The sequence below is a fragment of the Ictidomys tridecemlineatus genome, chromosome 6 (assembly GCF_052094955.1).
Source record: "Ictidomys tridecemlineatus isolate mIctTri1 chromosome 6, mIctTri1.hap1, whole genome shotgun sequence".
Taxonomy (NCBI): domain Eukaryota; kingdom Metazoa; phylum Chordata; class Mammalia; order Rodentia; family Sciuridae; genus Ictidomys; species Ictidomys tridecemlineatus.
In genome coordinates this window covers 39,514,648-39,658,826 of record NC_135482.1, presented here as the reverse complement: position 1 = coordinate 39,658,826, position 144,179 = coordinate 39,514,648, and the positions used below count along the sequence as shown (strand labels likewise).

The window sequence follows — 144,179 nt, the reverse complement described above, 5'->3', positions numbered from 1 at the left end:
CTAACTCAGGGAGGAATAGGGAAAAATAGAAGTACTTTGGATTAGACAAAGGAGAATGAAGGGAAGGGAGGAGGAATGGGAATAGGAAAAATAGTAGAATGAATTGGACATTACTATCCTATGTACATATATGATTATACAACCAACGTAATTCTACACTATGTACAACCAGAAGAGTGAGAACTTATACTCCACATATGTATAATATGTCAAAATACATTCTACTATCGTGTATAACTAATAAGAACAAATAAAAATATATTAAAAATCAATGGACTATGAATCAAAAGGGATAAAGAACAACAATATAATCAATGGAAATAATTCTGACATCCAGAGGCAAATGGTATCAAAATGTTTTCAAGAGTATAACAAAAGAAGTAACTCAAAAAGAGGAAGAAACAAGGCTCTTGGATTGTTTGACAGTTCATCTAGTAAAGATGAGTAGATCACATGACAAAGATTTGAATTTCTCAGCAATTTGACATATGTGTGGTTGATAATGTACTGCCTTTTTTTATAACTGCATTTTGAAAAATGGATCAGAGCCCTGCAAATGATTTTCCTTGCCAATTGGTACTGAAACTTCATGATGAGAAGGTGCTGGGAAGACATTGCAGGGGGAAAAGAGGAGCTCACTGGCTCTGATGTGCTGAGACAGTTGCTGTAGCACAGAGGACTTCCACATGCAGCATCTCCAGATCAGATTCCTGCAGATATAAGGTTTCCTGGGCGTGGTTCCTGCAGTGCCAGCAGCTTCTCCAGTGCCTGGCATTTGCAATGCACAACAGCCTGCAGCTCCCTCTGGTAAGCTCCTAGGACCACTCTGCAAAGGAGTGTCTTGAATGAGACACTTCCCCAGACCAGCTTTCACCAACACTGAACAGGGCAAAGTTCCAGCAAGGACTACCAGTGAGCAGCCCAGCAACTTCCCTGCCATTCAGCACTCAAAGTCACACCCTCCAACAATATCTGTATCTCAGTCTTGGTTGTGCAAATCTCAGCTCCGAGATAATGTAGTTTTTTTGTTTTGTTTTGCTTGTTTTGATTAAGCTTTGCCTATTGAATTATTGTGTGGTTTTAGCTCCTCATTGTACCCAGACTGATAACAATATGAAATGCCAATACCTATAAAAATAACACAAAAATTATTATTTAAAAGTTGTTCTACACAACTACAACGAGAACATCAATTACTAACTGGTTACTTTAAGTTAGTCTCTGTTCTAGAAAACTTAAATGCCCTGAGAAGCTTATAGCACAGATGTGAAAGAAACTCAAGAGGTTTTTCCAAATTTGACAATAATCTTAAAAATTGACATGACTTTACTAATAATAATTATAAAACTGAAAGAAGCTTTTCTAAGCCAATAAAACACTTAGCTCAACTATGCTGGAGGAAAGATCAAATTATTTTTTGATTATCTTCAATTAGAAAATAATTACAAAATTATAGTGAAGAGGTAATTAAAGAGTACAGCCAAAAAAGGTAGGAAAAATGAACAGAGGTGTGTCAAGCAATTGATTCATAATAATATTCTGATAATTTTTGAACTTTATAATATTTGTGGTATTCATGAGCTTTTAAAAAATTTGTGATTTCCTTTCTCATCTAATGTTTTATTCATCATTATGTATCCTCTTTTTAAAGAGATCCATCAATTGTATAAGTTCCTGCACAATCCTGGATCTGGCCCAAGTAGCTCTTTTGACCTGTGTTTGTACTCAGGAAGTTTGTTTGGATCACAGTTTCCACCAGGAGATGCTTGTCCCCCTCCCTTGAGAGAGAAAGAGATTTTTCTGAAAAGGCAATTTGTGCCTGTGAATGGTATAGACCAGGAGAAAAAATGTTAACCAGGAGTTTTGATGAATTTCAGTCTCCAAATACTAAGATTCCAATAACTTATTCTCTGCAAATATATCCTCACAAATATGCAGGAGAGGGGAAAAGTAGCCCCCCAACCCCAAGATGTTGGGGCAATTCAGCTTCTGCCACAGTGTTCAGTATACAGAAAGCAGGGCTGTGGGCTGGGGTTGTGGCTCAGTGGTAGAGAGTTTGCTTAGCATATGTGAAGCCCTGGGTTCAATCCTCAGCACCACATAAAAAATAAATAAGATAAAGGTATTGTGTCCAACTACAATTAAAAAATAAATATTAAAAAATTAAAAAAAAAAAGAAAGCGAGGCTGTGCTGGGCTATGTGTGCCATGTGAGATCATGTTGGGATAGCCTACCCCCACCCAGAGATCAGAGCCACATTAATGGGTCTCACTACACACAAAGCCTTTTCTGGTACCTCATTATCAGAGAGACAAAGCCTTTATTTTCTCAATGAATAATAAAGCTGAAGATACAGATATACCCAGAAAGTATAATTTATTAATTGAAGTTCACTCCAAAATGATTGCAATTACATCCTTTCCAGGTCAGTTTCAACTGAGGAAAGGGAAAGGAGACAAAGACTGGAGAGCAACTTTAGAGAGAGTAGACTCCCTTTCCATGTAAGGAGAAACTGGAAAGGAATCATTTCTACATCCAAATGCTGCCTGAAGCCTGGTTGGAGAAGCTGGCTATAAGACAGGAAAAAATTTTTAATAAGAAAAATATACATGAATGTACTCATAGTGGATAGAAATAGCCTTAAAATATGCAAAGAAAGAAGGAAACCCATCAGGAAACACTTACTGCCAGCCCTCCCAGAAACATGAGATGGAAAATTACAACAAGCTGACCACAAAGCTTCCCAGACTCCAAGACGTGACTTTTTTGAGTTCTTTCATATTTAACAGTACGTCTGCTAATGTTCCAGGAGATCTCAATATAATCTTTAGTCCTATTTTTACTCATTGGGAGGTAAGTTTGGATGCAATTTCTTTTTGGGAATGCACTTTTTTTTCATTTTTGAGAAAAGACATATTTTAACACTGCTTACATATATGACAAATATTTTTATATAGCTGATAGATCTCTCTGGGAAAATATCTCATGCTAAAATATCAAATAAATATCTTTCATTTTTGTAATTATAGAAAGATTTTAGGTCATGTGTTTCTTCTAGCAATATTATTTTTTGAGAGAAAGTTGTATATGTGTGATAAAGACAGAAGGGCCATTACATTTATAATAAATTTTGTCTACTTGTGAATATCATTTAACAGGGAGAAAGCATTGTAGTAATCATTCAGTTTAAGCTTAAGGAAATTAAGGCCCACAAAAGTTAAAATATTTAGCAGTTGGTAACAAGGATGAAACCAGAATGTAAATTAATTGATTCCTAGTCCAAGGATTTTTTTCAGCACACAAGTTGCATCTTATAACATAACTCTATGAGAACACTCAGCAAATACTTCTTGAATGAATGGCCAATGAGTAAACATTAAAAGTGGGTGGCTAGGCAGTTTTTATCATCTTGACAATGCTCATCTCCCTATTTTATAATCACCAGGGAACAGCTTAAAAAATACAGATTCCTGTGCCTGGAGGAGAGGATCTAAGAACCTGTATTTTAAAAAAAGATTCTCGTGATCACTTCGGCAGCACAAATACTAAAATTGGAACGAAACAGAGAAGATTAGCATGGCCCCTGCACAAGGATGACATGCAAATTCGTGAAGCGTTCCATATTTTTTTAAAAGGAAAAACAAACAAAAAAAAAGCTTCTCAGGGGATTCTAATACACAGCTGTGTATAAAATGCTGAGTTCCAAGAGGTTATCTTACAGAGGAAGCTGACATGGGCAGCATTTTTCACATCAAAGGGCATCTCTTAACTTAAGATGCTCTTCCTGGCAGGGCTGGCAAAGTTGGCTCCTTGCAACTTCTTACTTCATTCCTTACTCCTTTCAAGACGTTCAGATTCCCTCTAAAATTTTTCTAGATAGCAATGAGGTGGCAGGCTGTCATCATTTTAGGTCTCTAATAAAATAAGTGGGATAAATTCCTTACTGGGGCTGGAGAGCAGGAGAGTTGGAGGGTATTCAAGGAATGTTATTTATGCTTACAGAGAGTAGTCATAGGAATTGAAGGATAGCAACAGTTTAAATTTAAAAAAAAAACAGAATTTCAACAATTCAGCTACAACTTATAAAAATGTTTGGAAAGACTGTTGGGCTAGAAGGAGCATCTGTGTTTAGGATGAGTCATTATATGGAACTCACACTACTATTGACCATGAACATGGAAATAGCCTTGTTATTTATCAGAATGTTTTGCTAGAGTCACATTTTATTAGTTCTGAAAATACATTGTAGAAACTGACATAATTTTCTCTGTAGGTTTTCTATAAAATTAATTGCAAAAAAAACAGTTTGGAAGGATAAACTAACATATTTTATAATATATAAGGATGAATATTCAGAAATGTATTGAAAAACACAAACCTTTAACAAGCAGTTCACAAAAGATAACTATAAAAAGAACAATATTTCTGCTGATGCCTAGAATGTTTCTTAACTGACATTGGGCATATTAATAGATTTTGAGAAAGGCCAAGTCCATTCCAGTTGACCATGGCCCATATAGATTAGCATATATCCCCCTGCCTGGGAATACAGTGATCCACTTGTCTTGCTGCCACCAAAGACATGCTGCTGTTCATAAGTCCCTGACAAATTGCATTTTGTACAATCCTTGATCTGTCTGTCTCTTTCTTTGGTCCCACAGCACTTTCCATCTTTGATGACTTGTACTCAGACACTAGGACTGGGTTTTTCTGGAACCATCAGTATTATATCCATAGTATTCAATTTTTGATTAACTTGGAAAGGGTTGAGTTTTGTGGAGTTCTTCTTCTTGAATATGTTCAGTAATGATTTGACTGGCTACAGTAAATGGTTATGGGTGAAGTTCAAGGGCTTTATTCCCCATATGCTTTCAAGCCCTGGTGGGTGAATGTATAGGTTGTGCCTTGCATAAGTACACCGGGCCTAATATGATGTACGTGGAGGCTGGCATTGAGCGTGTGCTCTGGTCATCAAGCTCTATGCCCTGAAAAGGGTTGAAATGGTTGAGGGAAAGGGAAGCAATGCCTCTTTGTAGTCCTGTATTTGTTTTCAGTTTAGTGCAGCAAGATTCTTTTAGTCTCTTGTGTAGAATTAACTAGTTTAAGGACCAGATCACCACAGTGAAAAAACAAGACATCGAAGGAACTGAGAAACAGTTTCTGCTGGCAAACATAATACCCACCCCAAAATACCTCTTGTCATTTTTATTCTTTACTGATTCAAATTAGACATCAAAGCATTCTTATTGGGCAAAACCTAAATTCACATAATGAGGTGGAAAAATAATCAAAAGCCAGGTTTTAAGAAATCATACAGGAGTAAAATGTTATGAAGGTGATGAGTATGGAAAAACCTTCTCTTCTATTTTTTATGTGACACTAGAGTGTTCATGCTGGAAAGAAGAGAGGAGCCTGCCCTAGATGTGGTTAAGCCCTTCAGTTGCTAGCCAAATATCTTTGATCACCAGAGAATTCATGCTCAGTTAAACATGCAGCCCTGCAATAAATATGAAATATGATAATTCAGTGGAATAGAAGATTTTCATATGGGTTCAAGATTCTTTGGTAAATTTTCAATTAAGAGCAAAACTCATCTTTTTCTAATTATATTTTGATTTTACTCAGCAAAGTGCCACTCAGTAATGGTTTTTGCTCTAAGTGTTGAAGACAGATGGAAACCACTTGCCAACTCAGAGATTTTTGGTTTTTTCGAAGTATCTGCTCCCCAAAGAACAACCCTTTACCTTTCCTTATGCTGTTTTTTATGCCTAAAAATCTTTCTTCATCTCAAGTTAACATCTTAAATGTCAATTCCATTGTCCATCTGTCTTTGACTTTTCTAAGAAAAGTTAGTCACTCTCTCTGGTTCCACCTTCATGCTTTATTCATAAATGTACTCCAAGTCTTGGCACGATAAAGGTTTGTTTATGACTTGTAAGGCCACTGGATTATGAATTTTTGTTGTTTTAGTGTTGTCGTATGAATGGATTTTTTGGCAATGCTAAAAGCAAATGAGGTTTTTATGTGGTTTGATATTTTCAAAAATATTTGTGGCTAAAATTTTTAAAAAAAGAATTTAAAGTAGTATTTTTTTATTGTGCTCATGCAATATATAAAACACCACCACGAAAGAATGCGCTGTGGTTTCTTTCCCTAAAAATAGTAAGGGAGATAAATTATATACATAAGTAACCACAAGGTAAGGCAGGATGTGTTTTAAGTCCACCAAGAGAAATGCAGGTAAAGTGCTAGGGAAGGACAAAAGGAAAGAAACCGCTTCCTGCTTTGGGGTGGAGTCAGAGCATCCAAGAGAGGATCTTGGCTTATTGTTAAATATATCCATTTTTCAGCTTTTTATTATAATTAGGGGAATATAAAGTTAAATGTATGTTGCAACAGGAAAGTATTTTGGAGAAGATAAAGAGATATTCCTGGAAATTGAAGTTAAAAAAAAATCTAATGAGTTTTCTAGAAAGATATCATCATTACTACCTTGTTAGCACCTAATCATCTTCATTAATATGTATATCACTGCAAGTGAAATGGCATTTGTGTGTGTGTGTGTGTGTGTGTGTGTGTGTGTGTATGTATCAGTCCAAATTGGGGTATAAACTTTTTTTTTTTTTTTAAGAGAGAGAGAGAATTTTAATATTTATTTTTTAGTTTTTCGGCGGACACAACATCTTTGTTTGTATGTGCTGCTGAGGATTGAACCCGGGCCGCACGCAGGTGAAGCGAGCGCGCTACTGCTTGAGCCACATCCCCAGCCCCTCTATTAGAGTGACCTCAGACTTAAGTTGAAGGGCCAGATTTACTTGTGGTTAAATCCAGCATAAGAATATGCAATTGGTTCTTTTTTTCCCCCCAGCTGGAATTATATTTTCCCATTTTTTTAATTAGCACATTATAGTTGTACATACTGATGGGATTTGTTGTTACATATTTTTACATGCACAATATACAATGTAACAATATAATTTGTCCAATATCACTCCCCAACACTTTTCCTCTCTCTATACACCTCTCACCCTTTGATTTTTTTTTCCTCTACTGGTCTCCCTTTGATTTTTCATGAGATCTGCCATTTTTCTTTCACTTTTCCTCTCTAGCTTCCACATATGGGAGAAAGCTGTCCCTTTACCTTCTGAGTTTGACATATTCCACTTAACATAATGGTCTCTAGTTCAATTTACCTTCCTGCAAATGCCATTAACACGGTTTTCTTTATGGATGAATAAAACTACATTTGTACATATATATTTTCTTTATCCATTTATCCATGGATACCTAGGCTGGACATCTAGGCTGGCTCCATAGTTTGGCTGTTGTGCTAATATAAATATGTGTATGCATGTAAAATTGTAGTGTGATGACTTTAATTCTCTAGGATAAATACTGAGGAGTGGCATAGCTGGGTTATATGGTGGCTCCTTGCCCAGCCATCCTGATTCTCACAGTGGTTGTACTAATTTACCGTCCCACCAACAGTGTAGACGTGTTCCTTTTTCTCCACATCATCTCCAGCATTTATTATTAGAACAACGGCAATACTTGGAAATAGGGCATAAGATTTTAGGCATGAGTAAACTAGATAAGCGTAACAAGATGGTAAACGTTTTGTCAGTTAAGGTTTAAGTGAGGTTTTAAAAACATAAAAGCTTTACAAATTTCTGTAAGTTATCATTCCCTATTAGATTTAAAAATAAAAGTGATGGAAAAAAATTATGGACAATATTGTCAAAGAAGACTTACTTACTCTAATTTTCAAAAGATGAACATAAAATATCTTCTTTATCAGCAAACTAAATGTGAAAGTCTATTTGATCTACATATAAATTTTACATAGAAAAGAAAGTAATGTCAACCTCAAATTAAAGTTCCAGTTTCCTTTTGAGAATGACATTGTGGGAAATGTCATGGATGAAATCAATCGTGGCAGAGACAAAATGACTGGGCATTTAGATGGACATTTTCAAGCTTCCCTTGCAATTAAATATGCTGAATGACTGAATTCTAGTCAAATGAGGTGATGTATGCCACTTCTAGAACTGATCCATGAAAATTTTCCTATGCACTTACCCTTTCTCTGGTTGAATGTAAGTAAACACAACAGCATTCAAAATCATGTGTTAAAGATGGAAGAACCACAAGACAGGCTGGGTCCATCTTAAAGGAGAGCCAGTTGCCATTAGGAACACTCATTGTGAACTGCATGTGTGCAAGAAATAAAATTTTCTGTTATTGTACATTTGGGTGTTAGTTATAGCAGCTTATGTTGCCTTAACTAATATAACAAGGATATGCAAATCATTTATTGGTAATAGTGACACACTTCAAATGAAGTTAACTTCAATACTTCTCCCCCAAACCACTGCCATGTCCCACGTTTATCCAAATGTACAATATAACCCATTCCCAAGAGTAATATATGTTTTGGCTGAGAATCATATTTTATAGCGTAAAGTCTTGAATCTGTTTAGCCTGGGGTTAAATCAAAGCTCTTCAATAACCAATTGTATGGTCTTGGGCACTCTATTTAATTTCTTTATGTCTAAACTTTCTTATCCATTAAATTAGGATAATAACTTTAATTCACAATTTGTTGTAAAGATTAAAAGAAGAGATCTATGAAAAATTTCCTGAACAATATCCCCACAGAATATTTAATAATTCAGTATTTAATAACTTATTAAGATTTTGTAAAAAAAAAAAAAAGCAAAAGTGTCCTAGCATTTATGCATTTTCCCCTCTGGGTGCTCTTTTTCTCTGTATTTCTCTTTTAGAATTCTGCCCTGTTTAGATTACATTGTACAGTCCAATAATTGCCTTAGAACTCCATGTGGCTAGTGCCATAAATTAGGCTCAAGGGAGCCCACCTTTTCCTAGTGGTCTATGGGAAACAAGACATCCCTCCAGCTTCCTCCAATCCAGGCAAAGGGAAGAATCTTGATTCCTCCCAAGTGCCAAGAACCAGTGGAGCTTAGATACACATTCTAGAGAGGAATAATGAATTGCTGTTGTCTTTGAGTAAGTACCTTTCTGGTTCAGGATTCTAAACTTTAGGTATCTTGCTGTTGTTTTCTACTTAGGAGACATGACTACTGGTCAAAAATAAGTCAGTTTAGCATGCCTATAATCCCAGTGGTTCTGGAGGCTGAGACAGTAGGATCGCAAGTTCAAAGCCTGTCTCTACAAAGTTGAGGCACTAAGCAACTCAGTGAGACCCTGTCTTTAAATAAAATACAAAAAGGGCTGAGGATGTGCCTCAGTATTTGAGTGCCCTAAATTTAATCCCCAGTACCAAAAATAAATAAATAAATAAGCCAGTTTCAGTCTTGATGATCTCAAGGGAGTTAGACAGAATATACTACTTTAATTTAAAAAACAGTACACCAATTGAATACTGTGTGTCAGATACTGCTCAAAGAACTTTGATTATTGTTTATTGGTTGAGGTAAATGCAAATATTTTCTCCCACTAATCCATAGCTTTTCTACTATTCTTTGTATATGTCACTACTATTGATCCAGGTATTCAAAGTCCTGGAGCTATCCTAGATTCTTTCTGTTTATCCAATTCATCAGCAAAAACTTTAGGTTCTAGTATGAAACATAATTCCATGTTTTCTTACTATTGTTATGGTCACCACTTTCATTTAAGGTTCCATGGTTCTTGCGTAAGCCTTGAACCTTCTCTGCTTTTCTGTTAGCCCACTAGAGCAGTTTTTTTTTTTTTTAACCTAGCAGGAAGAATGATCATGCTAAAATGTAAAACAAATCATATGCTATCACTCCCTTCCTCTTTTCCCTTTCAGTGACTTGCTGTGAGAGACATGGTGAATTGACATCAGGCATCCATTCTACTCTTCTAATGTGCTTTCTAATCTCGCAGGGAATAGAAAAATTTAAATTGGGAATTTAAAGAGTCTGAAAATTTAACCAATACCACTTGGCATGGGTCTTATGTTTTACCAATTTGATGTTCATAGGACAGATTAGAAAGGTAGAAGTAGGTTGGAGACTGTATTCTGGCTGCCTTGACTAACACTGCAGGTAAGTGTGGTTGCCGAGACATTGAATTGGTGCAGATGTTGAGACAGTTGTGGTACCAATGAGAGCTTCCTCTTCCCTGGGTCATGGCCATGGCATCTGTTCTTTAAATCACCAGTTTATTTGTAACCTCTTTATTGCCCATCTTCCTGATTGTGGCAGAGATAGAGCATTTTTGGTAGCCTACTTGGATGGTAGTGTTCTGGTCTCATTCCTGGAGGCCTGGTTTAAAGCTTGCTCTTACAGCACTTTCAATGATTTTATAAGCACCCAAATTGTGTGTATCAAATCTCTTTCTCATTAAATAACAAGAGGATTTTTTTTCTGCTTTCTCTGATAGAACGTTACCTGATATACTCCTAATGACACTTAGAATTAATCTAAAGTCCTTACTAAGGTCCATAAGCCCAGTATATTCTTACCATTGGCCACTCTATTAATTCTCTCTGACTCTGCTTAAGTCAAACTACACTTTTGCATTTTTCTTCTCTCTTGAACACACTAAACTTGACTCTATTAGGGTTTTGGTATCAGTTATTCTTATTCCCCTGGATCTATGTTATGACTCATTTACTTTTTTTCATATCTTTGCTCCAATATCACTTCTTCAAGAGGTTCTGCTCTGACCACCTATCTAGCTTATGACTCTCTGCATTCTTGTCCTTTTGCCTTCCTTTATCCTTCTTCATCACACTTTATCATAGTAGATACCATGTTTGGAATGCAAGCTCTGTTTGGTTAATTGTTCTATCCTTGGAGGGTCAAACAATTTTGTGACACACATATGTGCTCTTTAAAAATTTTTTATTTTTAAATACACATGACAGTAGAGACATATATATATATATATATATATATAAATATGTCAATATTTTGACATATTATATATACATGGAGTATAACTTATTCTAATTAGGATCCTATTTATAGCAAGTGCTTTATAATTTTTTAAATGAATTTCTATTTTAGAGATGGGAAGCCTGATGCAAAAAATAATTAAATGTCTCTTTTAGTCTGTACAGTGGTGGTAGAGCTGGACTAGGAACCCAAGCAGTCTGACCGGGGGCCATTTGCTCTTACATAGGACACAATTCTGCCTCCCCAGCCTAGCCAATATCCAATCAAGTGCTCATGATTTCTGTCAGCAGGAATAATGGAGGTGGGTAAACAGTTGATACAGCATGAAGATTGAAAAAGAAAAGAAATAAAAATGCTTAAGCCTTTGCCTGTCCAAGAGAGGGCTGTCCTGACCCATAAACACAACTGTCTGCCTGTGAAGCAGGCACATCCCTGTGGTGAAGACAGGTGGCAGAACAGAAAGAGAGATGGCTCAGTGCCCCCAACCGTGACAACATCCTAGTGGCTCCCTTGTTCTGACTGATTTTGCAACCATCCATCCTTCTGCTTTCCAATCTCCAAATATGCATACTGCAATCCCTTCAAAATCACCCTCTCCCTGCCTAGAACCTTCTCTATGTTGTTGTGGGTTTTCTTTTAATTTCATGGAGCTGGTTTTTACTATTCCCCCATTATCCTTATTTGTTTTTCCTTTTTCTTCCTTCTTTCTTTTTCCTTTCCATTCTCTTCTAGTTGTTTAATAAGACTATTCCAATGCTAATTTTCCACATTTAAACATATTAATTTAAATTCAGAAATAACAAAAAGTGTTGATTGATTAATATTTCCACTTTAGGTAACCAGAGAGGGAGGTTGATGAATTTATATCACTGGCCTCTTTTGTCACCAGGTTAGGGCAGTCATCATTTTCTCTTAAGCCTTTTATTCCCTGGGATTCCCTGTAGCCTAGTGGAACGAGCAGACCTGTGGAGTTAACCAAATCTTGGCTCAAATGCTGCTCTATCTCTTCTTATTAGGGTACCTTTGGCCAAGTTTTTTTTTTTTTTTCCCTCTCTCTGTTTCTTTATTTGTAAAATTGGAACAATTAAAATCTTCCCTGCAGAGTTTTGTGAGGGTTAGGGATAATGTAATAGAGAATCTGGCACAAGTAATAGAACATTATAGAACTATAAAAGGAACGTAGCATTTTCTCCTACATTAAAGCATAACAACATTAAGTGATTAGTCTCTGATTACACATGGAGTTAATTTGTACAATTTATTTTCTAAACATACTTGCTTTCTACTGGAGGTTGTATATACTATTAAGAAAAAATTTGTTCCAGTGCCTATGGCAAGATATTTTCCTTAAAATATAATGTAAATTATATTTCTATTTTAAAATTCTATTTTATCCAATTTTTGATTTTTTTAAAAGCTAAGACATTCATAAAGATAAGATAAACTGTCTGAATTTAAATTTAATCATAGAATGCTGTGCTAGTATAGTTCATTTATGTGTAGTCTGATGACTTCACTGTTGTCTTCTCCCATGATGCAGGCAGATTTGTCAAAACACATTATATTAGGATCTATTCTGTTCTGGTTTCAAAGACTTCAGTGTCTTCTACAAATAATTTATAATTGATAATATTCAATACTTATTAGGGTGCAAGGAAATAGACACTATTAGATATTTTGCTTGAAGTATCACCAATTGTCCTGAGAGCTTCTTGTCTTAAGGAAGTTCCATAAAAGTTCATACCCTTATTTTCAATAATTCCACTTATAGGAACCTCTTATAAGAAAATATTTAACGTGTGATCAAGTACTTTTGAACAAGGGCATTTATTAAGCATCATTTTAAATTAGAAAAAAAATTAAAACATCCTGAATGTTTAACAAAAATTAAATAAAATAAATATTAAAAATCCATTAAAATAGTTTTGCAAAAAATCATTTGATGGCATTGGAACATGTGATAAAATTATAACTTAAAAAAGCAGAATAACATAAACTAATATATATATAACACAACATTATAAAATTCTGTATGAAATATGTACTAAAATATCATATTTATTTATTTATTTAAATATTTAGGTACTAAGCATTGAACCCAGGGGTGCTTTACCACTGAGCTACATTCCCAACCCTTTTTATTTTTTGAGACAGGGTCTCCCTTAAGTTGCTTGGAGCCTTACTAAATTGCTGAAGCTGGCCTCAAACTGGTGATCCTCTGGCCTCAGTCTCCTGAGTCACTAGGATTACAGGTGTGTACACTATAGCCAGAACAATCCTAATTTTATAAATAAAACACCACAAATATAATACATAAACAAAGAATGGGAGGAAATATAGGAAAATGTTAATGGTACTTATATCTGAATGGGAAGAGTTTTATTTTCTTCTCTGTAGTTTTATGTATTTTATAACTTATAACTTCCCTATAACAAAGATGTGTGTGTGTGTGTGTGTGTGTGTGTGTTTTAACCAGGGATTCAACCCAGGGGCACTTAACCATGGAACCACATACTCAGTCTTTTTTTATATTTTATTAGAGACAAGGTCTTGCTGAGTTACTTAGGGCCTCACTAAGTTGCTGAGGCTGGGTTTGAATTTGTGAATCCTCCTGTCTCAGCCTTCTGAGTCTCTGGGATTACAGGTGTGAGCCACTGTACCCAGCAAATATGTTATTCTGACAATAGGAAAACCTTTTTAAAACAGAATAAAATAAATTGAAGAAATTTAATTTCACTCTGAATTATAGACTTTAAAGCGTCCAGAAGAAGGTTAGTACAGCTTACAAGCAATTGGTAAGCTATGTATAATTCCTGTGCTCACTATAGTTGCTTCTCATCGATCTTTCTGTGGCTGTGGGAAAGTAGTTGGGTCTTACTTAATGTTATCAAGTCCAAGGCCAGGTGAGCCGGGTGTGGCAGAGCACACCATAATGAATCCCAGGGACTCTGGAGGCTGAGGCAGCAGGATCATAAGTTCCAGGTCAGTCTTAGTAACTGAGTGAGACTCTGTTTGAAAATAAAAAGTAAAAAGGGCCAGGCACAGGAGGATTGCGAGGTCGAAGCCAACCTCAGCAAAGAGGAGGCACTAAGCAACTCGGTTGAGACTCTGTCTCTAAATAAAATACAAAATAAGGCTGGGGATATGGCTCAGCGGTTTAGTGCCTCTGAGTTCAATCCCCGTTACCCCCCCCCCCAAAAAAAAAGTAAAAAGGGCTGGGAATGAAGCTCACTGTTAGAGCAGCCCCTGGGTTCAATACCCAGTATTAAAAAAAAAAAACAAAAAAAAAGTCTGAGGTCAGGTGAAAAAGTCAAGAGTACCTGTGGAGTGAGTCCCAAGAGAACCTCTCCTAACCCTGCACACCCAATTGAACCATCTGCATTCATATCTTCCCCACTCCTCCCTTATGTTCTCAATTTCCCTGAAATCCACTGTTGTTAGGTGACTGTACCAGGCACTGAAAACAGGAAGACATGGTTATTGCCCTTCTAGGGCTCTGGTGGGAGAAATTTTGAGATGAACTCAAAGTTAAAAGTAGAGCTCAGTTGCTAGTTTTTCCCAGCTTTTCTGACTCTTAAATGATTCATGGTTTTTAATAATGATAACACTATTATTAAGCCTGAGGCCATCATATGTCAACTATATCAACTTTTCCCCAAACCCACTACTTTTCTTTATCTATGCCTTCCTTCCCTCTTCCTTCCTATACTCCAATTTCAGAGGAGTTCACTCACATTTATAAGTACTGTAGGTGAGCTCTGGAGGAACTTCTTGGCTTGGCCTCCTAGCCTTTCTGTAGACTTGCTTTTTTTTTTTTTTTTTTAAATAATTCTGATCTATAGATACTGTTTCAGGCTGCCATTCTCTCTTACCTGGACATGGCCTGCTAACTGCTCTCATCACTTTTGCCCTTGCCCCCTACCATCTATTCTCAACACAGGAGCCAGAATAATTTTTATAAAACATAAGTCAAATCCTGCAACTCCTTTACTTGAAATCCTTCTCTTTTAGATTCCTTTTGTGATCTGCTCCTGACCTCCCACCAGAACCTGGGCCTCAGCTTCCACTTTCTGTTCCCTTTTTACTTCAGATGAGGAGTTCAATTTGGGGGCATGCTGAGTTTGTTATGCCATTTGAATTTCCAACTTTCTCCTTGTTCTTTGTTGGACAGATGCATGCTCTTACCTAGAGGTTTTGTACTCCTGATCTCAACCAGGAAACTCATCATCCAGATATCAGCAAGGCTTGCTCTCTGACTTCTTTGGGGCTTTTGTTCAAATGACACCTCAGTGAAGCCTTCCTTGACTACCTTATGAAAAATTACAGCTGCACCTCCCTACAGGATTCTTGACTTTTAATTTCTCCATAGTACTTGCCATCACCTGACATTCTCTGTATTTACTTTTATTGTGTGCTTCCCCATGAAAGCCTATCTAAGCCACGGGTTAGATACCACATTATTCTTCTTTTTCTTCTTCTTCTTCTTTTCTTCCTCCTCCTCCTCCTCCTCCTTCTTCTTCTTTTTAAAGAGAGAGAAAGGAGAGAGTGAGAGAATTTTTTAATATTTATTCTTCAGTCTTCGGTGGACACAACATCTTTATTTTATTTTTATGTGGTGCTAAGGATTGAACCCAGCGCCCCACGCATGCCAGGTGAGCACGTTACCGCTTGAGCCACATCCCCAGCCCAACACATTCTTCTTGTTTAAAGAAAGCATAATGACATGTGTAGTCAGCTTTGTGCTCCTATAGTGAAATACCAGCTAACTTTATAAAGAGAAAAGGTTTATTTAGCTCACGGTTTTAGAGGTTAAAAGTCACGGTGCCTGTTTTAGTCAGCTTTTCACTGCTGTGACTATAAGATCTGACCAGAACAATAGCAGAGGAGGAAAAGTTTATTTGAGGGCTTACGGTTTCAGAGGTCTTAGTCCATAGAAGCCAGCTTCATTCCTCTCAGCTCAATGTTAGGCAGCATCATGGCAGCAGAGTGTGTCATAAGGAACCAGCTAACATAATGATCAGAATGCAGAGAGAGAGAGAGATCTCCACTTGCCAGTTACAAATGTATACCCCAAAGCCACGCCCCTAATTCCCACCTCCTCCATCATAAAGGTGGGAATTATGCTAACACTTCAATTACCACTCAGTTAATCCCTATCAGGGGATTAATTCACTGATTGGGTTAAGACTCACAACCCAATCATTTCTCCTCTGAACTTCCTTTCACCTCACATTCAACTGAAACAGTTCCCAAGAGCACTTCACGGTGAATAGTGGCTTGTAATGATGCGAGCTCATGTTAGAGCAAGTGGTCCCACTGAAGTAGGATAGAAGAAATAAGAGTAGGTAGAACAAAGACAAACAAGGAAGGAAAGAGGGACTGGAACTTTAAATCTAAAAACTCCATGAACACTCTCACTTTTACTCCCTGGGCCTATTTTTTCTCCAGGCCTAAATTCTTAGGATGACCAATAAATCTTAGAGTACTGTTAAGTTCAGTTAATTAGTGGCTTACATGGCTATCTTACCGAATGTATTTTTAGGCTAATTAAAAGCACAGAGGAAGATATTGTTTAAAACTCATGCTACATGTATAGTCCAAGTGCTATTAACTAGATAATGTCAACTTGAAGATTCTGAGAACCCAACCACTGTGATCCACTTGTGCTCCATGATCAAAAGAATCAAGCTCAATAAGCTCACACCACCCTACACACCTCTCACATTCACCATTTACAAATTTTCCTTTAAAAACGGATGCCTGAGATTCCCAAAGTGCCTTTCATTCTCAAACACCAGCAGTTCCTCTCCCTGTGAGTGTGTATCTTGCTCTATTGCTTGTTTTCCTGAATAAATATCTACTGTGTCTCTTTTGGTGCACCTGAAATTTCTTCTTCTTCTTCCTCCTCTTCCGTTTCCTCTTCCTCTTCCTCCTCTTCCTCCTCCTCCTCTTCCCTTTTCTCCTCTTCCCCCTTCCTCCCCTTCCACCCTTCCCCCTTCTCTTCCTCCTCCTCCTCCTCCTCCTCCTCCTCCTCCTTCTTCTTCTTCTTTTTTTTTTGGTGGTACTGGGGATCCCTAGCCCCTTTTGTTTTATTTTGAGATAGGGTTGACCAGGCTGACCTTGAACTTGTGATCCTCCTGCCTCAGCCCCCAAGTTGATTACAGTTGTGAGCCACTGCCCCAGTATAGTGTTAGCTATTCTTGTATGTTGTGTGTCCTGTGGTCTCCTTTCAAGACATCCTAATCAAGCATATGCACTCATCTCCCAATGCTGAAAATATCAGCTGCTATTTGCATCTCACACTGGGGATGACCAGAGAACTGCTTGCCTAAGCTCCAACCCCTCTCAGGTAGAGGCCAATGTAAATGACTGGCTGACACAAAGGTCCTGTCCACTGCCTCAGTGTAGGTCAACTCTGAAGGGTCAAAGCTCCACAGCCCTTTTTAGAATCAGCCAAGTTTTTAGGGGTGACTGCATTACAGTTGAGTTTCTCCCTTCGCCCTGTTCTGCCTTCCTTACAGATGAATCCTGTAAGACCAAACAACTTCCTGCATGCAATTCTCTGTCTCAGTCTGTTTCCAGGCATTCCAATTCAAAGCATTGCATAAATCGCTCAACAATCTTTATAGGGGAAACATCTAAATCTTTAGGATAGTTTATGAGGCTCTTTGGGATTGAAGCCATTCTCCTCCTCTCCACCCTCACCTCTCATAATGCTATCTTGCATGTTTTCTTCTAAGACACCCTCAGTGGCATTCCCCACCTTGCTCAAGTTTTTTCTGTGTTCTACTTATAATGCAATTGTAGTTTATTCCTGGAGAATTCCTCCTCATTTCTGAAGAGTTAGTCTTGTCTTCCAGAAAGCCTAAATCCATGCTTAATCTAGTGCTAAGTCCCTCCTCTATGCTTGTATAGCATTTTGTTTATAGAGATGCCCCTTGACTAAGGATAGGATGGCATTCCAAGAAATTCATCATTAAAGTTGAAAATATCATAAGCCAAAAATGAATTTAATATACCTAACCTAGAACACATCCTAGCTTAACCAAATAGTATACTGTGGTGTATCAGTTGTTTATCCTTATGACTGGCAGTTTGGTGCTGCTGCCCAGCATTGAGATTTGTACTGCATATCATTAGCCCAGAAAAAAAATAAAGATCCAAACTTTAAAGTATGGTTCCTACTAAATGTTCATAAAAATTTGTAGTCCAACCATCATAAGTCTGGGAACATCTGTACTTTCACCAAATCACTTATTATATTATATTCACAAGTCTGGGAACATCTGTACTTTCACCAAATCACTTATATATTATATTAAAATTATACAGAATATTAGTAGAATGACAATTATTTAGTTATTATAAAGAGAATTACTAACTCAGCACATGGAGAATTTATTTTTTATTTAAAAAATTTTTAGTTATAGATGGACACAATACCTTTATTTTGTTTATTTAGCTTTTTTTATGTGGTGCTGGTGATTAAACCCAGTGCCTCATGCATGCTAGGCAAGTGCTCTACCACTGAGCCACAACCCTAGCACTGGAGAATTTTTTTAAATTTAGTTTTATAGGGAGGAAGAAAGAAGAAGAAATTGTAAATTTGTTTATGATCTACAAGTCTTTCTGCTTTTTAGTTAAAACTCCAAAGCACAGGAATGCTTTGGTTCTTAGTATTACCAAACACTGTTTCCAAAACAAAAGGAAACACGTCCCAATAAGCAGATCTTAGAAGTAAATCTGGTCTTTGCTCCTGGTGATTGTTGGTTGGGTGGGGAGGGTGTTGGATGATCAGGAGCAGAGAGACCCCTGCTTTCCATGACAGGAATAAGGTGAGTAAATGAGTATAGAGTCCTGATCACTGGAGGAAATGGGGAACTTGTGGTGGATGTGCCACATTCTTTCTTTTCTGCTGATGTCCTAAAAGAATCCCACCTCTGTGTCCTGTACCCCATACCCTTCTTTGGTGTAGTTCAAGGAAGAGGAATCTGAAATTATTTCCAATACCAGATCATTCATCATGACAAAATATGGACAAGTGATACTTTACTGCCTTGGTTCCAGGGGCTAGGGGCTAGGACAGGTTCCAAAGTGGCAATTCTTTTCCTTTTCCTTACTCCTTCCCCCACTCTTCTTTTTTATTTTTTAAAAAATGTTTGGTATTAATTTGGTAATTATGGTAGAAAAGGCAGAATTGGCTTTAAAAGCCTCACTCACACTTGATCCTCCTGCTCGGAGGTACTATAGAATATTAAGCAAAAATTTGGCCTTCTTTGATTCTTACTGTCAGTGGCAGACCTATCTAACAGCCACTCCTACATTGTATACATTTATAATCCGACCACTAAATAACTCTTTGTCCCCAGTGCATTGGCCCATTGGCCCAAAATGAGCCAGATCTCCACCTGTGGTCCAGGTAACTATAGCAGGACACTGACTCATGGCATGTTTAAGGAGTGCCTCCCACAATCATAATATGGATAAAGTTGGCTTAGCGGATTCCTGAAATAAAGGGAGGAATGACAGGTGTCTACTGCCTCATTACTAGTGTTCTTGCAAAAAATAAAGTTTAAGATTATTCCCCAATGTTTACTAAATCTGAGTTAAAATTAGAAGCTGTATCCCTAACAGATATAGACATGGCATTGCTCAGTTTCCTTGAAGAGGCTCTGTATCTGGAATATTCAAAATCTTGCCCAATCCCAATGTCTTCCCTACCTTAAAACACCTGCCTTTCCTTATACCTCTTAAAGTAAATTCTAACTTCTTGAATATTTTGCATGGTACATCTTACCACCTGAGAAGCAATACACAAGTTGGTGAGTTGATGGGGATTTTTTGTTTTTGTTTCTTTATTCTATAATTAGAATAGGAGAAAACTAGAACTACATCAGGAATTGTGCAGTTTGGGAGCTGGTATTTCTTTTTCTATCTGCTGATTAATAAAATTTCAATGATTGGATTTTTGGTAAATATAAATTAAAATTTACTAATATCTTCATGAACACATATGCTTAAATCAGCCTGGCAAGTAGTATAAGAGAATCACAACCACAAACAAAAGCAGCCAGATTGTTCTCTCCCCTGCTAAGAATCTTATAGTTCAAAGAACAAAAATAATTTATTTCATCTTGCTCAGCATGAGCTTGTACATTCTACCAGAGAGAGCCAAACTAAGAGTTGTTTTGTGTTCTACTAGCTATTAGCTATGACCCTAGACAAGTCACAATTGCTTTGAATTCAGTTTTCATATTTGTAAAATAAACTGGTTAAAATAGATAGCTTAAGGTCCTATAACTTCAAAAATCTCATTTTGTGGGCTGGGCCTATAGTTCAGTGACAGAGTGCTTGCCTAGCATTTATGAGGCACTGGGTTCAATCCTTAGTACCACATATAAATGAACAAATAAATGAACAAAAAGGCATTTTGTCCATCTACAACTAAAAAACATTTTTTTTTAAAAAATAAAATCTCATTTTTCTAAATATGAGTTTAATAGCTAGAGGCTAAATAGTTATTTATGGGACAAATGCTCATTATAAGAGCAGGTAAGAAAAATATAGTAAAGAATATTTAACTCCTCCAAATATAGGCAAATGTAGAGCAAAATTTAGCTTATTAGATGTCACTGCAGTCAGGATGAACAGAATCTTGACAGAATAAAGAGGGAGGGGCCAGATAATTTTTGTATGAGATTTGGGAGCTTTGTGTGCAAGGGGTTAAAAGCAGGTGTTTTAAGGTGGGGAAGAGATTGGGATTGGGCAAGATTTTGAATTAATTGTTTGGGGTTGATTGGCATACTGAGGAAAGAGTCTTAAAGTAAGTCCTGATAAGTACACCATGGTTTGATAAGGAAACTTTATACAAGTAAGAAGACTGTTGTCTCAGATAATCTGATTTGCAGGGATTTCCTGAAACAAATAGAGAAGTTATTTATGGCTTATGGTCTTATCATTCCGGGCAAATTTTCCTGGAATAGATAACTAAGTCATATTGACACAGGTGGTCTCGGTTCTTATATGACTACATGCAGGTGGTTGTGGTTCATTCTCATCAGCTCTGAGTTAATGCAGAACAAAGTAGGCTGCAGCGGAGAAAGCTCCTTTCCTGGCTTGCCTTGAGTTTCATACTCAAAATACTCTTCTTCCTACTTGACTTCTCCTCTTGAATATATTATATACTTTCCGGATTCCAAGTAGAACAAATAGATTCCAAAGAGAACTTCCCTTTATATTCTCCATTCCAGTAAATGGTAGTACCACCCATATGCCCAGTTATTTAAGTAAAAAAACTTACGAGTCTCTCTTTCCTTATACCTCTACATGCACTGATAAGTTCAGCTGGTTGGAACTCCAAAATATATACCTAAATTCAACGACTTAACATCTTCATTGGTAAAACTCTAGCTCAAGTCATTCTTTTATCTTGCTTTGGGCACAAAATCACTATGTGATAAGATGCCACACTGGCCTTTTATCTTTTTCTAGAATATGAATGTTTATTTCCATATCATATTTCTTCTACTTATCTGCCTTGCTAAACCAGCTTTCCCTGTGGCTCCTTCTCATTGTTGAAATCTCATCACTGATATCCTTTATTTCCTCAGAGAGGACTTTCCTGAATCACCCTAAATTGGCCTCTCTCCCCCATCACTGTATATATCATCTGCTATATTTATCAGAGTTAGCAATTTCTGAGGCTATACTATTCTATACTTTGTTTCATATCTATCTGTGCCAAGTGAATAAAAACCTTATCAAAATAGAGATCTCATCTACTACATACCAAGCCCTATATTACCACTGCCTTGACCAGAACTTGGCATATAGCAGATTCTCAAGAAATAATTGTGAAATGTTTCATAAAGAAATTTGGCAAAGGATAACTGGGTGAATGGAAGTATGGATTAATAATATATAATCTCTGTATCCTCATTTATGGCTTAACATGTGTCTCATCATTTAGACTATGTTAAATGCCACCTTTCACACAAGTCCCAATATTAAGAAATAAGATTCTTTTTACAATAAATCGAGTACTATCAAATTTGTAGTAGGTATTTTTATTGAACCACTTAAAGAGGCATGAACAGAAGGATAGTTAGTCACATCCCCAGCCCCAGCCAGGCAATGAGAATAGAAAAGATTAAAAGTAAAAGACATAGCCTTTGCCCTACTGGTTGATATTTAGTGACCACACCATCTGAGCCCTAAACAGGGTCCAAATATTTCAGGATCTCACATCCTAACATTTGGGGGTTGAACTTTATTCTGAAAGCCATGAGAAGCTGATGAAGGATTGAAACAGCAAGCAGACTGGCATGATTTCATTTTCATTTTACAAAGAACAGTTGGTCTGTTGGAATTTTACAGCATGACAGAGATGGGAGGTTGGTAATGGAGGTTAGAGGCAAAGAAACTGAGAAGTCATTTATGAGATGCTGGCCATAAACCTAAGCCAGAGATGATGGTGACTAAAGAGAGCTGCAAGACATAGAGCGTGCTGATGGAACTACTAAGGACACACAATTGGCAGGACCCAGTGAATGAATGACAAAAAATAATGTATGACTTTATCTTTCTTACTGACAGGTATAGAAAATACTATTCTTGTGTTAAATACTTTCACATCAGGACATATTTAACACAAAATAAACCAATGGTTACATCTCTTACATTTTGAGCAGAGTTTTACAATGGTTTGAAAGCAGGAATCCATAATCAGGAAATAGGTGGAGTGAGATTGAAAACTGATTTGGCAGAGAGAAAATGAAAGTTCAACAAAAGGATTTTGGCTTTTATTTATTATTTTTTTCCTGTAGTTTTTGGATGTCCAAACAAGCATTTAAAAGAAATCTTTAATTTCTTCAAAAAAAAATTTGCTGCTGTAAATTACAATTTTGTGTGTAGATGACTTTTAATTAATTTATTTCATCATTTCATTGGTGATTTATAATTATACATAATAATGGGGTTCATGGTTTCATACATAAATTACATTTGTGATTAGAAATCAGCAAATTATAAGAGGGGAAATGTTGATTACAAATTTCCTTGTTCTTAGGATCTTAAAGTAAGTTAATATATCTAACAAAAAAGACTGGTAAAAATACCTGCTCTGTTCTTTATATGTGTAAACAAAGGAAACTCCATGGGGATGGCAATGGTACTGCTCTCACATTAAAAGAATGCCTTGAGTATGCATTCATGACTGATGATAAGAACACTCACATTTTTTTTTTTTTTGTTGTTGTTGTTCCAGGGATTGAACCCAGGAGTTTTCTAACCTCTGAGCCACATCCCCAGCCCTTTTTATTTTTTATTTAGAGACAGGGTCTCACTAAGTTGCTTAGGGCCTTGCTAAATTGCTGAGGTTGGCTTTGAACTCCTGATTCCCCTGCCTAAGTCTCCCTAGCCACTGGGATTACAGGCATGTTGCCATCACACCTGGCCCACATCAGTTTTATACAAACTCTAAAATATCCATATCAGAAATATTCTAGCCACAATTCTTTCTCATATTCTATTAAAAAGTACCCCTCAAGGGGCTGGGATTTGGCTCAAGTGATAACGCGATCACCTGGCATGCGTGGGGGCACTGGGTTCGATCCTCAGCACCACATAAAGTAAAATAAAGATGTTGTGTCCGCTGAAAACTGAAAAATAAATATTAAAAAATTCTCTCTCCTCTCACTCTCTCTCTCTCTAAAAAAGTACCCCTCCATTAGACAAATAATTACATTCAGCTAATTCTTTCAAATGTCAGCCATGCAGAAGTTTAAATAGTCTCTAAAATAAAAAAAAAGTCTTTAAACAAACAAACAAACAAAAAATGTATGACTTTAAAGAAAAAGCAAAGAAAGGAACTTTATCTTTCTGTCTTACTGATAGGTATAGAAAATATTATTCTTGTGTTAAATACTTTCACACCACTGATAGGTATAGAAAATATTATTCTTTGTGTTAAATACTTTCACACCAGGACATATTTAACACAAAATAAACCAATTGTTCCATCTCTTATGTTTTGAGCAGAGTTTTACAATTTATGAATTATTTCAATTGACATTTTATGATATAATTACTTTATAAATAGCTGTTCATTAAAAAGATTTTTCTAAGTAAATGTTCACATGTTTATGTAATCAGTGTGCAGGCAATACATTAGGGCAGTAGTAAAGTGAAGCTCATAAATTTGGGAATAAAGTTGTCAGTTAATTATAAATTTATAAAATCTATAAGAAATAGATGCACTTATGGTTATGCAGAATCATCTTTAAAAGACTGGCTATATCCTGAGAAAACTAAAATTAGTTAGGGTCTAATTTATAACACTAGTATTTTCAAAACATAGGAATTAATAAACATATAAAAATAAGACAATAAAGGCTAGCAGAATTCCCAGTACTTAGTTTGTCTCAGACCATGGAAAATGAGAGCTCATACCTAAGAGCTCAATCTGTGGGATCCCATTGAGAAGCTCTAGAATTCACTATGGAAGGGATTTATGCTAAGCAAGCCCCACATCAACAGAAGCTAGGAGCCTATCTTGAAACAGCATTTGAAAATAAGCACACTGTCTTTACTGTTTTCTAGGTTATTTTGCAGAGAAGCTGATGAAGGACTGAAACAGAAAGCAGACTGGCAGGTTGGAAGAGGCTACAATGTTCTCAAGCCATGTTTTGGTGCAACCATTGGCTATTCCTCTATTATAAAGCTGTGTGTCTTAGAATATTTGGGGGACATCGGTATTTAGAAGAATGTACCTTCTAAATGCTATAGCATTTCTTGGTATGATACTTTCATAAATTATATAGTCTTTCTGAATTTGTTTGCTCATCTGTAATGGGTAAAATAATAACTTGATTGAAAGTTTTGGTTATAATAGCTTAATTTATTAAATTCTCTTCATTAACCAATAAATATTCCTCAAATACTGTGGTAGTTTCCTATTGCTCCTATAACAAATTACCACAAATTTACTAGTTTAAAGCAACATATATTTACCATCTAATAGGTCTAAAAATCAGAAGTCCAAAATGAGTCTTACTGAAGTACAATCTAGATGTTAGCAGGGCTACATTTTTTTCTGGCGGCTCTATTCTCTTGCATTTTCCAGCTTCTTAATACTACCCTTGTTTGGTAGCCCACAACCAGCAATCACTTGGACCTCTGCTTCATCTTCTTTGACTCTGAAACTTCTGCTTCCCTTTTATAAAGATCCTTATTATTACATTGAATCTACTGGATCATCCCTGGTAATCCTCCCATCTCAGTATCCTTAATTTAACCATAATTGCAAATTCAGTTTAATCACCTATTATATTTGCAGGTTTATTAGGCTTCTCCAGAGAAACAGAGCCAATAAGACATATAAATTCAGATACAAGATTAAGGTGTGTGTGTCGGCGGGTGGGGGTATTATGAATAAGGAATTGGCTAATGCGATTATGGTGGCAAGGAAGTCTGAAATCTACCTCATGGCAGGAAGGTTTAGTCCCAGGAGATTGATGGTGCAGTTCCAGCCCAGAGGCCAGTAGGAGGAGAGTCAGGAAACCCAATAGTCCAGATGAAGTCCAAAGGCAGCCTGCTGAAGAATTTTTTTTCCTGGGGAAGCCAAACTTCTTGTTCTATTTTAGTCTTCAACTGATTGGACGAGGTCCACTCACATTACGGAGGGCAGTCTGCCGTACTCAGTGTTCAGGGGTTTAAGTGTTAATTTCATTCAAAGTCATCCTCCAATTTGACACATAATCTCACCACAGGTTTCAAAATCTATGCCCTCTTCCCCACCACTTTTTTCCCCCCAGTACTGGGAAATGAACTCAAGGGTGCTCTACCACTGAACTATACCTCCCAGCCTTTTTTATTTTTTGAGATGGAGGTCTCACTAAATTGCTCACTCTAGTCTCATACTTTCAATCCTCCTGCCTCAGGCTTCTGGAGAGCTGAGATTATAGGTGTGCACCAGTGCTGCAAATATCTATCCCTTGATATCCATATTTGGAGTCCCACGATCACCACTTAACATGGTATCTCAGTTTCTGCAAGCAAAGCATCCACATTTAGTGGAGAGGACGCCTAACTGATAATGGCAACACAATAGAAGAGGTGTAATGATACATTTTGCACAGTAGCCACGGAATACAGAAGAAAAGCAAGTAATTCTATGTACAGGTGGGAGATTCAGATGGGGAAGGAGGGAATGACAAAGCTTTCTGTAATGGATAATGCTTAAGCTAAATTTTCAAGGATATGTGGGAGTTAAAAAAGGGAAAGTCACTGCAGGCAAAGGAGACAACCTGAGTACATAGAAATAATTACTTCTCTAGTTCTGATTCTGCATGCTCCTACCAGCTTTCTTATTATAATTTAACTTCCCTTTTATTTTCTGTAAGGAAAAATAATGTTGGCCAGAGAACTCAAGTGTCCAGTTCTTTTGCAAGTAATATTTCTCAATGTAAATGAATAAACGAACATTCATACATGTGTGCACATGCACACATGCGCAGGCACACACACACACACACACACACACACACACACACATCTTTGTGATATAGTAGGCATTATTGGTTACCGACCAGATATCCTGCTAACAAAAATCCAATTTCATTCAAAGATTTAGTAACAATTTATCAGAAAAAGTGGGTTCTTTCTTTAGTACAAGGAGATGAGATACAATATTCTAATTCAATGAAAATATCTATCCTCTTTTGTTGTGATTGGCTCAGGGGAGTTGGGTGACTTAGTTGTGACCATTGAGGCAAAAGAGAAAAGAAAAGTCAGTTGGGGAACTTCTGGAAAATATTTTGCTTCCTGATAAAAAAAAGAGATAACATGAGGAGAAGTCTCCATTCTTCTTTATTGCTTGTTTTTTTACTTTGTTTGTGAGGGTGTGATATTTGGAAGTGAGACAGCTATTTTGTTTATATATTATATGTGATGCTGAGGATAGAACCCAGTGCCTCACACATGAGGGACAAGTGCTCTACCGCTGAGCCCCAAGAAAACTATTTTGTTATCATGAGGGGAAATATCATGACCCAATAATATGAGAATAGAAAAGAGGATGGAAACTGACATCATTGAGAAGATGGGCCAGAGATGCCCAGTGGAAGGCCACTGAAGACTCCATGTTGGGGCCCTTCAGAGATTATCTACAAAATAATTAAGACTTTTTGTTATATATATTAAACACACACACACACACACACTTTACATTATTTATGCTACAAAAAAAATCTCTATCTGACCACAGTCTGTTACAGGACTCCAACAGGATGATAGATGAAAGAAAAGTCCATCCTAAGAAAACATGTATTTATTTAAAACTTTTTTCTAAACTTTGTAAACTACTACTAATCTTTGGACCTAGAAATTAAGGAAAAATCACCTCATCTATCACTTTATTCTCTTTGTCCCACCAATTTTTGGAACATTCTTTTTCTAATCTGTTCTCAGGTACAAAGAAAATACTTTTACTTGTAGTATTTTAGCATTTGCCCATTACATTTGAAAGAATTCAGCTGTGCACAAATTGTTGTTTTTAAATACAGGCAGAGATTCTTAAATTTAGAAACCATATGGTTTAGTTTTCCTTTAAATTCTGGTTCATACTTATACAAATGAAATTATGTCTTCCCTGAGATTCTCTAAAAGTAAGTTTGAGGTTTATACAGATATATCTTTAAAATTATGAAATTTTATTAAAAATATGGATTTTATTCACATTAATGAATATATAACCAGAGAATATATCTAAAATAAATATTCCATTCAGCAACTTTTTGTTTTAAAATGATTTTTTAATAACTATTAAGGTACAGTAATTGCTCTGGGCCATTGTTATGCATTCTTGCATTATATATTGACTTATAGCACATTTAAGTAGCAATTATTTTCACTGTTGTGAAGTGCTTGTGCTCTGCTCACTCAACATGCAAAAATTTCAAATTACAGTACATTAAGATGTCAACTACAAAAGGGAACATTCTAAAAATAAAGTGATTTTTTAAAACACTTTATAAAATGACTAATTCCTCCTCCTTTACCAATGAGCACATACTCTAAATTCCCTCAAATTCTTCTTAGAAACCCTTAGGAAAGGAAAAGGAATACTCCCCCACACCCTACCAGTACTGTGATTTAACCCTGGGCCTCACACACGCTAGGCAAGCACTCTACCAACAAGTTATAACCCCACCCTTATTTATTTTATTTTTAAATTTTGAGACAAGGAGTTCCTAAGTTGCCCAGGCTGACCTTGAACTTGGGATCCTTTTGTCTTAGTCTCCTGAGTCACTGGGATAACAGGTGTGCACCACTGTACCTGGCTGAAAAGATGTACTTCTAGTTGTTTTATATTGGTGGGATCAAGAATACTGTCTCCTGATTCTTTAGCATTTGTTATCATAGAAATAGACTTTTCAGACAAGAAAAGCTGAAATAATAATAGCTAAAACAGTACATCAATCTGACACCTTCTGGCAAGGCTCACAGTGATTCTCAGTGCTCACTCATAATGAAGGAAATGTCCAAAAAGTACTGCTAATATGTGTTCATTACCATTTTAGAGACTTCTGAAGTAATGGGATTGATAAAACACTCACTTTTCTGGATAGCTTATGAAAATGTTAAGGGAAGATTGATCCTTGGAGAGCCAACCTTTTGGATTACTTTACTCAGAGAAAAGCTTTATTTATTCTTTCACCAAAGTAATATTGAGTGCTTGTGATGGGACAGGTGCTAGAGCTCTATCAAGGTCTAAGACAGCACTGGCTCTCTGTTGGTCTGAGTTTCAGTCTGGAGGGAAGAGGATGGGGTGAAGGAGAGTACAATGGGAAGAAAATGGCAATAACTGAGTGGCCACTCAGTGCTAGGTACTATATTGAGGATTTTCTGTGAGCGATCACATTTAAACCTCACAGAAATCCCAAGGAAGAGGCATTTTTATAATTATCTACATTTTACAGAGAAGAAGCTGAAACTCAGAAGAACATATAACTTGCTTAACACTGCAGAGTTTCTAAGTGGCAGAGCCAGGAATTCAGATTCTACCCAGGTAAATATTGTGTCAAAATGCCTACTATCTCATGGTGAAAACTACCAATATTTATTTATTTTTGTTACTTGAAAACAAAATGTTTTCCTCTATAGTTGAGTCTAAGCACTTTCTCCATGCATATGGCAATCCAACTGTCTTTGAGCCAGTGCTGCCCTTTCTCACAGGCAGTCATCTTCCTGGCCTGGCACATGGCCCTTGCCTGTAATCCCAGCAATTCAAGAGCCCAGGCTAGATCACAAGTTTGAGGCCAGCCTTGGCAAGTTAGTGAGACTCTGTTTTAGTCATCTTTTTTGCTGCTGCGACCAAAAGTTCTGAAAAGAACAATTAGAGGAGGAAAAGTTTATTTGGGGGCTCACAGTTTCAGAGGTCTCAGTCTATAGACAGTGGATTCCATTGCTCTGAACCCAAGGTGAGGGAGAATATCATGGCGGAGGAAAGCAGCTGGGGACATGGCACCAGGAAAGAGATAGAGGGAGAGAGACAGAGAGGTAGAGAGGTAGGAAGAGAAGGAAAGAGGGAAAGAAGAAGAGAGGGTGAGAGGAAGAGAGGGAGAGAGTGCACTCTGCTTGCCATAGACAAAATGCATATCCCAAAGACATGTCCCTAGTGACCCACCTCCTCCAGCACAATCTACCTACCTACCATCCAGTTAATCACTATCAGATGATTAATGCACTGATTAGGTTAAGGATTTCATAACCCAATCATTTCATCTCTAAGCTTTCTTGCAGTGTTTCACATATGAGCTTTTGAGGGACACCTCATATCAAAATTGTAACAGAAACTGTCTAAAAATTAAAAAATTTAAAAGTACTGGAGATGCAGTTCAGCAGCAGAGCACTCCTATGTTCAATCCCCAGTACAAAACACAAAACAAAACAAATGTCAAACAATAAAACCCCCAAATATCATTGGCAGCCATCTTCAAATAAGCCAACAGAGAGGTCTCTTCTGCCCAGATTAGATACACACATGCATACATACATACGAGACATGTGTATGTTCACATGTGCAAATTTCTATTATTATACGGAAAGTGGAGAAATTTGACGTGTGAAGTACAGAATTTCAGTGTGAGAAAAAACTAAATAAATAAAGTGCTATAAATGAAAAAATATATCAAAGATAAAATTCATTTCTCAGGCTTAACAGCAGTCTTGCACTGTAATGTTAAGGGGTCACAGAAAAGGACCAAGGGAAGGCTCATTCAATTTGAAGACATTTGGGTCAGTAAGTATTAGATATTACCAAACTAAAATGCAAAGAGAAAAGAGAGATTAAAAACACTATACCTTCCATTGTCCTTAGGAACAATACCAGTATTCCATATACCAGTATATAATTGAAGCCTAAGAAGGAAAGGTGATAAAAGGAGGAGAGTTTTCAATAATTTTTCCAAAAATTTTATAAGACATCAACTCACAGAGCCAAGAAGCTCATTCAACTGCAAGTTAGATAAATATGAAGAAAGCACACATACGAATCAAACTGGAAAATTTTTAAAGTGCAGAAAGAAAAAAAATGTTAACTTAGAATACACCAAAAGGATTCTTTAGAAAGAAATATAAAATGAAGACCTTTACAAGTAGATAAAAGGTGAGAAAATATGTTTATAGCTGACTTAAACTACAAGGAATGGTCAAAGAAATTCTTTAGTCTAAAGGGAAATGATACCAGATAAAAGCCATATCATTAGGAAGGATTGGAAAGAATAAAAAGGCAGGAGCTGGGTATAATGGCATACATCTATAATCCCACCTATAATCCCTGGGAGGCTGAGGCTAGCCTCAGCAATTTAGTGAGGCCCTAGGCAACTTAGTGAGACTCTTTCTCAAATAAAAAAATAAAATAAAAAGGCTAGGAATGTGGTTCAGTAGTGAAGTTCCTCTGGTTTCAATCCCCAGTAACTCCCCCACAAAAGATAAAGAACCAAAGGCCTAAGATATCCATTTCATAGTAATTTCATGTAAACACACACATATATTTCATATGTTTATATCATATAATATAAATATGATATATAATATAGACATATGTACATACATATCTCATATATGTGTATGGGTCTAGCTGGGTGTGTATGTGGGTGTAACATGAGAGATCTGTAATTTGCAAAAACTAGTAGGAAAATATTATTGAAAATAAAGTGCGATTTATGAGGGCAAGAAAAATCTACCATGAAGTTTACAGAGTGCTCCCAAGGCTGTATGTAGTTTATAAATTCAGTTTATGTGCCTGCAGGTGTCTCTTCCTTCTAGAATTCTGAGTTCCAGATATGATTGGCTCAAACTCCACTTCCACGTCCTGAATTTTCTCTGCATGTTTGTGTCTTTTCATTTTTGCTGCGACTTTGACACAAGCTGGGTCATAGCCCATGCTTTCTATTCCCTTTCTCAACCCAAATTAACCTTGAATAAAGAGAAATTTTAGTAGCAGAAATTTTACTGAAGATAGGAGACTGCATATCTGTTTCCAAATAACTGAAAATTGTTTGTAGAACATTCCTGTTCTAAAAAGACCCTGGTCCATTCCAGCAAGGTTTTCTCACTGGCCATTTTCCCCATGTACATGTATCCTTACACCACCACACAGGATTTTCTCTTTGCCCTGCTACCAATCTAATACCTTTTTTCTTCTGGTCTGTTCTTCTGCAGAGCAGCTTAGTCACCTGCTCTCATTGCTTTGGCTCCTGTGAACAGTCTCACTTTCTTCTCCAAATAACTTTATTACCTACCTCCAGGGGATTTACTTATATTATAATCCCTATAAATGATGCTCCTTGGAGTCGTGCAGTGCACAGACTGAACAGCAGTATGTGGAGGTTCTTCCTCTATTTATTAAGTTATTTTCCTAATTAAAGACTGTTTGGGTGCTAGCTATTATGTTAAAAATTTCTCGTCTATATTACATAAAAGACCTACAAAAACTTTTTCACAAGATTTAAAAATTGAGTAAGTGGAAAAGCTATGCTATTTACTTGGATGGGAAGTCTAATATTGTAAAAATGTCTAGTTTTGTAAATTATTCTGGGGTATTAAAAGTTCTAATTAAGATGCCAATAGGTTTTTCTATTCCTTTGGTATATGACAACAATTTTATATTTGAACTAATGAACAGGAGAGAAAAGCAAAAATAAATCTTTAGGAAAAATAAGAATAAGAACAAATATAACAACACATCTCTCTATCCTATTTGTAGTTATCTAACTGGCCATTTATCTATATATCTTATCTATTTATCTATCATCTTCAACCTCTTTTTTGTGAACATCAGAGCATTCCCCCTGCCTCAATAACATACTCTTCTTTCCTCCAGGAAAAGGGCATCACTCCCACTTCTGCATCCCACATGGGTTTTGTGGAGCTGCCAATCCCAGGACCCCAATCCCTGATCCAAGGATGGACATGCAACACATATGGGGTGAAACAAAGTAAACCATCCTCTTGGTCATATTCATTGGTTGAGGGATAAGTAAGTAACAAGTGACTCAAAATTCCCTGGAAATTTTTGAAATGAAGTTGAGAAATACCTCCTCTTCTAGAAAAGGTAACTGGGATGACATAAACCTAAGCCTGCTGGCCTATAGGTTTTTTTTTGTCAGTGGGAAAAGCCCATCTGTTTTCGGAGAAAGTGAAACCTAGCAGAAGTAAGAATTCATAAGAGGTGAAATGAGTGAGAGCTAAAACCCTGGTGGTGTTTAGTCCAAGACTGAATTTCTAAAAACCAAGAATCTTTCTGGTTCCCCAAATCTTCTCTCAATTCTGTACATTTTTCTAATACACTTCTAGTAATATAGAAATAATAGAAAAGAAATGGATATAATTAAAGAGATAATTCTGTCTCCCTTTTGCCCATCTTCTCCTAATAATCCAAAGCGGGAAGGAAAGAGGTCAACTTGATTAGCCAGAACCCAAGACATGTTTTAGGGTAATGATGATCACGGTTGTGGTGGTGATACTAATGGTGACAAGCTCTCTGCTCCTGGGTGTGCCAGATGGTGCTTAGAGGAAAGTTTTTTGTTTTGTTTTGTTTTTTTGTTTGAAGTGCTGGGGATTAAACTCAGAGCCTTGTGCATGCTAGGCAAGCACTCTGCCATTGAGCTATATCCCTAGCCTTATTAGATGAAAGCTTCTTGGGGTATTACATGCTCTAGAATTGAAGTAGGACTCAGTGGCTCAGGAAAATGATAATGTGGAAGTCATAACTGGTACGCAATAATAATTCTCAGAAGATAAATTCACTGGTTATTTTATGCAAACTCAAAAGACCCTCCAAAGTTCTCCATTACTAGAAATAATTGGATTCCTTCTTGTTTAGGGAAAATCAAACCATACCCATTGTGTATTTCTCTGGATTATCCTAGGTTACCCAATGATAAAATAAGACCTCCTAAATGTACCGTGTCATTGAGAAAACTCTAGTACTTCAGGTACATTTTTCTGTAATTCCCATTCATTCATGTTATCTGGATATGGTTGCCCCCTCATTTAGGGAGCTTGTGCAAATCTCTAATTTTCTCTCATTATTTGTCCACCCATTCATCCAAGTCTATATTTAATGAATGCCTACTTCCATGATTTAGATACAAGGTGTATTCCAAAAGCTCATGTGATACAATGCAAAAATGAAATAATTAGAGGAAACTTTAACCTAATAAGTGGATGAATCCACTGATGTGGGTTAACTGGGTGATAACTGAAGGAAGGTAGGGTGTGGCTGAAGGAAGTAGGTTACTGGGGGTGTGCCTTTGGTGTTTATATTTTGTCCCTGGTGAGTGACGCTCTCTGTTTCCTGGCTGTCACATGATAAATGTCTTTCTTCTGTCATGCCCTTCTGCCCTGATGTTCTGCCTCACTTGGAGTGGAGAACAATGGAGTCAGCTGACCATGGATGGGACCTCTGAAATCATGAGCCAAAATAAACTTTTCCTCCATATTGTTCTTGTCAGGTCATTTGACCACAGCAGTGAAAAATCTAACTAATACACCTACTATATAGTAGTTATGCCCCAAGCTCAGTAGGAAGATAGACACGGAAAACACATTTGCAAAACCCAGCCCCACTTAGCAGAGCCATGGTACATTTGGCTTATTGATCTTTTCCCCATTTCCCAGTATTTTCTGCCCCCAATTTCCTATATTACATATGTAATCCCCTTCTATAGATATAGAAGGGGATTACATATGTAATCAACTTAGCTCAACTTTCTAATCATAAGGAAAATCTAGCATCTCATATCCTCCTTATTTTCCTATTTACCAAGAGGGGAAATTCATTTGCCCACCACTTTAACACATGATGTTTTCCTCTGAAGGTTCAGCACTCATATTATCAAGGTCTCTGTCCATTACCCCAAATGACCCTATAAGCTTCCTATAGAAAAGGGATAGGAAGTGGAGAAAATTCTATATTAAATTCTATATTTCTGATCCTGCAAAATAGCTCCTACTGCCTTACCAAGATGGCAAAGAAAGGACTATAAGAGGAAAAAGATGGACTTTAAGACAAGATACAGAAGAAGCTTCACTAAAATATAAAAAGTATAATTCCATACAATAAACTCAATATTTTTTTTTCCTGGTGCTGGGGATTGAACCCAGGGCCTTGTGCATGCAAGGCAAGCACTATACCTACTGAGCTATATCCCGAGCCCTAAACTTGATCTCATAATATAAAATAAAATATAGCAGTTCATTTACTCTAGCACTCATAATATCTACATAGATAAAAAATGACTAACCTCTAAATTTCACTTTTATATACTTTGTGTTGATCTTATACTTCAATTTATTAACATCTTAAAATACCACCCACTATGAGAGTAGCTTATAAGCTTTAATTACTAATTTTATAGCAAAGTTTTATTGCATTTTGTTGTTTATAGGTTGTATAGCAATACAAAGTGTGACTGAAATAAAAATATACTTTATTATAAAAGTAGTATATGTTTAAGTACAAATAGTTGAGAAATAAGACATTATCTTCATCTTTCTTCTCATTTAAATTCTACTTCCCAGATATTACCATTTCATATGTGCCATTCCAGATGTTTAAGTATATACAGTGCATTTTCCCCGTAAACAAGCTTATATTACACATACACATATACATAACTTTGTAACAAGCTTTCTCCATTTAACAATCTGTCCATACCACACAGATATGTCATAGTATGCTTTTACTATAACATGTTTGTTTCTCTATTTAAACACAATTAGAATGATTTTAGATTTTCACTATGACAAACACTGCTATAATACATAACTCTGTAATATATGTTCTTGCATGCTTATATGATAAATCTGTTGGGTGAATTTCTAGAAATGGAATGCTGGGTCAAAGAGTAGGTGTACTTGAAATTTAGATAAATACCATGTGAACAGCTTGTGCCAAGCTGTGCTCCTACCAGCAGCATGTGTTTGAGAAGAGCTGTTCTTAATCCCCAGCCTGGTAGTAAAAAATGGTACAGCATTGTTATTTTAATATGCATTTCTTTTATCATGAATGAGATCTAGCACTTTATCATAAATTTATTAATCACTTATATTTCTTGTTCTCTGAACTGTAGTCTGTGAGGTGGATGGATTCTTTTTTATAGTACAGATAATTTCTAAGAAATACATGTTTTTGAATTTCACATTAAACTCCTGAAATTTTAAAAGAATATAATTGAACTTAGAATTAGATTGGCACTATGGTTATATATAATGGATTTTTGATATAAGAAAAGATAACAGTTTGCATGGGTCCCAGTGGAGACTCCCTTTTCCCACAATGCAAAGCTGCAGTCTACTTGCATCTGCACTGTCATTCTTAATACATGGGAACTACAGCCTCAGAGATTCTCACCTTTTTAAAATTCACATCCTCTCAAAACTGCACAACAGTATGGTTTATTGTAGCTTAAAGGCTCAAAAATATAAAAATCATAGAGGATGTGCTGGCTCAACGCCAACAATACAGAAAGCAGCTTATGAGAGGTTATATAAGAAAGAGTAAGACAAAAATGATTATGCCACATGTAAAACTGAAAAGCTGGGATTGGCCCAGATGGAAAGTGCAGCTGTGAAAGGAACAAAAGGCAATAGTCAAATGCAAAGAGAAAATCGCTAGTAGTAGGAAGAGTATAAATACTAGAATGCCACACAAAGATTAAGCAAAGGTCCTATTTAACTTCTGATGATATCCAAAATAAACACTTCAACATACATAACCTACTGAGCATGACAAACCAACTGTTAATAGTTTTTGTTTGTGTTGTTGGTGTTGTTTTTTTTTTTTGTTGCAAGTACAGGAGCCTGACTCAAACTAGTTCAGGCTAAGAAAGAATTCACTGGTTTATATAAAAGGAAGTATAGGGATCAACAATTTTCAAGTATCAATGAGTATAGGGCTGACTCTTCAGGTTCTGTCTTATACACCAGTTCCCACCTGTTTTTCCCTGATCATGAGCTTCCTCCTCAATGGGTTTTTCCTATATGGAGAAAAGATGGCCACCTGCAACATTTAGGTTTTACTACAGAGCAACAAACAGATGCCAGGTGACCTCCCATGTGCTGGGAATACCTATATAAATAATACTTCATTTGTATTCTTTTTCTTCATTTAATAAAAATTTATTTTTAAGTCCATTTCCAGAGAATTCTGTATTATCTTTACCTAAACAACTTTATCTTTTCTTGGCCTATTTTCATTCTTTTTTCACATGTGAATATTGTAGTAAATTCCAGAAGTTTACAGCTTTGTGCCTTTTACTTGCCATTTGCACTCACCCAAGAGTGTAATCTTTATATTTTTATTAATGGTTGCCTAATTGTCTATTGATCAATGTACATTTTCAAAGCATAGTTAAATTTTTTTTTTGTTGTAGATGGACAAATGCCTTTATTTGTTTTTATGTGGTGCTGAGGATGGAATCCAGTGTCTCACATGTGCTAGGCAAGTCCTCTACCACTGAGCTACAACCCCACCCGCTAAAGCACAGTTTTCATTTGGAAAATTTATAATGGATCAGGGTGAATTCAAATTATAAGCAGGGTGTCCTGGATTATCATCAAAAGAAAAGAAAGTGCTAGATTTCCTAGAAACCTGCCCTTTGTTTGTTTTAGAGCTCTTCTCTCCTGTCTTCTTAGAATATTTACTGAAAATATACTATATGACAACAGGCATTGTGCTAAGTGCTTGAGATAGATAAATCCATACATGCATATATATATGTATATGAATAAATATATATTCCTTTCATTTAAATTAAAAATGTTCATTTTGACAGTTTCAGATCTCTGTTGCATAACTTAAGAACTGCTATACATCCTTCACATCTTCATATTCCTTCAGTTTTCCTCAAATATTAAAATTTTATTATTATTTTCTCTTTCAGAATTTCAGACATGATGTTCCATTATCTTTAATATATTCCAGCATGTATTTTCTAACTGAAACACAGCAAATGACCAAAACCAGGCAATTAATATCAACACAAACAATATTATTTAACTTATGATCATATTTAGACTTTATCAATTGTCCCAATAATATCTATTTCAACAAAACAAAATTCTGGCTCAGATGCTGCTGGAACAATTACTTGATCTTTGTCTTTCATGACTTTTTTTTTCAGATTATAGGGTATACATTTTATAGAATGCCCCTTAATTTGGGTTTGTTAGATGTTTTCTCACAACTACATTCAGGATATGGCTTTTGGCAGGAATATCTTATTCCCAGTTCATCACTTCAGTAAGTCAAGCATTTTCTTGGAATAGGGATGACCTGTGAATAGTTCAAGGACAGTGGTAATTATAAAACCTATGGACTGGTTCACTTTTGTTAAGGGTGCGTCAGACTTAAAAAAAAAAAAACAAGGCTCAAGAAATCAACTTACAATTCAAGGCAGCCTATGAAAAACAGAAAATTTATTTTATGGTTTGATATGAAGTGTTCCCCCCAAACCTGTGTAAGATAATGCAAGAATTTTCAAGGGTAAAATAGATTATGGTAGGTATAACATAGTCAGTGAATTAAATCTATGGTTATAAATTAACTGGGAGGCAACCGCAGGGTGTAGCTGAAGGAAGTAGGTCACTGGGGATGTACCTTTGGGGTTTATATTTTGTCCTTGATGTGCCAAGCTCTCTTGCACTCTGCTTCCTGGCTTAATAACCTGAGCTGCTTTCTTCTTCCATGCCCATGATGTTTTGCCTTACTTGGACTCAGAGCTATGGAGTCAGCCAACCATGGACTGAATCTCTGAAACTGTGAGCCAAAATAAACTTCCTCCTCTCTGTGGTTATTGTCAGGTATTTTGGCCACAGTGATGAAAAGCTGACTAAAACAGTCTCCAAGGCAGTATTTAAAGAGGTTTTGTCTTCTATATACATATAGCAAACCACAAGTAATCAGACTCAAGGTTGAACTGTGAGGTAACAGAGATACAAAGGAGACTGAATGCAGTGCTTTGACAAGTCTTCTGTTGGGAGGGAATGAATGGAATCCTGAGACCTGTCATGGTATCATTTAGGTGGACAAGACCAAGAAATTTCCACTCCAATATCCTTCTAAACTTTGATGGCAAGGACAGCTCCCTCTGCTTTGAAGAAAATAGCCTCCTCCCGTTACAATATCAAAGACTATTTGCTCCTCTAATACTCCTGTATTGATTCTTTGGTAGGCACTGGGGAAGGCCCTGTGATAGACTACATATAATGGAAACTATTAGCAGATCTGGGTAATATACACTGTGAATAAATCAGACATCTCTGGGGTAGTGCACACCTATAATCCCAGTGGCTTGGGAGGCTGAGGCAGGAGGATTGACCGTTCAAAACCAGCCTCAGCAACTTAGTGAGGCCCTAAGCAACTCAGTGAGACCCTCTTTCTAAATAAAACTCAAAGACAGGATGGGGATGTGGCTCAGTGGTTAAGTACCCCTGGGTTTAATCCCCGGTACAAAAAAGAAAAAGAATGCATATAATTTTTATCTATGAACATTGAACTTTGAATTTTATGAAAGTTTTCTGTCACAAAATATTACAAGGGTACCTCAGTACCAGAACTCCCAGATACCAAAATCCATGGAAGTCCCTTATAAAATGGCATAGCAATTAACTGTATATATCATCCCATATACTTTACATTATCTCTAGGTTACTTATAATACCCAAATTGTATAAATGCTTTGTGAATAGTTATTATGCTGTATCATTTAGGGGAAAATGACAAGAAAAAAGCCTGCATGTGCTCAGTACAGAACCAATTGTTCTTTTTCAAATTTTTTCAATTTGAGGTTAAGTGAACCCACAGATCCAGACCTATAGATACGGAGGATTGACTACACTCAGGATTTTTTTCAAACACTTAAGAATGTAAAACCCATAGCTCACGGACCATGAAAAAGCAGACAATTGGTCAAATTTAGTCCATAAGCCACAGTCTGGCAATCTATATTATATGCTATTTAGGGTGATCTTATTTCCTTGGTCAAAGATTGGTTTACTACGCACAGGTATTTAAATCCTGACCAATGAGACCTGCAAGTTTTCCTTGAATCAAACAAGAACATGAGGAGGAATAGTCCTTTAACTGCCTGTGGAGGCTGCTTGTGTGATGAATAATGCCTATAGCTGCTGCAGTCACATGGAGAACATGAAGTTTCTCATCTTTTTCTGAGAATAACAAAGCCGAGAAAGGAATCTGAGAGAATCTTCATGACATTAACTGAGTGGTTCAATTAACCTGCATAATACTTGGATCTTCATATTACTGAACTGTTGAATTAAAGTGACTCTAGACTTCTTGTTGCAAGAAATAATAAAGGTCCTTATATGTAAGTCACTTTAGTCAAGTTTTTCTGTTAAATTGAAAGCCAAAAATATTCTAAATAAAATACTCAGAAAAATAATATATGTTATTATAAATGCTGCCTTAGAAAGATATCTAAGTTATTCTAAGATAAAGTGAAAAAAAGCAAGATGTGGAGCATTTTGTAAAGTTAAGATGGCATGTTTTAAGGATATATGTACAAATAGATACATATTTCTCAGACCGAGAAATGTGTTGTAGAGCAGTTTTGTCATTGTGTGAACATCATAGACTTAGACAAACCTAAATGGTTTGGCCTATTAAAAAATCTAAGCTATATGGTATAGTTTATTGTTCCAAAGAGTACAATGAACAAAACAACATGAGATTAAAAATGCACAAGAAAAAAGTATGCAATCAAGAAATGCAGTAAACATGAGATGCATGAGGCTGCTGCTGGTGAAACTTGGCATACTGTTTCACAGTGACATTTGTTGTTTCTTCAGTACTGGGGATGGAACCCAGGGATACATCCCCAGTCTTTTTTTTTTTTTTTTTTTTTTTGAGGAGTCTTGCTAAATTGTTGAGGCTGATGTATCATCTTCCCTGATAGACAGGATTACAGGTATGTGCTACCTCACTCATCTTCACAGTAACCCTTTTTTCAATAAGTACTAGAACACTCTAAAATAACAATAAAAAGAGTGTGGCAGGGGCTGGGGATGTGGCTCAAGCGGTAGCGCGCCCGTCTGGCATGCGTGCGGCCCGGGTTCGATCCTCAGCACCACATACCAACAAAGATGTTGTGTCCGCCGAGAACTAAAAAATAAATATTAAAAAAATTCTCTCTCTCTCTCTCCTCTCTCACTCTCTCTTTTAAAAAAAAAAAAGACTTAACCAGTCTGGGAATTATTTAGGTAAGAAAGATAAAGAAAATATTAAGAGGATTGGAAAAAAGTAGACCTAAAAATGAAGGATTTAGGACAGAAATCAGGAAAATTTTCTGATAGTAAAAACTTCATAGACAAAACAGAGCAGAGGTTGACTGCAGAGACTGTGGACTTTCAATTATGATAGTTTAAAAGAAAATTGTTATATAAGATGGTATTATTATTATTATTAAAGAGATGAAAGACATTTTGAAGAGCACCTATTCCAAACTCTTTATTTTACAGATGACAAAACTAAGGCTGAGAAATTAGGTGAAATGACAAAAATTATACCATTAATTAGCTGTAAATCCAGAAAAAATATTTAGTTTCTTTAAATAATTTTTCTTTGACACCACATTTGTTAAGAATTATTTTATCTAAAGACAACAGTATAAACTACATGGCTTCCTAAAGTCCTAAACAAATTAAGAACATTAGTCAAGAACTAAAACTATAATTTATCATAATCAGAGATTGTTTTCATTGGGGTCCATGGATAATGCTCAGTTGCTGAACCTCTTTGATATTTATGCAAATTTGTGTGTATATATATTTGGAAATCTGTAAGTTCCCAGTACGTTCCCACTAACAGCAAATATCCCCAAAGTGAAATTTATTACCATCCTTGGGGAATAAAATTAGGTAAGAGCATTCAAATCCAAAGCTGATTTGGTGTGGAGGAAAATGCATATTTGGGAGATTCACAAGATGTTCATCTACAGCACAGACTTTCTCTACTTAATATCTGTTTTTTTTTTAAAAAAAGGCCTAGAAAATTTACCATTTCATCAAACAAGAAAAGAAGGTATTGTATCCTAAAATTAAAAAGAAAGAATAAAAAAATTGGCATATATACAAAGATGTAACCTGAAATAGCAGAGAAGAATGAATGGGCATACTCCCTAATTTTGCCATCTTATCCACCCAACCTATCTCAAGCTACATGGATAAATATTCTAAATTCTGAAAGTCATATGAATATTCCCAAATTTGTGGAGAAGTCAACCTCATTCTCCTTACATTTTTTATTTTCTCACTATACATTTCTAGAAATTACTATAAGAAACGCTGGTGAAATTGGGACTATAAACTATGGGTTTGACTTTGTGGTAAAAGCAAAGGCTTTTAAGGATACAACTGAGACAGGAAAACTACTTAATGCCTGAGGATGTCTCCCTATGGGATGCGATATAATTCCCACCTAGATGGATGGACAAAACTTAGGATTCAGGTTTTCTAATACAGCCTGTATCTTGGTGTCCTTGACCAAGCTTCTCTCTCCCACATAGTTTCCTAGAGGTACAGAAAAGTAAACAGAAGATTAAATATTTAGTCCTTAAGCAGAAACTCAGAGTGGAAACCAAATAGATCTCAGATATGAAGGATAGAACATAAAAAGATCACCCATGCTGCCGGGTTTCTGTTCTCGCGACTAAAAGGCTCAGGGATCACTCTAGTTAAACTGGGCTAACTGGGCTGCACGAAATAACTACACAAGAGACACAAATACCTTTTTCTTTGGGGTTGTTGTGACGGCTCCTCTGACCTTAAGGGTCCGCAGAAAGAGAGAGAGAGAGAGCCACACCCAAGGGCACAGTAAGAGGAGGGGACACACAAAAGGCACTTCCATGGAAGATTTCTCCTAAACAGGGCAAGGGGTTATATTACAAAGGAACAGGTGAGCATAGCTTCACCCATGAGGCTGTAGCAAAACACACCCATTTCTGTGACTGAGCGCCTCAGCACCCAGTTGGGGAGTGTAACTCAGTCACCCGTAAGGTTGGCCTCCCACACCAATGCTGAATCACAGAATGTCCATCAGGACTGTCAAATCTGAGCAACATGGAAAGAAACAGCATGGAAACTATGCAAACATATTACAGCCAGAAAACTTTTTTTTTTTTTTTTTTAAAGTACAAAAATCACCCAGTTTGTTTCTAGCCTTGGTTTGGGTCAGTAAAGATGTATGCAAGTTAGTCCTACAGTCATGCTGAAAAACATAAATGATTTTAACTGCTTAATAAACATAAATGGCAGTATACAAGGGGCAACCAGGACTGGGCAGAGGTGTGGAAAGGATGTGGGAAGTCACTGGGAACACGTCTTGACTTTTCCACATTTTACACTAATTCATACAAAGGGCTATGTCATAAAGTTTCTCTCAACTGCTTTCATTGCCTAATGGTAATAGTTTAAAAGGTTTATTTTTAATAAGAATTAATTTTATTTCCTCTTAAAGTTGTACATTAATTATAAGTACTATATAGGTAGCCAACAGTTTTCTGGGATTAAGTTGTCACAAAAGAGCTTTTAAGTACTATATTCGACATTGGATCAGAGATCTAATCTTGGGGTGTGTGTGTATGTGTGTGTGTGTGTGTTTGTGTTTGTGTGGTGTTGGGTGTCAGACCTAGGGCTGTATGTGCTATGCAAGCCCTCTACACTGAGCTACATCCCTAGCCCCAGAAATGTAATCTTAGATCAACAACAGTACGTCTTCTTTCTGTCTACTCATGATACATAATTGTTTTAATTAGGGTTTTTTTTTCTGCTGTAACCAAAATACCTGACAAGAACAATTTTTGAGGAAAAAAAACTATTTAGCAATCAGTTTCTGAGGTCTCAGTCCACAGACAGTCAAGTCCACTACACTATTCTGGGCTAACGTGAGGTAGAACATCATGGCAGAGGAAAGCAGTTTAGGTCATGGCAATCAGGAAGCAGAGAAAGAGGGGGCTTTGCTAACTAGGAACAAAATGTTCCCCAAAGGCACACCCTTATGACCTTCTTCCTTCAGCTACATCCTACCTGCCTACAGTTACCACCCAATTAATCCATGCAAGGGGATTAATGCACTGATTAGGTTAAGGCTGTCATAACCCAATAATTTCACCTCTAAACCTTTTTGCATTATTTTGCATGTGAGCTTTTGGGGGACCCTTTATGTCAAAACCATATAGCATGTACCAAATTCATGGCCTATTAGCTTTTGTCTACATATATGATTTCAGTAATTGTTAATGCATTATTAGTCAGTTGCAAACCACCTAATGTGCAGATGTCTAAAGACTCCCTGGTGCAATTCTATGTAGCCATCATGTTAATTCTTAGGTTTCATATGAAGATTAAATAATGCACATGAAGAACTTGACTAGCACACAAAATATGTGTGAGTCAGGACCCCTATAGGAAACAGAATTCCTTCCACTTGGTCCAGATGAAGAAGAGTTAGTGAACGTACTACTTAGAGTGATATGGGAGGACTAAGGGGATAAATGAGGGGTGGTAGGCATCCATAACTAGAAGTACCCTTCAGGCTGAAGGGGCATAGTATGGGAAAGAAAGTCTTACAGAAGTTGAATGAGAGCTGGAAGCTTAGAAAAAGCACCATCAGGTAAGCACTGTAGACTAAGGGATGAGGCTGTCAACAAAGATGCTTTGTTGGGAGCTGGGGTTGTGGCTTATTGGTAGAGTGCCTGCCTGGCATGTGTGAGGCACCAGGTCTGATCCTCGGCACCACATAAAAATAAATAAATAAAATAAAGATATTGTGCTAAAAAAAAGAGAATACTTTGTTAAAGCAGGGTGTGACTGGGAGGAAGTACTCTGACCTTCCTCCTGCTTTCCTGCCTTCTTCTAGAGCTATAGACTCCCATTGGCTAAACCCAAACAATGGCCAACTGCTAGACTCTAGTTTTGTTAGAGTCAGAGGCAGACAAGAGAAAAGAATAGATTTGAGATGGAGAAAAGAAGGAAGAATGCTAGTTAACCAATATACTTTGATTCATTTTATTTATTGATTTATTGATTGGTACCAGGGATTAAGCCCAGGGATGCTTAATCACCAAGTCACATCCCCAGCCCTTTAAAAAAATATATTTAATTAGAGACAAGGTCTCACTGAGTTGCTCAGGCTGGGTTTGAACTTTTGATCCTCCTGCCTCAGCCTCCCGAGTGTCTAGGATTACAGACTGGGATTATAGGTATGCACCACCACACTCAGCCTGTGGCTCATTTTAAACCAAAATATACTATCTCAATCTTAACAAAGTGGATAGAATATTGTTTTTCCTCCTGCCATGGAAATAAATTATATGGAATTTTGTTCATATATAGACTCATACATGCCTTCCTTTTTTTCTTAACTTTTTCATTTATAATTCATTCATTTAATAAATGATTATGGAATAGCTACTTTATCCTGCTTCCCCTTTAGAATAGCTACTTTGAGAAATATGTTGGTATCAAGAATAGTATTGTTATTCTTGTCCTGATGAAGACTATCATTTATAAACCACTCATATCAACTAATATGCATTAAAATATCATATTATAAAAACTCTCAGTATGAAATTTTCATTTATAAAAGGAAACAGTACTTGTTAAAATGTGTATTTCACATTTGAAATATTCCTATATTTGAGCAATCTTTTTGGGATTGTATGCCCATTTTAAAATCTGATGAAAGCCATTGATCTCTAGAAAAAAAATGTGCAGAAGGGCTTTCATTGGTACTATCTCTGGAGGGAGCAGGGCAGGGTCTTAAGCTTACTCAGTGAAGCCTTTCTTAGATACTCCTCCTCTCTCTTCATGTGCAGGTCCTCAGGGGTTTTGTTTAGACTTACTGGTGCCCTGGAACATTGGACAGAAATGGTCAAAAGGCAAAGAATAAAACTTAGTGGCACTTCCTACCATGGCCACAACTTGAGTTATTCCTAAAGAGTAGTAAAATGATGTATCATTGGTGCATAATAAGAGAAATCTGCCCTGACATATAGAATGATGAAAGTGTTGAGAGGTTTGAAAAGTCTGTAAGGAATCTTGCCCTTTCTTGAGATTCCTTCTTCCCTGAGTGAAATCAACATACAGGTCTGGAAGCAGGATATTTGTAGACAAGTTCAGATTTAACAATTCATCTTCTCTCTCTATCCCTTCAATACATACATTGCTTCAAATCCTCATTTTTCTCAACACAAAGTTTCTATCCTCTTTTTTGCAAGATATTGTTAACCCTTGAAGGCTGACTCCCACTAATTCCACTCTCTTAAGGGATGTGAACAGCTTTGTCTTTAAACATTCTCTGGAGAGATGTGCATATCACACTGTTATGCTTTGTTTCCCAAAGGTTCATGTGCTAGAAGCTTGGTCCCCAAGGTATAGGTATTAAAAGTGGTGGGCCTTTAAGAAGTGGGGCCAAAGGGAGGTGATTGGGTCAGAACTACACTCATGAAGGGATTAACATTGATCTAAAGGGGTGTGTTAGGTCTTGCAGGAATGGGTTAGTTCCTTTGAGAATGAGGCCTTCACCAGATGCTGATGCTAGTGTTATGCTCTTGCAACTCCAAAACTGTGACCTAAATAAATCTTTTTATATAATGTACCTAGCCCACATATAAAAAATGTTCATCATCTATAAAGTACCCAGCCTCAGGTATTTTGCTATAGCAACACAAAACAAATTAAGACACACACCTACCCTTCCCCTAATAAAAGCAATGAGTAATAATAAAACATGTATATATTCCTTCTAAGGAAGCAAGTTTAGGGGAAAAATAACCAGTTCTGTTAAGTGATTGAATGTTTTCATCCTGCTGGATTCTTATAACTATACAATTTGTAGACCATTTTGGGAGTTTTGGCTTTACACACTGTATTATCTACTGTTGCATAACAAATATGCCCAAATTTAGCAGTTTAAGAAAATTAATAATTGCATTTTACACAAATTTGTGGATCAGAAATCCAGGGGAAGCTTAAGTATGGGGTTCTGGCTCAGGATCTCTGAAGAGCTTGTGGTTGAGGTTATCAGCGAGGCTAGAAACCATCTAAAGGCTTGACTGGAACTGGCGGATCCACTTTTAAGATTACTTACTCACAGGCCTGGTAAGTCAGCAGCGGTTGTTAGCAGCAGGCAATAGCTCTGTGCCAGATGGACAGCACCACAGGACTCCTTGGGTGTTTTCATGATATGGCAACTGGCTCCCCCAAGTTAGGGATATAAGAATGAACAAGGCAGAAGCCATGATGCATTGTATTACCTGGCCTCCAAAATCATACCTCTTTTTCGTACAATATCTTATTGGTTATACAGGTCAACCCTACTCAGTGTCAGTGAGGGCAAAGGTGAGAATGCCAGGAAGCAAGAATCAATGGTAGCCTCCTTGGGAGCTGGCCATTACCCATGCCAAATTTCACACATTTCCTTTAATGTTCCAGTTTGATTTCTTCTACATCAATGATTCACACTGAATATGACTGTAGAAAAAAATTGTCTCCACTTTGCTTAAAATAGGAGTACTGATATATGTACTTGCTTTCTTTGGTTAAAAAAGCAACTCCTGTTTTATCCCAGTTCTAAGTAATCAGTATTCTATTTAGTTCTAGAGTCCACAATTCCAATGAGACATAGAAATCTGTGAAATGGCTTATAAGAACATTTTATCATTAATACAATTAATGAATTCATATGATTACATAATAGTATTTAGCTGGGCTAAATAATCTGACTGACATCTTAAAAATATCTCTGACTACATTGTGGTTATTGTTTCCAATATTCATGAAGAATAAATGTTTAATAAGTAATTGCCAAATGTTAGAATGAACGAATATAGTAAAGTTGCAGTCAGCAAAATCAACATATGAAAATCAATTGTTTTTCTATACACTACTTAAAAAGAAAATAATACCATTACAATAGCATCAAAAAGAACAAAATAAAAATAAACTTAATCAAAGAATTAAGATACTTGTACACTGGAAACCAAAATTTATTGATGAGAGAAGTGAAAATAAAACAAATAAATGGGAAAACTTCTCATGTTAATAGATTTGATTAATATTCATAAATTCAATTAATATTGTTTATAATGTTCATAGTACTGAAAAAGATCTATAGATTCTATGCAATCCCTTTCGAAATCCTCATGGCATTTTTTTATAGAAGTTGAAAAAAATCTTAAAATTCATACAGAATCACAGAAGATTGAATAGCCAAAAATGATCTGGAGAAAGAACAAAGAGGCATGACATATCCTGATTTTTAAATATATTAGAGTGCTACAGTAATTTAAAAAGTATGAGACTAGCATAAAAATAGATAAAGAGAGAGCTCAGTAATAAACTACACATACGTGGTCAACTGATCTTTGACAATGGTACTTAGAATACACAATGTGGAAAGGACATTCTCTTCGACATATGGTGCTGGAGAAAGTGGATATCCATATGCAAAAAGGGAAATTGGACCCTTATCTTGTAGCACACATAAAAATCAAATTAAATGGGTTAAAGAATGAAATGTAAGACCTGGAACTGTAAAAATTCCTAGAAAGAAAACATATGCGAAAAGCTTTATGACATTGGGCTTGGCAAAGATTTCTTGAATATGACATAAAAAGCACAAGCTATAAAGGCAAAATTAGAGAAGCAGGATTACATTGAAATAAAATGTTTTTGTAGCACAAAGGAACCAACCAACAAAGTAAACTCAACCTATGGAATGGGAGAAAATATTTGCATATCACATATCCAATAAGGAATTAATATCCAAAATATGCAACAAACTCTTACAACTTAATAGTAAAAAAAAAATCCAGATAACCCAATTAAAAGTGGGTAAAGGATTTAAGGACAAATGGATAAAAGGTATGTGAAAAGATGCTCAACATTACTAATTATTAGGGAAATTCTAATCTATACCACAATGAGATATCACACCTGTTAGTATGGCTACTAGAAAAACAAACAAAAAATCAAAAGATAACAAATTTTGGCAAGGATATGGTGAAACTGGAATCATTGTACAATGTTGATAGGAATGCAATGTGGTGCAGTCACAATAGAAAATAGCATGATAGTGTCTCAGAAAAAAATAAATAAAAATGTTGAACTACCATAGCTTTCAGCAATCCCACTTCTGAGTATATAAAATTGAAATCAGGATTTCAAAAGGGATTCATATGAACTCCCGTGTTCCTTGCAGCATTACTCACAATAGCTAAGATATGGAGCCAACCTGAATGCCCATTGGTGGGTGAATGGATAAAGCAAATGTGTTATATAAATGCAATGGAATATTATTTAACCTTTAAAAAGAAGGAAATCCTGTTATATACAACATGGATAAACCTGGGGGCATTATGATAAGTGAAATAAGCCAGTCAGAGAAGGATGAATTCTGCATGATTCCATCTATGTAAGGTATCTAAAATAGTCAAACTGATAGAAACAAAGACTAGAATGGTGGTTTGCAGGGGTTGAAGTGGGGGAAAAACAGGGAGTTTCTGTTCAATGGATATGAAGTTTTAGCTATATAAGATGGGCATGTTCAAAATATGTGTACAACATTGTGCCTATGGTTAACAATGCTTACCACACACTTAAAGATTTGAGAGGGTAGTTCTTATCACAATTTTAAAAAAGTATTAAATAAAGCAAGTAAATCATTGAAGATAATTGAGAAGAAATATGTGGTAGTGGCAAGAGGAGTAGATGGGGGGGGGATTCAAAAGGCTTCTAGATGTGATCCTGCTACTAGAACCAGGGATTCTGTGACGTTAAGAGGGTTTCTACGTTTCTCAACCATCATTTACTCATTTGTGAAATGATAGAATTGTACTAGACCTGAATGATTGCTAATGCCATCTTCAACTCCAGTAGTCTCTTATGTTACATATGAAACCTTATTTCTATAATACCCCATTCCCTGTCTTTAAATCCATTTCACAATTCTTCTCTAACAAGGTCTAGTCTTTTCTTGGAATTTTTATATATTTTTAGCTACTATTCTGTAATCCTCCATAATTTTATGCCATTCTTTTGTCAGCCTATCCAATCAGTATACTTTTTGGCTGTGCTTACACTCCAGTGAATATATTGTCTCAAATTTGGGGTATGCTGTTAAGAGCTCTATAATTACCAAATGGACTCTGATTATATCTAATGAATTCATTTGATCCATACTGAACACAGCCCAATTCAACATGTTTCTGAAGAATATCTTTTTTCTTAGTTCAGTTGTTTATTTAAAAACTATTTGTCTTACAGTGAGCAAGGCAGTCACAGACCTAAACTAAATTGTTTCAACTTTTCAGTTTTTAGTATTTTCTCTGTTAAAGTTATATAATTCTCAGAAGTCACAAATAAAAACGTCTACAGTAGCATTAGTGAAATATTCTCTTCTGTTCTCCATGCCTAGTTTCTTCACTCCTTCAATTCATTCAATACTTTATTAATCACACCTCTCAATCTCTTCAATTTCTTTTCCTTATTCCCATCTTCTATTCCAAGTAAATGCATGGCATAAGGAAGGGTATGGAAGAGCAAGAAGACTGAAATATTGAAGTAAAAATGATTTCTGAATACATTAATAGGTTCTTAAAGCAATTTGATGCTGGAAAGACAGACCCCTCATTCCATTTAGCTTTGCATGAAGATTCTTGGTTTAGGGCAGGACTAAAAGAATGAAAATCAGCTGTGCTGGGAGGGCATACATGTATAAAGCCATCTGCAAAGGTAAGAGAACCTTCTTTTTCTCATAGCCAACAAGCAGCTATAGAATGCCACATCCTCTTTACCAAGGAGCTATTTTCATTTACTACTGCAGATACCCAGTTACTAAGTTGCCCTAGCTCAAGACAACATCCAATCCCTTGTTATTTCCTGCTTTTCTACACCCCGCCTTAGAAACAATGTCCAATCCTGAACTGATCCCCAGTCTCCCCAGACCCTCCTCAGGATCCTTTGGCGGGAACCTAAATCCTGTCATATTCTTCGGTTCCTCTGGTGTGTCTTTTCTCCTGATTTACAAATAAACCTAATTTTGTAGGACCGCAGGCTTCTTTCTTTTGGTCTTTGGTTGATTTGACTTTAATATTAGGCTGGTAGCACGAACACTTCCCGATCTCAGCTAAATATTCCTCTGAGCTATTTTGATGTACAATCTTTAATAGCTAAAAACAAAGACAAATGCTTTCTAAAACTGCCACCAGCCCATTTCTAGGAAGCAATCTCCCCTTCACGTTCCAATATCCTTTATAGTCCTAATATCCTTTTAAAAATGGCTTGAGTCATTTTATCCGGGTCGCGCTTCAGTGAATTCAGTTTAAAAGGCTTCGATTCGGAATTCCTGGGTTTTACTAAAATACAGGCTTTAAGCTCCTAAGTATTTTTTAATGTGGTACTAACGCAAGGCCAAGGAGGGCAAGCCGGGATCATTTTAAAAAGCTTTATCCAGAAGGAAGTCCCACGAGTTCTTCCACACCCCCCGCCCCACTCCCGCAGGATAGGTGGGGAGGTGACCTTTTTGACTGTGGAGGAAAGGGATGCTTCTTTCGTCTTCAGGAACGATGCGCGCCTGGACTCGAGCCTCAGCGCCCGAGAGCCTCTCCCTGGGTGCGGGTGCTGGCTCCGCCCGGGTCTGAGGAGGGGGCCCGGGATGGGAGAGCGGGGCGCAGGGCGTGGGCCGCCTGGAGCTCGGGAGCTCCGTTTTGGCTCCCGCGTCGCCGCTAGTTCCCCCAAGCGAACCTATCCGTGGCCGCGCCGCTTCCGCGGGGTGGCCGGAGGCACACTTCTGCCTGCGACCGGGGACCCGCCTCCCGGCGGCGGCGCCCACGCCCTGAGCGGTCCTCTGGCCCCAGCGCAGTGCAGCAGAGCGCGTTCCCGCCCGGGCCGGCCGTGCTTGCGCGCACGCGCGCAGGGACCTGCACCCTCCGAGCGGGGAGGGGGCAGAGGGGGCGTCACGGGGGCTGGGGAGGGAGGAGGAGGCGGCCGCGTCGCCTCCGGCGGGGCTCGCGCTTGCCTTGGCGCTCGCCCTCCGCTTTGCCCGAGCCCCGCGAGGGTGAAACGCTTTCTCCCGGCATGCAGCGGGAGGAGGGATTTAACACCAAGATGGCGGACGGCCCGGATGAGTACGATACCGAAGCGGGCTGCGTGCCCCTTCTCCATCCAGAGGTGAGGGACCACGCCGAGAATATTCCTCCCCTGCCTCCCCGACCTTTCTTCCCGAGACTCGCCGAGGGCGGTGGCCGACGTGTGTAGGGTAGTGGGACGTGCCGAACTTGGAGAGGGTGGGGAGGCAAATCCAGGCCCGAGCGCGGCTGCGAGCGGATAACGGGGGAGGAGATAGCGGGGCGGGCCCGACCGGGGCGGGCTCTGGGACGCAGTCCCTGGCTGTGTCTAGAGGACCGAGGTGGGGCTGTGCATGGTTCTGCTCTCCCATCGCACTCCTTGCGGTTGCACAGGTGACCCGGGCCCAGAACCGCGGCTTGAGCCCCGGGTGTTCCTCCAAGCCTAGGAGGGCGAGGGGGCGAGGAGGAAGCGCGTCTGTTTTGGATATGTTCTTGTCCTTCGCGGGCCGGCCGAGTGGCACTGTTCCTTCCGTTTAGCTCACTGTTTCTTGTCCATAATGATGTCCTTCCACGTTATGCCATACTAGTATCTCGGGCACCTTGTGCCAGGTGCCCTTATTTGAGCATTTGTCCCTAAGCGATGAATAAGAGAGGTCAGAACTTTAGGGAATAGACCCACGCTCACATTAGCTTGTCAAAGTACCGCTTTTTTTTTTAGGAGCTAGGGGAGAAGAGTGCAACACGTTTCCCATCACAATCTGAGTATCTTCCTGTGTAAGTAAACAGTTCTCTGCTCTAGGATCAGTCACATTCTGTACTTGTTTACTTCTTAGTTTGTAGCTGAGCTAGGGCTAGTTAAGGCCTGGAAGCAATTCTTGATGCATTCTGGGTTTTAATGATCTACATTGACCTGGGGCTGGTGGAGGGCCGTGGCTTCCTGTAGAAGTCAGGTAGTTTTTTTGAGGTTCAGGAATGAAAACAAATCAGTGTTATGGGGTGAAGAAACATGGAAATCTTCTAATCTGGTTACTTTGCATTAGAATGATTCTATTTCTGGGTTTGTAGCCAGCTCCTCTTTTTAAAATAAAATGTAAATAGCAATCACCTTCTCTTATATTAATATTCAGCCACCCGCACATTCATCCTTTTGGCTTACCAGAAATAGTTGGGTCAATTCCTTAGGAATATATCCCTGGGTTATATTTTTTAATGTGGTACTAACGCAATAGAAAAGGCTACTTTGGATTTCTGACAGAACTAAACATTTTTTTTTTTTAACTGTAGTGGAAATATTTCAGAACTGGCATTGGAGATATTTCTTTTGGTTTATATACTTAGGCCCTAAAACTATGTCAAGAAACGAAGTAGTTTTCAGATGATACCTTGAAAATGTTGCTAAACACTTATCTGTTTCTGTGGATGTATTTCATATACTTAAATGTTTGTTTATTTTCATGCACATTCTTCATAAACCTTTGTATTGTAAAACAGTATGTTGTTTGTCACTTTAAGAATAATGTTAACTGGTAACAAATTCAGAGATTGCTCTGAATTGGGAGGCTTAAAGTTTAGAGAAAGTGTTCAGGTTGCCATTTAATAGGATAATCTTATTGGAAGTGAGAATTGGTGTAAATGATGTGTGTGTGTGTGTGTGTGTGTGTGTGTGTGTGTGTACACATATATTGTTCCCTCTTACCTAACAAGCACAAGATATAATTTGTTTAATTCATTTGGACCTTAAGCTCATAATGGTGCACTGGGGTCTTTCTGTATTTTTTTTCTGTGGTTAGTGTCTTATATCTGGTACAGACCTGGTATTCTACTGCTTCCTAGTAGTGTGTTCTTGGTCATACTATTACATTTATAATTTTATCATTTATAATAATGGGGTGATAGTAATATTTAACTAATGGGCCACTGAGAAGTTTAAATGAGTTAATGTATTTTTGTTAAAAAATGTTTTCTGTCTCCCTTGGAAAGAAAGCCATTCTTTGTCTTGGTGATCAGTGGTAGTTCTTTTAACTACGTTTTAGAGAACACAGCATTGGGTCAGACAGACTTGGATTCTAATTATGAATCTTCCCTAAGTAGCTAAGTGGTCTGAATCAAGCACATAATTTCTTTAAACATCATTTGTTTATTAGAAAATAGAGATTTTTCCTAATTTGCTTGCTATTAAGGGATTAGGTGAGACTGTTGAGATTTAAGAACTGTCACATTGTAGGTACTCAGTTAATGTTACTTCTTTTTCCTCTCTCAGAAGGAGGGAAGTGTTACCACCTTTATTTTGGTTTTGGTGAGTGATTTTGAAGCTTATGTAGGTTTTAATTTAGTGGAATAGGATCTTGCAGTAATGTTTTTATTTTACTTTTTATCTTCAGATTTAGCGTTATCACAAAAAGTTTTTCACTAAATATCTTGAACAAGTGAATTTTTGTGGAATAAAGAAATCAGCCATTTCTTAAATCTCCAGTTAATATGCAAACTGTCCACTGTTGAAACCTTCCGTAGAGGATTATGCAATTAGATGAGCAATGCAAGTCTCTTTTTTGAGGCATTTGGGGGTATGAGAACCTTACTTTTTTAATGAATTAAATAATCAATTTAGTTTATCCTGTTTGAGTCAGGCATTGTTCTGGACTGCGTGAGACTTCAACATTTTTGTGGTAAATTCAGTGAGAGGCAGTATAGAATATTGGTAAAGAGCTAAGTTTTTCTGTTGTGAAATCGAAAATCTGGGTTTTGCCACTTATTACCATGATGGTAAGTTGCATTTTCCTCATTTATAAAATTGACTTAATATTACCTTTCTTTTAGAGTTATCATATTAGGTAGGGTAATGTTTGTAAAACAGCTTTCAAAGACCTAGGCTGCCAAGACAATGGAACCTTCTAAAAGCCATGGCATATAGTGAATCCTGAAAGGGAAGTTGCTATTACTTTGTTTTCTGTTGAAATAGATGATTATTAGTTTATCATAATGGAAGAATTAAAGGCTTTTTGCAAAAGATGAACTGATTATCAGGGGATTAGGGTGAAAGTCCTAGCTCTGTGACCTTGAGCTATTGAGCTAGTAAGCATTTAACTGCAAATAGTTTCTTTGCTTTTAAGGTAAAGGGGCCAGACTAGATGATCCCTAAGATTTGTTTGAACTCCGATGTTCTGATTGTAAATTGTGATTTTCTAAGAGAATCAACTTGGAACATCTAACTATTAGGTACATAGCACTGTATTTGGTTTTATAGGTTACCGTTATGGTTTGGATGTGATATATATCCCAGAAGCTTATGTGTGAAATGGTGGAAGAAGGGTTACAGGAGAAATAATTGGCTTATGAAAGCCTTAACCCAATCAGTGAATTATCCCCTAATAGTGATCAACTGAGTGGTAACTGATGGCAGGTAGGGAATGGCTGGAGGAGGTGGGCATTGGGGGTAAGGGTTTGAGTATATATTTTGTATCTGGTGAGTGAAGTCTCTTTCTGTTTCCTGATCATCATGTGAGCCACTTCCCTCTGCCATATTTTTCCACCCTAATGTTCTGCCTCACCTTGAGCCTTGAGGAATGGAACTGGCTGTTAGTAGACTGAGCCCTCTGAAACTATAAGCCCCCCAAAAAACTTTTCCTCCTCTGCAGTTGTTCTGGTCAGATCTTTAAAGGCTGATTAAGATAGTTATAATAAAAAGAATAGTGTATATTTTTCCGGAAGGTGTTGTTCTAGTTAGGAACATATATGCACTTTAAACACTTGACAGAATCCAAGTAAGTCTGGAATTGAGTACTGTAGCCTAAGTAGTGTCAGGTTTCTGTCTCTAGAATGGTTAGAAGAAAGACTTTGGTAGAGGGACAGATAACCATATGCTGGCCTGCAGACTAGCAGACTTGCTATCACTAGTCTTCTGTTTTACCTACTAATACATCTTTTGTAAATTACCTCATCTCTTTCATACCCCAAAATATCCTCTCCTGCCAGAGTGTCTTAAGAGCTCTCTATTTCAGAAAGCTCTGACTCGTATGTGAAACAGTGGAAGAAGGTTTAGAGGAGAAATAATTGGGTTATGAGAGCCTTAACCCAATCAGTGAATTATCCCCTAATAGTGATCGACTTGAGTGGTAACTGAAGGCAGGTAGGGAATGGCTGGAGGAGATGGGCATTGGGGGAGAGGGTTGAGTATATATTTTGTATACAGCTGGATTGCCTAGATCACCTGTGACTTCCATTCTTGCTTTCTTTCTTTTTTTCTCTCAATTTCAAAACTTGCTACTATCATTTTTCCTAATTCTGTTTTAAGTGGTAACACTTTTTATTTTACATTCATTTATCCCTTTTCTTGTCTCATCATTTTTATTGTTTGAGTATTAAACTGAAGTATCACAACATCTACTCTTCATTGATTTAATAAAATTTACTTTTTGAGGCTTATCTTCAGTGATACTGATTTTTGTTTCTATTTCTAGCCTTACTATGTATTTAGAGAAATATATTTGCATACGTATGTAAGTTAACTCATTTGCTTTCAGAAAGCAGAAAATGTATTTGGAATTTGATTTTCTTCTGGTGGTTATGGCATCTGTTCTTGTTCAAACAAATCTTCCTGCAATCTTAGGATCTGATGCTTCTTTTTTTTCCAGCAAAAAATGCTATAAGTCATATAGTTGTAATTTAGATTTAAAAATACTCAGTAACTACTGAGTCAATACATGTAAAGTTAAAATGTACTAACTGGTGACCTCTTAAAGCATCATCTCATTGTAGTATTTTACTGTTCAATTTTATTGCAGACAGACAATTCTTGAATAAAAGCAAAATGTCAAATATTTTTACTTTAGAGTTTGAAAAATAATGATTCAGGACAATATTTTATTTATAAAATACACAAATAAAAAATTAATCCCATGGAATATTTATTCAATTCTAGAATAATAACTTCATTTCAATTTTTTTTTAAAGAATTGTAAGCCACTAATTCAAGAATAAAACTTCAACCTTCTGTGTAGTAGATACTCTGAAGAATGTAATATTCTGTTGTAAAGGCTTAAACAATATTTTTTTTCTTTTTTTTAAAGAGAGTGAGAGAGGGAGAGAGAGAAAGAGAGAGAGAGAATTTTAATATTTAATTTTTAGTTATCGGCGGACACAACATCTTTGTTGGTATGTGGTGCTGAGAATTGAACCTGGGCCGCACGCATGCCAGGCGAGCGCGCTACCGCTTGAGCCACATCCTCAGCACCACAATATTTTTTTTTCATGTTGAAAATGTACCAGACAAATCACTGTTGGTTTTTTTTTTTTTTTTTTTTTTTGGTAGTAGTGATTGAACTCAGGGGCACTGGGCCACCACTGAGCCACATCTCCAGCCCTATTTTGTATTTTATTTAGAAACAGGGTCTCACTAAGTTGCTTAGTGCCTTGCTGTTGCTCAGGCTGGCTTTGAAGTCAGGATCCTCATGTCTCAGCCTTCCTAGCTGCTGGGATTATAGGTGTGTAACCACTGCGCTCGGCTCAATTCACTATTTTTGAGAATTAATATATACTAAATATAATAGAATCTTTCATTGATAAATCAAAATATGACAGTGTCTAAGGGTTATCTTTTTTGATTTTCAGTGCTATTGTTGAGGATGGAGATGATAGGGCCAAATGTACCTGAAACAAGTTTTGTATATGTCAGATGGCTTGTAATTTTTATCATGTGTTTTTTCAGCCAGGTATGGTAGTGCTTGCCTGTAATCCCAGTAGCTAGGAAGGCTGAGGCAGGAGGATTGCGAGTTCAAAGCCAGCCCTTAGTAACTTAGTGAGGCCTAAGCAACTGAGCCAGACCCTGTCTCTATATAAAATATAAAAAGGGCTGGGGATGTGGCTCAGTGGTTAAGCACCCTAGGTTTAATCCCTGATACCAAAAAAAAAAAAAAAAAAGAAAAAGAAGAAAGAAATTCTTATTGAGATGTTACTATTCTATACCCTTGTTTAGCTTTGAAGAATAATTTTCTATTATGAACACTTACTTTATTAAGAATTTAATGAATGATGAATAAAACTAGTGACTACCCCTATTTTCATGAGGGAAAAAAAAATGTCCTTTGAGCTGAATACAGAAGTTCCTCATTTTGTTAATGAGAATCCTCTGGTTGCAAATGTTAGCAACCCTGTTGAAACTTAACATGAGTTAAAAAAAAAAAAAAAGAATTTACTGTCTCAACTCCAAAACTCAGGTGGCAAGAGTGCAGTTGGACTCAAAGAACTTTGGAACCTAAGATGAGAATTCCCTAAAACTCTGTATCTTATCTCTGTCTTCCTTTCAGCTTTATTTTCTTCAAATGGAAAGCAGCTTCTTTCCTATATGTAGTGTGGACATGGATGCCAGCTTTATTTATTTTTATTTTTTTTGACCGTATGTCTCAAATCTAGCTGCATATTCTCCCTTTTTCCACACTGAAAAGTGCCATTTTTGGTTCTGATGTAGTTTATATGTATACTCTATGACTATGGCACTGTTATTGGCCAAGATCACTTAGTTGGAGTTGGGGGAAAAACATCTGGGTAGTCTAAAACTATTTCTGTCTTTTATACTCTTATGAGAACTCTATATTTGGTTTGTTTCCAGCCTTCTAGTTTTTAACATACTTTAAGAGATGTTGTAATTACATTGAACTTATTCATCACAGTAAATGTTCTAGTTGAGCTACTGAATAGCATTCTTTATGAATTAAATCTAGACTAGGAATTGCTAAATGTTTTTTGTACAAGGCCATATAGTAAATATTTTCAAGTTTGTGGGCCACATGAGTTCTGTAGCAATCACTCAACAGTGTGGATGTATGAAAGCAGCAGTGAGCAATGTGGAAATGAATAAGCATGCTGTGTTCCTATAAAACCATATAAAATTAGGTGATCGGCCAGATTTGGGCCATGGGCCACTGTTTACTAACTTTGGTGTACACAATGCATAGACACTCTTAAGTTATTTATGTTAAAATATATTTTAACACAGAATTCTATTGATCTATGATATGTAATAACTTCATTATAAATGGATATATGTGGGGGAGATGGTTGGATGAAGTAAGAGTATGTGTGTGTACATTAGAATCTCATGGGGAGCTTTGTCAGAATATACGTTTCCATATATAACACCTCAAAATTTCTGATTCATTATGTGGATTTGTGATGTGTATTTTGAAAAAAGTTCCCAGATGATTTTGATGAACATTTTATTTTTATCTCCAATATCACTTTGATATGTGGGAAACATTTATTATAGGAGGGGGAAGGAAGCTCTTTCGACATTTAATATATGAGACTTTGTATTGAGAACTTCTAATATTATCTCCTTACTGTTCTAGACAAAAATAATGGTAATAATTGGTAACACCAAATTATAGCTATGAACTAGGCATTATCCTAAACATATTTGTATATATATTCATTTAATTCTCCCAGGTTTGTGTATCTATTTTACCACTGAGGAAATTTGGGCAGAGGAAAGTCAAGTATCTTGCTGATCAGTGGCAGAATTGCATTTAAATTCAAGTTGCTTTTGTTTTTATAGCACAGTACAATGTGATAGAGATGAGACAGTTGTAGAATTGATTATTATTTGATAGGATTAGTTATCTATGATAGCAAAGTATTCATTTATGTTTTGTTTTAGAATATTTTATACTTAATTTTATAGACTTAATTTTTAGAGCCATGTTAAATTCATAGCAAAAATTAGTAGAAAGTACAGGAAGGTCCCATAAGTTTCCTGCCTGTTAAACTACACAATCTTACCCACTACCGACATACACCAACAGAGTGGTGCATTTATTGTAATAGGTCAGTCTACATTGACGAATCATTATCATTCAAGGTCCATACTTTACATTAGGGCTCACTCCTGGTGTTTTACATTTTATGGGTTCTAACAAATATATGTGTGTGTATCATTACAGAAGGTCCTCTACTTAAAATTTTTAACATGGCGTCAGAGCCATATGCATTCAGTAGAAATCATACTTCAGATTGGACAACAGTATAGGAATACTCTCATGATACTGTAGGTTAGGTTTATTTAAAGCTTTTTTAGCTTATGGTGAATTCATTGGGGCCTAATCCCTTTGTAAATTGAGGAACAAGTGTACATTGTCGTACAAAATAATTTAATTGGCCTAAAAATCCTGTTCTCCGCCTATTCACTTGTCCCTCTTCTTTGAGGTAACCATTGATATTTTTAATGTCTTCATAGTTTTCTCTTTTCCAAAATGTCATATAATTGGAATCATAGAGTATGTTGCTTTTCAGATTTTCTTCTTTGACTTACTAATATTTATTTCAGGTTTCTCCATGTCCTTATCAGACTTGAGAGCTTATTTCTTTTTTAGCACTGAGTAATATTTCATTGTTTGGGTCTATACAAGGATATCTTGGGTTCTTCCAAGCTTTGCTCAAATACTTTTTGCTGTAGTTCTACAAAGTACATGATGAACTGTTCAAAACCCTATTTTTGTTATTAATAATAATATAGTATAAAAACAGTTTTTTGTTTTTTTTTGTGGTGCTGGGGATCGAACCCAAGGGCCTTGTGTTTGCAAGGCAAGCATTCTACCAACTGAGCTATATCCCTAGCCAGTTCTTCCTTGATGTTGAAGGTTAGGGAAGATTCATTTTTTTGGCACTTGTTCTAAGGCACATTCAGCAACCCTTTGACTTGAAATAATAAAATTACATTTCTTTAAACGTCATTCCCCGCTAAAATTCCCTTCTTTAAATTGGGGCATTATAGTTATATCTCTAATAATGGGATTCATTGCAATATGTTTGTACATGCATATAACATAATTAAATCAATTTAATTTCCCATTACCTCTCTTTTTCCTCCCCTGATCTCCTTCTACTCTACTGGTTTCCTTCTATTTTTGTGTGATTCTCTCCTCGCCCCCCATTTTTCTCTAGCTTCCGTATTCGAGAGAAAAGATAGAACCCTTGACTTTCTGAGTATGGCTTATTTCACTTAACATGTTGTTCTTCAATTCTGCCCATTTTCCTGCAAATGACATAATTTCATCCTTCTTTATGGCTGAATAAAACTGTTGTGTAAATATACTATGTTACTATATTTTCTTCATTCATTCATCTGTTGACAGACATGTAGTCTGGTTCCATTTTGTGGCTATGTGAATTGCACTGCTATAAACATGGGTGTGCATGTATCACTATAGTATGCTGACTTTAATTCTTTCGGATAAATACTAAGAGTAGTGTTATGGCTCCATTCATAGTCTTTTGAGGAACTTTTATACTGATTTTCGTAGTGGTTATACTAATTTAGAATCCCACCAACAGTGTATTCCTTTCTCAACATGAAAATTTCTCAACATCACTAACATCAAAATTTTCTTTTTTCAGCCTATTATTTCTCCTGCTTAGTGGAAATTAATAATAAGGTAAAATATATTTCATTAACTTTCAAAGAAGGTGATTTTCTTTGGAATAACCCTAAATGTTAATGGGATTGGAAATAGATATTCTCAGTGTTAAATCTGTGACAAAAGTTGATGAGAGAACAGGTGGTACTGATTTATTTATAGGTGTCTCAGGTTTAATCCTTTTTGAAGAGTCCTGCCATCATTTGTATTATTTGTAAATCAGTCTAAAGATTTGTTGGTGGTCTGCATTCTTGTGTTTTGGGTATATTCCTGGGAGAATGATGTATAACATCCGACAGTTAGTAACTGCATCATCTTGGGTAAATTAATTCACCTTTGGTACCTTAGTCTTCCTGCCTGAAAAATAGAGATAGCAGCATCTACCTTAGAGTTCTTGTGAGATAGAGTTAATGTACTGTATGTTATAGATTTTAACATGTATATATTTTCTCAATCTCTGAAAAATATTTGTGTTTTATAGTTAATACTCTTCTTATTTTGGTTAAGTAGCACTAGTGATTAGTAATCATTGCCTGTGAAGGGAATTGTGGTTATTCCTGATGGCATAATTGCATACCTGCAGCTTCCATTTCAGTCAGCAGTCTGTTTGAGAAACATTTGACAAAATATGATTTCCTGATGATATGCTGGTAATATCAAGGAAATGCTATCATCAAAGCTTGTAGAATGTATATTAGCTTAGAAAAAAAATCCCGAGATAATAGCAATATTATTTTAGGAAATACTGTATTCTAGTGTTCCTGGTAGCTCATAATCAGTATTGTAATGAATAACTTGGGGATTGGTAACTCTAGCATGAACAGTGATTAAAAAACAGTAATATATAGTAATTTTATTTTTATCCTTTTGATAGGTCCCAAACAGTGATAAATGCTTAAAATCATTCTAAACAAGTTTATAAAAGATCTGTTAATTAGTGTAAAAAATCTTCCAGTTAGTAAATAAAAATTCTAAGTGATACAGCATAGTATTGTAGTCCAGTTGGCAGTGTTTTTTGTTTTTTTTTCTTTGTAATACCTACAGTAATGGTACATTTTAGTCAACAGCATCTTTAGTTCTATGAAATTCTTGGCCTAAATATTTGAAGTTTAGAACAGTACCTGGGAAATAGAATTATGTATTATTGATCTTAAAATCACTACTTTTTCCTGTAGTTCAAGATTCTGAGAGAAGATGAACACTATTGTTAATCTTATTTGTATCTTGAAGGTTATATTTGTCCTGTACCTTCACTGAAATTGTAATTTATTCATTAATCTTTGTTCATATTTGATAAGTCTAATCATTAATAAATTGTAGACATTGATTTCAAAGGAAATTTTGTTTTCTTTTTGAGCACTCATAATATTAAGGATTTCCAGTTATTTATGTAAGAAGTTAATTAATTTGATTCCAAAAGCTCCTATTATTTAAACTTATTTTTTAATTTGTGTCCATTTTCTTGTAATTGAATGTAATCACATCCAAAAAATGGACATTCTTTGAAAAAAATTTTGATACACTAGAATCTAGCATTATTACATACCGATCCATGTAAACTTAACTTTCTTTACTACTAAACTTAATACTTAATTTATTTCATATCATTGAATAATGTTTTGAATTTTCAAGGTACCAAAAGTTTAAGCCCTCACACTATTTTTTTTTGTCTTAAGAATCAATGACACATGATTATTTTCATACATTTAAATAGTCCCAGAGGTCCTTGCCTCCAGTAGATACATACTTCTCTTATTCCTTAGAGGTAACAACTAATTTTTGGTGCAAGTGTAAATATTTTATATAATTTGTTTTGTTTCTATTATATAAATAGTACATTATAAAGTTTTTCTAAATATGTTTGGACACATTCGATGTTAGCACATAATAATCTTTTCTATTCTTTTTTACTGTTAAGACTTTCATTATCCAATATGATAACAAAGGACATATGGCTGTTTAAATTCAAATTAAAATGAGTAACATAAAAATTTAGTTTTCGGTCATGGTACATTTGGCTGTGTGTGGCTACTAGCTAATGTTATTGACCACACAGGGTTATAAAACATGTCTCCATAATTGCAGAAAGTTCTGTTTGATAACATATGTCTGCACAGTGTTTTAAAAAATTGTGTATCTTTTAAAAATGTTTTTTACTGCACAATTATTTTTATTGAAGTGTATTTAAGTTATAAATGGAACAAGTTTTAAATGTTTAGGTTGATAACTTTAAACATTTTTTAAAAAAAAAAAACAACAAACCAGGACCCCTGGAACTGTTACTCAAGTTCCCTGAGTTGTAACTGTATGCAAAATTATAGTATATTACAACCAGGAGGTTGATACTGGTATGGTTAAGGTCCAGAACATTTCTGTAACTATAAGGATGCTTTCTATTGTCCTTTTATGATCATATGGTCTTTCCCTGCAGCTCTCAACCTCTCATTAACCCTTGGCAACCACTAATCTACTCTCATTTCTATAGTTTTGTAATTTTATGAATGTTACATAATTGGAATTATATAATATGTAACCATATGGGATTGACTATCCCCCCCCCCCACCGCCATTCAGCCTAGTTCTCTCAAGATTTATCAGGTTGTATGTGTATCAGTAGATCATTCCTTTTCATTACTGAATGATATCATGATATGGATGTACAACAGTTTTAACTACTTACCCAAGGTAAGTTATCTGAGTTGTTTACAGGTTGGTTATTAAACATTTGTGTACAGATGTTGATGTAGACATAAGTTTTTATTTCTGTGGGATAAACACCCAGGAGTACGAATCATACGGTAGTTGTTTCCTTTATTTCTCCCTCCCTCTCTTCCTTTTTTGGTGCTGAGGATGGAACTCAGGGCCTAGAACGTCCTAAACAAGTACTCTGTGGCAGAGCTATATCCCCATCTCTCCCATGATAGTTGTATATTAATGTTTTTAAGAAATTGAAAAGCTGTTTTCCAGAGTGGCTATACATTTATGTTGCAACCAGTAGTGTGTAGTGATTGATCCTATTTCTCTGCATCCTCACTGGCATTTGGTGTTGTCACTTTATTATTTCTGTCATTATGGCTTCTTTCTAATTTGGTTTTCCTTGTAAATAATCTCTGGGAGAGTCCTGGTAGGGGGCGGTGATAGGGAGGGGGATTAAGGTCAGGTATGTGTGTCAGGTTAGACATGAGGTAGTGAAACCAGAATTCATGCAACAAATTTATTACATATCCCAGAGGTAAAGGGTGCCAATAGTAAGTGGGAAGAGGGTGAAAGATGGAGAGGGGATATCTTTGGGTCAATGGCAGTATACTGTTTGTTGACTTTCCTGTGGGGGGTTTTGGATTAGCTAGTGTAAACCATATTGGCTAATTTAACGGAGAAAATCAGGGAGCTTACTTACAGTATAATGGTGTTGCCCGTTAGGTTTTTTTATCATGGTCAGATGCTGTGTGATGTGATTTGTTTTGGGTCATTGAGGTAAAGAACAAATGGACTTTGTTGCAAACAGTCATACAAGGAGAGTTTTAACTAGGCCAGTGGTGACAGGGTTCTACTGTATTTCAGATAAAGTTGGGCCTAAAAATGGATGGCAAAGTAACAACTATATTAAGCAAATTTGTACTTTTTAATTTTAGCCCATTTCAATAGGTATGTGATGATAAGCCATTGCCATATTTGAATTTCTGTAGTGGCTAATGAAGTTAATTTTCTTTTAGTGTACTTATTTACATTTATGTATCCTCTTTGGTAAAGTCTATTCTTGTATTATTAGTTTACTAGGGCCACTATTACAAAATACCATAGACTGAATAGCCAAAACTATAGGAATAGGGAATAGTTTTTTCCCTACACTTTTGGAAACACCCAAGGTGTTGTCAGGTTTTCTTAAGTCTTGCTGCTTGGCTTGCAGGTGGCTACCTTCTCAAAATATCCTCACATAGTCACTTTTGTATATACATGTTTCTTCTTAAAAGGACAATAGGTTGGATTAGGGCTACTCTAATGACCTCATTTTAATTTATTTGCCTCTTTTAAGGCTTTACCTCAAAATGTAGTCATCTTTGAGATTTTGGGGGGTTAGCATTGGTAAATATATGAATGATGGAGTATACAGTTCAACCCATAAAGGCTCTTTTGCTTATTTGCTAGTTGATTATTTTACTGTTGAGTTTTGACAAGCTTTTTTTTTTAAATGCACGTTCTTTAGGTACTATTATTTTGTTGTGGTTTGCAATTATTTCTGTGTAATTTGCATTATTTTAATTTTTTGGTCTTTATAACTAACAGTGTCTTAGAGCAAAAGAAAAATTGTTTTTTGGTACTAAAGATTGAATTGAGGGACTCTTAACCACTGAGCCCTATTCCCAGCCTTTTTTTAAAATTGAGAGGCAGGGGCTCGCTGAGTTGCTTAGGGTCTCGCTAAGTTGCTGAGGCTGGCTTTGAACTTGTGATCCTCCTGCCTCAGCCTCCTGTGCCACTGGAATTATAGGTGTGTGCTACCATGCCTGGAATCAGAGCAAAATTGTTGATGTAGCTTATACATTTTTTTCTGTTTATGGATTGTGCTTTTTTTTTTTTTTTGTCAAATCTGAGATCTCCTGGGCTGGCTTTAGATTAGAGAGGTTTTCTTCTGGTTTTTTTTTTTTCTTTAAGTTTATAATTTTGTTTTTCGGTATTAGGGATTGAACCCAGGGAAACTTAATCATTGAGCCACATCCCCCTTTTTATATTTTATTTTGAGACAAGGTCTCACTAAGTTGCTTAAGGCCTTGCTAAATCGCTGAGGCTGTAAACTCCTGATACTCCTTCCTCAGCCTCCTGAGGTGCTGGGGTTACAAACATGCATCACCATATTCAGCCTTATAATTTTATTTATTTAGTTTTGGGGGGCTGGGGATTGAACTCAGGGGCACTTGACCACTGAGCCACATCCACAGCCCTATTTTGTATTTTATTTAGAGACAGGGTCTCACTGAGTTGCTTAGCACATCACTGTTGCTGAGGCTGGCTTTGAACTCCTGATTCTCCTGCCTCAGCCTCCCAAGCCACTGGGATTACAGGCATGAGCCACCACTCCTGGTATAATTTTATCTTTATTTTATTATTATTTTTGTTTTTGGTGGTGGTGCTGGGGATTGAACCCGGGGCCTTGTGCATGTGAGGCAAGCACTCCAGCTCCTGGGAGGATTTTATTTTTAACATTTAAGTTTATAATTAATTTTGAGTTAACTTGTATGAAGTGTAAAAATTAGAGTGGGGTTAAATTTCTTTCTTTCTTTCTTTTTTGTTTTTTGTTTTTGGCCAATGAATGTCCAATGCTTCAGCACCATTTCCTCCATTGAATTGCTTTTACATTGTGGTAAAAACTCAGTTGAGCATATTTGTGTGTTTTTATTTCTGGGTTTTGTGTTCTGTTTCATCGATACATGTCTGTCCTTCAGTCAGTACTACACAGTATTGCTTACTGTAGCTACATAGTAGGTGTTAAAATTGAGTAGACTATTTCTTCCTCCTTTATTCATCTTTTTCAAGATTATTTTAGCTGTTTATCTTTTTGTATTCCTATATAAATTTTAGAATGTCCTTGTCTGTATCTACCAAAAAAAAAAAAAAGTCTTGTTAGAATTTTGAAAGAAATTACATTATCCTTGTTTGGGTGAGAATTGACATCTTTGCCATGTTTAGTCTTCCACTTCATAAATATGATATATCTGTTTATTTAGATCTTGAAATTCTTTCCTCAGTATTTTTATAGTTTTTAAACACAAAGGCACTGTAGATGTTTGGTTGTACTAATTTCTGTCCGTTCATGTTCCCTCTGGCATTTCTCTTCTCTTATATCTGTTTTTGTTCAGCATTTCTCCTGTCCTTCAAACAAAACTAATACCATATTTTCTCTTTGATCCCATTTCCCTTCTAGCTACTGCCTCATATCTCTGCTCTTATTTGTAACAGAATTCCCCCAAAGAGTTGTCAGAATTATCCTTACTTCTTTCCATCCACCCTTTCCTAAATGATCTCCAATCTGACATATACCCCTGCCTTCTCAAAGTATCGTGACTTCTTTATTGCTTAATCTAGTGGTCATCTTGCAGTCCTCATTCTTTTCTGACTTTCAGCAGCATTGATATAGTTGGTCTCTCCTTGGTCAACTTTCTTCACTTTGCTGCAGAGGAATACAGATCAAAACAAGATAAATATGATATCTCCCCAAGTTAAGAAGTCAGATAAACCTAAATATAGTGAAAGAAAAACTCATATTTAAAAAAATATTTTTTAGTTGTAGATGGACACAATATATTTATTTATTTATTTATTTGTTTTTATGTGGTGCTGAGGATGAAACCCAGTGCCTCACCCATGTGAGCAAGCGCTGTACCACTGAGCCCGAGCCCCAGCCCCAGCCCAAGGAAAACTTGTATTGCTGGTAAAGAGTCTAAATTAATTCTACTACATTGGAAAGCAGCTTAATGATAGTAAAGCTGGAGATACTCAGTCTTTTCAGTCATAAAATTTATTCATAAATTCTAATAGGTGCCCTCTTAGAGAAACCTTTTTTTTCTTTTTTATACTGGGGATTTAATCCAGGGGTGCTTTCCAGGTAGCTACATCTTCAGCCCTTTTTATTTAAAGACCTTGCTAAGTTGCTTAGGGCCTCCCTAAGTTGCTGAGGCTGGCCTCAAACTTGGAGTCCTTCTGTCTCAGCCTCCCAAGTTGCCAGGATTACAGGTGTGTGCCAGCACACCCAGCTTAGAGAAATTGTTAATAGATGAAATTTGTGTAAGATTGTTCATTGTATTATGACTTAACAGTAGTACAAAGTATAAGCTATCTAATTGTCTCGGTAAGAGAATGTATGTGGTTTATTCATGCAGTGAAATATTATTTAGTCAATGCATTTAATAAATTAGAGCAATGTGTATCAGCATAGATAAATCTCAAAAACAATGTTAAAAGAAAAATACTAGATGAGAAAGCATTAGCCACCACATTTGTGTATATGAGGTTATTAAATGAATACCCTGTCATCTCAACTTTTTTCCTGGAGCCCAAAGCTAGGAACACTAGTTGACAAAGGTTCCTTGCATTGTAAACAGAGGTGTAAAACTTGCTGGAAAGTTGTCATGATTGGCCTAGAACTCCATCACCTCTGGCCTGTTAAAGAGAAAGAGAATTTAATGTGAGGGCAATTCTTTGAAGAGTTAACCAGGATAGGGGATTCTTCCTAAACCGGATGCTTAGCATGATTCTTGCTAAAATTGAGCTGTGAAGACCTAACAAACGTTGAGGTGGAGTTCTAGTTAAGATGAGGGCACACAGGAACTTGGTTAAGAAGAGGGTCTTTTGTTAGTACCCATAGGGTGAATTTCAGAACTCTCAAAATGTCCCACTAAACAGCCAGTAGTTGTACTTGTCCCATGATATTCTGAAGGTTGTAACTTGGACTTTGTTTCTTGTTACTTCTCTACACATATTCTTATCCTTTGGTAGGCAGAATAATTCCATCCATCCATTGTGTCCCCCCCCCTCCATGGTAGGTTCTTATACCTGGAACATATAAATGTTACCTTGTAAGGAAAAAGAATACAGAGAAGTTAAGGAATCTCAAGAAATAGATGGTTAAAGATCTCAAGATGGGAAGATTATCCTGACTTTAGCTCAGTGATAATGATTTTGGATTTCTGACCTTCAGAACAATAAGATAATAAATTATGTTGCTTTAAGCCACTAAGTTTGTGACAGTTTATTTCATGGCAGTGATAAATTAATTATAATGATTTGCTTGCATAACAGAGGGAGAACAGATAATAGGGCAGTTAACTGCTTGAGGTAAACAAGGAAGGCTATGGTGATGTTTGAATTGTAAGTTGAAGGGTTTGTAAAAGTTTGCCCAAGGGGCTGGGTTTGTGGCTCAGCTGTAGAGCAATCACCTAACATGTTTGAGGACCTGGCATGTTTGAGGCCCTGGGTTTGATTCTTAGCACCACATTAAAATACATACATACATACATACATACAAAGGTATTATTGTAACTAACTCCATTTAATTAGCCCCATCTTTCCAACCCAATAATTTATTATCTATGCTGACTATCTGTCCTTTGCTCCTGTCTCATTCCCCCTCTCTAATTAAGGGAACCCTTACTGCTGTAAGGGGAAATGGGCCTTAACTCTGGCTGCTTCAGACTGAGAGGGGACGATATAGGGCAAGCAGTTTGGGTTTCCCTTTTAGGGATGTTTTTGGTTGGTTGAGGGGTCTGTGGTAAAAGTTTGGTTTGGAAAAAACAGCTTGTAAAATTATCTGGGAGATGAGTGCTTCTCTGAGAGAAACAAGTCATGAGTACTAGAATGATATTAATACAAAATAAATGCTGTAGCATCTGGAAATTGTCAGTGAATATCATGATGATGATAGAGACCAGACCTCATCATAAGGTGCAAGAGCTAAGAAGTTGTTCCCATGACATGGCCTCTATTTGGGAATGTAAATTTTTAAGGATATTAGTTACATTGCCAGAGTTATCAGGAATGTAAACACAACACTTAGTTTTTATAATATCACAGTCATCCCTTTATTTCAGTCTCTTAGGGCTAGATAATTGTACTAGCAAATACAGATCAAGTCTGCCTATGTAGGAGGTTAGGGAGATTTGTAGGTATTAAATTGATTTTAAAAACTTTTTGGGGCTGGGGATGTGGCTCAAGGGGTAGCGTGGTCGCCTGGCATGCGCGAAGCACTGGGTTCGATCCTCAGCACTACGTAAAAATAAAATAAAGATGTTGTGTCAACTGAAAACTAAAAAAGAAATATTAAAAAAATTCTCTCTCTCTAAAAAAAAAAAAAATGCTTTTAACTCTTGACAGTCTCTTTTGATAGTTATTAGGCACTGCTGTCTAAGAATCCTTTCATAGCCTCCAGTCTTACTTTTGGTGCGGCTGACACAGTGTACATCTTAAGTTACATTAAAAGAATTATTGTTTTTCCTTTTAAATGCCCAGGTGTGGCTCTGCTTTGGTTATAACTTTCTTGCCAGGTATTTAAGACCATGGTAGTCAAATTGACCTTGTTTCTATTATTAGGAGACAGCTGAGTTTCCTTAGGGGATCACTTTTAGGAACTTAGCTTCTCTAGTGCCATCTTCCAATATAGGTCAGGGTCTTACTGACCACTTGGGGCTTTCTTTGAAAGCATCAGGAATGTTTCCTCTCTAGTAACCTTCCCCTGTAGCATGTGCACTGGTTGATATTTTGCTCTCCAGTATCTCATTGATTCCCCCTTATCTGGAGGTCATGTGGCCCAGAGGTGCAAAGCTGTTAGAGAAGTCCCCTCATTTCCTGATTTGAGCTGATCTCAGAGGACAATAACCAAATATTGGCTATTTTCTTCTTGTACCTTTTACTTACTTTAGTCTCCAAGTTTTAATTTTAAATTTAGCAAGTCAGTTTCACCAGTCTTAAAAGTTGGAGTATTGGGTTTTAACTGAATGTCTATAACAGTTATTTATCTCTTCCATTAATTGGGGTCAGTATTACTACTAGAAGTTAGTGTTATGTTCTGTACTATGGGTGATGGCCTATTATCTCAAATTAATTCAGGTTGTTATAGTGGATGTTGTACTTCTGTAAGGCACTAACAGAAGAGTTATAAAGTTTACAAGGAAAGTACAAGAATGGAATTAAGGAGCAATCAGTAACCAGTGAATCAGTGAAAACCCACATCCAAGTCTTGTAGAATGGCAGCTTGCACTAACTGCATTTAATTAGCCGACAGGTGCGGTTATTGTCCTCCAGAATGAGAGTCAGAAAGATGTGAGGTACAGAGGAGCCTAACCTTGGTGATGACCTCCATCCCCACGGAGTTCCTAATACCAGGCTTGAAAATCAGGATTGGGTCCTCCTCCCCATCCTTGTGTACACTCCCCCCCCCCCCAACACACACACACACTGTGTTGAAGGTTAAACACCCAAGAAGTGCTAAGGCAAGCGTGGAAAGTAAGTTTTCTTTAAGGGATAGAACAGAAATAGTAGACTCCTGGAGAGAAGGGGACCTAGAACTGGGATCCATGGGAGTGGGGGTTTCTTGCCCCTTGATAGATCTTAGGTTTCCTTTCCTCTCACTGTCTCCCCCCTTCTTCTTGCCTGTGTGACCAATAGGCAGGAAAAGAGCTGCATGGGACACTTATTTACTGCACCTCTTGTTGGGAGGAGCTATTCCCTGAAGGTGTCAATAACTTTGAGATAGGGGAAGTGCTTTGGAGGTGTTAGCATTTTATTTCCTTTCTTTGAACTAGAATGGCTCCCTCCACACAATCATTTATTATCTAGGCTTGTTATGGAAAACCACTCCTCCAGTTGGGTGTGCTCAGGTTTGTTTAGGCCTTTGGACCCAGATGACCTAGTGCTCTAAAAGTTCTGGGCTCCAAGCTGAGGTTGCATGAGTTTTTAAGTAAATTTGACATCATTTCTTAACCATTACAACATTGGTGGGTTTGAATTCTTGGCCCTGCACAGAGAATTTACGATAAGTAATTCATAGTGTGAACAAAGTCAGTAAAACACTTGCTAGTGTTATCACTAAGTGGCCTTCACCACAGGCAGCAGAGACTCTAGATGACTTGAATTTATTTCCCTAAGAACTATATTTTTAAGAACTAAGCCTAGGAGGTTATAGTTTAGATAGCATTTAATTAGCATAGCAATTAAGTGATGTAGCTACTTTCCTACAGAATTCAGAAAATTTCAAAGTATAAGTAAAATTTCTTCAGCCATACCTGTTGAATTTCTGGCTGTGCATGTTTACATTTTAAGAGAGGGAGACTCCTAGAGAAAGCCATTTACAATTCAGTAGATAGGTACCCATGGTTAATTAGGTTCCCTGAAGAGAAGCCTGAGGGTGGTGGTTTAAACCCTTTTCTAGGCATTGATTCTTCATCATAGTGTTCTTATAATTTCATTTTTAATCAGGTCTGGTTCCTCCATCACATGCTGACTATCTCTCCTTTACCCCATCTCACATAGACATGCCTTTTAATAAATGGTTACAAGGACCAGGCCCGGTGGTGCATGCCTCATCAGTCTGGATTGAGGCAGAAGATACAGGAGTTCAAAGCCAGCCATAGCAAGTTAGTGGGGCCACAAGCAATTTAGAGTCTGTCTCTAAATAACATTTTTTTAAAAAAAGTTCTGGTGATGTGTGTGGCTAAATTGTTGAGCTCCCTGGGTTCAATCCCAGGTACCAAAAAAGAAACAAATAAAACGGACAATGGTTTCTGGATTTAGTTTAGTGGTAGAGTTCTTATGTAGCTTGCTGGAGGTCCTGGTTTTGAATGTCAATGATCAGTTTTATTCAGACCCAGAAACCACACCTGGAGGCTAACCTGTAGACATATTAATGAGCACCATCAAGGCCTATTTCAAGTGTAAAAGGCCTTGAGGCTCACCTGTGGGAACACCTCCAGTCAACTCCTTTGACCCAGAGGTGGAAAAAGGAAGGGGGTAGTTGAACCCAGATGGAAGTTTTAGGAAGAAAGGTGAACCCAGAGGTAAAGGAAGACAATAGCCTTGATACTTTTTAATGCCTTTTAAACATATATTTTGCTCCTTGCTCTACCTAGAACCATACTTAAACTCCTAAGCTGGCACACCAAAATGGGTTTTTCTGCTATCAGGCCCCCTCCCACATGGTGGGAGTTCTGTCTCTTCTTGCTTAAGTAAATCCTGCTCTGTTTACTCTTCCCTTCTGTGATTTCCTGAGGATTTTCTGACTTCAAAACTCCTTTACTGATCTCTATTGCTTACTCAACTGGATACCTAAATGCCTTTGTTTATTCTCATTGAAGATGAAATTTTTGCATTTCATCTAAGAAATTGTTCAAAACAGACTTCAGGATTTTCAGTTTCCTTACCATTCAAATTACATTTTGGTAATTAAATAATTTACATGTGTAGGTGACTCATAAACTTAAACAAAAATATTTTATAGTGCTTAAAAGATATTTCCTCCAAATTTTTGAGAATCTGTGTCTTGCCAGATTTTTAGAGTCTAATTGGAAATGAGTTCATGACTTAAGTTTGGGCTGCTGGTAAGAGCAGTTGGCTGGTAAGAGCAGTATAAGAAGCGAACAAGAGGGAGAGAAGGTGATTTCCACAAGATTATCAATCTAACTAGATTATGCACTAGAAAGATTCAATTCAGAATCCTAGAATTGGAGGATAAAATTGAGAATAACTGTCAACTGAAGTAAAAAATTGAATATATTCCAAAATGCAAGGGTGTGGTGCTCCAAAGGACATTTCTGTCCAAATACAATGTTATTCATTCTCTGAAATATGTTTGGATAAGGATTGTTTAATAGCTTTGTACATGAAAGCACATGGAAGGTAATACAAAAATAAAAATAAAAATGGAGGCAGACCTATGGACCAGCAATGTTTTATTCAGTCCAGAGGGACACATCTTCAGGGGCAAAATGGCATTGGCAGGGGGCAGGGCCAGGTCATGGGAAAAGTTTTGGTGGTGGGATCATTTAGGGCAGGGTTAGAAGGTAGGTAGGGAAACAGGAGTATAAATTCCTTTTGGGTTTATTGTTCATATCCTTCATTCCAGACTGTGAAAGGGGAATATTGAATTGGGGCATCAATATCTTTTCTGGATGCTTCCTGCTGTAAAGGGGCAAAGTAGGGGAACCCCCTTTCAGAATTCTGGGAGAGGACAAAGGGATTCTGGTGGTTGGAGCAGAAGAGAGGTGTATGTGGAAGGAGCTTCAGGGTAACCACAGGCAGTTGTTGTGATGTGCATGTGTGTGTGGTGTGTATGTGTGTGTGGTGTGTTACATGTGTAGGTGACTCATAAATTAAAAAAAAAATGTCCAGTCTGTACACATCAGAAGCAGGGTTTGGGAGGTGTATTAGAGGGTCCATTGGGGCTAAGAGTAGGGAATTTTTTAGGGCTCTTGCTGAGGCCAGGTGGTATTTAGTTTAAGCTGTTTGTATCTCTCCTTTTTGGCCTCATCTTCCCTATTATTAAAAACTTTGAAAGCAGTGTCTAGAAACTGCTACTGGGGAGTCTTGGGGCCCTTTTCTAACTGTCTAGTTTTTTACAGATATCAGGTGCTGACCCATTGATAAAGTTAAAATGGAGAGAGAATGCCGCCAGTACTATTAAGGCCTAGGTTGGTATATTTGGTAACAGCCTCAGTAAGTCAGGCCAATAAGAAGGTGGGGTTTTCATCAGGTCCCTGGATAATTTCCTTTTACCTTATCCCAGTTAACCTGGGTATGAGAATTTTTTGCCATGCCTTCAAGGAGACAAGTAATCCTGTGCTGGAGTCTAGTAACTCCAGCATCTTGAGGCTTATATGTCCAATCAGGTTCAGCTGTAGGAATGGCAGGAGCCTCTGCTGCAGGATAGATAAGAGGTTTTTGACCATTAGGTCAGCATGTTCTCTAGGTACTTGCTGAATACAGAAATGTTCATCAGGAGTCACGGATGGAAGTTAATATTGTAGTACACATCTGCCCAAGTAAGGTGGTAAGCCTGAGTCAGATGGGTGAACTCCTTCCTTTACTTAGGTTTTTCAGAAAATGAGCCTGATCTGTCCTCTATTTGGGACATATCTCCCATGGAGAAAGGGACATGTACCCACACTGTCCCTTCAGTCCCTGCTACCTCCCAAAGGGGGACGGATGTTTTGCTGGGAGAGTTTTAAAGTCATGTTTGGGGAGGGGATAGCAAAGGAGATGGGAAATAGGAGTTTGGGGTTTGAGAAGGAGGATTAGTGAGGCTTTGATGGGGAGGCTGTGGGATTTTGGGGATGAGGCCCAACAAGGAAGCTGTAAGACCCCCTGGATCTGTAAGGAGGGGGTTTATTCGCTATTTCTATAGCTGTGAATGAGGAAAAGAGCTGTGAATCTATGAGGATTAATTGTAAAAAAGGGCAGGGCTAACATAATGAGGGCTTGAGCTGTGGATAAAGAAGGTCTGGAGATAAGTTATCTCAGATCACTTGCCATTCTGTAATAGATAATTTTTAAAAATTTGGAGAATTTCTTGATCAGAGGTCCTGTACCTGGGTCATTGGTGCAAATAGTTTAATTTATATTGTGGCCAAATCTGAGTGCTGAGCCTAGGAGGCATTTGACTTTGAGGTCAGTTTGGGAGTAAAGGGCCTTAAAATGGACTGAGAAATTTTCATATTGGACAGGTTTCACTAGAATGTCAAATAGTTTGAAATTAGAGCGTCCTCCAAAATCTTCTAGACTGATTGGTTCTACCAGAGAATGAGAGAATGTCTTCACTCCATTCTCAATGGTGGGGGGACCCCCAGGGTCCCAGTGTGTCAAAGGGTGAGATTTCAGGGCAGGGTACCTATCTACTGGAGACTGAATAGAAGTCTTACCTCTCTGGATAATAGGAAGGGCTGTGTTGGATGTAGGAACAAAATGAAAAATAGGTCTCTGAACCAGAGGTCTGCAGGGTGTTATGGAGGGAGGGATTGGGAAGAGGGTGGCAAGAGTGAGGGGAGGGGGTTTGAAAGAGGATGCCTTCAGCACCAGTAAAGGGTTAGGTATAAACCCTTGTACTGTCTACATAGCTTAAAGCTGTGAAAACCTAGCCCAGAGTTGGGGTCAGTTATGGGTCGTGTACTGGCAGCTGGGAGCCAAAGTGGATTTAGAGGGTGTGAAGGGTCTCTCACTGTAGGGAGGTTGAACACTGTCAACTTGGGGATTCAGCTGTAGCTGCATGGGTGATCTCTGGATGTGCCCCCACCCAGAGATAACCATGGCGGTGGTGGACACTCAATGGTCACTTCCCAGGTCTCATCAGCGATTTATTGTGATTGTTGGGGAAGGATAACTTTGTAAATTAATCAGATATCTCTAACAAATACATTTACGATTAATCCTTTTCTCAGATGAGTGTATTGAACAGCATTAACCATCTCTTCCTTGTTGAAGAAAAATCCCAGAAACAATGGGTATATACTTAGATATTTTATAGACATCAACATTTTATTAGTAGTTTGACCACCTTGAAAAACTTGTGAGTAATTTTAAAGACATCTTTACTCTCATTTGTTTACCTAATTTAAATGGAATTTTTTAAATCACAGAAATTAAAGGTATTTGGATCCATTTATGAGCACTCATTTATCTATGTCAATTTTGATACCATGTACATTATGTATGAACACAAGCACATATGTAAACAAAACAGTACACAAGGGTGCATATTTAAGACAGGAAATGGAGATCCTGCAGTTGTTTGTAGGCACATCTCCACTGTAATGCTACAGATGTTCATTCATTAAAGCCTCTATTGGATTGAGAGCTAACCCTTGAAAAATTTGGCCTCTGAACAAAAAGTGTGAGAACCTCTATAATAAAGGACTGATCAGAAAAATATATTAATTTAGGGATGCAGGATCAAGTGTGAATTCACTATAAAGTGAGGTAAAAAAAATAGAATAAAAAAAATAAAAAACAAGTCCTAGAAGAAAGAAAAAATAACATGGCTGTAATTGAAATAACCTTCTATTTATTACTTTTGAGGATGAGGTTTTCCTCTGAACAACAACAACAAAAAGAGCAGAAATATGGGGGCCTGTGCTGAGAGAACTGTTTCTTTGGCTAGGGGACAGCTCCCCAATCCTGGATCCTTTAGGGGTCAGCAGTTTTTGTCTTTCCTTCCATGACCTCTGGCTGAGGGTGGGGGACTTCACTCAAAATAGAGGTTACTAACTAACTTCTTGATAACTATTTTAATTTAAAGGAGGATATATGCCAGCTAGTTGTACCCTTAAATTTTTTTTTCATATTATTCACAAACCATGATTTTTTATTATGCTCCTCAATTTGAAGTAGGAGGCAAGACTCCTAGTACTCTGGATGATATCTCCACTAGAGAAAATAAATAATATGGATTCCTGAACTAGGACAGATGAGGGGTAGTTTTGGTCTTTTTCCTGCCACATGAGGATCTGGTCATAAAAGATTCCTCCTTCGTGGGCTGGGGCTGTAGCTCGGCAGCAGAGTGCTTGCCTAGCATGCATAAGACACTGGATTCGATCCTCAGCACCACATAAAAATAAACAAATAAAATAAAAGCATTCTGTCCATCTACAACTACAAAAAAAAATCTAAAAAAAAAAAAAAGCTTCCTCCTTTATTGAAACTGAGTTCTTCTTATCAACATTATAATGTTTTTGGGCCTGTATTTTTCCTTCAGTGAATAGGTAATTTGCTAAGAAAGGGACATATGTTGTCCTTAGAAGCCAGGCAGGGCTGCAGGTAAATTGCTTCTTGGAAGAGAAAACATGTGAGTTCAGCATTCAGCATGTTCTGTCGTCCCCCATCCTTATATAACTAGTGATAAAAGATGGGCTAAAGGTGGAGTGATCCAAGGGCAGGAACCATTCTGCCCAAGGGCCATTCATTCATTAAGGGCTCCTTCTATGGAGGCAGGCTCTCTTAATAACGGGTGGAGGAGGGGGAAGTGTCCTAAGATATTAACATGTTCTCCTGAATTAGCCCCTAATCATTTATTACCTGCCGATGGGGAAGCAGTTTTCCCTTTAAGAACCCCAGGTCAGTCAGGAGTCCATGGCAAAAGCCTGGGGGGGACACTGTAAAATTGTGAAGTCATCTGGGGGGTGGGTACTCCTGAGAGAAACAAAATGACAAGAGTATTGGAATGAGACTAATACAAAATAAATTGCCAGAGTTATTAGGAATGTGGATCAGATTCAGGACATGAGAGCTTCAAGCAGTATTGGGGGGTGGCTCCGGCCAGATGGCTTCAGTTATTTCAAGCCTTTCTCTGTCCTACCCACCAAATTTCTCCCACAGAAAAGAAACTGAATCAAGTCAGGGCAGACATTCCCAACACTTGGATTAAGGGGAATCTAATCCACCTTTTTTGATGCAAGATGATGGAGAATTTGTGGCTCCCCATAGGTAGCCTCTGGGCACACATCCCTAGGGTGCAGCCCCTCCCGTGTGCTTCCTCCTGGAAGCTGGCACTGGCGCCAGTGGTCATATCATGTCAAACTTTCTTGTTGGAAGCAAGAAGGTTAATTTGATATTTTGGATTGAGACAGTGGTGGTACATGAAGAAGATCGTTGCTGCAAGTTGGAGTCATTTTACTTATTAGAACCAACAGTGGGAACACAGTCGAATACATATTATATAAAGAACTTGTTATTGACTAACAAATTGGTTTGAAATCTTTCCATTAAAATATTCTCAACCAAATTATTTTTGTTCAGTTTTCCCTTAAGATGGTGCATTAAGTTCTTTAATAAAGGGTTCTGCCTTGAGAGTAGTGCCATCTGCTGGCACTGTTAATTAATTACATTTTAAAAGAAAATTTATAATGTAGCGGCAACTGGTTTCTTTGCCATTCACCTTTCTCTTGGTTTTATGTTTTGTTTATGCTGTCTTCTCATTGAAAACAATATTTCCCTTTAAAAAATATGAATGGCATAATGAGAATTCAGTATACTACCTCAAGTTTTCCTTCTTTGCCAAATTTTTTTTTTTGTGTGTGTGTGTGTTTCTTTGTGACAGTATGCCTTTATTTCACAATAAAAGAATAAAGAATCAAAGTTCTGGTCCCCTCCCCCCAGTGAACTCCATCTGTGTGCTATCTGTTTCATTCTGTCCTAAGGACACATCATTTGGTTCATCAGTATTAAATAGGACTTAGAAGTGAAATGAGAAGACAGCATAAACTTGTCAGACATGTTTTATAATAATTAAACTCATTTAGTTTCTTGATGACACCTGGCGTCCGTTATTTGTACAGTGAAAGTACTTCACAAACCTGTGGTTAAGCCCTTTTGATATGCTAATACATTTGTGAACTGTGCACCAAAGAAGGCAGATTACATATGTCTTGTGGTTAACTATGTGCCTAGAGTTGTGTTGGATTGGTTTCTTTCCCCCCCTTTTTTTTTGGTTTGAGAATGCATTTATTTAATTATTTGATAATTTCAACATCTATTCATGAATCTATGTGCCATCATATTTTGCCCTGTTTGAATTACCTTTTGTCTTCCAGAAGTAAACAATTCATATATTTAAATTGTGTGCCATTCTGAGTAGCATGATGAAATCACAACATTCAGTGTCATCCTGCCTGGGACTGAATCATCTTTTTTGTCTACTGTACTCACACTATATATACTACCTGACCTTTGGTTACTTAGTTGCTATCTCCTATACCAGATTAACTGTTTGTCTCAGGTATCAAAGTGTTTGTGTTCAAATCAACCCTACTTTACTTAATAATGGCCTCAAAACAAATGAGTAGTACTGTTGGCAATTTGGATATGCCAAAGAGAAGTAAAAATGTGCTTCCTTTAAGTGAAAAGATAAAATTTTTTGACTTAATATGGACAGAAAAAAGATGCTGAGGTTGCTAAGACCTACAATAAGAACAAATCTCCTGTGTGAAGTTGTGAAGAAGGAAAAAGAAATTGGTGCTAGTTTTGCTGTTGCACCTCAGTCTGCAATAGCCACAGTGTGATAAGTGCTTAGTTATGATGGAAAAGACATTAAATTTGTATGTATAGGAAATATTATATTAAATATCTATCTATCTATCTATATATATATAAAATTTATATGTATAGGAAAAGACTTAGTATGTATAGGGTTCAGTACTGTTCTACTTCTTGGATTGTATCCCTATGGAATAAGGGAGACTATATCCCAAGAGGGAATATGAATAATTACGAATTCTGGTATCTATTGTCTTTATACATGAGCCAGCATTTACGTGTACTTGCTGTATAAGTTTGAGTTAGGTTATATTATGTTGATTTCTCTTGTAGTAGTATATATAGCAGTTATACCTATCTCAAATCTTCTCATTCCTCTCTGCCTGTTTAATGGCAGATCTGAAGGTAATCTCTCTTCTGAATTGTCTCAAATAGCTGCCAGTGCCAGGGCTGTGAAAACCTTTGACAACTAGATACATTTAGAATTTTCCAATTAGTTATTATTTATGTCAATATATTAAGTTGATATATGTTAGTCTTAGAAAGGACTTGGAGGACTTCCAATCCAGAAATGTCTGAATAGTTTTGAAAAGCAACTGAACCTTTTTTTTAATTGAAAAAAAATATTTTCTAAAGCCTAAAACTAAGAAAGATTTAATTGTGAGGTCATTAGGCTCCTGCAGATAGCTCCTGCAGCACCTTAGGTTCCTACATAAGCAAACCAAAACCTAATTTAACAAAGCAAAAAAAGAAAATTTCAACTCTTTCTAATGTAAAATTGCTTGTCAACATCTAACAGACTTTACCAATCAGAACCCACCAACTAACTTCTAACTTGGAACTTTTTCACCACATTTATACCCAAATAGGACTCAGGATTAATTGTAGCCAACCAAGTAATATATTTTACTTCAGAGTTGAACTTTTAAAAGCCCTCAACTCATGATGTAAAGCTTAGCTCTCAGAACCTCTTATGATTGTTAGTACTGCCCAATTTTTGAATTGTTCTTTGTGCAAATAAACTGCTAAGTTTAATTTAAATTTTTTTTAAAAAAAACAGACTCTAAAAGTACATAAATAACAAAGTACTTTGTTTAGGAAGGGAATAAATGAGTGCAACTTTCTATCTGTGTATACTTGTTGGTCAGCCAACAATGTGAGCACATTAAAAAACAATTTTATGAGCTAGGGATTTTGGTGAAAACCTATAATTCCAGCTGCTTGGTGGGGCAGTGCAGTGATGGCTAAGGTAGGAGGATCAGTTGAGCCTAAGGAGTTCAAGGCCATCCTAGGCAATATAGCAAAATCCTCTCTTCTGAAAAAATTTAATTTTAAAGTTTTAAAATTACAGTTAAGTCTAGTAATAATTACACTTATCTTCATGGAGTGTGTTGTCCTTTGTCACGTTAGAGGTATTAGAGATAAAGCAATATTGAGTCTGTAGGAAATGAGAAAAATAAGTTCCATATTGCAAAATTTGGTAAAAAAGAAGGTTGAGATTTACTTAGACACCTTTCTTGTACTGCTTAAGGGTTAGGTTGAAAGACATCCTTAAAAAAAAAAATCAGTTATCTTTTACTGGAAAGTAAAAACAATCTAGTAGATAGGGCAAAACAGATTTTGGTATTGGTTAATTTTAAAGTATTACTAAGGAAAAAGACTGATTTCCAGTGACATTTGCAAGATCGCATTTGGTAATATTGATTATGACAAAATGGCTGGTAGAGAAACTGAGAATACAGTTTAATCATCCTTGAGTAAGTGAGGTCTCTAGGAATGGAAATGAAAGCTTTTAAATAGTAATCCTCAAAAATAAATTTATTTTATGGTTGTTCATTATTTACATGTACAAGCAATGTATTTGTTCCTAGTAACAAAGAATAGCAGCTGGTCTTATCGGATTTTCAAGTTAGAATGCTTTCAGAAGTTATATATTTTTTTTGACATTGTGTTGTCTATTTCTGTGCTTTAACTTATTGGGAGACTCTTGCTCATAATACTTGCATTCTGCATTGCAAAGTTCTTGAAGGCTAGACACAATGTTTTGTATATTTGAAGTACTGATTTGAGAGATAATAGAATTTGATGTGAAAGAAAAAAATCTGTGATTCTGAAGATCTATATTTAAAAGGTTGATGTTTGAGTTCATCGTGGATTTTTTTTTCTTGGCATTGGTTTTCATTTTTAAAACATTCAGTTTTTTATCTTGATTACCTACTTTTTATGTACTCTGAAACTTTGCATTTGCCTCACCCTGTCATAGTTCTGGGTTCAAGTATTTTGTTGAGCTTTATGTATAGCAGTTTCTTATATTTTGTTGAATATATTATTCTGTTCTGCTTGAAAGCTATCACCAGTTTATTACTGTCTCAGGGGGTTAAAGTCCTATAAAAGTCAGAATTAGAGATTTAAAAATTATATTTCCTGTAGAGGAGAATAGAATCAGAAAAGAGAACCCAGAAATAAGGAAGTGTTACTTGCCTGAGAAGTATCTTTTCCCTGATTATATAGAACACAGAGAAGTTGAAAAGTGGAATTCAGTGGAGAAAGTGAATGCAGAAATTTTAAAAAAGGTGATGGATAAATCTTAAATATTTTATCACTTATTTAGAATGTTGAATATACCCATAATACTTGACCTGTTCATGTTCTAATTTTAATGGAATTTGAAAATAGTTTCTTTAAAAATCACTTAGTAAACGTGCATATATTGTGAAATTTGGTTTAATTATGAGATCTGTTTCCATTCTTATGCTATATGGATATATAATTATTAGTGGTATTTTAATATTGGCTAAAACATTTTCATAAAGAACTAGGTAAGCATTAACTTGTTGGAAGATTGTATATAAGCTAAATTTGCTTTTGTGAAACTTTTAGAATCCCTATTCTTATTGAAAATACTTGTATTTATAATTCTACATCAATTTTTAGAAATTTCAGATTAGTAGTCTAATTTGTGGCTTACTTAGACTTTATCCAGTAAAATTCTCTTAATTTTGTATTACTACATATCAGTGGTACGTGGTATATGATCAGAGGCAAGAGAATATAATTTGTTACAAGAAGTTATTTCCAGGGGCTGAGGATGTGGCTCAAGCGGTAGCACGCTCGCCTGGCATGCAGTGGGCGCTGGGTTCGATCCTCAGCCTACATAAAGGGTGTTTTGTCCACCAAAACTAAAAAAAAAAAAAAAAAAAAAAAAAAAAAAAAATTAAAAAAATTTTCTCTCTTAAAAAAAAAAAAAGAAGTTCTTTCCAGATGTTTTGTTAGGATTTATCCTATTATTTATTTTTAAACATGTCAAATGTTGCAGTTTGAACAAACTATATTAGAGCTGGAGATTCTCAATTTTTCTGTTTTCATAGAAAAACAATTGTGTCTTAGTGCTGTATTATCTTGAGGAAGCTGATTAGAGCAAATTTCGTATTTTAAATAAAAATTGCATGCAACATATAAGATTTGAATACTGTCATACCCTGGTGTTGTTATTTAATTAAATTTTTATACAAAAAGTTATTTAAAGGATATGAATATGCTTAGAAATACTATCATGCTTTTCTTAACGAATAGGACACATTCTAAGAAATGTGTTGTTAGGTAATTTCATCATCCTGTGGACTTCAAAGAGTGTACTTACACAGTCCTGAATGGATAGGTTACTACATACCTGGGCTGCAAGAGGTAGCCTATTGCTCCTAGTCTACAAATCTGAATAGCATGTTACTGAGTTGAATATAGTAGGTAGTTGTAATATAATCACAAGTATTTGTATAGAAAAGGTACAGTAAAAATACTAGGTGATGGGAAATTTTCAGTTACATTATATTCTTATGGGATCACCATCATATATGGTCTGTCGACTGAAATGTTATATGGCATATGACTGTATTTAAGCAGATTTACATTCTATTAGAGCTGTACCATTGTTCTTTATTTACCTAGTAGTAGAATAGTAAGTCTTCAGCATGAAGGTATTTGAGAAAAGTAGTAGCTGGGAATAACAGAATAAAATATTTTTTATATTCTTATGTGAGAATACAGAAGTTCTTTCCTTTGGGGACCTTCGAGTTTATTTGGGAAATAGGTCACTGTGTTGGAGCTAGGGATTATGTTAGAGTAATAGAAAAGCTTCCAAGAATGAGGGTTGACTTCATGAAGAGGTCAGAGTGTTCCATGGAACTAAAAATGTATTTCAGTTACTGATTGATCACTGATTTCTAGTCTTACAGTTTTTAAATTTTGAGGATGTGAACAATGAACAAAGTAAAACTTAATCATTTCAACAATGAAGATTCTTCAAACATCACAAAGCAAAAATTTTCGATTATTTTTTACACCCTTTTTTTTTCTCATCTTTTGCTTCTATGATTTTCTCTTTAACAGGAAATCAAACCCCAAAGCCATTATAACCATGGATATGGTGAACCTCTTGGACGGAAAACTCATATTGATGATTATAGCACATGGGACATAGTCAAGGCTACTCAGTAAGTTTGTTGTTATAGTTTTTTTCTTCTTTGATATATTTTGAGTGAAATATGAATCTGAATAACGCTTATGCTGGAAAAATTCCAGTATCTTAATTATATTAGTTTATTTCCCATCAATTTATTGAATTTGTCTATTTGCTTTCGGATTTGATAATCTTCAGAGAAGTTTATTATTATGCCATAAAGAATATTAAGATTGATTATGGAGAATTGGAAAAAGTTGGTTAAAAGCATTATAAATGAAGAACATTAGTGCATATCCCATATTGCCCCCCTCCTTAGCCAGGTACACAAATTAGAAATAAAAGGTAGTAAAAATCATATGTTTATTTATTTATTTATTTAACTTATATTGAGAGAGATACTATAGTTACCTAAAATATTTTCAGAATACCAAATTAGATCAAACTTTGAGAATAGGACAAGGAAAATGACGAATCTAAGACTATTATAATGCAAATCATGTGGAGGTTGAAATATAGCAGGTATTTTCACCTGATGATAGAAGAAAGCATATGTATTTTTTCATAGGTGCTTCAGCATTTTAGAGTTGTCTGAAGTTTGTTGCATCTATAAGAGTTAATATTTACTGGATAATTACCTCGGGTATATATGATTTTTCTAGTCTTTCTGATCATTTGCATATCTTCTTCAGTTACAAAGGATTTAGTGATGTCTGTGATCAGTAAGTAGACCAAGTAAAGCTTAAGTATTTGAAAATTTCTTTAGACATGGTTTCTTTTACTTTTAAATATTTTTCTTCATTTCCGGGTTGCTGAAAGCCTTTAGTTAAATTCCAGAGTACTGAAAGAGTTGATTTTGACCATATTTGCCAAGTTTTTATTGCTTTTATGAGCAACTTTTCTAGGGCTTTAGTCTGCTGATGTTTCCTTTCATTCTTGAATGTTATTTATAGTCAAAGATCAAAGCACCTTTGTGCCAGCTGTGTTTAATTTATGAAACAAATTACATTCTTTTCAGTGAATATTAGAAATGAAAGTTTGTGGTTATTCTTTATTAATTATATATGTAACATTAAAAATTTAAAACCTTTTTCTTTCATTCATATTGTTTGTAATTTAATAGGTAGCAAGACACCAGTTTTATGTTAGTTAGCAGATATTTAGACATTAAGTAACTTTATATTTTCACTAACTTCTCATGCTAGTTATAAATATGTTTTTTCTTTGTTGGTAGATAAGGACTGGCTTTGTTCTGTTTAACTGCTTTAACCTAATTTATTTTGTTGTTTGTTGTTTTCTGTCATCGAGTAGTTTTATGGGACTTCACATGTAGTTCATCCTGTTTAATTGTCTGTGTTTTGTTTTTGCTTTTTGAAAGCTTAGCCCATTTTTTTCCTTCAGTTTTATTACATATTTGCTTACGTGGACATTTAGTGCTTCATATCACAGATTCTAAAGACCTTACCTTTTCATCCCCAATTCTGCACACATACCTACCATGTATGTTTTTAATTCTTCTCAGTCTAATTTCTGTTTTTGGAACTTTGCTCCTTTTGGTATCTTTCTCTTCTTTGACATTGATATGTCCCACCCTAATGTATCATTCCTCTTCAACAAATGAGTATACAACTTTAGGAAGTAAAATACCTCTCTTTATCCCACATATACCATTCTAACTATCTTGTTTCTTAAAAAGTATCTATGGGTCTGTTAACAATTTTTTTAAAAAACATTTATGTAAATTATGAAGCATTTCAGTTCTATAGAAAAATATTAGAAGTATAACTGTCAGATTAAGCAGACACTAACATTTTGCTGTCATTGCTACAGGTTCCTCACTGGTGTATCCTTTCTCTAATCTCCTGGATAGAAACCTTCCTTAAAATTGCTAGGAATCATTCTCATTCACATCCATTATGTAAACAAAATATGCTACTGTAATATATGTTTAAAATTTAAATAAATCATATTATATAATACCCTTGCAGGTTACTTTTTAAATTTTTTAAGAACTGTAAGGCTATTGTGATTTTTTTTTCCTTTGCTGAAAGATAAGGACCTCCTTTGTTCTGTTTAACTACTTTAACCTGATTTATTCTCTTTACTTGTTTGTTGTTTTCTGTCACTGAGTAGTTTTTATTTAATGTGAGTTCTTTTAAAATTTAGTCTTTTTGGAAATATCTTAAATTCTTCTCTACTCAGGATCATAAAGATAATTATATGGAAGGGCAAGTGACAGTGACAGTTTTAGAGTGCTTCAATTGTTTTATTACTTGGTTTGACTAGCGATTATGTAGACATTTATTTTAGTTGTTTAAAATTCTATATGTTTTAAGTACTTCATGTTTTAAAATGGAAACATCTCTATTCAAATAATTTTATGATTTTTGTCTTTACATTTACATGCTTACATGGAATTTTAATTAGGTATATTTTAGTATGATAACATGATTCTAGCTTCATCTTTTTCAATATAGATAACCAATTAAATCTCAGACATTTTTTTAAAGAGAGAGAGAGAGAATTTTAATATTTATTTATTTTTTTTAGTTTTCGGCGGACACAACATCTTTGTATGTGGTGCTAAGGATCGAACCCGGGCTGCATGCATGCCAGGCGAGCGCGCTACCACTTGAGCCACATCCCCAACCCTCTTAGACATTTTTTTATTGAACAGTTAATTCTTTCTCCACCGATTTTTTAAATACGTCTCTTTTATGCCGCCTCTTATATCATTCATTTCTAGATACTTTTTTTTGTTCCATTTGTTGAGATTTTTGTTAGCACCACATGGTTTTACTAAAGCTTTCTTCTTAGTCTTAAAAATGAGTTTGAGTATTATTTACCTTTCACTTTTCCAAAGTAAATGTTAGTGTTTTACTTGGAAATTTATGAAATACGCATTTGAGATTTTAATTAGAAATGCATTTAATTTGTAGATCAGTTTGGGAAAAATGTTTCTGTAGGTCTTATTCTTAATGTTTTTCATCAATCTCATTTGTAGTAAGTAGCGTAATTAAATATGCTGCATCATTTGATGTTTTGCTACAGTAATAAGGATATCTGATCGTGTTTTATTTGGATTTCTCATTTTAGTGATTATCTTGCTTGAAAAAAGATACCTCACAAAGATATGTAATACCCAGATGGAAGAATTAGAATGTGGGTTATATTTTCTAAGTCACACTTTAAGTATTATTCACTAGTCAAGCAAGAATTTACTGAACTTTACCTAGTAAATATACATTTTCTGATGATAATCACTCTTGAGAACTAATCAGGTTTTGGTATTTTCATAACAAGAACAAGTGGTTTCAAATGTTAGAAAATTGTTTCAGGTTTTTTAGTGTGTGCACATAAGGTTTTTATTGGTGACATTTTTAGATCTTTTCGAAAATGTGAATAATGATAGAAATATTTCCAAACATGAATTTGAGAAGTATAATTTTATAGCAGTAGCTTTTCTTAAATAAAAATAGTTACTTTCTCACTTGTCTTTACCTCCAAGGGGAACAGGTTAAAATCATTACCCTTTTTAAGAAAATATGACTGGTAGCGTACTACATAGGCTCATCACTGCCCTTCTTACCAAAAAGAAAAGTTGGTAGATTTTGAAACACTTTCATGGCTTTTTTTGTTTTTGTTTTTGTAATAGGGATTGAACCCATGGGTGCTTACCACTGAGCGACATCCCTAGCCCTTTTAATATTTTATTTTGAGATAGGGTCTGGCTAAGTTGCTTAGGGCCTCATTAAGTTGTTGAGGCTGGCTTTGAACTCACGATCTTTCTGCCTCAGCCTCCCCAGCCACTGTGATTACAGGCAAGCGCCACCATGCCAGCTTCATTTGTCTGTTTTGTTAAAGGAAAAATACATATACTCAGAGCTGGGGCTGTAGCTCCGTGGTAGAGTGTGTGCCTTGCACATGTGAAGCACTGGGTTTGATCCTCAGCACCACATCAAAATAAATAAATATTGTGTCCATCTACAACTAAAAAATTATTTTTAAAAATACATATCTTTTTTAAAAATTTAAAAATTATTTTTTCCATTTCTTATTGTGGTAAGATACAAATATTAAATTTACCATATAAACCATTCTGAAGTTTACAGTTCAGTGATATTCTTTCATAATATTGTGCACCTCCGTAACTCTTCTTCATCTGATAAAACTGAAACTATATACTCATTAAACAATAGCATTTCTCTCTCAGCTTCCCTGTTTCTACTATTTTGACTTCTTTAAATACCACATATTAATGAAATCATACAAGTATTTCTCTTTTTTTTTGGTTTATTTCACTTAGCATAATATTGTCAAGATTTATTCATTTAGCACACATTAAGTTTCCTTTTTAAGGCTGAATAACATTCCATTACATGTCTGTAACAAATTTTTATAGCAGTAGTTTTTCCATATATCTGTTGATGGACGTGGATTGCTTCCACTCTTTATTGTGAAAAATGGTGTCATAAGCAGAGGTGTCCAAATATCTCTTTGAGGCTATGCTTTCAGTTCTTTTCAGTATATACCAAAGAATCGCAGAATCATATAATTCCATTTTCAGTATTTTGAGGGACCATCATATTGTTTTTCACAGTGGCTGTCTGTTGTTGAGTGTTGTGAATTTGTTTGATCTAGTGATTTATTGGGTTGAGCCCTGTATTTCCTTCCTAATGTCTGGTGGTTGTAGCTATTTTTGAGAGTTGAATGATGAAGTCTTCAGCTATTATGGTAGGGCTGTTTCAATTTTGTTTTTGCTTGAGATATTGTGGTGGTCTGTTATTAGGTTCATTAGTAACATAGTTTTTATCTTCTTGTTCTGTTGAATCTTTTATTAGTATATAATGTCTTTCTTTGTCTCTTGTCATCTTTCTTGATGTAAAGTTTATTGAGCTGGGAGCTCAGTGGTACACACCTGTAATCACAGCTACTGAGGAGGCTGAGGCAGGAGGATCATGATTTTGAGGCCAGCCTTAGCAACTTAGTAAGATCTCTTCTCAAAATAAAAAGGGTTAGGGATGTAGCTCAGTGGAAGAGTGCCCCTGGGTTTAATCCCCAGTACCAGGAAGAACAAAGTGGTTTTTTTGGTCTGATTAGTATAGTCACGACTGCTGTCTTCTGGTTACTATTTATTTACATGGAATGTTTTTTTTTCATACTCTTCACTTTTCTGCCTTTCACTTTCCTTTTCTTTGGATCTGAAGTCTGCCTTGTGGACAGCAGACAGTTGCATCACGTGTGTTTTGTTGTTGTTGTTGTTTGTTTCATCCATTATGAATCTTTGTATTGGAGAGTTTAATCCATCTATATTGAAAGCAATTACTAATAAAGAGGAACAGCTGCCATTTTACCATTTGTTTTCTGTGTGCTTTATAGCTTTTTAGTCCCTTATTTAGTGCGTTATGTCTTTTTTGTGTTCTATCAATTTTTTTAAATAGGGAAATGTTTAAATTCTTATTCCTGTAGCTATTTTTCTTTGATTGCTGTAGGTGTTACTTTTAACATCCTAAAATTATAGCTCTAAATTAGAATTTGGTTTTGAATGTATATATACTACTTTTTTGTTGTTGTTGTTGTTGTTGTTGTTTTGGTACTGGTGATTGAGCTCAGGGCACTTGACCCCTGGGCCACATCCCCACCTTTATTTATTTATTTATATTTTATTTAGAGGCAGGGTCTCACTGAATTGCTTAGCGACTTGCTTTTGCTGAGGCTGGCTTTGAGCTTGCAATCCTCCTGCCTGAGCCTGGCTTTGAGCTTGCAATCCTCCTGCCTGAGCCTCAGGAGCCCTTGGGGTCACTGGCTTGTGCCACTGTGCCCGGCTTATATACTACTTTTAATTATTATTATTATTTTTTTTAGGTGTAGATGGTTACAATGCCTTTATTTTATTTTTATGTAGTGCTGAGGTTTGAACCCAGTGCCTCTCTCATAGAAGCTACAACCCAGCCCTAAATACTACTTTTAATAATACACAAACTGTGTTCATTTATATTTTTTTCATATCCCTTTCAATTGTTAATTTCACAGATTTACCTATTTATACATTGTGTTCTCCAAAACCTAGACAAATAATTATTTTAAATGCATTAGTCCCTTAAATGATGATAAAAACAATATGTGGACATAAAAGTCAAAATTGCATTAACATTAGCTTTTAAACTAGTAGTTTCTTTAAAGATATATTAATCTCTTAAATCATGTAGAAAGTAGAGTTGCAAATCATTGTTAAATACTAACTTTTGTAATCAGTTATGTATTGACTTTTATTGAGATCTTTATTTCTTTATATGGCTTTAAGCTACAATCTAGTGTCCTTCCATTTTACCCTACAGGATGTCCTTGAGTGTTTCTTGCATGGCAGCTTTAGTGGTAATGAACTGCCTCTCATTCAGAGATTTCACTCTTTTTAAAGGGAGAGGAATGTCTTAATTTCTCTCTTTTGAAAGGCAGTTTTGCTGGATACAGGATTTGTGGTTGACATTGATTTCTTTTTAATACTTTAAATACATTGGCCTGCTGACCTCTGACTACCAAAGTTTCTGATGAGAAATATGTTAAAAGATTTCCTTCACTTTATTTTTAAAATTTTTTTGTACACAATACCTTTATTTATTGTTTTCTGTGCTGCTAAGGATTGAACCCAGTGCCTCATACACACTAGACAAGTTCTCTATCACTGAACTACCACCCCAGCCCCTCCCTTCACTTTAATTCAGTCTTTTTTTTTTCTCTTTCTACTTCTTACATTTGATAACTTCTCCTGTTCTAGGTTCATTTTCCTACTCTTTCTTTGCCTCTCAAATCTGCCTTTAAATCCATCTGGTGAATTTTCATTGTGTTTTGAGCTCCAGACTTTTTTTAGGTATTGCTTTTATTTATATTTTCATTTTGTTCACACATCATTATCTTTGTCCACATCTTTCTCTAGTTCTTAGAGTATCTTTAATTCAGTTGTTTTAAAGTAGTTCTCTAATACATAAGCCATCATGTCTTTTTCAGGGACAGTTTGTATGGATTTTTTTCCCCTTGAAAAAAACTTTATAGTTTTTTTTTTTAATATGCCATCTAGTTGTTCTGTTGAAAACTGGACATTTGAATGTAATGATGTGGTGACTAGTAAATCAGGTACTACTACTTCCCCAGGGTTAATTTATTTATTTATTTTCCTTTTTGATTATTAAAGATAGTCTCTGTGCCAAGACAGCTTGAGGGTATAAACTTTAGGCTCTCGAAGGACTTTATGAATCTGCACCCTTCTCTGGGCATGCATAGTTTCTGATTTTCCCTATGTATGAGTTACCTTTGAATAACCTACTCTTTATTGTTTATTCTCAAAGGAGGAAAAAGAAAAACGAAAGAGAGGAAGAAAAGGGATAAATAAGTAATTTCACCCAGAAGGGGAGAGGTTTGCAACAGTTGAGGGTATGTGCTACAATAATGGCCACCTCTTTTTGTCTGTATCTATGTGATCTGAAGAAGCAATTAGAGCATGGGTCTCTAATATTTGGATGACAGGGTCCACCCTGATTAGCTGTATGCTGATTACTCTAGGAACAGGTGAAACAGGTGCATTCCTGCCTGCCAGGGAATGGAGGGTAGGGATTGGTAGTTGTGAGTGGGCCAAGTACTGAAATTAACTGCAATTTACCATCCAGGCAAGCCTTTTTAAAAGACTCCAGAGTTCCAAAATAGATACATCACACATACTCTGCCAGTGCACTTTTTGTCTAGGTAGAGAAACAGATTTGTAATGCTTCCTATTCTGCCAAACTCCAAGAATCCTCCTCAGGAACTTTTAAATGTGAGAAAATAATCAGTGTTTCTGTGTAAGGTTCAAAAGATTTCCTTGCTCACTTACCATCTCATTCATAGATTTCACTCTTTAATATGCCTAGTTTACTTATCAGTTAGGTGTTTCTGAAAGAAAACAAACAACTGAAGGTATCATTGTCATCCTCTCCTGCTGTTTCTTACCTTAGGTTGATGCCTCTGGGTCTGTCTGTTTCTCTATGTTGCACACATGCAAATCAGAACCAGGGACAGCAGCAGTTGGAGGGCTGTGCTAAATATCGGTAGATCTAATTTATTAAATAAGAGATGAATATAGTAGAAGTCCCATTGTTTGTTTCTAGCAGCTCCTTATTGTGCTTCCTCTCTCCTACCCTCACCTTGAGGTACACCTTTTTGGATAAGAAATTTTAAGAAATTACAAATATTGTAGATATTACAAATATTACAAATATTTGTTTTTGTGTTACTTATTTCCAGGGATCCAGTGAAGATAATTGTTGTGGCTTGATGATGGAATCTTAGTGGTTTATTGTATTATTCTTTTTACTTTTGTGTATATTTAAAAATTTCCATAATTAAGCTCTTTGTTTGCCACAGAGTGATGGGAAATGCAAGTGCAAATTATATTGTCTGTGTGTGCCTCTCTTTTATTAGATATGAATGTCTTTTATAGAGCTCTTCCAGTGGACTTTCTCTTAAGTCTCATTTGGATCGAATTGAATTACAGGACTCTTCTTCACCTACTTCCCACCCTTGCACACCCTTTTTTATTTGCTTTCAGGAATATCAAAGATTTATAAATAAAGAATGCTGGGGCTTTTAAACATTCTTTCCTTTTGATGTTCTGCTAATTATTACATGTTCATTGCTATTTATTTTTATGTATTTTATACTTTTTAGCTTGATTGTATATTTTTTTTACAGTCTGCCTCAGTGTTTCATGAATAAGTAGTGCTGTAAAGAAAAATGAGAAACTGATTTTATCTTCCAGCTAATGAGATTCTGTGGTTTCATAAATGAGATATTTTAGAACTATGAAATGGATTAAAGCTGTTGAAATATTGGTATTTTAAAATCTGGGGGGCTCAGGATGTGACTCTGCAGTTGAACACTTGCCTATATGAGTGAAGCCCAGGGTTCAATCCCTGGCAACATGTGTGCAGGTGCGCGCGCGCACACACTCACACACACACACACACACACAATGAGTTTAGAAAAGTCAGATGGGGAGAAGGAAAAGAAATGTGATATTTTATGTTTAAATACATTTTAATGTCTTTTAAAAATACACACACACATTTTATTTGTTGCTGGACTTTTATTTATTTATATGCAGTGCTGAGAACCAAATCCAGTGCCTCACACAGGCTGTACAAGCATTCTACCACTGAGCTATAACCCCAGCCCATATTTTAATTTCTGAGTCTGAAAATGGAGCAATATTGTCTTTTTAAAATGTTATTTTCATCTTTGAATTTGTTGTTAAATAGTAGTAACAATCCATATTTTCTTTTTTTTCAAGATATGGAATATATGAACGCTGCCGAGAATTGGTGGAAGCAGGTTATGATGTACGGCAACCAGACAAGGAAAACGTTACCCTCCTCCACTGGGCTGCCATCAATAACAGAATAGATTTAGTCAAGTATGTATTTTCTGCTTTGATTAATTATTAGTTGGCTTTATTTTTAAATTATTGGGGGTAATGATCATAAAATGAATAATTTCTAAAATTCATGACTTAAGTGTGTATCTGTATATCTTTTTTCTTGAAAAAAATTACTTTTAACATACATTGACAATATGAGCGAAGCACTTTTCTGAGTGCTTTTCCATGTGTGTTTCCTTTCATTTTAATTCTTGAAATAACCCTAAATGAAATGTAACAGTTACTACCATCTCAGTGATGAGAAACAGAAGCACAGCTTTTAAATATACTACACACAGCTATTAATGGCATGAAAATAATAAGTTGGAATTGTGATCTGAATTTAAGCAATCTCACATAGCATTCACATTCTTAGTACGGATTCTATGGGGAAAAGCAGCAAAAAGAAAGAGGGTTTGAAACAGTAATAGGCAATGGTCTTATTTAACTGTTCATATCAGCTTAACTGATGTTTCATGTATGAAGTATAAAATGATTTTTATTCTTCACCATTAATCTGTTGTTTTAATATTAGAAAGAAATAGTCACAGAGACAGAGGATACAACTCAGAGAAAGAGCCCTACCCTAGCATGAGTAAGGCCCTGTATTTGTTCCTGAGCACTGGAAAAAGAAAAAGAAAACAGTTAGTGCAGTAAGAATTGAACTGATAGGAAGTCTTTCTTAGTAATCTTATTTGGTAGTCTTTGATACTTTGAACATTTTAGAAAAGACAATCTAAAATGAGCTGGTTGGAGATATATAGTTAAGTGTAGCATACAGAGTCTAGAGGCAAATAGAATATTAATGCCAGATAAAAGAATTTGTCCTTAAAAGTCTTAAGCAAAGATTAAACAAACAATAACTCATTGAACACCATGAGTCACTTTCTTCTAGAGAGTGTATTTCCATTTTCTTTGTTCCTTTTTTCTCTTGTTACATCTCTTTAATTTTCCCTGTGTCTTCAGTATGGATCGCCTTATATCTAGTTGTTTTTGTCAAAAAATGTATTTGTTTCATCTTTGTGAAAGAAATTTTCACATTGGATGAAAAATTTTGCCTTTTATACACTGAGATGTTTTCCTCAGTTTTGAAGAGTTCAGCCATTGTTGCTTCAAATAGTGCTCCTGCTCCATTCTCTTTTAACTTCTCTGCTGGAACTCCAGTTGAATATGTTAGTTGTGTTTTTTTTTTTAACTGTACCCTCTTTCTTTTCATCCTGTATGTTCTCTTCTTTTGTCTCTGCTTCACTTGGGAAACTTCTTCCAACCTGTAGTTCATTACTCTCTGTGTTATCTCCAGTGTTCCTAATTTTGGGGTTCCTAATTTTAAAAATCTTATCATTCTGTTTTAGAATTTTTGTTGTTACTGTTTTAAATCTGTATTACTCAAATCATTAGTTGTTGAAATTTTCAATCTTGTCTCATATACTCAAACATAGCAAATACCATTATTTTATAATCTATCTGTAAAATTATAGCTTCTCTAGCTCTCTGTGGGTCTGTTTCTATTCTGTTTTTCTTTGACATGCCTGATTGTCCTTGGAGATATATATATACACACACACACACACACATATATATATACATACTAGACATTGTGTTGGGAAAATTATATGTTGATTAATTTGAGACTTACATTGCAAAGATTTGTTTTTGCCTGGCCCAACCTAATTTCAAAACTTTAGATTTCTCAGATTTTGGTTAGATGAAGATTATGCTGTATTAGGTTTACTTCTGTTTCTTCCTTACTTTATAGAGCAGCTTTTGGGGGGATCCCAACCTTTAGTTTGCTTTTTATCTCCTTTGCTTCCCTCCTGGCCAACTCTTCTGCATCAGCAAATTGTCTTTAAGTCAAAATGCTGGGCATTCTTGTAACTTCTTCAGGTTTTAACTCTTTCCTGAATCTTGACTAAGTAAATGCTGTTAATTTTATTAGGCTTTGCTTTTTTGCAAATGTTTCTTAAATTTCATTGAGTTTTCTTTGTTCTTTTTAAATGAGAGGGTTAGGGTTGGTTCAAGTTACATAGGCTTCCCTGATCTCTATTTTCTTATTAAAAAATTATTTTAATCAAAATAATACATAAACAATTTTTAAAATCAGGTATTGTTTAAAGACTTACAATGAGAAACATCAGCCTTTCTCTACCCTTTAGTTCCATATTTAAGAAGTAACATTTTCAATACATAAGTTGTTCCATCCAATATTTACCCCCCCCCCCCCCAGTAGGGGTGGGTAATTGGTATTGAACTCAGGGGCGTTCAACAACTCAGCCACATCCCCAGCCCTTTTTTGTATTTTATTTAGAGGCAGGGTCTCACTGAATTACTTGGCACCTCCCTTTTGCTGAGCCCTGGCTTTGAACTCAAGATCCTCCTGCCTCAGCCTCCAGAGCCTCTGGTGTTACAGGTGTGTGCCATAGCACCTGGCCAGTATTTACTCTTAAACTTGATATGTTTATGTTGCTACTTTTATATGTATTTTTTTAATGCAAATGATAGCAAACAATTTTGTTTTTTCATTTAATCCATGTCTTCCAGGTTTTTTATTATCACTACAAATAGAGCTGCATTATTCTTAAAATCTGTATAACTGGTGATATGAAGTATTTATTTACTGATTTGCTTATTGATGGACAGATAAATGGATTGATTCTAGTGTCTTTGCTGTCACAAACAACACTTCAATTGATATCTTATACACATATCATTTTGAATATATTTATTTATATCTGGAATTCATTGGAGTAAGAAAAATGCCAGTTTTTAATTTGAATAAATATTGATAACTTTATATTAATTCTTGATTTATTAATTTTTAACATTATATTTTGTCTTTTTTAATATTTAAAAAAATTTTTTTTAGATGTGTAGACCTTTATTTTATTCATTTACTTATATGTGGTGCTGAGAATCGAACCCAGTACTTCACACATGCTAGGCAAGCGCTCTATCACTGAGCCATAGCCTCAGCCTATATTTTGTCTTTTTAAATAGATGTTCTAGACTGCCTTACCACTAATGCTTTTTCTGTTACTCTTTCATGGTTTAGTTACATCATTATGCAATGTTTAAATTGTTAGGTGTATGTAACTATGCACTGCTAAGCACAAAAGCTATTCTGTGATTAACTGTTCTTGTAGAACTTTCTATTTTGTCTGAGTTGTCAAGTTGCTTCATGTGTTTTTCATTTTTTTTAACTGTCACTAATTCTTCCCATACACTTAGAACTGGAAAAATCCCCCTATGCCAACAGTATGAGTTAATTTATCAGTTTTGTTTTGGTGGAGGAGGGAAGATGATATAATTCTTAGATTTCTCCACTTTGCTGTGTCAGCCCAGACTTTTTGCTATGTAGGACTACCATACAACCATTGCCTTGAAATTTTTGTTTGCCATAATTTCGGTAAGTCCCTTTGCTCCAATGTTTGTATCTGTTTTCTAGATATTAGGGGGTTTTTCGGAGGTAGTTTTTCGCCCCCTCTAAAGAAGGGAATGGAATTGCTTTAAAAAAATTCCAGTTGGGATTTTAAAGAAAATATTTCCTATGAAAATAATTTCTTGAGCTGTAATTCTTTGAGTTCTAGTCTAACCACTCTCAAAAAACATCTTCAACATTGTATAATGTCTAATAGGTACCTTAAGAACCACTTCAAAGATACCTAAATGTTCGTGTTCTTAATTGATTAATTCTGGAAATACTTTGTTAAGTTACTTTGAAATATATTTTACATGACAGTGAAGTTGGTCCCTTAATTACATAATGTTTTAAAATCACAAATTTAACAGAAATTTAAATGAAGCAGAAAATGTGTAAATTATATATGTAAGAATGATTATATTAAATGACATTTAGAACTGTGTACATTAAAAGTAAATGCATTAGTGATCTAAAACAGTAATCACTTAGAACAGTTTGAGAGCCTCAGTGAAATATATGGATTTCACAGGATATCGAGATGGTATGACATTAATACATTAAACATTGAGGTTGCTTTTTCTTTTAAAAACAACATGGCTTTAAATTAGGCATAACAAACAACAAGGCATAATAAAAGACCTTCTGTTACAGTTTATAGTTCATAAAATTCTTGCATGTTTATTGTTTGATTTAATCTTAGAATAATCTTATAAGGAAAGTAAAGTTAAAAATTTGAGCTATCCAAGGTAGAACACATCTTGCCTGTGGTACCACTATTCAGATTTTAATATTTTACATGCTGCTACTCAAATCTTTGTGATTCTCTAACTACCTTCTTTTTTCATCTGATTAATTTGGCATTTCTATTCTTTTTTGTAATTAAATTTTTTTTCCTATAACAAAAAAGTGATGTATTTGTATAATAAACTTCTAATTATGTTTCTTAAACTATCAAAAAAGATTGCTTATTTTCAGAGGTACAAAGCAGCTTAAGATCCAAAATGAGAACTTTTTTTTCCTTATTTTTCGCATAATTTCTTAACATTGAACATGCACGTTTCTAAATTACTACAAATTTTGCCTTATAGATACTATATTTCGAAAGGTGCTATTGTGGATCAACTTGGAGGAGACCTGAATTCAACTCCATTGCACTGGGCCACAAGGTTTAAATTTGCTTCTATATTATTTTCCCTTTGGATCCTTCATTAATAAAACAATACAACTTCTTTTTTTTAATGATATGCCAAAATCAGTGGGAGAGTTTATTATGCTAATAGTTAATATCACTAATATGCCAATGTATTCTTGTCCAGTATTACTTGCATTAGAAGCTGAGTTTGTTGTTCAAGGTGTCTTAAGGGAGTTAGCCATGCTGATGATAATGTAGTTAGTTATAAGATTACATTAAAGTTTGGATTTATAAGTTTATCATTTTGCATCCTGTATATATATTCAGTTAATGAACTAGCTCAGTTCATGGAATGAATGAGATATTGGAATAAAAACAATACACTTATAGTAATTATATATTATATTTAAAGAAGTTATGACTATTTCTATAAATTATCAAGTACTATTACTCTAGTTAAGATTTTAAAGAACCAAAAAAAATCCCAAATGTATTTTGACATATATCTATTTTAAAATAACTTCATAAAATGTGTAATCTTTCTACCATTGCCTTGTTTTAAAACATTCTTTCAAGAAGATACTGTTTGAAATAACTTGTATATGTTAAGTGTTTATTCTTTTGTGTTTTAGACAGGGCCATTTATCCATGGTTGTGCAACTAATGAAATATGGTGCAGATCCTTCATTAATTGATGGGGAAGGATGTAGCTGTATTCATCTGGCTGCTCAGTTTGGACATACCTCAATTGTTGCTTATCTCATAGCAAAAGGACAGGTAAAAAAAAAATTGCAGTGGTGTAGATTTTAATCTGATGTTCTTCATGGCTTAAATGCCTAACATGTATAACAACCTGGTGATATTTAAGTAGTAGTTCCTAAAGAATAAAGAAAATAAATAAATATATAGTTAATTTGGTATTGAATTTTTGATGCTCTTAACATAAAAATAAGAAATATAATCATGAGCCAAATAATGTTTACTAAGTTGGGTCTTTTATTTCTGAGATAGATGGATATAAGTACTGGAAAATAAAGGAGAAAATTTGGATATTAATTCTCCCCCACCCCCCCAATTATGGTGTTTGAATATATCCTCTGAATTAATCCAAACATTTTGAAGTTATTTATTGGTTATCTTCTATTTTAATTCCTCCTCAGGGCGATAATTTCTTCAAGATTGGTTTCTCATTTTCTGCTCTATAAAATGCTGCTGCTTGTCAGAAAGTTCCTCATGATTTAATTGGCTCCTGATTTTTCCTGAATATGCAGCAGTGACCATAATCATATTAAATATCACTGGTTCATGCTACTGTGTTTTTATAGTAAATGTATTTTGTTAAAAGTAATGTAACCTGTTTTTTGTCCATGCATTTTTTTCTGGTTGTATTAAAACATTAATTTTAAAATAAGAATCTTATCACATAAGAGTAAGAAAAATTAATTTAATCCATTTCTTTCAACACATATTTATTGTCTTTTAATTTAAAATTTCACACTGATTTAGAATTTAAATACTATATTTTTAAATAAATTCTTTGATTTTTTTTTTGTTGTTGTTGACAGTATTAAGCAGTAGCAGTTGGATATTGTACATTGAAGCTTACGAAAAGAGGCATGGGCTGATTAAGTTAATTGTTAGAAGAGGGAGTTTATTCTACTATTTTTAACAAACCACCCTCAAATTTGATAGCTAAGATCAACAACTATTTATTGTATCTCACAGTTCTCTGAGGTGACAGTTTTGTTTTCCTTGTGAAAATGGCTGGGCGCTGTAGTCATCTGGGGACTTGAGTGGGCTGGAAAGTTAGCTCACTTATACACATCTTGTGTCTTGTTGGATAGAAATGGCTAGAAAACTGTTCTTAGCTGGGATAGCAAGGTCTCTGTCTTTGTCCATGTCAGAACTTCTCCACACCACTACTTTATGTGGTTTCTCTAGCAGGCAATTGGAGTTACTACATGATGGCTTAGAGCTCCCCAAAGAAAGACAAAAGCTATTCTGTCTTTTGTTTTAAGTCTTAGGTCTCATGGCACAGCAGCATTTCTGCTCCTTTCTATCAGTTAAGGTGAGGTTAGGTCTAGCCCCTTTTCAGTGCAGGGAAGGGTCAATGTGGATGTGAATTCCAGGGGGCAAGGTCTATTAGGATCTTCTTTGAAGACCAGCCACTGAAGGGAATAATTCTTTTTCTTCCAGTTTCTCCTAGATTGAAGAGTTAACAATACAAATTCACCTTTTTTTCCTTGCAGTTTTTAACTAGGAAAAAAAAGAGGTGTAAATTTTTGAGTCATCTTTTGTTGTTGTTGTTGTTAATTGATTGTGGAGTTTGGATGATTTTGTATTTTTAAATCCATCAAAATTATGTAGGCTATAAAATTCTCAAAGGGTAGATTTTCTACCTATCATAGTATCTTTTTTTTTCATTTAGTTGTAGATGGACACATTCATTTATTTTATTCATTTTTATGTAGTGCTGAGGATTGAACCCAGGGCCTTACACATGTGAGACAAGTGCTCTACTGCTGAAACACAGCCCCAGTCCTCATAGTATTTTTTGTATGAAAAATGCATGATGGTTGTGATAAGTGTCTGACAAATGATTAGTTTTTTCCTATGAGCAGTATTTTCTGTGTACAAAAATTACACATGCTTATTATAAAATAGTTAAATAAAATACAAGAGTCTGGCTTAGAAAATTAAATCCCATTTCTTCCCTTGCCTACCCTAGACTGAGGTTACTTCAACAGTTTAGCACGTAAAAGATTTTTTTTCTGTGTATGTGCGCTAAATAATTACAGAAAACACCCTTCAATGTATGTTTGCATTATACTTTGAATATAGTCCAAAGTTCTCTGCCTTACAGAGCCATCTTTTGAGTTTTCTTCTGTCATCTCTTATTTCTTGTTCTGCTTCAGCTATACCATTCTTGGTATTCCTTGAGCAACTCAGACTTGCTGTTGTCTGAGGATCTTTGTGCTTGCTGTTCCTACTGCTGCTGTGTGGTGGCCTTTCCTTACTTAGTCACTCCCCCCACTACCTCTGTTCAGTCAGATGGTTGCCCAAATATTATCAGTTCCCATTTATGAGAAACAAAATTAATGTATTTTTATTTCTTCTTTCCCTTCTCTTTCACTGCTCTAGGTCAATAATATTATTTTTCTTAGTGTTAACTTTGTTGTGAAAAATATAAAACTGTATTTCTATTACTTTGATTTAGATAATACTCTTTTAAGTCTTAGCTGTTACAGACGAGGCTTTCAGCATACTCTCTTCAGTTTTTTTTTTTCATTTTTTCTCCATTTTTTTGTAACCAACTTTACATTGTTAGGATAAATAACATTTCCATTCAGTTTGCCATTCTATTCTTTATAATTGTTTTGGTAATCTGTTAAATATATTCAGTGCTTACTGTCAGTTCTTTTGGATGATACTTATGAGAAAGAGGGGAAAAATACTAGTTTTTGGAGCCTTTTTGATCATAGGATTTCTATAAGCTTTTGTTCAGAGATTGTTATTTCTTCCATCTTCCTAATAGAGAATACACATGTGTCCAGACTAAACTTGAAAAAGAAGTACCAAATTAAAAATTCCAACCCAAAGAGAGAAAAGATTGAATTTCATTTTTTCTTTTTCTTTTTTTTTGAGCTGTGACATAGTTATATTCTCTAAAAATTTTTTTTCTGTATTTTTGATACTATCACTTTTTAAAAAGGATATGAAAAGACTTGTTACTACTAAGAAATTTAAGCATAAGAAGTCACATGTTTAAGGGCTGGGAATATAGTTCAGTGTTTAGATAGATTGTCTGGCATATATGAGGCCCTGGGTTTGATTCTTGGCATATGATGGATAAGGCAAAACACTGTATTATAGTATATGTGGTGAGGGACTAACTATTGCCAATAAGGATGTATTCTAGTTCTCTAATGTAGTAATTCTTAGCTATTTTTTCTTCTTCAGTTCACTTGGATAATATTAACATTTGAGACATGGTCCCATCAGTAACAGTGGCTCACAGAGAATTGCTACATGGAGATATGCAGTGTTTTATAGGATACTTTTCTAACTGTCCTCTTCTCACTGATTGGTAAATTAAGGAAGACAACTTGGATTAGAAGTGTTTATTTGATATAACCTGGAAATGGGAGATGAGGAAAGGAAGCAGAAAAACTTAATATTTACTGAATATGTTACATTCCAGACTATGGGACTTAGTATTCACATTACTGTATTTAATCATTAAATTCTACTTAAGGGTCTTATGAAATCGTTTTTTGAGGTCACTTTTTTTTTTTTTTTAAATGAAGAAGCTGAAGTTTAGAGGCTTGATCCCCACTCCACCCTTTAGTATAAAAGTGATTAAATAATGGTACAGCTAGGAATTTTAAACCATGTTTATCTTATTCTAAAGCCTATCCCTTTCTCAAGCCCAGAAGAGTCAATGAATATGTCTTTTCACTTAACATTTTGATCATTTACTCTGTTAGGTACCGAGAACATAAAGATAGATTAAATGTTGATTCTTAGAGATTCCTATTCTGATTGAGAGACAGATGCCTCAGGTATAGAGAGGATAATCAGACCAGATTGGGGTGGATCAGAGAGGTGAATTTTTTTTGGGGGGGGGTGGATTTCAGAGCAGTGAAACTGATACACTCCCTGATACATCAGAATGTCTTCAAAGGAGATTTAGAGTTAAGGTAGAATTTTTATTTAGGAGGTGGTAGTTTTATTTCAGATTTGCCAAAAACTAAGCAAAAGGGAGAAGAAGACAGTTCCAGGAAAAAAATAAAAGTTAAGCAGAAGAGGGAAAATAATTATAGTTTACTACGTTGTTTGGCCAGGGAGATAATACATATTTATGATAAAAGTAGTGAAAACGTGAATAACATAAGTCACAGTAGATATCTTGATAAAAAAACAATATAAAAGATGTGTTTTTGTGATAAAGCAGAAGGAGGAAAGTTCTTGTTTTTTATACTGAAGAGTCCCAGAAGATAATGCCTAAAGCTGAAAAATCAAGATGTAGTAATTAGAGAGTCTATTTTGAAGATATGAAATTTAAAAAGCTGAAAGTGGTGGAAAGTAAGGTAGAGGATTGCTTTATCACTTTTTCCTCACAAGCTTTGCAGATTTATTTAACTCTAAAAATGTACATCTATAACATAACAAAAAAATAAACATTTGAGTTTATTAAAAAATTACATCTTTTATTCTGTTTTGAAATACTTAGGGCTAAATAGGGTTGTTTTTCCTTCCTATAATACATTAGCATAAACAAGTTTTTCAGAGATTTGAATCACTTTATCTGTCCTTTGTGGCTGAAAGGCAGAATAGGTAAAGATTCTTAAATACAACACATGGCATCTTAAAAGGGAAAACTGTGAAAGGATAACATGCTGATCAATGAAAGTATTAGTAGCAATACTTATTTTTATTTTAAAGATAATAAAAGATTTTGAAAGTTTTATAAGCCATCCTTGATTGAGTAGTAATGTATTGGCTTCCACAATGTGTCAGTTAGCTTTTTCCAAGTAATTTTGATTAGAAACTTATAAAATTTTTACTGTTTTACTTTATTCTTTTAGGATGTAGATATGATGGATCAGAATGGAATGACACCTTTAATGTGGGCAGCTTATAGAACACATAGGTATGTAACCATTGTACATATTCAGATCATTTTTAGGATAATACATTGTGAAGCAAGTAATGAGAAAAAGCAATAAATGTTATATTACTAATGTTTACAAATTTTATGTGACATAGTATATAACATAAATTACCTCTTTGGATATTTTGATGTCTATGTTTACCTCTACCTCAGTAATTGTATTTTCTTAATCTATTCCTCCTTTTAACAATTTATAAGAATTGACAGATTATCTTCTTTGAAAAGTAATTAATTTTTCATATGATTTACATTGGCAAGTTTATGTATTAATTTGTAAGATGTTTTAAATCATTTTTGGAAAAGTCCAGATTGAACTTTTAAAAAATTAAATTTTTTAATTACATAGGAGTTAATGATATCAGTTCCTACATTAAAATAGAAGATGTTAGGACCAAGTATGCTGTGCTATCTCTTGGAACTATATTACTTTATATGGGTTGCACATGCGTAATACATCATACTAGACTATGGTCTCATTATTGATATAAAGTTGTTGAGTAGATTAGAAGTGTTCCAAGATGGAATGCCAATGCAACCACAGTCAGTTTAGTATCTGTAATGATTTCGATAATTGAAATTAGGGTTGTTGTTGTTGTTTTTTTTTTTTTTTCCTTTTCAGTGTGGATCCAACTAGATTGCTTTTAACATTCAATGTTTCAGTTAACCTTGGTGACAAGTATCACAAAAACACTGCCCTGCACTGGGCAGTACTAGCAGGGAATACTACAGTCATTAGTCTTCTTCTGGAAGCTGGAGCTAATGTTGATGCCCAGAACATCAAGGTAAAATTATCTTTTGTTTATTATGCTGTATAAAATGTGGCTCTTAATATATGAATTCCTCAATAAAAAAATTTTTCATAGACTGTGAAAATTGGAAGAAACTTCTTATTTAGTTGAACCCATTGCTTCCATGCAATAATTTGTTTTGAAAACTTGGATCATTTACTATCATCTTTTGATATTGAAATAATTTTAATAGTTTGGTGGTCTTTTTATTAGTGAGTGAATTTATGCTGGTTTTTGGAAATTACATTGTTTGTATTTTTGTAGATGAAAGGGAATAGTTTTCTAGATTCTTTTAGATCATTACAAAGAAGATAAGTTTGTATGTAGTTAGACCATATTATTCATACTAAATTTTAGTAATTCTTTGAATTTTTCATTTAATTGTCTTATTTTTTTTAAAGGTCAAGACTGCTAAACTTGATAAATACCTTTATGATATTTATAGGAGAACCTCCTCCCCACCCTAAATGGTGAACTAACCCAGGAAAAGTATAATAAAATTAGTTAAGCGCCAAGCACTGTTAACATTTACATTTAGAGATTTGTATACATTTTATGAATATATTCAAGAGAATTCTATTGGTAGTCTCAAATTTTGGTTGATGCTTCTCATTTCTGAAGCTTCAGGATCCACTATATCTTTAAGGAACAGGGTCTTCTTGTGAAATGAGTGTCAGAAATAACTGTGCCCTTTGACAAATGTTCTTTAATTTTGGCTATAAGTCATAGTATTTTCTGAGTCATGTTTCATAAATGTCTAAAGCATATGTGCTAATTAAGTATGAAGGTAGTTCAGGCCACATACTAACCTGAAATGGCCAATCAAAAAGTAGGTATCTCTTGCTGGATCAGGGCATTTCTTTATGTTCCAATGTGTAATTTTTTTTCTAGATTTGGTTACTTTAAGAAGAGAAGGTTAAACTACTATGATAAAATAGCTTAGACTGGTTTTTCATTATGATTTATTTAAGATTATAACCAATTTTCAGAAATGAGTCTAGTTACAAATATTAATTTTAGTTAAAAATAAATAATGAAAAATAAGAAATGATAGAATCACATATTTCTTTTTTTATTTTTTAAAACTTTCAAATTTTCTTGTCCCTACCCAAAGTTATCAGAAAAGTTCATTATCTGCCACTAAACAGGGCAAGAGGAAAATTAGCATACCATAGTGCCTGAGACACGATGTGCACTTTTAGTATTGGCTGAACAAATGAAGATTTGCGTAGTCTTGAATTTTACCTAAGCTGGCATTCAAAATGATTCTTCCAGGATCCTTTCTGTCACTTCAGAAATTATAGAGAGATTTTTGCTTTGCCAAAAAGTTTTAAATAGTATCCTTTAAAAAGTTCATGGCACTGGAACTAGTAAATTAGGCTGACCCTAGGCCAAAAGGATAAGGAAGAAGTTTGACTAAGTCTCATTAATATTCCTATAAGAAAAATTTAGTGAGGTTTCCTCATATTTTACTATCTGAATTGCTTTCTAATATTACTTGTCTTTGCTACTAGACAGACATTACTAAAATGATCGTGCACTAGGGAAAAACATTTCAATTTATTTAGTATTATCTTCTTGAAGAAACTGAACTGTTTCAGAATGGCAGATAGTAAGAGACTGCATACCTTCTGCCAATAACCATAGTATGTTGAATACATAACAGTATATTGAAATTATGGTGATACTAAAGAATTATAATTGTAAAATGACACAGTTGTAGAATTTGAAACCAGTAATTTATTTTTGAGCTTTATTTTTTTTCTATTTATATAAAATTTTAGGAAACCTCTTCAATCGTGATCTTTTAAGTGTTTGAGGAATTGTTTATAATTTAACATATCTTCAAATAAATAATGGAAAGTTGTGATTCCCATTAACCATTGCATAAATGTTTAATCTTAATAAAAGAAATATTATATAATGAATTTCAACAGAGAAGTAATGGTAACAGTAGAGAAATTATTTTAAGTACTTTTGTACCTTTTCTTTTTATTGTCCTTTAAGTTCAGGCACATTAGCTATTTGATACCAGGATCAGATAAAATGAAATGTAGTTTCCTTGGCTGGTAGTGCAATTCTTGTGAATACTTTGTAGAGTCTAGTGACAAATAACGGAGCTAATTATTATGCCTAATTATTATGTGGGCATTTTATTCATGTAATTTTTTCCTGCACAAATTCTTTTTTATTAGTGTTTTAGTTTTATTTGACATACGTTCAAAGTTGGCTATTTTACAAGGTTATTTTAAATGTAATTGTCTAGTGGCTTCTAGGTGACATTATTTCTAAAAAGAATAAAAAATAAAGTTTAGGGAGGAATTCCATTTGCTCAAAGCAACATATATACTTTTAGCAAAAAAAAAATTGTCTTTTTATCCACTTTGCTTAAAAAGTAGACTTTTAATTAGATTGTGTGCATGTATAAATATGTATCAACAAAACCCTCCATTATGTACAATCATAAGGTACCAAAAAAAAAAAGAAAGAATGTGGGATAAGAAAGTAGATTTTTGTTTTAAACTCCACTTTTTATGTAATTAAAAGGATGAAATAAGTATCAAATGCCTTTTCTTCTGGGATCTGACATTCCTGTTATGCATAAGTGTAGTTACCACCTTTTAATAAAACCATTTTTCATTCACTTACAAATATTTGTTTGTTCAGTTATAGGTAGGCACAGTTTTTAAGATAGATATGATCCCTCTTTTCCTTTTTCTTTTTTTTTTTCTTTTAGTTGTAGATGGACACAATACCTCTATTTAATATTTTTGATGTGATACTGGGGAGCAAACCTAGTGCCTCACGCATGCTAGGCAAGCACTACCGCTGAGCCACAACCCCAGCCCAATCCTGTTTTCTTAGAACTTATAGTTTTTTTTTCTTTTTTTTTAATATTTATTTTTTAGTTACAGGTAGATACAATACCTTTATTTTATTTTTATGTGGTGCTGAGGATCGAACCTAGTGTCCCACACATGCTAGGCGAGTGCTCTATTGCTGAGCCACAACCCCGGTTCAGAACTTATGTTTTAATGCAGAAATAGACAATAAGTAAATTTTTAAAAACACAAATGTAATTGAATGATAGTACTGAGAGGGCCACATCAGTTGTGACTTGAAAATACTTCTGAGAAGATGACGTGTACTTTGAGAATCGCATGATAAGAAAGAGTTGTGCAGAGATGTGGGGAAAAACTTCCTTGTAGAGGACCCTGCAAGCATGCAGGATGAGGTTGCTGTGTTTGAGGTGTAGAAATAAAGACAGTTTGGCCTGTTAACAAGGAACTGAAGTCTCTTGGGAAGCAGGTGTCAGATTGTGCAGTGCCATGATGATAATCTTCAAGTCTTGGGGGGCAGTTAGAATGATTTATGTAGACTGCCTGTGGGATGTGCTTTTTGTTTTAAATATCTTTAAAATTTTACTTTGATTGGGGAAGAATGCATTGAAGAATTAAAAGAATGGAAAGGATAGAGATCAGTTAGCCATTGTAGTGAATCAGGAAAGTAACTGATGTTAGCTTAGCATACCATCTGAGGAGTAGGGATGGAAAGAAATGAATGGAGTTGGAGATAATATTTTAGAGCAGAAATGAAAAGGTATATTACATAAGGGAATGAAATAAAATATTATCAGTCACTTAGGTTTTCTTTTAATTGTCTTGTGATACATGTTGAGGTTGTGTAGATTGAAGAGGAAATACTTTTTTGGCAGTGAAGTTAATAGGAATTAGTTCTGTTTGGATTATATTCAGTTTGCAGTGATGTGGACTGTATTTAACTAATTGAATATAGATTGCTACAAATTTTGAAAGGGAAAAAATTTAAAAAATTTTTTTCCTTTGTCTAGAAATTTGACAAAGTTTATACCAGTACTTTTTTTTCATTTTAAAAGTCTTATGAAAGAGAATCTTATTGATAAAAATGAATTGCAACAGTAGGATGTAGCCTACAAATCTGGATTTAACTCTAAAAGTTATTCTTCAAAGAAAGTGAAAAAGTATACTTTGTGTAATAACTGCTAGTTGATCCTATTTCTTCTAAAATCATCATTTTCCTAGTAAGATTAACCTTAAGTTTCTTAGAAATCTGCCTAAAGATTTGCTCTTGTAAATAAGTTGAGTAAGGAATTTACTTCTTTTAACATAAAAATTATTCTTCTATCAGTATAAGATAGAACTTAACTTTGAAAACAATTGATATTAAATGACAGGCAGTTTTTTGATCCTTGGAAGGATCAGGAATAGCTGTATACTCTATTAGAGGGTCTCATTTTGGGGTCCACCAATGGACTTCCTAAAATTGTTAGAAAAAGTTAAAGTGAATCAGTATTTTATGGGGAAAGAATCATTGGCTTTCATCAGATGTGACTCCTTGAATTTAAGAACTCCAGCTATAGATAATAGTTACATAGAATAAGGTTAAACCTTTCCATTTAAGTAGCAACAGTGTGTGTATGTGTATGTGGGGTGATTTGGTGTAAGAAGAATAAAAAACAAAACAAAACAAAAAATTATGGCCTATGCCATAACTCTTTTTTTATGGTAGTATCTCATTTGTGAAATTTTTAAAGATAATATTTTATCCCCTAGTGTATGTTTTTGGTTAAGTAGGTTAATTTAGATGAATTGAGTTTGGGGAGAAAAATTAATCACTGAGTGCTGCGCAAGCATTTATGATCTCTTCTAAAATTATCAAAGAATAATTTTAGCTTTATGGAATGTAAAATTACTGAACTCTCATAATTAATTAATATATTTGAAAGATTTCTTGGTTCTTGAAAAGAGGTAAGACACTTTTCAGAAAATAGTTGTTCATTACCTCTTGAACGCCTGACCTAGATGGTCTCTAATGAATTTTTCCTTAGTTTTTACAGTAAAATTCATTCTCATTTAAGGCAAAACTGAGTGATCTTCCACCTTAGACATAACGTTTATCTGACCAAAACCCTTAAAGAATTTCTTAGCAGTTACATAGTCTATAAATACTCCATGTGAATTCTTGCTGAGGTCACTATTGTTAGTATTATTTTATTATTTTGGCTGAGACATGGAGTGATCAAAATATAGACTTGATTCAGAACCCTGCCTGGTTTTAGTATGATCCTTTAAATTAATTGCTTGTTTATTTTGCCAGCTGAATAAAATAACTATACAAAAACAGTCAGATGACTAGAGGAGTTGAAAGATTTTTTTAAAGCTCCCTCAATCTTTTTGTCTAGGCAATCCTTAGGTGTCACATGGCCCTCTAGTGGAAGGGATGCTCAGCTGGACCGAGGCAACTGCAGGATATTCTCTGGGAGTTGTTACCCAAGGGATTGCTATTATTCAGGTAATATTTATAGTTTGGATTAATTAGCTGGTTCTGACAACTTAGGTGATGGAATTCTGGAATAAGCAAGGAGATATTTAAAATAAATATCCCTATTTGTGGAAGAGACACCTAGATTAGCCCATTCCTTATTAAATACCATTGATTTTGATATTAAAAGATTGGTTGGGCTTTTTGTTGTTATTGTTGTTTTGTAATAGTTGTTGCTGTTGGTGGTAGTGGTATATTTTATTTTTTTGTTTATTTTTAATTTTAGTGTTGTTTTTTTTAATCACATTTCAAACTTGATAAGTAATCATCTTTCATGAGTAAGGTACCCTAAGGCTTCTTATTCCTTTATTCTTTTTCACATGGTATTTTGAAATTTTTTTTTATATTTTTCTGAAGTAATTTGAATATCTGTCTATACATTCATCAAATTTTGACAAACAATTTTCATTTCCGTTTTCTATTTGACATAGTAGAAAAATAAAGGAGGACATTAAATAAAGTGGAAATGTAGGTATCGATTTTGCCAAAGTAGAAATTCAATTTTAAATTAGTAAAAGCAAAAAGAAACCTATAGAATTGGGAATGTTTATTTCTTAGCTTGTTTAGTGCATTTTAGTTATACTTGCTTGTACTCCCTGGCATTCTTTTTCTTAGCATTAAACCTGCTAGTTTATACCTTGTACTACACTATTTTTATCACTTCTATTCTCTTTGGAAATTTCTAGTTGGGTGAATGAATTTAAGATAGGTCAAGAATGCCAGTACAATAGTAGCAGAATAGAACTTGACATTTCTTTTTCTTCCCTATTCTCTTCCTTTGACTTTTACCAAATTTTACTGAGATTTCTGGCAACTTGGTACTGTATGTAGCAGAACGTTTTATATCAATAAGTATTACTAATCTATACAGAATATGAAATAACTGATAAATTAAGTGATAGCCTCTGATCCAGCAGGTACTAAAATACCTACTTTTTGATTTGCTCTCTAATATGTCAAAATGCAAGCAAAAATAGAATCTATAGAATAAGATGAGACAACACATTTTTTATTGTACTCTGGAAAATTGTTAACAAATATGTAATGGTTTATATACATAATTTTGACTTTAATTGATAGCAAAATGATATAAATGAATTAATAATATAGTTGATTTATTTTTGTGGAAATTTAGTTATTAACTAAAGTATTCTGCTTTTTCTTTTATTTTAAATATAAAATTCTTATATTATCAGGGTGAATCAGCACTTGATCTGGCAAAACAGAGGAAAAACGTGTGGATGATCAACCATTTGCAAGAGGCAAGGCAAGCAAAAGGATATGACAATCCATCTTTCCTTAGAAAGCTAAAAGCTGACAAGGTAAACTCATGACTAAAGAGTTTTATTCTATAATCTTTTAAGTAAGATTCGTGGCCACACTTACTTAGCATGAATATTCAGACTTTAATTTTGACTTTCCCAGAGCAATTTTTACAATATTGCTTTAACTAGGATAAAGTGAAGATAAATAGCAAAGTTTCTTAGAGCTCTGCTTACTTGGTTTATGTCAGTGTTGGTTTCCTGATAATTAAGAAGGATAGGATACGAAATTGCTTAAATTTCCATAGGCTACTAACATAATTTTTAGCTTATTGATTCAACTAGCCTTATGTTCATTTGTTAGTATAGTAATAAATCATGAAACATCATAGTCGTAATATGTATATTTTTAAAAACAACTGTAGCTGTAATTAATTTGAAATTTTCATTCTTTTGTGATATGTTGTAACTTCTGTAGAGAGAAAACTTATGTTCTTGACTACTCCATGGAAAGTCCATTTTTAGATCTTCCATATACCTTTAATTTCCCCCAAAGGGGGGGGGGGTCTAGATTTAAATTTTTTTGTGTGTTCCTCCAAAAAGAGGAAATTGGTTGACTGACAATTTTTTTTTAGTATACTTAAATAATTTACAGTGTATCTTCTAACTTAGCAATAATCACAACTTGAGTGATATTAAGTTTTGAGTACTGTCTTTATGTATGTCTTACTCAGGCTATTCTAGTGGTGATAGTAATTGTTTAAATTTAACATTGATATGTTATCAAGATGGAAAGATAAGTTTTGAATAAAGGGAAAGCAGTGTCTCAATTACTTAACAGGAATTCAGACTCCTTGATGAGCTGAAAAGTTCACTAGTTTATTACATAAACATCAGAAGAATTAGATTTATAGTTTTTGAACTCTTTTCAAACTTCATAGCTAAAAATAATGAACATTTTCCACATCATGTTATTGTTTCCAGTTAATTATTAAATATGGTACAGAAAGTGATTTATTTATTTATTTTGATGTTGCTTTGTCTTCTAAACTTGGAGCCATTTTGCTCAATAGAGAAAAATAGCTAATGTCTCATGATAATTTTGCTAGTAATAAAAATATCTTAAATTATTCTGTAAATATTGTAATCTTAACTTTTTTTGTTGTTGATTTTAAATTTTTTGAAGTCTTATTTTAACAGTCAGATGAAAATCACATTTAAATACTAGATGTTTAACAATTTGCAAAGTTACTTATTATAGCATTAAGAAACTATGAGGTTTATGAGTTTGGCAATTATTTCTTTTTAAAAAGAGAACCTCTTAAAAATTTAGCAGAATTTTTAACATTTGTATGTTATTGTGAACAGTTCGAAGTTGAATTTCTTTCCTGTTTTTCTTTCCATTAAGGACTTTAAATATGCTAAGTTTTGTTTAAAAGATTACTGAGGGTGGAGCATAGCTCTGTGATAGAATGCTTGCCTGGCATGTGTGGAGCCAGGGTTAGATTCCCCAGCACTACCCCCAACCCCCAAGAAGTTACTAGTTAAAAATATATGATGATTGAAATCTCTGATATGTGAGATTAAACATCAGTAGTTAAGTAGAGTCTTCATTTTCTTTACATTTCATATTAGAAAAATTTAAATCATGAACATGATTTTTTTTGCTAGCCTGTGAAAGTATGTTCTATATTTAGAACTAACCATGGAGGTGAAAAACTAAATAAGAAAATAGTGACACTTAGGACTCAATATTATTAGAAAAATCATCCTTTGAAGCAAGAAGTGGAAGGGGTGGATATTTTAGGACAGTGCTAATAAATAGACATGGAAAGAATCTTGATTTTAGAAAATGATTTTAAAAGCTTTTAGGATTTTAAACAGATTTATAGGTAATCATGAACTGCTTAACAGGTTAGAGGAAAATCTTTAAATTAGTACTCTCAACATTTAAAAATATATGATCCCATTGTTAGTTAAATTTCACATATCCTTTTAGAAATGTTTATTGATTATGTAAAAATAAATCTTGGAAGATTGAATACATACTCCTGTTAAATACTACTAAAATCCCTGAACATTATATACAAAACAAGTGTAATAAGATTCTTGAAGATGGAGAGAACAAAGGCTGAGTGTCTTGGGATTCAGGACCTGAAGAAGGACATGGTGGTGAATTCTATGGGTTTTCTATTTTGACCCATATACCCTAGACTAGGGGCTGGCAAAGCTGGCCACTCAATACTATCCAAATGTATGCAGACAAAAATAGCCAGAACAAAAGCACACTCTAGTCAGAGAGCCAAAAAAGAGGCACCTCAGAGAGACAGAAATCTTCTAAAAAATAACTGCTGTCCCATAGCCAAACACTACAGAAAAACATGTGGCTCTACTTTGCCTCAGAGCGTCAAAGTCCCACTGCTTAGCCTAGATTTCTACACTTACCAGGTTGTAATGAAATGCCCCACCTTTTCTCGTAAGGTGGGACTTTTATTGTCATTGGCTGTTAATGAAGTCCTATCTCTACCCCCAGCAATCCTACCTCTTCCAGCCAGAGAGATATTAGTAGAGGTATACTGAAGGGTGGAACTTCTAGCCCTTGCCCAGCATTAATGAGGAACCTTCTCCTCAGGTGGCAGTGTAAGCTAAAGTAGGGGTCCTGGACTTCTATCCCACCTGAAGAGAAGAGATTCCTCCCTACTATCTCTTTGAAACTGTTTCAGAAGAATCCATCAGAAAGAGAAAGTTCAGTAAGATCCCTAATTGCAAAGTACCCAAAATATCCAGGTTTCAATTGAAATTTTCTTGTCATACCAAGAACTAGGAAGATTTGAAACCGCATGAAATAATTGCCAACACTATGATGATGGAGGTTGAAATTGTCTGACAAAAGATTCTAAAGCAGCCATCATAAAGATTTCAATAAGTAATTATGATCATGATTGTTATAAACATAAACAAATAATTATGAACATGATTGTGAAACAAATAAATAGCAAAGAAATAGAATGTAGAATATAAAGAAGAATCCATTGGAAAATTGAAAATTACAGGAACCAAAATAACAACAACAACAACAAAAAACCCTCAATGTATAGGATTAACAATAGAATAGAGAGGACAAAGGAGAAATTCAATGATCTTGAAAATAGAACAATAAAATTTACCCATTTTGAATAGTGAAAGGAAATTGGAGGGGGAGAGGAGAGGAACAAAACCTCAGGGGCCTGAATATGATCCCACATGTTATGATTAGAGTCCTAGTAAAAAGGAGAAAGAGGATGAGGCTGAAAAAATAAAGATAAAATGACGAAAAATCCCCAAATTTGTCAAAAACAAATTTACAGATTTAGACGTTGACCAAACTTTCAAGAAATCCTCACTAAATACATCATAGTCTAACTTCTGGAAACTAGAGAAACAAAAAGAAAACCTTAAAATCCTCTTACCAATAAGGGAAAAATAATTCAAATGACAGATTTTTTGAAAGTCAGAAACCATAAATGCCACAAGCAGCTTGTACAGTTTTCAAATGTTGAAAGAAAATTTAATTCAAAATCCTGTGTCTGGTGAAAGTATCATTTAGGAATAAAGGGGAAATCAAAACATTTTCAAAACTAAAGAGAACTTAACACCAGCAAGTACCCTGAAAGATTGGCAAACAAAGTTTTTTAAATAGAAAGGAAATAATAAAAAAAAAGGAATCTTTAAAATGTTAGAATCTGGTAAGCAAAATTATGGGTACATAGAATCTTCTTGTGTCTTCTAAATTATGCTTAAGAATTGAAGCAAAAATTATAATAGTTTGATGTGGTTCAACAATACTATACATAAATTAAAACAGAATTCTAAAATATGTTATAGTAACCCCAGGTAGGCAAGAAAGGAAAAAAAAACCAAACAAACAATGGGGAAAACAACAAAACAGAAAATAAAATTGCATACTTATTCAACTCAGGATTGAACTCAGGGGCACTTGACCACATCCCCAGCCCTCTTTTGTATTTTTTTAAATTTAGAGACAGTGTCTCACTGAGTTGCTTAGCACTTCACCATTGCTGAGGCTGAACTCAACGATCCTCCTGTCTCACCATCCTGAGCTGCTGGGATAACAGGCTTGTGCCACTGTACCCGGCAAAATTGCATACTTTGACATATCAATAATTATGCTGAGTATAAAATGATCTAAGTTTACAAGTAGAAGACCACTGTTGACAATGTGGATTATAAATTGTTTTCCAACTGTATGCTTTTTACAGAAACTCATTTGACATATAATGATACAGGCCAATTGAAAGTAACAATGGAAAATAATGTTACCATGATCCCAAAGTCAGATAAAGACAGTCCAGAAAAGAAAACTATGTAGATCATTATCCCTTATGAATGTGGACTTAACAATTCTTAACAAAATATTAGCAAATAGAATTAAGCAATATATAAAAGGAGTTACCATGACCAAGTGAGAGTTTTTCCCTCCAGAGATGCAAGATTGATGCAGTATTCAAAAAATTAGTCAATAGTCTACTCTATTAACAAAGAATAAGTTCATGACCATGTTAATTAATGCAGAAAAAAACATTTCATAGTTGAATGTCCATTTATGATAAAAACTCAAGAGAAGTTCTTCAGTTTTATAAAGAACTGTTATTTATATAACTCAAGTCTGTCATCATACTTAATGTTGAAAAACTGAATGCTTTCCCTTCAAGATTAAGAACAAGGCGAGGACATCCCTCTTATTGCTCATATTCTACACAGTGATGGAAATTCTAGCTAGTGCGTTAAGTCAGGAAAAGGAAATTAGAACAAACAGGAACAAATAAAAATATCCCTATTTATAATAAGCAAGGTCACAAGATGTAAGTTATTTTAAGAAAAACCTACTTTCTTCATATTTGCCATAAGAATGTAGAAACTACGATTAAGAAATTAAGAGTTAGAATGTCTCAAAAAATTATTGAAACATTGAAACATAAATCTAACCAACCGAAAATATAACTGTATGCTGAAAATCAAAGATGCTGATGAAAGAAATCAAAGATGATCTGAGTAAATGAAAATATGTATTGTGTTTATGAACTGAAAGACTCAACAGTTAATATTTCAGTTTCTCTAAGTCGATATACAAATTAATGAATTCATCAAGATTACAGCAAGAGATTTTGTTGTATAACAAAGATTATTCTAAGATTAGTATGAAAAGGTAGTGGATCTAGAAGAGCTGAAACACTTTTGAAAATGAGGAATCACTACAAATTTTCCTGTTACATTTTGATCTATTATGTACCCACAATATTTAATTACTGTCTGATATTGCTGGAGGGGATAAACTCATAAATAAATGGAACAGGCTCTAGCTTAGAAATAGAACCACACAGAAATGCTCACTGACTTTTGAAAGAAGTGCAAAATCAATTAATCAAAAACAACCTTTTCACCTAATAGTTTTAAAGCATTTGGATACTCACAGGCAAATAGATGAGTAAGTCAGTCAATCTTTCTTGACTCAGACCTTACACCTTATACAAAAATTAACTCAAAATGATTGAGATTTTACTGTATGATGTAAAGCACTTTTAATTATATGTTAGAAAAAAATGAAAAAAAAATTATAGTGCTAGGTAAAATGTTACTAGATTTGATACAAAAAGCATTATCTATAAAAGGGAAAAAGAAAGAAAAAAATGACATCATGCAAATTTAAAACATTTGTTCTATTCAAGACCCTACTACAATTCCAAGAAGGTCTGTAGTTTACTTAATAATATTGTACCAGTTTTTTAGCTTCCAGGCTTTCATGATTGTACTATGGTTCTTTAAGTTGTTAACCTTAAGGAAAAAATATATCATCCAATTAATGAGTGCAGAATTCTATTTAAATCTATTAGATCAAGATGAATGTGTTATTCAAGTCTTCTGTGTCCTCACTAATGTATCTGCTTGATCTACCAAATATTAAGTATATTTAAAATGCCTTACTGTGATAAGGGGATTTGTTAGTTGCTTCCTATTGTTGTCTTTTTTTACTTAATATGTTTTGAAGTCTCATTTAAGATGCACCAAATTTAAAATACTTTATTTTCCTGCTAAATTATAACTCTAATACTATAAGGTAAACTTCTCAATTTCTAGTAAACTTTACCAACAGATTTATTTTGAACAGCATGAAAATTAATGCATCTTTTTCTATCTTTCTTATTTTCACCTTTCCGAGTCCTTTTAGGTATGTCATTTGTAAACAGTATATTGCTGAATTTTATTTCTTGATCCAGTCTTTACAAGAATAATAAATGTTTTTGATAGAAAAATAAAGACCCTATTAAGAGAATGGGAAGACAAACTATAAGCTGTAGACAGATAATATTGGCAAGACAGATATCCAACAAAAGACTAGTATCCAAAATATGTAAAAGAACTCTCAAAACTCAGAAGTAAAAAATCAAAGAATCCAATTTAAAAATAGTTTAAAGACCTGGAGACATATTTCCTTAAAGAAGATAAACAGTTGTCAGATAAGCACATGAAGAGATGTTCAACATTATCAGCCAACAGGGAAATGCAAATTAAAACCATAGTGATTTACCTATTGGAATGACTAAAATAATGGAGATGTAAAATAAAATAGTACCTGGACAACAGCTTGGAAGTTTCTTTGGGGAAAAAAAAAAAAAAACAGACATGCAATTACCACATAACTTAGTCATCTCTCTTGCAGACATATCATCCTTGTATATGAAAACTTACTTTTACACTAAAACCTATACACTAATGTTTATAGTAACTTTTGTTTATAATAGCTCCAAACTATAAAAATTGTGCTGCCCTTTATTGGGTGGATGGCTAAATAAACTGTGGTGCATCTATACCATTAAATCAAAGCAAGAAAAAAGAATGAATAATGCAATAACTTGGATGAATCTCCAGAGAATTATTATGTAAAAAAATATTATGGGTTATATACTATGTGACTCCATTTATATAAAACTCTTGGAATTATACAAATGAAGAACAGATAAATTATTGGTTGCCAGGGGTAAGGAGTTGTTGGAGGTAGAAGGGAACTTGGCAAAGTGATGGAATATTCTGTGACTTGATTGAGTTGAGGTTAAATTCTGGTTGTGATAATGTCTTACCACTAGGAGAACTTACTCACAGAGTACCCAGTATCTGTCTATATTATTGACTACAACTGTGTTTGAATCTGTAATTATTTCAAGATACAAAGTTTATTTAGAAACAGTTTGTCCAATAGTAGAATCTAGGTAGTGGTTATGAAGGTATTCATTGTAAAATTCTTTCAAATTTCTTATGTAATTTAAAGTTTCCATAAAGGTAGGAAAAAATAGATTTGTCATATCAATATAGCAGCACATCATCAATACATCTTTATAATGTCATCTCACACATATTAAACGATAGTTTGAAATTTTTTTTGAAAGAAAATATGTCTTAGAGATCCTACACAGATATTTATCCAATGAAATAAAACATGTTCAACAAAAACCTTTATGAAAATGATTGTAATGACAAAACTGGAAACAATTCTGATTTGTTAAGTGGGGAATGGATAAACCTAGCAGAGGTACAGAATAGAATACTACTCACCATTGAAAAATGAACAAACTGCAGATATACCACACAGCAATATGGAAAAATGCTAGATACATTTTCTAAATGAAGAAACCTGATAAGGTTACATTCGTTATGATTCCTACAAAGAACAATTTACAGGGATAGAAATCAGATTTGTAGTTAAACTGAGCTGATACTGGAGGTCGGGGGGTAGATTTGGGGATTGATAGAACTGTTAATGTTACCTTGGCTTTGGTGCAAGTTATACCATTCTAAGTGTTAGTCAAAAAATTAGGGATGGGGTTGTGGCTCAGCAGTAGAGCACTCGCCTAGTACATGTGAGGCCCTGGGTTTGATCCTCAGCACCACATATAAATAAATGAAATAAAAGTATTAAAATAAAAACTTAAAGAACTGTACTCAAAAGTAAATTTTTACTATATATAAAAAAGTATCTCTATTTTTAATGTGACTAGTAATTGAGGGAGAACAAATGTTTTAACTAAAAACAAATGAAATTGAAGATAATTTTAGTCTATCTTCTCTCCTGCTAGTACCCACATAATCCTCCAAGTTGAAAAACTCTGATATCTTCATAAAAGTTCACATAAATGTAGAAAAAATTTAGATTAAAAATTAGGTTAATTATTGGACTACAATATTAACTGATGTTGATATTTATTAATCTGCTACAATTACATTCATATTAGAAAGTGAGTTACAATGGTTTAATTAGGGAAAATATGGTCATTTATATACAGAAATATTTTATTTCACTAGAAACCATAGTATGAAAAAAATGCTAAAAGGTATAAATAACATAATCTTAGCCTTCAGAAAGATAAATCAAAGAGGAAAATATTATTTATATTTTCAGCTTTGTTGGGTCACAGCTGAGTATCTCATATAGTTTTGTCACGTAAGGTAACTCAAGAAAGACTTGATTAGCTGCCCATAAGGTTGTGAGGGCTGTTACGTTGAAGAGATAACAGTTTGTGTTTCTCTGAAGACAAAATTGTTATAGATGTTATAAGGAAGTATATAGGGTTTATACTTGGCAAGTGTGGACCTGCTAACAACCAGCCCCAAACAAAAATGAAATGGAACTCCTTGTGGAGTTTGGCACTCTCTGTCTTGATTTGTGTTCAGAGGCACTTGTCTCCATTCTGTGGGTTCCAGGAGCCTGAAGATTATTTGATTTTATTCTCATCTTATTTTAAGGTTTTGATATACTGTTACTTTATGTCATTTAGAATGTCTTCTCTGGGTTAGGTTTCCTTGTTCTGATGGAGTACTTAGACCATATTCATTTTGATTGTCCTCTATCTAGTTATCAATGTCTTTGTTAAAGTGGGATGGTTTTTGTCGTGAACTATTTTCTAGTCTCCATGATAGCCTGTGGTTCTTCAGCCTTCTGTATCTGACCATGTAGAGACCACTTCTATAACTTCTATTTTCCTTTTCCACAATCTTAACAAAGTCCTTTTGAGTTGTTTGGTATTTGTCTCCAGAAGACCACTACCTTGAATAATACCTGCACATAGCAGGCTATTTTGAATGAATTTCACTCTGTCTTGCATACTTTCACAACAATTACAATGATTCAGATTGAGGTTACTTCAGACTTGCAAAAACTTTCTAATTATTTGTTTCTGTACAGGAATTTCGGCAGAAAGTAATGTTAGGAACTCCCTTCCTAGTTATTTGGCTGGTTGGGTTTATAGCAGACCTAAATATTGATTCTTGGCTCATTAAAGGACTAATGTATGGTGGCGTTTGGGCTACAGTACAGTTTCTTTCAAAGTAAGTATGTTGTTTTTAAACTATGTTTTTAACTGTACATGAATTTCATTTATTTATTTGTTTGTTTGTTTGGTACTGGGGATTGAACTAGGGTGCTCAACCACTGAGCCACATTCCCAGCCCTTTTTTGTAATTTTTTATTTAGAGACAGAGTCTCACTGAGTTACGTAGGGCCTTGCTAATTTGCTGAGGCTGCCTTTGGACTCACAGTCCTCCTGCCTCAGCCTCCCAAGCTGCTGGAATTACAAGCATGTGCCACCATGTCTGGCTCATTGATTAAATTTGTACCCTGTTACATAAGATTAATGTTTTCTATGTTTAGAATACTACCTGTATGTGGTATGTTTGATCTTAATTCATTTTAAAGAATTTTGATAATATAAAAATCTTTTAGATTGTCAAAAAATTGTTACTAAAATGATTTAAAAGGTGCTTTAAATACAAAAAATATAACATGCAATTTTAAAGACTAAACATATTTTTGGCAATATTTAAATTATTTTAGTAGTGAACTTGAGTGTGAAGAACTGTAAATGTAACATACATACTGTTATTTCTAAGTAATTATAATACTTGAACTCACCTTTTCATTGGTATTATATATTCTTTGTTCATAGCCATTAAATAGGCAAGAGGTTTGATTTTTGAAGCAGGGTAGAGTTTAAGCATAATTTTGAATTAGCCTGAGTTTTTAAAAATTCTTTCCTTTTTTTTAAACATTATGACCATTTTCTTTTTCTATTATCCATAGGTCCCACTGTTCTAAAAGTTGCCCCATTCAGCAAACCTTGGAAGCTGTCTATGATCTAAAGTTACCGTTTAATTTCCATTCTTTTCATATCTTGTTTTTTTTTTAAATTTTTGTTTTAGTTGTAGATGGACACCATATTTTTATTTATTTCTTTATTTTTATGTGGTGCTGAGGATTGAACCCAGGGCCTCATGTGTGTGAGGCAAGCGCTCTATCACTGAGCTACAAACCCTAGCCCTCATATCTTATTTTTGCCTTAATTTTAGAAAGGAGTTGTGAAAATAATTAACACAGGAATAAAAATAACTAGTAATAAGCAAAGATGTCAACTGTCAAGAAAAGGCTGAATTCTAGTTAATTAATTTTAGTATTTCTAGGCGATCCAACAGAGATTACAAATAGGAAGTTACCAAGGCTTCCTACTTAACATGCATGGATAGTTAATACGGTTTTTGTTAAATGAAATTTATTAATACTTATTTCCCCCTAATTCTTAATATTAGAAACACACACCTTCAATTTGACAAAATTAGCTTTATTTGAGAAGATGTGTCCTAACCTTAACTGAAATGTGTAGGTAAGGAAAAAAGTTGTTGAAACAAAGAAAAACTTGAGCACTGTTTTATACTCCTTTGTTGAAATTACAACACCTCTTCAGTGAACAATGTACTGGATTATAGAGTTGCTCTGTATCCTACTGGCGACTAATTAGAGGAAATTATATTACATACTTTTATGATTATGGCAAAATGAATCCTAATGTTATGTATAACTTTAAAAAACAAAAAATTACAAAAGAAAAAAAGTACATGGAATATAATTTTAATTCTTCATAAATTAAAAAGAAACTTCATAATCTTGCTGACTCTTCTGTGAACTCATTTATTTTTACTGTGAAAATAGTCTCAGTATTTAAGCATCTTGGACTTCTAGATTTTGTTTAAATCAGTTCTTTCTACATAGAATTTGCAATTTTCATCTGAATGCTCTTTGTTTTTAATGAATTATAGAATTCATCTTATCTATAACTTATGTCTTACAGGTCCTTTTTTGATCATTCAATGCATAGTGCATTGCCCCTTGGAATATATTTGGCAACCAAATTTTGGATGTATGTGACGTGGTTCTTCTGGTTTTGGAATGATATCCTTTGATTAAAAAGAGCATATCTAACACAAATTTTGTTTGTTAACATGGTCTTTGTTTTTTATCGTTGTTGTTGTTTTTATGGTACTTAGTATTGAACACAGGGCCTCTTTAAATGCGTTACATCCCAGCTTTTTTTACTTTTTATTTTGAGACAGGGTTTCAGTAAGTTGCTGAGACTGGCCTTGAGCTTGTGATCCTCCACCCTCAACCTCTTGAGTTGTGGGAATTACAGACACACTGTGCCACCACACCCAGCTTAACAAATGTTTAATAATAGTTTGATCTGAGGAGTGAACTACTCATGATTTACTACAGTAAACCAGTATTCCTAGAAAGTGTGAACTAATGTAATGTTTTTAAATGTTTCATATTTAATAGGTTGCTTTTGAAAGCTGCTTTTAACAACTATAATTAATAACAATAGCTTTTGTTTAGTGAGTTTTAAAAAAGCATTTTCTTAAGTGTACATTTAACTCATGTCCCATAAGTTAGTATTGTTTTTCCATTTTATAGATGATAAAATTTAGACTAGTGGAGTCCAAGACCACATAGCAGGTCTCTGATAAATTTGGCATTGAAACAAGTGTTTGTCTAACTGTAAATATATTCTAGACCTTTCATAAAACTGATTTTCATATCTTAGTGTCAAATTTTCTCTAATTTTCTTTTTTAATAAGTTCTACAGAATTTCTTTGTTACTTCATTAGCCACTCACTGATTACAGAATGCTCTACGATCAAAGAGAAATTCTAACTTTCTATCAGTTTTTGTTGTGTTTTTTTAAAAATTTTTAATTGGTGCTTTATTGATATAAAGGTGGAATTCACTATGGTATAATCGTATATGTTTATAACATAATCTAGTCAATTTCACTCTGTAGTTCCTCCCTTGTCCAGTTCCTCCTCTCTCTCTTCAACTCCTTCTCTTCTCCATTAATCACTTAAGTATTTTCTTAATATCATTATTTTGCTGTGATAGGTAGTAGATAATTTTCTTTTTTTAATATTTATTTCTTTAGTTTTAGGTGGACACAGTATCTTTATTTCACATTTATGTGGTGCTGAGAATTGAACCCAGTGCCTCATGGACACTAGGCAAGCGCACTATCATTTGAGCCACATCCCCAGCCAAGTAGTAGATAATTTTATATTAAAATTTTGCTTTGTTAAAAGCATGTAGTGCTGTATTCCTGAACATTTGCTCAAACTTCAGCAAATCATCAGTGTAATACACTTTTTAAAAGCAATATAATTTGAAATTGTGTTTGTGTGTGTTTGTATGCACATGCATGTGTGCCTTATCAAAGAAATAAAACCACAGTCAATTTTTTATATTTTTACATAGAAAAAGTTAATGTTTCATAAATGTCTACTAAGTCTTTTTTTAAAACTTTACTATGAAAAATATGTTTTAAATGACATGGAATTTTGGTGACTTGTTCCAAATAATTTTAGTAAATACTATTTTCACTCATAGTTTTGCATGTTATAAAATTATATTCTTTTTATTAAGAGGCCTTGTATTTTAGATGAAAAATAAAAAGTGTTTATTTTTAAATTTAAAAAAAAGTATTTATTTAGGTTTATTGAGACCTAAGTCCCAGATTTGTAGCCACACTTATAATTCTTATATTCTTATCGCATTTTGTGATTATTTTCAGAGTATACAGTACTTTGCACTTTTAAAATACATTCATAGTGTATCTGTTTAAATTCTTCCATGTAGCAATTTGTGCTAATTCTGGCCTTGTATTATAAGTTAACATAAAAATTACTCTTTAAGGATTTATTAAACATTGGACTATCTCATTGGAACATTTAATATGAGTAAAACAGATCTGCTTGTTTTGTTACCTCATTTAGTTTAAATTTAAGAAATGCACTGACATCTATAATATCTTTAGTATTCCAGACATATTTTCTAACTTTGTGTTTCCTAAACTGGACATTAAAATTTATGTTCCAGGGGAAATGCCTCAAATTCATATCTCAAAATAATTTTAAACTTTGTCTACTTTTAATCTGTTAAGCAAAAGTGGAGAAAAGCAGTAAAAATAGTAAATTATTAAATAATGAGAACTTAATGTTTGAATACCCCCCTTTTTTCATTTGGAGATATCATAAAATAACTATAGACGTTTGCATAGCTTGGGAGTTGAGAATATAAGAGGTAGAGTTTGAAGGGAAATCCAGAAGAATCAAGTCTGTTTGAATTATCCAATTTGAATAATTCTGTCTTTAAAGATACATTAAGTAAATTTTACTTGTTCACTTAATTTTTCAAATAAAAATTGTAGTATGAGAACACTGTTTTATAGTTGCTTATTTGTATTGTCTGAGAGAGTTCTTGAGAAGCTGAATACCTTGAGACACACTTGACATGTAAATAGTATTAAATAAGTACATGTTGTATGCATGACTGAAAATATGAAGTTTATATCCAAGTATGCTTTAAATGTACATTTAAGATTTTTATTTGAAAGTTTATATGTGTGTATGATACTCATGAAATATGGAATGAAGTCATAAAAAAAACTTTTTAAGTTCTGTTAATCTTGCCTGAAAACCTTGTGTTTTTCTTGTTATAAAATAACTGTATTTCTAGATCCTATATGATATTGGAGCACCTTTATTTCCAGTATTAACTTCTGAGGCTGGGAGGGGAAGACTAAGAACCATGTAGGGAAAGGATAGAAAAAGGCACAGAATAAGTTATAATGGAAGCTCAAGAATAGAAAAGAAAGAGCCTGAGGCTTATGATACAGGTACTGATTAAGGTACAGAGACAAATATGGTAGCTGCTGTCAGGAACTACCTTTCTCTATGACTTCAGCCTCTTTTCTGTTGCTTCTACCATTTTATTTCTACAGCTCATGATTGTGTAATTTAAACTGGTTAAGACTATTATTGAAAAATAGAATTATAACGTATTTTCACCATCCACAGTATGTTTTGTAGTAACTGAAGCATTGCAAGTTGAAAATGCTGAACCATTGTGCATAAGGAAAATAAAAATTGTAGTATGAGGATTAGGTTCCTGAGAGACTGGTCATAATTTTTCAATAACTGATGAGTACATTATTTTACATATTTTTCTATTTTATAAAACCTAACAATATGTAATAGTGACTCATTAACATTGAACTCAACAGCTAAGAGCTTTGTAACTCATGACTGAATGAACCCCATACCTAACATATTTTCTGTGTTTAAGGTACATGGCAGCCTCTTTGTGCTTAGGAACCTTAGGTAGCACTTTAGCACTTTGCTTGGGCACTCTTAAAAGTAAACAAATGGCACAAAAATAGACCCTGAAAGCATACTTGTTTGTGACACAGGAGCCAGAACAAAGATGCACATTTTTGTATTTCTAGGAATGTGCACATTGGCTAATAACCAGTTTTTTACCATTTTGTGCATGTTTATTGAGTGACTGAGAAAGTACTATAAAGATTGATTTGGGGGTTACGTATAAATTTTAGAATATGCATGAGGATCAACTGTATAAACTTTATTTTGGTTTCTCATAATACCTACCTTAATAGATTTTACTTTTATAGTGATAATAAATATATTTATATCAATATAAACCATTTTAGTAATTAAATATTGATGCATTTTAAGGCCCTTAAAAACAAGAACAAACCAATTCCAAAATCAGTAGAAGAAAGGAAATACTTAAAATCAGTCAAAATCAGTGCAATAGAGAATTAAAAAAATAATACAAAGGATCAGTGAAATGAAGAGATGGATCTTTGAAATAAAACAGATAAACCCTTACCCAAACTAACAAAAAAAAGGGAGGGCAGGAGAAGACCCAAATTAATAAAATTAGATGTAGAGAAATCACCACAGACTTCAAAGAAATCCAGAATATTTCTTAGGGACAGTAAATTGGAAAACCTAGAAGAAATGGATACACTTCTAGACACATGTGACCAGCCAAAATTAAATCAGTAAGGTAAAAGAAAACCTAAACAGTCCAGTAACAATCAATGAGATAAAAGCAGCATTAAAAAGCCTTGCAACAAAGAAAAGCCTAGGACCAGATGCATTCTCAAATGAATTCTTCCAGACCTTTAAAGGAACTAATGCCAATGTCCCTCAAATTTTATCATGAAATAGAACAGGGGTTGTAATTCCAAATACACACTGTGAAGCTGGTATCTCTCTGATGCCAAAACCAGATAAGGACACATCAAGGAAAGACAAGTATAAATCTATGTCCCTGATGAACTTAAATGCAAAAAATCTTAATATTATCAAATTGTATTCGACATTTTAAGATTATCCAGCATGACCAAGTTGGTTTCATTCCAGAGTGACAAGGATGGTTTAACATAGACAAACCAATAAATGTAATTCATCACATAAATAGAATTAAGGACACAAATCACGTTATCTCCATCGTTGTAGAGAGAGCTTTAGACAAAATTCAACACCCATTTGTGATAAAAGCACTGAAGAAACTAGGGATAGAAGAAACTTACCTCAACATCATAAAGGCTGTATTTATGACAAAGGCCAACATTATTGCAAAAGGGGGAAAGATGGAAGCATTTTCTTTAAAATTCAGAACAAGATAAAGGATGTCCTGTCACCTTTCCTATTTAATATAGTACTAGAAATTCTAGCTAGAGCAGTTAGGCAAAAGAAGGAAATAAAAGGGAAAAAAATTGAAAAGGAAGAAGTTAAGACTATCACTGTTTGCAGATGATATGATCTTATACTTAGAAGATCTAGAAACTGCCACTAGAAGACTGCTAGAGCTAATAAATTCAGCAAAGTAGCAGGTTACAAAATCAATATGCGAAAATCAGTAGTTTTTCTATATGCCAATAATGAATCTGCTGAGAAAGAAAATAGGAAAACAATCCCATTTACAATAGTCTGAAAGGGAGAGAAAACAACAACAACAGGCAAACAAAACCTAGGAATAAATCTGACCAAGGAGATGAAAGACCTCGAGGTGAAAACTAGAACACAAGAAAGAAATTGAAGAAGACACAAGAAAATGGAAAGACCTCCCATTTTCATGGACAGGCAGAATTAATAGTGTTAAAATAGCCACATTACCAAAAGCAATATACAGTTTAGTGCAACCCCTACCAAAATACTAATGATGTTCTGCACAGAACTAGAAAAAACAGTCCTAAAATTCACTGGGAAGGGGGGAAAAAAGGAATAGCTAAAGTACTTCTAAGCCAAAAAAGCAATATTGGAGGCATCACAGATTATGATTCAGAGCTATGGTAGTAAAAAATTGCATGTCAGTGGAACAGAACAAAAGATACAGAGACAAACCCTCACCAATATAGTCATCTGATCCTTGACAGAAGCATGCATTGCAGAACAGATAGTCTTTATAATTGTGCTGGGAAAACTGGTTATCCACAAGTAGAAGAATGAGATTAGATCCTATCTCTTACCCTGAATAAAAGTCAACTCAAAATGGGTCAAAGACCTAGGAATTAGACCAGAAATCTTGTATCTCCTACAATAAAATATAGGGTCAACACTCCAATATATATAGGTACAGGCGATGACTTTCATATTAGGACTCCAAAAGCACAGAAAATAAAATCAAGAATTAATGAATAGGGTGACATCAAAAGCTTCTGCACAGCAAAGAAAACAGAGATCCTACAGAATGTAAGAAAAATCTTTGCTAGCTACTCTTGTGAGAAGATTAATATCCAGAATATATAAATAATTCAAAAAACTTACCACCAAACAACCTAGTTAAGTATATGGGCAAATGAACTAAACAGATACTTCTCAAAGAAAGAAATACAAGTGGCCAATAAATTATGAAAAAAAGTTCAACATTTTCAGTAATTAGGAAAATGAAAGTTAAAACTACACTGAGATTTCATCTTACTCTTGTTAGAATGACAGCCATCAGGAATATGAACAATAATAAATGCTGGATTAAATATGGGGGGCAAGGAATAGTTTTACATTGTTTGTAGGGTTGTAAGATAGTATAACTACTATAGAAATCAATAGAGATTCCTCAAAAGGCTAGGAATGGGACCACGATATAACCCAGATATACCACTCCTCAATATTTATCCTCAAGAATTAGTCATCCTACTATAGTGATACAGGCATACCCATTTTCATAGCAGCATGATTCACAGTAGCCTAGCTGTCTTGTTAGTGGATGAATGAACAAAATTTGTTATATATACGCAATAGTTTTTTTCAACCATAAAGAAGATTTACATGTCATTTGCAAGGTAATGGATGAAACTTGAAAACATTATGTTAAGTGAAATAAGCCAAACTTAGAAAGTCGAGGATCAGAGATTTTCTCTAGTGTGTAAGCTAGAGAGAGTAAAAGAAGAGAAAGGCGAAGGGGAATCTCATGAAAAGTGAAAGGAGACCAATACAGTGGAGGAAGGGGATCAGTTGGAGGGAAAGGGAAAATACTGGGGAGTGATATTGGCCAAATTATATTGTTATATTATGTGCATGTATAGATATATAACAATCCCAATATTATGTCTAATTATAATGTACCAATAAAAATATGGAAAAAATAAGTAACTGTTCTTTTCATTAAATAATTATCTCCCTGTATATAAACTTTATGTTTATTCAGTGCTTTTTGGTTTATAGTTCTTTCAGATATATTATTTTACTTGGTTTTCAGAATAACAGTTCTTTGAGAGAAAATATAGATCTTAATGCTGTTTTCTAATTGATGGAAATATTGGGACTCAGAGAAGATGTATGTTTTGCTCAAAGTTATATAGACAGCTAATTATAAAGAAAGGTGTAGAATCCAGGTTTTTTACTTGATTCAGTGTATCTTCAAATGTCCTCATGTTACATTGTGAACATAATTTGTAAACTTTTCTGGAAAATTTGACAATGTAGAAAGAGCTTTAAATATACCCTCTGATCTCTAATCACATGCAAGTAATACAAGGTATAAGATCAAAAATTATTTATAAGAGTATTTCTCAAGCATATTTTGTAATGGGGAAGAATTGGAAACAACTGAATATCCAACCTGAATAAAGGGATAATTTTATCAGTTATACTACATATTGAGTGGGATTAAATACCATTAAAATGCTTTTCTAAGATTTAATGATATGGGCTCATTAGAATATAATAAAAATACTAAGTTTTATATACAAAGTAATTCTGATTTTAAAAGGTACCAAGGGAAAGAACTGGAAGTGAGTGAATATATAGAATTTTCAAAGTGATGATCACTGGATGTTGTACTCATGATTTGTTGTTGTTGTTGTTCTTTATTTGCAAAGAAACAGCTTTGGGTTTTATTCATCTTTTAAAATTTTTCATTTTTTTCTTTAACTTCTTAATTCTATCCTTTTCCTTATTTTTTCATAGAAGCATTTAGAGTTAAAATGTTCTTCTTTATGTACTATTTCAAAATGTTTCATTATGCATTTAAAAATCAAGCTTATTAATTGAGTTGCTCAAGGGAGCAAAATTTTTATCTAAAAATAGATAAAAATTCCTTACTAAATTTTTATCTTCCTCAGTATCACTTATAGAGCATATTGTGTTAAATCTTTCCACTTTATTTATCAATGTGGAGGTTTTCTCTTTGAGTTTGGTTTTAGCTTGACATTTTATTGGTAAATCATTAAATGCCTACAGGTTTAGAATTATTTCATTCAAAACTGTTGAACCTTTTATCTATATGTAGTAACTCAAAGTAAAAAGCATTAACAGTGAATGACTTATTAATATTTGCTCTTAACCAATGATCTTGAATTTTGTAAATGTCTCTAGCAAACTTTTACAGTGTCTCCAGTAGCATATAAGTATAAGAAGACATCCAAAAAGTAGACACTTCAATTTTAGAACGATGTGCCTCTAGATTTGTACTTGTTTATCATGTCTACTCTTCAGGGGATCCTCTTATAACTGCTCAGCAACATGTTTTAAAAAGATCTTTAAAAAGAATCCTATGACATTATCATTATGATTGAAGAACAACCAGTAGGTTTTAGAGGATGTTAATCTTTGTCCTTCACATTTCCTTAATATATAGTACAGTATGGCTTTTCAGTACGATATATTAAAATGGAGGTCATAATGTACATCACATATATAATATACAAAAATGAACGTTTTTCCTTTTTATGAAAAATTTTTGTAATATCTCTGAATTCTTTTCTTTTTATTGTATTTCCTTCTTTGTGCATAAAATCATCCTTACATTGAATTATCTTTGGCTGCCATTTGTGTTCGTGCTCTTATTTCTAATTATTTTGTCTTAGTTTCTTTATGCTCCATGTATTTATCTTTCCAGATGTTTTTAGTTCACTTATATAATAGATTCTATTTGGTCTCAGTCTGTTTTGTTATATCTAGAATGACCCTTTTTGTGGATTCTGGTTAGGGCTCTCTTCCTAGTTTTTAGGAATTTTCTTGGTGTCTTCAGAAATCTCTCATTCTTCTTAGTTATTATACTGCTATTGGATCAGGGCCCTACCCTTATGATTTCATTTAACATTAATTGTCTCCTAAATACCTTCTCTGTAGATGTGGTCACATTGAGGGGTAGGGATTCAACATGTGGTTCTAGGTGAGGCAGATACAAGTAAACTGCAGAATTAGTGTGAAATTGATCACATTTCTTAGACTTGGCCTTCTTATCTAGTTTTTCAATCTACTTGTATAGGTGGAGGCAGGCCCGAGGCCTCCACTAGGCAGCTTGCCTCACCAGAATGGTCTGTTTCCTTGGCCTTCAGTTTTAAGATTTATGGTATAGTAGAGCTTGTCCCTTTGCCAAAGTTGTTACTAGTATTTTGGGGAGTAGTTGGTTTGATTTACTGTTTGGGTTTGTTTTGTTGAGTACAGTGATAAAGAAATTTAGTGCATGGATTTCAATTTATTAACTTAGAAAATCTAGTTAGATATGTTTCTTTAAAAATAATCAAGTGAGAGCTGTAGCCATCAAAATAATATCCAAATTGATTAATTACATGTAATGATTTCATAAACATTGAAATGAAATTGATAACGTCTATCTCTAAGTGACGGACTATTTCTGCATAAAATCATAAGTTAAAAGGATAAAATTACACTATTTTGCCTCTAAAATTAGCAGCATTTGTCCCTTAGTGCTAATGCAAAGGTAGTCATCAAACAGCCATTACTAGTGGGGTTATAAATTGATGATATCTTTCTGGAAAATAATTTGACATTATGAAAATATATAACAAGGCTCAAAAATGTTTATAGATTTTTTTCATAATATTTGTTGACCCAGGAAATTCTGAGCACTATATAGAGCTAGAATAGCATAGGTAATAAATGCCAGGCTTTTAATACTTGCTCTCCTTCTAACTCATTCTGCAGTCTTGGATTTAGCCTCTGCCCACATTTCTCATCTATAAAATGGGCTTAGCAGCGGGATTTATCATAGGGTTCTTGGTTTGACTTCAGTGGCACATTGATGGTGACTAATCAGTGTTATTTATTAGGTTAATCTTAAATATACTATGATATTAATTGTAACTAAACATAGAGATTACCAAAAATAAAGCAGTTATTTTTGGATTATAGAATTACTGGTGGTTTTTGGTTTTGTGGGTTTTTTTGGCTTTATGGTTTTTAAAAGTGCTCTTATTTTGTTTAAGAATCACATTAATACTAAAAACAACCATTCTATTTGTAGAGAATGTACAATTTTAAAAATTTAATGAAAATTAAAATTTAAAAATTAACCTGTTTAATCTATTATTAAAACTGAGTTCAGATCATTTAAAGATAATTTGCTTGCCTTTGAAAGCAAGTAAAGAAATTTTTTAAGTTCATCTGATATTTGATTCCTGAATGATCCTGTCAAATATGTGGTCATATATAGGGCTGCTAGTGACCCTCTGCAAATTTAATTCAGACTGTAAGAGCCTGATCTGTTTATTGAGATGTTAACATTTTTTTAAACTGTTGTAATCAGTAAAGGTGCTGTATAGAGTAATGCCAGTATTTAGCATTCTTTTTACATAATATTTACCCAGCTATTCTCAAGAAGGTTCTGAATGTAGGAATAGCTGAATGTTTGACTTCTTACTTGTTTTTTGTTGGCTCTGACAGTATATTTTGTGGAATAAGGGCATAAAAGTTGGGGGAAAGACAAGACTGGAGGAAAAAAGGAAAGGCAAATCACTCTTGAATATAGCAGGTAATAATAATAATTGGTCTTTCTTTTTCACTTTTCCTGCATTTTGAGTGGTTATTGATATTTGCCAAACAAATGTAGGATGATTTCATTCCAGAAGTTGTTTTCTGTGTATGTGAGAAATATAAACAGTGTGTATATGCATGATAATGTAAAAAAAAAAGTCTTGTAAAATTCTTTCATAATTCTTATATCCAAATGATATCTTAAAAATGGTTTATTTCAGTATACCAGATGTTTTGTTTTCTAGAAATGCATTGCTCTAGCCACATTATTTTATTTTTTATATATTTATAAATATCTAGCACATTTCTTCTGTTTTCATTAGGTAGAAAAATGTGAACTGAGAAATTATTGTGTTCTAAGCAACTTTATAAATACATTTTCTAAGATCAACTGAATGTGTTCAAAAAAGGCATAGGAGAGAATTTTTCTCTTTTGGTTTACCTTTAGTTAAAGGCAATCTTTAAAATACATAGGTCTATATCTGAAGTGTTTGGTAAAAATACAAATATATCTTAATGCATGTAGATAAAGTATATATGTAATAACTTTGAACATGGAAAAAATCCCTGAATTTTTGTCAGACAAAATGTTGATTGCTTAATCTGTTTACCTAATTTTTATCATATTCACTGACTTAATCCCATCAACCTGAGGCAGGAGGATCACGAGTCTAGCCTCAGCAATTTAACAAGATTCTGTCTCCAATAAATACCTACCTACACACATACATAAAATAGGGCTGGGTATGTAGCTCAGTGGTATACTGTCCCTGGATTCAAGCCCTAGTACCAAAAAATAAATAAAGTGTCAGATATTCTACATCGTTTAAAATTTATAAGGAAGTCACATTTTAATTTTTTAAATTTAATTATGAACATAGTGGGAAAATACCTATTTTGTTTAAAATTTATAATATTTTCATTGGTAATATTGTAAAAGTTTATGGATTATAAATCTACATATAATAACATTGCTTTAGATTCCTTAACTTGAGGAACATCTCAACTTTTTATTTATTCATCTTCCATTCCTTGCCAATAGTGTTGCACTTTTCTACAATTTTGGAAAATCTTGGAAATCAGATCCAGGGATTATTAAAGCTACAGAAGAGCAAAAGAAAAAGGTAGGAAATACAGCTTACATGTTTAGAGTACAAAGAAAAAAATTTTTGGCATATAAAGGAATTTTATACTAAATTGGGATTATGTATATTTTATTTGGTGCTCACTGATGGCAGTTTTGTGATGTCTGTCATTAACATTTCTATGACATTATATAATTTCATGTTTCTTTTCCTTACAAGACAATAAATAAATAAAACATGATTGCTTTGAGAGGCAAAGACATTATCTCTCATACCTCTGTAAATCCATAGCAAATAACATGCATTCAGTAAATATTTGTTGAATGACTATAAATAGAAGACCAGTAAACTGATGATAGTTCAGTTAAAATATTTGTATATATGATCCAGGGTATATCTCTCCTATAATGTAACCTGGGTACTTGAAAGTAAGTTCACAAAAGTTGTGAATTGAACTAGAGGCATTTTAGATTATTTTACGGGCTGTTTTATCCATTCTCTATTCACAAAACAAATCTTGATGATTTATTCCTGCCCACAGTAGATTAAGACAGTGGCAAATTCTTATGGTCCAATACCCTTTTTTTTTGTCTGGGCTGCATAGAAATTGCTCCCATGATGTTCTTCGGAATTCATATTGTAGTTAAATAGAAGTAAGTGAGCAAAACATTTTATTTCTTATTTTGAACTTAAAACTTTGGGACATTAAAGATGAGCTTCATATTTATTGACTCATAGTAATGACAAAAGAATTGGGGAGCATTATTCATTTCTGAAAAAGTAATTGTTTGTTTGTTTGTTTGATTCATAGACAATAGTTGAACTTGCAGAAACGGGAAGCCTGGACCTCAGTATATTCTGCAGTACCTGTTTGGTAGTATTTGTTTGTTCTTTCCTCTTCTTCCTTCTTCTGAAAGCAGCATAGCATTATAGGCTTGGGGGTGGGGATTAAGGAGAATTTGTTTTGCTGGGCAAGTTTTTAACCCTCACCCCACAAAGTACCATTTAGTCCATAGTACAAAAGGAAAGATGATTAAAGTATTTCACCTTCCCTGGTGCTTATTTCCCTATAGTAGATCTAGACTATACTTCTGACTCAGAAGTGCTATTTATTCTCCTTCTCTTTTTACATCTTAAAATGTAATTCAATAAAAGTATAATTGTAAAATATTTTAAAAGTTTACTGTAAATCCCTAATAGATTTCTTCACTGAGCTTTAAGAAAATTTGTTTTTGAACTTAAAAGTCACAGTGGGAAATTCATTACATAAATTTACAGACAACATGGCCACGTAGCATCTTCAGTTGGAGTATTACTTGTCTGTAGCAAAGTTGTTTTACGCAGCTTTGAACATTATTATTGATTTTTAAAGTTGTCTGATTTGTCATATAATCAGATATGTGCAAAATTAATATTTGCTTATGAAGTCAAATATAGTAATACAGTTTTGAGTTTATTGTAGGCATTAAATCTTAATGTCTTAATTTGTTCTTTAGAAGTATTTTGGAAAATTTTGCTACAGTGGTTAAACCATATTTTTCTACATTTGTATATTTGCAAATTATACAATGAGATGAGGTGCTCTTTTATACCTTTAAATTAAATGCTGCAGGTAAACTAATGCCTTATCATTTGATTAATAGTGGAATTGTTGGATTAATTTAGGATTATAGAATGTTTTTGAAACAGCTTTCATTCTACAGAGTTCTTTGTTTCACTTAATTTTTTGACTAGTTATAATTTTGAATATTTATATGCTTTTTTTACTTTGGGGAGCAACTTTAAGGTACTACATAGATTCTTTTCAGTAAGGCATTCTTTGAAAAGGTTTCTGTGTTTCATTAACAGTCTTTTTATAAAATTGGTATTCTTGTCTTAATGTTTAGAATCTTTCCATGTACTGCTATTCTGTAGAAATACTATTCTGTTCCACAAAGTCAAGGATGCAATGTGGTTCTCCTTGCTGTATGACTGTTTAGTGACTCAGTACAGACAGCAGTTTTGTTGTTAAGTAATCTGACAAGAACAATATTATTTTTGTCATTATATCATAGACATTTAATTATGTTAAGAGCCATGTACTTTGGAATAGATAATTCCTTGTTGTAAAGAGCATTTTCTGTATAAAATCATTCAAATCTAAGGGGTAATCTTCACTCTAGGTATGCTTCACTTTGATTAATAGTTCCCTAAGAAGGCACATGTACAAAAGAGTTTTTTTAAAAGAAGGATTTACTTGGTAATGAGCTAAGGATATGTTATGTTTAGGGAGCTTGAGACCAAGTTACCCCTTAACTCCTCATCCTGTTGTTCAAATTTTTGAACAGTTTATCCTTTTCTTTGGTCCATAGGTAATTTTTAGTAGATACAAGAACTGCACATCCACCTATACCTTTTCCTGGGTATCTCAAATCAAACTAGTGTCTAACCTTATACAAAGTAATAGGGAAATGGCAGAGCTTTTATTGAAACACCAATATAATCAATGTAGGCTATTGTAAATTTTATTTCTGTCATGAGTTAATAACTCTAGCTTTTGTTATATATCCATTATTGGAACTGCTAGCCCTTTGAAGATTATTCCTTTGGCTAATTTAGTATAATATAAAGTGAAAAGCATTTCTAAAACACTTAAAACAGATATCACAAACATAAATTTTTTTATTGCCTGTGAAGGGTTGAATAATGGAGTTTGCTTTTTGACTCTCTAAACTTGATATTCATGTTCTGCTTTCTCAGATGTGTTCATAAATTCCTGCAAGGAAAATGTTGAACTTTAATTTGAAGTCTCAGGAGGCACTTAAATAGAAGTGTGCACTTAATATTTTTGGCTGAAATTGTTAGTATCAGAAAGGCACTTTTATTACTGATTTCAAATTATAAAAGCTTCTTTTATTCACTTCTAACCTGATCTTTCTTTTATTATTAAAGAAAAATTTAATTTGATTTATTAGAGTAACTAGTATTAAGACTATTAATCAAATGAATCTTAGAAGCCTGGAGAGTGATACACACACATGCATGCACACACGTACATACGTACATATACACATACATATGTAAATGTGTGTATATATACACACATATACATACATACATAGATGTAGGAGTATGTGTGTATGCATGCATGTATTTATTTATTTATCTTTTTAGTCTTTGTAGTTGCAGTTTCATTAAATAATAAAGAATAGTACTTTTTGTTTGGTTTTATTGATTTGGAAACCTTGATATAATCTTGTTCAAAAAACATAGTTTTGATTTTACATATTTGTATTTTGAGAAAATAAATGTTCAGCTCTTCTGTCTTTCATAATCTTTTAACATGCTTATTAACAGATACGGAAACCAGTGAGGTCCAAACATTGTGGCGTGTGCAACCGTTGTATAGCGAAATTTGATCATCATTGTCCTTGGGTGGGTAACTGTGTAGGTAAGTTACATTAGTAGTTTCTAAATGTATTGTTCATAGGTTACTTAGGTAACTAATGAAGTACAGTCTTAAAATAGGTAGCAGAAAGTTTATTCCTGTATCCTTGATCCTTCTAGTTATCTTTTGGTTAACAAATCAACCAAGAGATAGTGGGAAAAACTTATAGAATTGCTGTCTAGAAAAGATTGATTTTATATCTCTGTCCATTTTCTGTGTGTCTGCTTGTTTCTGCTCTCTGTTGGGTAACAGTGAAATTGCAAAGGAGATAAATAATACTGGTTTTTAAATTAAGCTAGAAAAAATAAAACAATAACCATGCTTGAAATGATGTTATGTACAAAGATAGGAATAATGCATAGCTGAACACACCTCAGTGTTGAAGAATGGTATTATCTGAGGAGATGAAGTAAGTGATCTAAAAGATGATCTTGGAGATTTTATGAAGAGACAGAAGAGAAACATTACAAAGATTGTGTGACTGTCACAGAGAAACCTTTGAAAAGCTGGATTATAAGATTTATAAAATAGGTTTATTTTCAATCTCACAAAACAAAGAAAAGAGCAAAGGTCAGAATTGTGATTTATTTTGTTCATTGGGACTCCCTTGCCTTCAGAGTGAATATCATTGCAGTCATCACATCTTTGTGTAACTATAAGCATTCTTATTTTAAGATTTTTATTAAAACATTTGTTTTCTTGAAAGCCGTTTTATAAATAACTTATGTTATTATTGTCCAAGTTAATCACACCTTTCATAGCACACCCCTCAAAGGTGTATTACCAGTCGTTTTTTCTTAGCTGAAAAACATTGCTTCTGTGTTGTTCTTCAGGTGCAGGCAACCATAGATACTTTATGGGCTACCTATTCTTCTTGCTTTTTATGATCTGCTGGATGATTTATGGTTGTATTTCTTGTGAGTACAATTAGTTTTTTGCCTTATTAAAGCATAAATGTTGCATAATCAGATTATAATTAATATTACTTATGTAATGACAAAAGTCTTTTAACATAAAAATATATGGTTTGGGGAACACCTTATGAAGGATAAAGAAAAAATTAAAACAGTTCTATCAGATATCTTCAACATATAGTATAAGCAGTTATCAGTTAGCCACCTTTTAATATGTGTGTCCCCTGGAAAACATGGTTTAACAAGCTTTGAAAAGCTTCTGGGTAAAATACACCAACATTTCACATCACACGCTTGCTTTATTCTGGTGGTTTGTAGATGCAGCCTTTGTGCCAGTTCCTCTTTCTTACCAAACAGTTGGGAAAATATATGTAGAATTAAGGTTGCACAAAACTTGGAATCTTATTATTGTCTATTAAGGAATATTGGGTATCAGAAATTACCTTTTTAAGATATGTTGTCATGTATTTGACTACATGGTTTTAGTACTTTAGAGGAAGTGGTAGTTTTTATTACATTGAGAACCCAGTCTGTAAAAGTTTAAATGAAAACGTAAGTTCAGGGCTTAATGAGGCTTGGCATAAACCATTAGATTCTGGTTTAAAAATAAGTCCTATAAGGATGGTTTATTAGTCTTCCTACCCTTGGAGATAATAAAAATGATCAGTGCTGTTCCCTTGATGAACAAAAAGAAGCTACTTCCTCAAATAGAGATTAAGGGAACTATTTGGTCAAAGAGCTTGACCTACTTTCTGGCCCAGCATACCTGAGAGAGAACAGTTTCCTGCTGACAAAAGTAGTTTTTGATTGCAGCAGCTCTCCAACCAGAGATTTGTGTTAGAAAAGCTTACCTTACCGATGTGATTCTATTAAATTCCCCTCCCTTTCCCCAATATTTCACTTCTCATCTTTGTTTAAAGAAAAGGTTCTTTTAAAGTTTTGTGTATATGCAGTACCAGTCAAATAAATCTGCCACAAGATATAGAGTAATTATTTGAAGATTAGCTGCTGCTTTCCCCTTTCTCTCTTGGGTGTGCTTTTTTCACTATAATATAATGGGTTTATTTAAAAATGTAAAAACATTTGCCATTGTGTGTCATCAATTAAATCTGGACCATCAGACCTTTTTTAAGTTGTAAAAAAGCATAACTCTTTAGCATTAATGGCTGCATAAGATGCTTGGATGATAAATGAATGAATGTGAGGCCCTCATGTTCTGATTTTAGACTGGGGACTTCACTGTGAGACCACTTACACCAAGGATGGATTTTGGACATATATTACTCAGATCGCCACATGTTCACCTTGGATGTTTTGGATGTTTCTGAACAGTGTTTTTCATTTCATGTGGGTGGCTGTATTACTCATGTGTCAGATGTACCAGGTAGGTACAAGTGCATTATTTGTTCCTGAGTGTGCTGTTTTAAAAATTCTCTCCTTTCTTTTTTTAAAAATTATTTTTATTAGTTGTTGATGGGTCTTTATTTTATTTACTTATTTATTTATATGTGGTGCTGAGGATCGAACCCAGTGCCTCACACATACTAGGCAAGAGCACTACCACTGAGCCACAACTCCAGCCCCTCTTTCCTTTCTTAAAAGATAGTATTCTCTTCCTAACCACTGTGACTTTTCAAGGTGTGCGCCACAATGCTTAGCATTAAAATTAAAGATTTTTTGAAAGCTCATTCTGAAACAGGCTGATGGAGGGGTGGCATATGTAGTATCTGCGTGTCTCCAGTGCACAATGCCAACTGACCTGTTATTAAATATCTTTCCTATTTAACTGGCTACTTTTCAGAGTTAAAATGATATGATGTAAACTAGCTCAATAAGCTCCTAGTGGGAAACTAAAAACAGTTCGTGTTCCTCTCCATCTTAGTCCTCTTGAGAATTAACTTTTTCTTTTTGTATATTAAATAATCAAGAGAATAATAGGTTGCTTTCTCTTTCCTTTTAGATATCATGTTTAGGTATTACTACAAATGAAAGAATGAATGCCAGAAGATATAAGCACTTTAAAGTCACAACAACATCTATTGAAAGCCCATTCAAGTATGTACATTTTTATAAATTGCATATTTTCCTTTGTTATATAAATTCCTTAGTGAGCAAACAGTAATAATCTAGTGAATATGTTGAAGAGAGGTGTTTTTGGTATGGCAAGAAGATGTGAAATAGGAAATATTTATTTTACTTAGCAATATTAAAACTAGTTTTTAATTAATACTGAATTTATGATTTCTGCAGAAGTAGCATTGGTTAGTATATCAACACACCATAACATAACATAGAATTCATCACATTAACTGTGTAAAAATTTGTAATATCTCTTTTAATATACATATATATTTAATTTGATTACATGAAATATTTAAAACTGAGTTTTGTGTAAGCTGATACCTACTCTTGAGTATTTGTAATATTATTAATTATTGCATATGTCTAGAAGAAAGTAAGTGTGCTTTTATATAAAAAAGAGGATTCTCTTATTGGTACAGTAATTATACAAGATGTACAACTGACTTTTTTTTCAATAACAAAGATGTTATTGAACTTCTAAAATTCCCTGAACTTACTCTTGACATTTCTTTTTTAATTGTTACTAGTAGTTCTATTGCCAAATTCATGTCATATACAATTATTTTGTCTTTTGCTTCCTTTCTCAATTTGGAGAGGAATTGTTTCCTTGCCAAATAAAAAAATTTTTGGACCACTGGGTGCATTGGCACATCCTACTTATTCTGGAGACAGACAGGAGGATTGCCAGTTTGAGGCGAGCCTGAGCAACTTAGTGATATTCTCTCTTCAAATAAAACATTGAAAAAAAAAAAATAGGACTGGAGACGTAACTCAGTCTTAAAGTGCCCCTGGGTTCAATCCCCATTACCACTCCTCTCCCTCTGCAAAAAACTGTGTGTGGCACAGGAATGAAATAAATGCAACCTTTTAAATTAGCAAAAGAATAAAATCAGTTGTATCAGAGTTGTGGAAAACATAATTCACTTTTTAAAAAAATAATGATAAATTGGTTCTTTTTTTGCAAGTAACCTGAGTTTTTATGTTTGAGGAAAAAATGGATTTAACACCAAAATTATATTGAACTCACATTAAATCATTTGTATTAATTAATTTTTTTTTTCTTTTTGGGTGACCATTTATAGCCATGGATGTGTAAGGAATATTATAGACTTCTTTGAATTTCGATGCTGTGGCCTCTTTCGTCCTGTTATCGTGGACTGGACCAGACAATATACAATAGAATATGACCAAATATCAGGATCTGGGTACCAGCTTGTGTAGCAACATCTTTATTTTATGAAGCATATTGCTGAGTGGTGCCTGAAAATTGTGTCTGTCCGTGTCTCTCTCTCACTCGAATCCACATCCTTGAACAATAGCATGCTATATGTAGGGCTAACAGTGAATTTTACAGTCTTTTTTTTTCAACATTTTTATTAACAAAAGTCAACATGGACAGAACACACTGCCACTTCTGGGAAGAATAAAGACCATAAAAAGAATCTTAATGGTTGTTAATATGGGAATTCACAACATACTCAACGTCTGGTTTTGTTCTCATTACATTTTTCATGAAAAAAGGGTGAATTTATTCTTTTGACAAACCTGGTATACTGATCAGAAATATTCATTTCTAACTAAAACTAAATTTATGTTACATGGTTACATTTTATGATGCATTCTACCGAGTATTGTGCATCTAATTCCAGGAGAATTGTCTAAAATTGACTGACTAGTATTATGTACATTTTAGAATGTACATGTAAATACTGTGATGAAAATCATGTGGTTTTATTAGGGATCTACTGTGTAATGTGTCTCCAAAGGCACAAGAAAATAATGTTCACAAGAAATGTGCTAATATTTTGTTTCTATCAGCCATTGCAATGCTGGTATGTTTCTAGTTCAGTGAAATAATTTGTAGTAACCTTGCTCTGAGGTTTTATGGTCTGATAATAAAGCACTTGCATGAGTATAGTAAGTCATACTATTTTGTTCAAATTTCAAAGCCCTACTATGTGCATGATACACTGCATAGAATGTATACTAGCAGATATTATCCAGTGAAGCATAAATTAGAATTTAATTTGATGTGCAAACAGTCCAATTTTTAAAAGAGTTGAAGTGAGATTTTCAAGAAAAGGCAAAATAAATAAGCTAATGCAAAAATTCTTAGTAATAGAGGTAAGTGGATATACTTTTAAAATTCTGAGCTGCAAAATATAGACAAAATAACAGAGTTTAAGCTATAGATGGAGCATGATCTCTGTACATAGCACATGGGAATAAAGAAAAGCTAATGGTATTATTTCTGGTTTTTAAAACTGACCTATCAGAAAGCAGGATTTAATCTCCAAGATGATTTCAATTTTCTTAATATTGAATATGTTTTAAAGTTTGTTAATGCTGTCTGAAACAAGTTCAGAAATATTTCCTTATTGTTAAATGTGATGCACTGATCAATTTTTGTTGCAGCATTTCCATACCTTCATGGTGAACTACTTACTAGTCACTGCTTCCATGAATATTGTTTACAAAGTGAGACTTGGTTTAGTCCTCTTAAATGCTGTAGCAAACTGTGGTTCAAGTAACCCGTGGGAAACCTGTGAGAGGGAATGGGGTGGGCTAGGAGGGAGGGAGAATAGTCAGACTGATGACAGATCCTAGACCAGTGTAAAGAATGTGTATCTGTATATAAATAATTTATCAAATAGTTTTCTCTTTATGTCAATATGTGTTAGTGTTTTTAAAGCTGCTGATTTCATTTTATCCAACCAAAAAGAAAAGGGAGATAATTAATGAGCTTCTAGTGATGTTCAATATTGCTGTTAATAGGCATTATACCCTGCAAGTTCACTGCATGTCTGATGCTTGGTAAAATTAGTATTCCCTGTAAAATGCAGATTACAGGCATTAAAGCAATCTAGTGGTATACCCGCCCCTTGCCTTAGTAAGAGGAGCAGTGAAAATGTATATAGTTGATGTTCAGTATTTCCAACTACTACCATTTTTTAATAGTAGTTTCTTTGACCATAGTCACACATCAAAAAAGATTATCCTTAATCTATCTGGGTGTTTTAATATTAGAAAATTGGCCTATGTCCTTTATTTTTGAAAAGGGAAGAGATGGGTGTGTGGTGGCAATAGCATTGTGCCATTTTGTCATAGAATGTTAAAAAGAAAAATGGTTAACTTTACAAATGTGTCTGCTAGTTTTAACTAATTGGGGGAAATTTCTGAAAAATTTTAAATTCAAAGTTATTTATAAAATGCTATTTTTTGTTTAATTTTATTGTTATGGGACACTTCACCTGAAGACTCAGTTGCAATTTTTATCAAATACATTTTAATCAACTTAATGACTGGTGGTTTTCTGAGTTTGAATAAGAATGTTGTTACCATGTTCTTTCTTTGTGGTACAGTATTCTTTTCAATGCAAAAGAAATGTTTCTCAGTTGAACAGGCAAAAATCTCTAAATGTGTAATTAAATAGAAAACATTTGCAACGAAAATGCTTTAGTACTAAACTATTTCATAGTACCAGTGATATCTGTAATTCAGAAATGGTCAGATGGTCAGGAGCCAACTATGCAGCAGTGAACTTACTGTTTAATTATTTTGTAGGTCCTGTGTGTAGAACCAGTTTAACTCAGCTCTAAAGTTATGTATGAAGGTGAATCTTTTGGGAATAGTTCATATCAGCCTTGTTGAATACTTTTAGCAAATAGGAACTTAATTCTCAGCTCTGAACATGAATTACTTCTTTGGCATTTTTTCATTCATAGTTTTTTTCTTTGTAGGAATTTATTTGAAATATTAATAGACGTAAAATGACATCATTATACTTAAGCCATGGGTATTTTTATTTTATATTTTCTTTATTTATAACTGTGCCAAGTATTATTTTGTTACTTACTGTGTTACTCCATGGAAAGAAAAACCTGTAAAGTGTTTAATAAATTAGTTCTCCTTACATAAATTAAATGTCAAAATTTTGTTAAATATTAATCAGAATAAATATTGACTCATAAGTGTGTGCTTGTCTTCAATTTTACTCAGTTAACTTATATTGAAGAAACTATGGTGGTACCTACAAGATGAAAACATTGTTCTGCATATTTATTATCCTAGTACTAGGATTCAAGTGGCAAAAGATTATAGGAATTTGCTTAAATAAAAGGTGAAGTCGGTATTCTAGTAATTTCTAATTCTCTGTGTATTGTGTGTATCATTTTTTAATATAAATAATACATTTTTTCTAGGAATTTTGGG

At 34.5% G+C, this 144,179-nt stretch overlaps 1 protein-coding gene and 1 non-coding gene across 5 annotated transcripts; both read left to right on the top strand.

The window, feature by feature from the left end:
* Positions 1 to 3,521: 3,521 nt before the first annotated feature.
* LOC120888827 (U6 spliceosomal RNA) lies at positions 3,522 to 3,628 on the top strand. Its single transcript, XR_005732498.1, has one exon. It is a non-coding gene; the product is annotated as a U6 spliceosomal RNA (small nuclear RNA).
* Positions 3,629 to 51,488: 47,860 nt separating this feature from the next.
* Zdhhc17 (zDHHC palmitoyltransferase 17) lies at positions 51,489 to 143,938 on the top strand. 4 transcript variants are annotated; one of them, XM_078053111.1, is made up of 19 exons: positions 51,623 to 51,662; positions 52,278 to 52,333; positions 83,854 to 83,957; positions 91,267 to 91,351; positions 93,243 to 93,365; positions 97,875 to 97,952; positions 98,551 to 98,695; positions 103,507 to 103,571; positions 104,212 to 104,374; positions 110,938 to 111,063; positions 120,239 to 120,381; positions 122,175 to 122,277; positions 133,461 to 133,583; positions 134,356 to 134,418; positions 136,881 to 136,974; positions 137,805 to 137,888; positions 139,112 to 139,269; positions 139,846 to 139,940; positions 141,050 to 143,938. In XM_078053111.1, the coding sequence occupies exons 7-19, from the start codon at positions 98,567 to 98,569 to the stop codon at positions 141,186 to 141,188; spliced, it is 1,485 nt and encodes a 494-aa protein (XP_077909237.1). In that variant the 5' UTR covers positions 51,623 to 51,662; positions 52,278 to 52,333; positions 83,854 to 83,957; positions 91,267 to 91,351; positions 93,243 to 93,365; positions 97,875 to 97,952; positions 98,551 to 98,566; the 3' UTR covers positions 141,189 to 143,938. The 4 variants fall into 4 exon arrangements, with proteins under 4 accessions (XP_077909235.1, XP_077909237.1, XP_077909236.1 ...); XM_078053109.1 differs by lacking the exons at positions 52,278 to 52,333; positions 91,267 to 91,351 and having other exon boundaries at positions 51,489 to 51,662; XM_078053110.1 differs by lacking the exons at positions 51,623 to 51,662; positions 52,278 to 52,333; positions 91,267 to 91,351 and adding an exon at positions 63,583 to 63,651.
* The last annotated feature ends 241 nt before the right edge of the window (positions 143,939 to 144,179 follow it).

Coding starts and splice junctions, on each gene's coding strand:
- Zdhhc17 (XM_078053109.1), top strand. CDS start 51,570: ATGCAGCGGGAGGAGGGATTTAACACCAAGATGGCGGACGGCCCGGAT. Junction 97,953..98,550: donor CCATTGCACTGGGCCACAAG/GTTTAAATTTGC, acceptor TTTGTGTTTTAG/ACAGGGCCATTTATCCATGG. Junction 120,382..122,174: donor ACAGTACAGTTTCTTTCAAA/GTAAGTATGTTG, acceptor TATGTCTTACAG/GTCCTTTTTTGATCATTCAA.